Raw genomic sequence first — 121896 nt, 5'->3', positions numbered from 1 at the left:
TAATTTTATTACTTTTATTGTATCTTGTATCTATCTCATTGTTGTGAGCACCCCAAAGCTGTAGTGCACTACTGGAGGGGCGGGGTATAAATATTGTAAATAAATTAATAATAATAATAATAATAATACATCTGTTTTTGGAAATAAATCTTGTGGAATTTAGGCTAATACATTTATTGTAGCAAATCTTTAAAGGGCGCTAGTGGTGACATATTCTCTCTGTGTGTGCGCATATGTTCAAATGCCAAATAAAACACTTTAGGCATTGGATGAAGTGCACTCATCCATAAACCTTATGCTAAGATAAATCTGCTAGTCCTTAAGTTGCCACAAGACCATTTTGCAAAGTGCAAAAGCAAGTCTGTTTTTGCTGCAACAGACTAACATGACTATTCCTCCGAAAATTGCATTAAAAACATTTTTTTAAAAAAAACCTTACATGTTAAAGGCAAAAATAACAAAGGCTTCTACAATTTTCTTCAAACTCCCAACCACTACGTCAAGATTTAGCAGTTCTGATTCACCTTGTTGGGGTCCAAGCTACATGCTCTGGGTTTTCCACCATTCCTCCCACTGGAATTTCTGGCATTTTTAAACACAGATATACAGTATATTGACTTACAACATTTCTAGCCTGCTTTTTCATTTTCAAAGTTTCCATTGAAAGCACACACACACACCTACCTTCAAAACAATCTAAAACAAAATCTAAAATAGTTTACATTTCAAAACAATAAAAACACTACCACCACTAGTAATAAAACACCACAAGCCATTTTAGAGCATAAAGCAGCAAACTTAACAGATGCCATATTTATCCCAATCGACCCCTGATTCCTAACATTAAAGAACATGGGGAGAAAGCTAGTCTTGGATTTCCCTTTCCTGCTACAACAGCACCTGTCAAGTCAAAAGTCTGCCAGAAAAAAAGGTATTCAAACGATAAGGTAGCAAGGAGAGGGCCCCATGTTTCCACTCCCTGCACCTCAGAAAGTGGTGAGGCATGCCAAAGGACCTCCGCAGATGCTCATGTTATTTATTTATTTTATTTATTTATTGTTTCTCATACGTGAGTGTGTATACACACACACACACACACACACACACACACAAAAATATATCTCTAGGTGGTGCACACAATTCATGTCAAAATATAAAAACACTTTCACAGAGTAAAACAAACACTTCACAGAGTAAAACAATCAAAACTGTTTTCACAAAAATAAAAGTTTAAAATTAATTTTAATTAAAAGCCTGAGAGAACCTGAGTCTGTGTCTTAAAGGTCTTTTTAAAGGCAATCAGAGATGGAGGAGCTCCTATTTTTAATGGGAGTGCATTCCAAAGCCCTGAGGGCAGCCACAGAGAAGACCCGGTCCTGAGTCACCACCGGACGAGCCGGCGGCAACAGTAACCAGACTTCCCCATGCTCATGTGGGAGGAAACTGTCTTTGCCATGGAGGAAACCTCATAACCAGGGCAGGTGTGTGGCAAGGTTGGAGTGGGCCCTGGAATAGAAAGTGAACAGGGGCCACCAGAGATGCATGAGTGGGGAGCAAAAAACAAGCTGTCACCCAGCTGGTGGACCTCCCTCAGGGGCCCAGGGACATTTTGTGTCCCACCTGCCCCCCGGACCAGGACATTTCTTTCTCTGAAACTTTTGATACGGTGCGCACAATTGAGTGGCAGGGCCTCTTGCAGGCAGACCTTCAGTTTTGCTAAAAAAACATTATTCTCCATCTCTGAGAACACAATGAGGTCATTCATGCAATCAAAAACTGTGTTCTACTCTTGTTTGGAGCTGTGTGAGCTCCCAATTTTTGGTTGTGTGGAAGCGAGGTAAGAGGAAATCCTGGGTAGAAGTAATTGTGTGGAAGTGAGGTAGGAGGAAAAGCTACCTCAGAGGGTATTCTGCAAGCTCCTTTTAACTTAATTTAATTCTATCTATCTATCTATCTATCTATCTATCTATCTATCTATCTATCTATCTATCTCATTACTGATCCAAAGTGCTGTTATCCTTTTTTTCTTTAATGAGCACATTTGGAGAAAAAGTAAATGACAAATTTTGCAGGCAGAAGACTGGAATTGCTGCCTACACCATACATGTTTAAATTATATTAGGAATAGTACCAAGAACTACGTGGAGGAAGAACAGGAGGAAGCAGCAGCCCCATGGGAAATTAGAATCCATGGCCTCTGGTTTGAAAGGCTGCAATTTAAAGCACTAGGCTATGGTTGCAGACCTGGAAAAGGGAGAAAAATAGTGCCGCTGTTTCATCCCGAACTTCTCTTGCTGTCATGTCCAACTTCAAGTGGGCAGGAGAGAAAACATGAAAACGCAAGTAAAATGGAAGCTGCTGAAGCTATTGATACAATTACACACTGGGCGAAGGGGGTGGGTTGTGCGATTTTTTTTTAAAATGGACAATATGTTCTTCAACTACATGGCCCAAATGAGAAATCCACCTAAAGGCAAACCATTTGTGCGCCAACATCAAAAGGAGTGTAATGCTCTGTGATGAATTGGAAGGCTGGCCACATCCAAGCTGTCAAAGACTTGCGAAGGAAACCATTCAGCCATAGGCAAGAACGTAATATTATAATTAATACAGTACTGAAATGTGAGCCGGGACACCATCAATTTGACAATTACTAGTAGTACTGCTATCCACTTTTAAAAATGGTTCTCAAAGCAGTTTAGCCATAAAAAATATGGTTCCCTGTTTCCAGAGGACTCATAATAGAAAAATAAACACAATCAACACCCACTGGAGGGAAGTCGTGCTGGGGTTGAATCGGGCTAGTTGCTTTCCCCCTACTAAGTGTGCCATCAAGTCGGTGTCAACTCCTGGCGACCATAGAGCCATGTGGTTTTATATACAATAATCATCATTTGGAAGGCACCACTTTGTCTAGTTAGCAGGGGTGATAGAAAGCAAAGTGCTGAGAACTCCAGTGGCAACTTCCCAGGGGACTTGTTGACTGTTTTGTTTGTTTTTATTTATGTAAGCAGCTCAAGGGGGCTTGAGGAATGAGGTTTAAAAACGCCTAAAATAAATGAAATAATTGCTTTCAATAAGAGGTTTCAAGTGCAAGCAATGGATGACCAGAGGATGCTAGGATGCTAAAACTTTGATTTCATTAGTAACTTTCCAACAGCTTTTCAAACAATGGTTGAATGGATTGCCTTTTGGACACTTTACCTCTGTAACCAGTGGTTACCAAATCAGGATTTAAACTTGGATATGACTGATCAGTGATGGGCAATTAGAAGATTGGCTTCTTGGTTCTATGTGATAGAATTTGACCCTGATTACAAAAATTAATTGCTGGCTCTGAGTGCTTCCAAGGAGAGAGCCTTCACTTGATTAAAGTTTCAGCAAATATCTGCCTCTTTCTGAACAATTATTTGAGGAAGATTCCATATGATTTAAGAATCTTACTTGTATGAACAGCATGGAATATATTCCCCATTACTTGTTTTAATGCTCCTTTTAACAAGGAAGCAAGAGGCAAGTTCTTGTCCCAGCTTGGTTGAAGCAGCAGAAAACAGAGTTTTAACTTACAGACAAGAAGATATCAATAGCAATGAAACCGGCTTCCTTTGCCCTTGCAGCAGAAAGATTTGCCTCAGCATATCTAGATGGTTCTCCTGTGGAAGGCTTCTAAGGCAAGTTGATTTTTCAATTTATTTTTTTCTGGTTTTTTCATATTTTTTAAGGACTTCTAGTCAAGACAATACATTGCTGCAGCACATGATACACTATGAAGTTAGAAAGCACAAGACTGCTGTTGCTTTAAGTATCAGTAGGCACTGCTCAGAATGCAGAATTGACATGATCTTCCAGCCTTAATGAGTCGTATGTGCAGATGTTTGTAGATAGATAGATGTAAGCTTAGAGATGTTCTATAAATGTGTGTGGTTTTTATGTTGTAGTGTACGTGGGTAAATCTAGGGCCAGCCGAAGACTTCTTCAAATCACACACCCCTTTCCCTTCATTTTCTGTTAAAATGCCCTCCCTTCCTTTATATTTGCTTAGGGGAGCAAATTTGAAATTCAGGACTCTCTCTATAGCAAGGATTTTCAACGTTGGGTCCTCAGATGTTATTGGACTTCAACTCCCATAATCCCCAATCAAAGGCCACTGGGGCTAGGGATTATGAGAGTTGAAGTGCAATAACATCTGGGGACCCAACGTTGAGAATCCCTGCCTATAGCCTTGTAAGGATTTTAACCAAGTTCACATACAAGTAGATAACTGAGTATGCCAGATGCGCCAACATCTGCTGCTGGATGCAGCCCACTTCACTCTGCTTCACAGCAGGGCTGGCTTTGAACAAGCCATCGCCGATAGAACATCTGAGAGAAAACCATGTTGGCAGCAGCCTATCAAGTCTCCGATAATGCAGTGAGCTATTAGGTGACCCGTTTACTATTTCCTTATGCTGCTGCTGAGTAATGCCATTTCAACTGTATTGCTGTAGTAATTTAACTGTTTTCTGCATCTCTCTTAAACTTGCTGTACATCTTCTGGCGTTTCTAAGCAGAATAATTACATATCGGAAACAACCATTTCTAAAGCAGACGAGGGTATCTTTTGCCTACCCAACTCCATGCCAACTTTGTTTCTGCTTCCATTGTTGGCAGCAGTAGCTGTTCAGGCAAAGAACTCAGGTGACTCAATTATCACCTTGTCTGTTGTTTCCACTTACAGTATATTTCCTTCTGGTTTCACATATTCAAAATGTGAAGACTGTAGCGATGTTTTTCCAGAAGCAGTTCCTTTGCAGAGCTCACTAGTGCCACTAATATTTTCATCAAATGCAGGAGAACTTGTTCTGTATCCTGCGGCCCGCTAGGGTTTGTAATGTGGCAAAGGTTCCCGCTACTGAGGCTCAATCACTTCCTGGATCCCCAGAGAGAAGCACTTCCATTTGCGAGAAATAATTTATGTTGTCACAAGCGCCGGCTGGTGTTTGGTAGATGGGTTTGTATGCCGTAAAATCAAAATCACGAAGTGGTCTGTAGGTTTCCAAATTGTGGTCCAGTGTCTGTCTTTCTGGAACTTGGACTCGTAGATTCTGGACAAAGGCTATTGGATCGACATAGGTCGGAGTTCCCAAAGCAGATTGCGTGTAAGTATAAATGTGATGCTTCCCCATCAACCATAATTTGTCCGGGGTAGTGTGAATTATTTCTATAGTTCCAGGACATTCCTGCAGATCATACAAAGAACCGAATTAGAAACTGACTAACGAGGGTGTAGGGAACACATCAATGAAAATAGCGGCTGACAAGATGTGTAGTGGTACAAAGCTGCTGTGTACCACATCAGGGCTGGTGAGGTCTCGTAAGGCAGTCCTGATGCTGTAGACAACAGCTGGTTGCATACCCTGTCAGGTAGCAGTTTCTCCCATCCGCATAGTGTAGTGGTTCGTGTTGGACTAGGACTGGGAAAACGAGAGTTCAAATCCCCATTCAACCATGAAACTCACTGGGTGACTCTGGGCCAGTCATGTCTCTCACTCAGCCTAACCTACCTCACAGGGTGGTTGTGAGGATTAAAAAGAATTAACCATGTACACTGCTGTGAGCTCCTTGGAGGAAAAGTGGGATATAAGTGTTTTTTTTAAAATGGGAGGAGAAACCACACTATTTATTTATTTGTTACATTTCTATACTGCCTTTCATTAAAACAATCTCATGTGCAGCTGCCTGTTCTCTACAGTGTTGGTACTGCTTTGAGTCCACAGCAGCCCCAAAGTGGTGCACGGCAGCTCGGTACCACTGCACGTAATAATTAATCTACAGCATTCTCTGCCATGGGACATGGTGATGGCCACCAGTTTGGACGGCTTTAAAAGGGGCTTAGACAAATTCATGAAGGACAGATCAATCAGTCGCTACTAGTCTTGATGGCTATAGCTTGCCTCCAGCCTCAGAGGCAGGATGCCTCTAAATTTCAGTTGCAGGGGAGCAACAGCAGGAGAGAAGGCATGCTCACATTTCTTGCCTGTGGGCTTCTCAGGGGGGCCACTGTGGGAAACAGTATGCTGGACTAGACAGTCCTTGGGCGCGATCCAGCAGAGCTGCTCTTATGTCCTCATGTCAGCCAGTGATCACACCAGTTAAATACAAATTAATAAATATCCTCTTGCCCGCTCATCCCTCCCACTCTTCCTCTTCATACAGATTGTAAGCTTGTAGGCAGCGCCTTGTTGGCTCTAACTAGCACATAAAGGTAGAGTGTGCTATTGAGTCAGTGTCGACTCCTGGCAACCACGGAGCCCTGTAGTTGTCTTTGCTATAATACAGAAGAGGTTTACTATTGTCTCCTCCCATGCAGTATGAGATGATGCCTTTCAGCATCTTCCTATAGTGTTGCTGCCCGAAATAGGTGTTTCCCATAGTCTGGGAAACACAGCAGGGGGGATTTGAATCGGCAACCTCTGGCTTGCTAGTCAAGTCATTTCCACTGCGCCATTAGGTGGCAACTAGCGCATAGGTGCTGCTGCTAAATACTGTGTAAAGAGAAATGGCTTGAGTGTTAATGGGTTTGCATGTTCCCCATCCATGGAAGTTTCACCCTATAAGTTCACACTACCAATGTACTTATTAGTAAAACAGCATGGTACCATCTAGCTACAAATGTTTGAAAACCAAACTAGGTGATGCAGCTATTGTGTCTGGGGTTTGGGGTTGCTTGTTTAAATGAAAATAGCAAGCATTCAGAACCCTGGACAGGACTGCAGCAGTAGGGGAAAGAAGGGCTTTAAAAATCCTTTGCCATTCTCTCCCCCCACCCCACTGCCCCAAGAGTTAAAACTGCTTAAGACGGAGGGCGGGTTTAGATCTCACGTGGAACCTTGGTTGAAGCCGAGCTCTATGCAATGTCCCTCTCAGTCTCGGGAATAAACACTCCTCTCTCCACCACTGGATGAGCATCTGCCTCTCTTCTTGGTTGGGATAAGCCAAGACTGGTTGTGACTCTGAATCCTCTGGTTCAGATCTCAGGTTACCTGAAGCAAGTAGCTTAGAATAAGCCAAAACTGATGGGTTTGGGCACCATGGCAAATCTCGGCATATCCTAACCTAAAAAGGAAGTCGACACTTGCAAAGGGATGGGGCGGGGGAGCCTGCACAAGAGCTGCTCGTGAGACCATGCTCCAGGGAGCATGGATGGGGCAAGACAATGCTTGGAGTTCAGTTTCAACCAGGCTCCGCATAAGGCCTGAGCGTGCCCTGAGTGGGACTGGGGCATCCATCTTGTCCACTCTAACCATGAGCAGCTTTCTGAAGTTTCAGGCTGAGTTTGTTTGCTGCTTTCAAACTTGTGGTCCTTTTTAACTAGAGAGCAAACCTGGAGCCTTCAAAATGTGCAGCCATGCTCACTAATCCCAGAAAAACATTGTTTCCTATCGGTCATATCCTACTCTTTCTTCAGCAATAGACATCTCCATCCTCACAACAATCTTATGAAATAGGACGAGGTGAGAGTCAGTAACTATCTCAAGTCCATCAACGATCTTCCTAGGTGAGTGGACCCAGATCTTTTCAGTTTGAGTCCAACACTCTCCATGACCTTATGCCAGTTCTCAGTGGTGTAGCCAAGATTCAGCAGTAAGGAAAGGTCTTGTGTTCAACAAAAACTTTATAGAGCAACAGGTCCTGTTAAATTCTTAAAGCTTTTGCCTAGACTTTAGCTTCTCCATTATGCCACTTTGATAACATAAATCAATCCAAATTCAGCTTTTGTTTGAGGTTCAGCATTTTGTCATTTTCTGTTAATTTCTTTTTATTAGCAACATTAGCATGCCTCCGGCAATTGTAATGGATGTCAGAGGTAAAAATGGTTTCACATGATTAAAAGGCAGCGTGACTGACATACTGCACAAGGGTTCCTCAACCACATAACACTGCATGCACAGAAGTTGCACAACCTGTTCAAATTGTGCAAATGCAAAAATTGCGCTAGCGTAAACCCTTTGGAAACAATGGGCTCACTCGTGTCATTTAGTTTGCACAATTTTTCTACTTCCACAATTTATACAAGTTGTGCAACTTGAGCACATGCAATGTGCAAGGGAACACCAGTCCAGTAACAATATGTCAGCCAGTGAAAAGAGGCAGTTATAAGAGTTCTTTGATATATTCCTTTTCCCACTAAAACTGAGTGGTCATCAAAGCTGCACCAATTTAAACTTTTGCTGAAAAGTCAATCCCCGCAGAAAGAAATAAGTCTCAGCCCTTAACCAGAGAGAGGGAAGGGAAGCCATTTACAATTATGGGATTTTTCTAGTGATTTTTACCTTACCTTCAAAAATGCAGTTATGGATGGATGAGGGACTTTAGGGTAGTAGCGTTTCCTTACACTAGAAAAAAACAAAGCAAAAAATAATAATGAAAAAGTGACTTGCTGCTTTGTCAGAATGCTGGTGATAAAGATGTGGGGAGTATCTTTCATGTTGGAAAGTAACTCAAATGGCAGGAGCCGGTTGCCAGGAAGATTCCAGGCAATTCCAATGCTGCTAGCATGGTTTTTTCAAGTTTGAAGGAAGACTGAAAGCCAGGGCTAAAGTAAGCTCATTTTCCATGTCTCCTCCATCCCAAAAGGTGTCCCGAGTGCTTCCATGGATCCAATGTTGCAAGAAGACATTGAAGGGTAGATATCAATGGCTGACTTACTGAGATGCTTATCCAAGAGGGACGTGTGCTCACTGCTTCTGAGCCAGCCATGATCCCCCATGGAAGTACCGCCATTTTCTACCATCCCCAAGCCAGAATGCTGGTGACCCAAAATGCCAACAGAAATTTCAGCAGATCATTTTGGGATTGGCTATGTAGTGTTGCACCATCATCCTGTTCACTGCATGCTCCTCAGTTGCCTGGGATTAACCATACGATCCATTCAGAAAAGAGAAAGAAATCGCACCAGGAGCATGGGGAGGATATTGCAGTAGTAGTACTAATAGTTGTTGTTCAGGGAAACAATGACACCAAACAGGACTGGAGAATGTTTGCACAAAGCATTTCCCAAGGAAGATTTCTATTCTTTTGACATTTCTTTTAGGCCTGAAAACTGAACCTGGCAAGTAATTGGCACTGCCCTAATAAAAAAACAAATGGATCCTATGTTGCAGGTAGGCATTAAAGGGTAGGTATCAATGGCTGGCTTCCTGCGCAGTGAGCCGCTTATCCAAAAGGGACGCATGCTCACTGCTTCTGGGCCAGCCAAGATCCCATCCATGCAGCTTCCAAGGGAGGGGCTGCTCCAGAGCTGTGCATCATCATGGCTGTACCACTACTGCCATTGGGAATGAGCACCGCTTAGCACCTATTCAGAGGCATGGAGCAACCCCTGCCTATGGAGCCTGTGTGGACAAGCTCTTAGCTGGCTAGGAAACAGCAAGTATGAATGCCTCTTGGATGGGTGGCTTGCTGCACAGGATGTCAGCCCTAGTTCCTGAAAGGTAGAAAGCTACTGGTCTAGTACTCTGAAAACAAACCACAAGGGACTGTATCCACACAAAAGTGTGGACAATGCAAAAGCTAAAAAATAATTTCTGAAATGAAATCACACACACAGTGGCTGACATACTGCACAGCCTCCCACAAGCAGGTGCTGCTGCACCTCCCTAAGGTCTGTTACAAAAGCACACACTTGCACAAGTGCTGAAATTGTGCAAGGGAGCTGCACGATCATTACTGGAAACAATTTCAGCATTTGCACAAGTATGCACTTTTGCAACAGCCCTTAAGAAGGTGCAGCAGCATCCACGTTGCACTAAAGCTGCATGGGAGGCTGTGTGGCATGTCAGCCACTGAAAATAAATCATGCCAATAATAATAATAATAATAATAATAATAATAATAATAGTAGTAGTAGTAATAGTAGTAATCTAAATAATAATAATAATAAAAAACACTTATTAACTAACAAACAGCTTCCAGTTGAACAGAAAGAAAATTCCATGAACACCAGAGGCGCAGAAGACCAGCTGCTGATTCACAAAATGATTTTAGAAAATTGCAAGAGAAGAAAAACAAATCTAAGTGTTGCATGGATTGACTACAAGAAAGCCTTCAATTCATTGCCTCACACATGGATACTAAAATGTTTAGAAACAACTGGTGTCAGCAAAAACATGCAGATATTTATTTTAAAAAGCAATGAGCATGTGGAGTACACAGTTAACAATCAATGGCGAGATGGACAGGTTAGCATTAGAAGAGGCATTTTCCAAGGGGACTCACTATCCCCTCTGTTGTTTGTAATCGCCATGACTCCACTTTCACAAATACTAAACAAAACAGGCTTCAGATACCAAACATCTAAAACATCAAGTAAAATCAACCATCTGCTGTACATGGACGATCAGAAGTTGTATGGAAAGTCCCAGTCAGAAATCGAATCACTGCTAAACACTGTCTGTATATTCAGTAGCGATATAGCAATGGAGTTTGGACTAGACAAGTGTGCTGCATTAATAATGAACAGAGGAAAAATAAGAAAAACAGAAGGAATAGAACTGCCCCATGGAAGCAACATCAAGAACCTGGAAGAGAAAGAACATTACAAATACTTGGGCATACTCCAGGCTGATAACACTACACACACTGAAGTTAAAAGAAAAATAGGAAGTGAATACATCAGGAGAGTTAGAAAAATCCTCAAGTCCAAACTCAATGGCAGGAACATCATACAAGCCACAAACACCTGGGCTATACCTGTTATCAGATACACTGCAGGAATAATAGACTGGACCCAGGCAGAGCTAAAGACGCTAGATCGTAAGACCAGGAAAATCATGACCATCAATCATGCTCTACACCCCTGCAGTGATGTAGATAGGCTATACCTCCCTGGCAGCTCAGGTGGAAGAGGAATGTTGGAAGTCCATCAAACAGTAGAGGAGGAGAAAAGAGTCGTTGAAGAATATATAAAGGACAGTGAAGAAGATGCACTTAGCGGTGTGCCCGAACCGGTCCGGCGGCCATTCCAAAGAATGGCCGAACTGCCGGACCGGTCCGGCCCTGCCTGGTTCGGGTCTGGGTGGGGGGTATGCCTTTAAGGGCGGGAGGGCTTGCTTAGCCCTCCCGCCTCCTTGCCCCCGCCAGCGCCCGTATTTAACAGTATAGGGGCGCTGGAAACCAGCCGCCCCCCCGCCAACGCCGCGGCGGCGGCGAAAGAACTCCCCAAGCCAGCCAGCCCTCCCTCCCTCCCAGCTAGCTGCCCGCCCGCACACCCACCCACCCGCTCGCTCACCAGCTCACTGGATAAGAAACGAGAGGAGCTCCGGCACAGAGCTCCTCTCGTTCGGAAGGCCTCCTGCAGAATGGTGGCTTGCGCGCCGTTCTCCGGAGGCCCGGTCTACCCGCCGGGAAAGGGCCGGGTAGACCGGGCCTCCGATCGCTGAGTAGACCGGGCCTCCGAGGCCCGGTCTACCCAGCGATCAGAGGCCCGGTCTACCCGCCGGGAAAGGGCCGGGTAGACCGGGCCTCTGATCGCTGGGTAGACCGGGCCTCCGGCGATCGGAGGCCCGGTCTACTCAGCGATCGGAGGCCCGGTCTACCCGGCCCTTTCCCGGCGGGTAGACCGGGCCTCCGGAGAACGGCGTGCTTTGTGGCGCGCGCATGCGCGCGCGCGCGCAAGCTGCCATTCTGCAGGAGGCCTTCTGAACGAGAGGAGCTCTGTGCCGGAGCTCCTCTCGTTTCTTATCCAGTGAGCGGGTGAGCGAGCGGGTGGGTGGGTGTGCGGGCGGGCAGCTAGCTGGGAGGGAGGGAGGGCTGGCTGGCTTGGGGAGTTCTTTCGCCGCCGCCGCGGCGGTGGCGGGGGGGCGGCTGGTTTCCAGCGCCCCTATACTGTTAAATACGGGCGCTGGCGGGGGCCAGGAGGTGGGAGGGCTAAGCAAGCCCTCCCTGCCCTAAAAACAAGGCCCCCCTTCGGTGCCGGTCCGGACTTCTCCGGACCGTGCACATCACTAGATGCACTTAAAATGGTCAATAACGAGAAACTATTCAACACCAATGAAACAAAGGAGGCCTACAAGAAAGAACAGGTCAAGAACCGAGCAGAAAAATGGAGAAATAAGCCCCTGCATGTTCAATATTGGCACAATATAACTGGAAAATCAGACATCACCAAGACCTGGCAATGGCTTAAGAATGGCAACTTGAAGAAAGAAACAGAGGGTTTAATACTGGCTGCACAAGAACAGGCACTAAGAACAAATGCAATAAGAACAAAAGTAGAAAAGTCAACAACAAACAGCAAGTGCCGCCTTTGTAAAGAAGCAGATGTCTGGATAAAACAAACCAGTCAATAACAACTGTCTGACTGTGTAAATAAATAAATAGATAGATAGATAGATAGATAGATAGATAAATAGAAAACATAAACAAAGCATGCTGTCTCCAATGTAAGTAAGCACAACATTTCCACAAATAATGTAAATGTGCATTGATCCATACAATATGAGAGTGCAGGAAAAGTACAAAGCTGGCTTAATATAGCAAAGGGATCATTTTGCTGGTTTTTATTAATTGCTGTGGGTAAAGAAAATTCATTTGACTCTTGTGGACTTACCAATCACTTTTCCAAAAACATATACAACTTATTAGTGTTAAAGATATGATCACTGGCGGCAGAAGGAAAAGAAGGCGCCCACTTCCTGTTGAAGCAAACAAAAACCTTTATTTAGTTTTTAAATGGTAATTTTTAGCAGTGTAACAGAAGTGCTCTCAATATCAGTGGCAGGACACAGGCTTGTCCTCGCAAATCTCAGTCTTCCATAGATGGCAATGAGAGCACTGTGTCTGTGCAGGTTTCTGGATTAAGTTCATGATGCAGCAACTTTGCAGAAGTGAAGCTGGTCTGAGTCTCATCAATGGGGGAGGGGGAGGGGGCAGGGGGAGGGCAAGGGGAGGGGGGGAGGGAGAGGGCAAGGGAGAGGGGGCAGGGGGAGGGGGAGGGCTGGAGGGAAGGGGCAGGGGGGAAAGAGGGAGGGAGCAGGGGGAAAGAGGGAGGGGGCAGGGGCAGGGGGCAGGGGGAGGGCAAGAGGGAGGGGCAGGGGGAGGGGAGGGCAAGAGGGAGGGGCCAGGGGGAAGGGGCATGGGGAAAGAGGGAGGGGCAGGGGCGGGGCAGGCGGGAGGGTGGTCAGGAGAGACTGGGGCAGGAGGGTGAGAGGGAGGAGAGGGGGAGAGGGAGGAGAGGGGGAGAGAGGGGGGAGGGGAGGGGGAGGGGGAGGGAGGGCGAGAGAGAGTGGGGCGGGAGGGAGGGGAAGAGAGGCAAGAGTGTGGGGCAGAAGGGTGGGAGGGAGAGTGGGACAGGAGAGAGAAGGGAACAGCCAGCCCCAAAGAGTGCACAGATGCTCTGTGCGGGTTGGCTAGTAGATACATATTTTGCACTTTGGAGATAGGGCTGTAGTTCAGTGGTAGAGTGCCTGCGTGCCTACAGAAGATCCCAGGTTTGGGAAAGTCTCTTGCCTGAAACCTTGGAGAGCCCCTATCAGGTATAAACAGATGGACTGTGGGTCTGACTCAGTGTAAAGCAGTTTCCTAAGTTCCCACTTCAAGAACAGCCATTGCCATGAACGAGGAAGCCAAGATGTGACATTTTTTGCTGCAAGGACAGCTGTGATTGAAATTAGTTAGGGCCAGTTCAGAAGTAATCTGGAACTGAGGGTCCAATGCACCCACTGTTCTGCTCCCCCCACTCCACATGCTTACCTGTCCAAATTTGGACATGAGCGCTGGCCTCCTCTCTGCAGTCTGCCGGGCTTCCTTCTTTGATTGATGGACAGCCACGGCAGGCAATCGGGAAGGAGAAGCTTCCTTCTCTCTGTTCAGGTCCTGGGGAAGGCTGCCTCCATAACTCAATTCAGAAGTAATGGAAACAACCACAAACCAGAGGCCCAACAGCGAACCTCACTACAAACTGTGGGTTCAAACTGGAGTTTGGTGAGTGAACCCTCAGGTTGAGTTAGGGCCCCAACTGTGATTTCCTGCATTCAGATATTCAGGTTTGGGGACCTCTGGCAGTTTTGCCTCCAGCTCCCCATTATGTCTGAACCCGGAATTAGTTAAAACTTTGGTACATAAGAACAGAAGAACAGCCCTGCTGGATCTACCTAGATTTGATAGGATGGTCTTGGTTAGTCTCAGGACAGGCACTGCCTGGCTTTAAATACACTTTGAATCTCCCTGCCTTTTGCTCCCCATTCCCTCGTCCCTCCCTGCTAGCCAATGCAGGCAGAGTTGCCCTGACAAGGCAAAGATTTGAATGACAACAAGGCAACCAAGATAAAGAAGATCGCTAGCCAATCAGAAGGCAGTGACAGACAACGAATGAGCAACTGAGAAAATTGTAAAAACCAATAAGCAACTGAGAAAATGGGGGCCACCAGGCTCTTTCTGGGACTGGACTGGTTCGAACAGAACCAATTCTGCACACCCCAACTGGGTGTCAGGCCATTAGTCCATCAAACTCAGTATAAGGCAGCTTCAGAATTTCAAAAGCACACCAGTTGAATAAAACTACCAGAATTTTAGAGGCGTGCAGAGCTTATATTCAATGGCAACAGTATCCATGCCTTTTAGAAAAAATATGTAATTAACTCTTTCATCAATTAAGCACACATTGTTTACAGAACTTACTGTCAGCTTTTGTAGTAATTTTTTGAAAGTTGTCAGTGATATTTTCTGGATTGACAGAATAAGCATTAATGGTAACCTGGTATGTTGTGCTGGGCTCAAGGTGTTTTATTGTAAATCTCTTTTCTTTGGGGTCTTCAACTGTGTACTTGCACAGTACCAGATCACCTGCATTCAAACAGCAAGGATATAAACCATGACTCACATTCTGTAACTCAGAATTATTTTCATTTCCAGAAAATGACTGCTTGATGTTTTGGAGGGTAGGTAAAAAGTATCATTATTGTTGTTGTTGTTATTTATTCAGAATATACTACTAATTATACTATACTACTAATATTAATTATACTAATATTCAGAATATTTATATACTGCTTTTCAACCAAAAAAAGCTTTCAAAGTGGTTTACATAGCAAAAGCAAAGTGGTTTTCTGTTCCAAAGAGGCTCACAATCTAAAAAGAAACACAAAGGAGACAACAGCGATTCAGCAGTTACTGAAATGAAAAGAAAATATGCTATAATGGGATGAAAGGGAACAGTTGCTATCCCCTTGCTAAACATGAGAGAACCAACACTTAAACGGTGCCTCTTTGCCCATTTAGGAGGGGTGTTCATTTGACTGAGAGACACTAAATCCGAGGAGAAGGCTTGGTGGAAAATTCAAACTTGATTATGCCCTGTATATAAGGCCTGAGATTAAATTATTTGGATCACTCATTGGATTAAGAGGGCCACTGGTTGTCTCAGCAAAGTAGTTGATTGTTTTTATAACAGATAGTTTGATTTTGTCTGTTGACCTGTGGATTTTCCTTCTTAATATCTGGTATGGAGCTTGTTTATGGATTTATTTTTAGTTATTTCTTTTACACATTGACCACATTTGCACATAACACGGAACTGCAGGTCCAATGGAGAGCAGGGAGCCTGCAGTAAGGGAGACTGCAGAGAGGAGGGGGATCTGGCTGTGTGGTCGTCTTTGTTGCATGAAGGGCAGCCCACACAGCCAATCATGGCCAGAGAGAGGGAGGAGCTTTCTCCCTCAACTCCAGTCACAGGGAAAGCAGCCTGCCGTTCCTCATTCGGATGTAACGCAGGCGGCATTCAACCTTGGTTGGTGTGATGAAACTCACTACAACTCAAGGGTTCAAATTGGAGTTATGAAAAACAATAACAAACAAGAACAATAATTAATTAATTAATTACTTTTTATTTACTTCCCCCACCCCATCTAGGTGAATTGCTAGAATTCAACTGGAGTTGAATCCAAGAGATATCAGAATATCTGGTCCTTCTTTAAACAGAACCCTCCTAAATTGTGCTGCAGTGCAATCACTTAACTGCTACTTGGTTGCCACCCTTGCAAACTCATCCCCACCACATTGTCAGTCCCTGAATCAGGTTCACTTTCGTAGCTAGGGGTGGATTAATGCATGTTCATCACTTGATGACTGCACTGCAGCAAGAAGTGTCAACTTGGATGTGTGGATGAGCCACCTAATGGCGCAGCAAGGAAATAACTTGCCTAGTGAGCAAGAGGTTGCCGGTTCGAATCCCCGCTGGTATGTTTCCCAGACTATGGGAAACACCTATATCAAGCAGCAGCGATATAGGAAAATGCTGAAAAGCATCATTTCATACTGCATGGGAGATGGCAATAGTAAACCTCTCCTGTATTCTACCAAAGGAAACCACATGGCTCTGTGGCTGCCAGGAGTCGACACCAACTAAACGGCGCAACTTTACCTTTACTTTATGAGCCATTGCAGATCTGACAGTACAAATGGAACTTTCTTGGGATCTAAAACAAAATGGCCAACCTCCTGACTACAGCAGTGCAGGTGTGCCAGGAAGATGCATCCTGTGGAGAGGTTCGCCACTGCCACAAGGCGCATCAATGCCAGTGGGGTGAACTGATTTTAGGTGATTTTGTCTGCCTCTGGAAGTGCTTTGTGCCTTCCAAAAATATGTCCCCAAGTGCTGCATGACCCATGTAGAGGCAGAGAAGATTGCTCTAAATCATTCCCCCTCACCATGTGCTCAGGCACAGCAACAGTGGGGAAGCCTCTGGCTGCATTAAGAGCAGCCTCCAGCTGCGAGGACACAGCACCTATTGCATGCTTGCTCCATTGCTCAGTCAATGCTTTTCCATTCAATTGGTTCACACTTTCAGCTGACAGTTATCTGTGCCTGGCTGACATTATCAGAGGATATATGGAAGTTCCATCAACGATGTGATATACATCTGTAATGACCCATTCTCTTATGCAAATTATCATTTGGTGTTGCAATGCTCAAGTGACATGCAGATATAAATCAGCCCACAGATTTTTAGCATGTCATTTTCTACAGTACACAAGCACTATCAATGACAACTACAGCTGTAATTCAGTTGCTTCCAAGCAGTAGGGGGAAAAAGATATACTAGTCTATGAGGGTCTCCACATGAGCAGTGCGGGGAGCCTGTAGAGGGTTTGTGGGGAGAGTGGCCTCCCAGCCCCCAGAAATCCCAGCATGCCCCATGTGAGTGCCCAGGGCGTTCTGGGGAGACCCCCGATGCCGGGAGGTTTGTTGTAGCCTCCCTGTTGGGGGTCTCCTTGTGAGTTGCCGTGGCACAGAGCTACGCCACGGTGGCACACAATCATATAAATGGGGCTAGCGGAGCATTCACTCCACTAACCTCGTTTAAGGGGGAAGATTAAGTGGGCTTGCTGCTAGGAGCCACATGGCTCCCAGTGGTTCACACGCTCACTGGAAACTAGGCTGGGATCCCTTAGCCCAGTTTCCAATGCATGTGAGAATAGGCTCTATTTCTGCTACAGTCCAAACCTTTCTGCTTTGCATTTTTTTGCAAACCACTCCCAGCTTAGAATTGTGTCCTTGTTTCTTAGCACGGCGTCTCTTCTTTCTCAAGTTCCTAGCCTCTCTCAACACCTCTTTACTGGAACTCTTGGTGTCTGACATCTCTCCTTTACTCTTAAGGTTTTATTTCTCCGCAAAGAATCCTTCTTCTGGATGGTATACTTTTATGTGCTTCTGAGCAAAGCCTCCCAATTCCCAATCAGCATACGATATGTACAGTATTCTGGATTCCCAGAATCAGTTACCTTGAAATCTAACTTCCGCAGATTCCTTTAACATACAGTTTCCATGATCAGGCTTCACATAAATATTGTAACCTCTGATAAAACCCGGATGGGACTCATCAAAAGGATAAAATGTCCAGGTTACTGTAAACGAATTGGAAGTCACCGCAGCTATGGTCAGATTAGGGTTACGAGTTGGTTCTGGAAGACAGGAAGTTGATAACATTGTGATGTGCTTCCTGGATCTAATGTTATGGTTCGATTCCCATTTATTGTCCATAAACACAACTGTATTTTGGGTTCAGAATATTACAGTCTCCAAAGGGGAAAAACAGGCTAAGGAATGTTGACTAACTCCACAGAACACAGTAGCTGAAATCCACAGTAATGTGAGCGCTGAAAAACTTCTTGTGTGTGCAGTTGGGGAGGGGCAATTTTCATCAATCTCCCTTTCTCTATGCAGGCCTCTGTGCCTCTTGAAAACATGTCCTTGAGGGTTGCGGGACCCTCAGGCATACGTTTGTGGGGCACAGAGTGTCAGGTTTCAGAATTTCTCCCAGACTACGTTTGTCAAACTATTGCTATTTCTAATAAGTTTAGAAACTCAGTGATTTTACAAATCCAGACCTAGAATATGGTCTGAAGGAGTATGGTACAGCAACCTTGCTGATGCTAAGAAGATCTGGGTTTGATCAGTGCCTGATCAGAGGCCTTCTAGGAATACCATGTTTGTTGCATTGAATCCAATGGAAGTAAGCTGGAATATGAAAGTAATAAATATATTTATTGCAGCATAAGCTTTCATGAGTTGATGCTCACTCCATCAGATGCTCCTCCCCCCCCCCCCACACCACAATCCAGCCAGTTGAGCATTTTGAAACACCATTTATTTCAAAGGAGAGATTTAAGCATATGTGGGTTTCAAAGTGCATCATTTGGACTGGATTGCCTAATACTTTTAAGGTCTTCATTGCCTAGGCTACAGCTGACTAAACCCTCTGGAATCTGTTGACTGTCCATGATAATTCTGGTGACCACAGCCTCTAAAGGCCACATCTTTGGATGTAGTAGTCACTGTCATTCTTTTAGCAAACTGGACCCATGGCTAGCATCCACAGGGCATGTGCAAGAGAAAGTTAATGCAAGTTGCTTCCCTCTCCCTAGAGTGCCCCGAACCTCCTGAGATGCCAAGAGACCCTCGGCAATGACATGGGCTGTGGAGCAGGTGGATGCAGGGGGTGGGGAGGGAGACCAGACTTCCCCCAAAAAGCTATTCCTGAGGACTGATAGACCCTTGGCAATGGCATGAGCTGTAGCATGGGTGGCTGTAGGGGGAGAGAAGAGACCTGGCTTCCTGAAGAGCCATTTCTGAGCGATGCAAGACTCTTGGCAATGATGTAGACTGAGTGGCAAGTGGCTAGAGAGGAGTGGGAAGATCTGGATTCTTGAATCCTCAAGCAGTGATGTGGTGGCTGTGGCATGATGACATGAAAGGTCTATCTCTCCCCACCCCACCCTGATTTCTGGGGGGTCTCTGTCTGTTCCTGCAGCCACCTGCATTGTAGCCCACCTTGTCACCGAGGGTCCTTCCACTCTCGAGAATGGTGTTCTGGGAGGCTCAGGGGGATGCTGGGAGCAGGAGGCAGGTGACAAAGAAAATCGCTTATGCTAAATCCCTCCTGTGTGCTACAGAGGATGCTAGCCATTGTCTTGAGAAGAGCAATATCCTCTGGACACACATGCACCTACTCTCTTCTGTCTAGCTACAGGTCACACCAATAATTTTGCAACCTTGATACACTGTTCCATATGCACTAGTACAGTGCACTTGCAATGCTTTTGCATACTGCTCATTTGACTTGGATATAATATAAAATATCATATCCAATCATATTATATTCAGTGGAGCCACTGAAGGCAAGACAGCTGTTTGTGCACAGAGATATTCCTGGGCCGATACAAAACATCTAAATCGGGGTAACCATGAATCAAATACATCTTTTGCTGATAAATCAGGTTATAATAAGCACATCCTTCTGATTGTTTGTGAAGGAAGCAGGGAAATGGCTATGTTCCTAGAGTCTCAACATGGCCGAATGGCACTGCTGCCTTACCCAGTTCTTTGAGGTATTTGACTTTTTTCTCCAGGAGAACAGCTCTCTTACTATGCAATCCATATACCCTGAAAGTGTATCTTTCTCCGGGATGGAAAGCATCTGGAATATAAGTCAGAATACATATTAAGGAAGAGAATCAGATTGCATAAAACAAGCTGTTTACTGAAGACTGTAACCCTGCATCATTAGAAGGAATCGGAATAAGTAGAGATCCATAAAAATTCATAAAAATTGCTGAATGTATTACATACACACTATGTGTGTACATATATACACATACACACATAGTGTGTGCACCTATGTACATACTGCTCTGTGTGTGTACTATGTACATAGAGCATACTATGTGTACACACTATGTGTGTACGTGTGCATAGTACCCTCTATGCAGACACCAGTTACACCATTCACACGTCTAATAGATGACCAGTACTTTAAAATGCTCCTTGCTGCTGCCTTCACTGCTGAATGTGGTCCCATGAACAGCATGCAGCCCCACCCCTAGGCTTTTGTGCTGAAAGCTTTTTAAATTTCTGAGCAGCTGGAATGTTCCTAAGTATAAAAACTATAAAAATCTCAGGAGCTAAACCATTGGGAGAGGTCACTTCAATTAACTGAGGAAAGAGGACCTGCAGCCAATAGCTATGGTGGTTTCAAATACTGTAGCCTGCATTTGTGTCATCTTCTTTTATGTATATGTGTGTTGCTTTGTCGGTTTTATATGACTGCCAGTTTACTTCCTGCAAAAGCACATTTTTAACCTGTAAATCAATGCACTCTTTTCTTAAGCATGATACCTCTCTACAACTATAGGAAGTGAATGAAAAGTTTCCCAAAACTGAAAAAGCTTTGATTCTGCAAATTTATTTATAGGTTGATGGATATGGTGGGCTGGGTGGGAATCAACTGTTTACTAATTTCCAATTGAAACATTTTTGGGGAAGGTTCATGTTTTTAATATGAGACACTGATGAGAAGATGCTAGAGGAAAAATCAGAGCTAGAGGAAGTTTCTGTTGCTCTCTCAACAATTTTCTACTCAGGAATTCTTGCATCAGCAAAGATATACAATTCTTACGTGATGTTATGAGAGCACTGGAGTCATTTCTGCCAAATCTCTTCCACTGAAAATTGTATGGGGCGGGTGTTGGGTAGTTGTACCAGTCAACAATGTAGCCATCAAAGTCATTTTGGGGCCTCCAAGAAATGTAAATTTCTTTTTCTGTGTTGTTGGTTGTGTCTTCTTTATTGACATCAAACTTTTGCATGTCACCTAAAATGCAGTACGTTGCAGTATTAAGAAATGCAAAACATGTTTGTTTTGCTAGTATTTCTATACAGAGGTGGAGACAACGGTTGCTCTGCTGGTCCAAGCAAATCTGTGATCAAATACAATCAGATTCAGAGGACCAAAAAGCCACCTAATCCACCCCATTGCTGTACCAGAGGATGTCTATTCACCCCAGTAGAACTCTCACTCACTATGTCATTTATCTAGCAGGAAAGTGATATATACACTTCAGTGACTCACATATTGTGCAAAGTTCCATGCCCGTTGTAACGGAGCGTGTCGTGGAACAAATGCAAAACTTGTGCAGAGTTGCATGAAGAATGGCCATTGGAAATGGTAGCCATCCATTGTGCAACTCCATTTGTGCAATTTTTGCATTTGCACGAAGAGCACTCTTGCACAACTGCATACACATTACAACCTGAATGGAATTGTGTGCAGTATGTGAGCCAGTATTTTTAATGTACAATGCAACTAATGTAACTAAATGGTCAGGGTGAAACCCCAAATATTCAACTGATTGGAACATCAAATCTACAGTTTACATATTCATGGCAAAAACAGCCAAAAACAGGGAGGAGTTCCAAGTGAACAGGGATTCTAATATGTTTGTCAAAACTAGCTGATCTAAAATTGCCTATTATCTATTGCCGTATGGGAGAACTAGGCAATGGGGCAGCATGTCTAAAGATGGTACAAACCATCATCCGTAGTTGCTGAGATGATGATCACGGAGGGATGGGATGAAGCCACACTATTATTTGCTGAGACACTGATTTTGTAAGCCTCATTATCAAGAGAAATAGTTGTGCTCTTTAATGCAGGGATGAGATCCTTGTGTCCAAACTTGGTAGGTTTATCTAACTTTTCCCAGAATATGTAATATGCTTTGATATCCCCATTAGCATGAAAATCCGATGATGCCTAGGAGGAGGAAAACAAATATATTTGAAGTCCCCATTTCTAGCTGTAACAGTATAAAGTTGCTTTTGACTACAGTCTTTGTCAGATGCCATGATGTGTAGTGTTATGGAGCTGTTGCACTGAGCCCCAGGGCAGAATGGATCAGCTGTGCTGGCAGTACTTCCACAATTTTCCTCATTTATGATAATAGGGGAAACTGTGGAAGCACTACTTGTATTACACCCGTCCTTACCAGTGCCGGGGCTGCCTCCTGACCCCACAGAAGTCCCAGGGCACAGCATTATGGCTCACTAACACAACACATCATGTTAGCCGATATCCCCCCCACCGCCCCATCTTCTTGATGGCTGAAGAAGTCATGGAAAAGAGTCATGGGTACTAAAGGCTTCCCAGTAGGCTGACAGGTCTTGTTGCTTCATGCCACATAGCAACAAGACCTGTTGGCCTACTGGGAAGCCTTTAGTACCCATGACTTTTTTCCATAATGAGCTTAAAAAAAACTTGTATGTAAAATTTACATCTGAAAACAAGGACCAAGGTGCTTTCCATTTTATCCATTCAACAGCGGCAAAATGCATCGGTTCAGGCTTATTGCATTCAAACTGTAAATAGCAAAGTGCCCAGCAGGGGGAGCAGTCTCATGAAAACTAACAACTGGAAAATACAGCAACTTTTTAATGCCATTAACATATATTAAACATTACTATACAATGTTCAAGCAATAAATCACAGCAATTAAATCTGAAACAAGGCATCCAAACTGCGAATGGTGCCCTGCCGACAGCGCAGAGACTGCAGTGTCACAACACAGGAAGTGCGGAAGCACACTTCGCAGATACGTTGTGACCCCGTTGCAGGGTCTGATCTGGAAAGCGCCCAAGTTGACTATTCTGAAACTACAGCTCAAGACAGAGAGGAGGTACAAGGATGGAAGACGGCACCAACAGCCACAGGGAGGGATGCTGTGCTTGGTGGAACTGACTCCCCCTCAACTAAATGGAACATTAGTTACCCTTCAACTAAATGTAGGAAAGCCACCACTTAAAAAATTCCTCTTTGCCCAGTTAGCAAGGTGATGTTGGCCTGACTTACCTTCCAGAAAACAGTTACGTTACGTACGTCCTCACCTGGGCTAATATCTCTCCAGATATCAAGCTGCCCTGATGGAGCTGCAAGGCAAACGTAGAAGACTCTGATTAATGAAGCCCATCCTATCAAATCTAGGTAGAGAAAACAGCCGAACAAGCTCCCTTTGCTGCTTGCTGCACAGACACCTGAGGGGATCCTGGCAGCTTCTAGGTGCAGAGGCAGGCAAAGTCAAAGGGGCTTTAGCTAAGTTCATAGAATCCACCTGTGAGGTCCTGCGCAGGCGCAGAACCCAGGCTTATGAATGGCAATGGGTCACAATCCAGATCTAAGGGCATCTGTAACCAGGAGAGATAGCTTTATCACACACCCAAATGCCTACACACCAGTCTCTCACACTAACATCGGCTAGTTCACCCATGCACACTCACCCCTTGATGACAGCAGCATCAAGCAGTGTCACATTGCATGTGTCAATGGGGCACCATGGATCATCACCATAAGGAGACCCTTTTAGCGATGTGCGAACAGGTTCGACGTTAGATGCATTCAATGTCGAACCTGTTCGGTTGGAAGGTTCGGGGTAAAACTGAACCATCCCCTGTTTGGTCCGACCCTGGACTGAACACCCCCGACTGTTCGGGTAGTTGGTAACCCTTTTTTTTTTTTTACATTACCCGCTTCAGGGGAATTGTTGGAGGTGGCGGGGGTGTGTGTGTGTGTGTGTCTGCGGAGGTTACCCATCCCCCCGCCAGCCTTCCTTGCAGCCCAAACCAGCCCGTTTAGCCGGCTCTTTGGCCTGGGTCATGCAGAGGCCAAATGCAGGCATGGTGGCCTCCAAAATGGCCAGCGCACCTGAGGGGAAAGGCCCGAACGGGCCAAAGAGCCGGCCGAATGGGATGGTTTGGGATGCAAGGATCTCTGCAGACCACCCCACCCCCCACCCCCCGCAGCCGCCTCTTACAACTCCCCCAAAGGGGGTTATTTTTTAAAAAAAAAATTTTTAAAGGGTCTGTGAACCCACCCACCCCCCAGAACAAAGCAAACCGGGGGGGGGGTGTCAAAGGGGTGCCGGAACGAACTGGCCTGGTCTGGTTCGAGTCCAGTTCAGACTCGAACCAAACCGGGCCAGCCTGTTCCGTGCACACGCCTAGACCTTTTCACATCACTATACATCTCAGATGCTGCACTTTTCAAGGAGTCAGTTTAGACACTGAGGTGTGTCAGCAAGTCCGGTGATGCCATTGCAACAACAAGCAGTGCAGCAAACTGCCTTCACTCCTGGCATTCTCAAGGGAATGAAGAAGTCCCTTGCTTCCAAATGTCTTCTGCCTCTCCACAATTGCCTGCAAAGAAGCAAGCGGCATCTCGCAGAACAGAACTGCAAGCTTTGGCACCACAAGCTTCCCCCTGCAGATCAGCATCCTCACCAGATTCATCTGTTCGGATATTTATGGATTCACTCCAATCGCTCCATTTCCAGAAGTGTTTATTTGCACGGCAGCGGACTTTAAAAGAATATTTGGTGTTTGCTTGCAACCCACCCACAATAATGTGAGGATATGGATCTGAATGAATCACTATACTGTAATTCTGCAAAATGCAAACATTAAAATGGTTACAGATCTGTCCTGACATTTTGGTCTCATTTTTAAAAATTACATTTGAAATATGTAGTTTAGAAACACAGAATACAGTAGTACACATTATATTAAAAACATCAAATACATCAGGACTAATAAAACCAAAGTCAGGGAAGTCATTCATACAATCGAAAACTGTGTTCTATCCGGGTTTAGGAACTGTGTGTACTCCCAATTTTTGATTGTGTGGAAGCAAGGTTAGAGGAAAACCTGGGTAGCTTTTTCTCCTACCTTGCTTCCACACAATCACTTCTACCCAGGTTTTCATCTAACCTTGCTTCCATACAATCAAAAACTGGGAGTACACACAGCTCCCAAACCTGGGTAGAACACAGTTTTTGATTGTGTGAATGACCTCAGAGTATAAAAACAGTTTAACTGGCCTTCAGTTAGTCATGACTAACTTGTTTCTCTGGCTTCCATGAGACTTAAGACTAACTTTAGCTGGATCATGGCTTTTCCATCTAAAAGCAAATTGCCTGTTCAGCCTGGGTCTCACGATCTAGCCTTGGACTGGGTCTCACAATCAGTGAGACCCGGTTTTTACCGGTGAGCGGGAAGAGCGGGCCAAGCCCACTCTTCCCACTCACGAGCTAGCAGGGAGCCCTGGGCGGCTGGATCAGCCGCCCACACAATGGCCGGCTCCATGACGGAGCCAGTGGGGGGTGGGGGGAGCGGGGGCTGTGCGGCTCCCGCAAGCCCCAGTATGCCCTGAGCGAATGCGCAGGACATACTGGGAAGACCCCCCGGAGCCGGGAGGCAGCTTTTCGCCTCCTGGCCTGGGGTCTACTCATGAGTAGGCGCAGCGCGAAGCCGCGCTGCAGCTACTTATGAGCCTAAAAAGCAGGTTTGCTGGAGCGCTCGCTCCGCAAACCTGCTTTTTAGCAGGGGCTCTCGAGCGGGTTACTCACTCAAGAACTACCAGGCTCGGCTGCGAGCCTGGTGGTTCTTACAACCAACAAAAATCGGGCTAGGCTCTCCTCGTGAGAATTATCTCCTTGAATGCTGGATTGTTGAGTCTTCCTTTAAGATGAGGGGGAGCAAGATCCTGTCACAGCCTCAGCACAGATGGAAGCTGAATGCTCCCTGAGGACAGTCATCAGTGCCCCCTAAATGACACTCTGCCAAGAGGGGTTCTCCTACCATTATTCATATTTGATTGTACTGCAATTGCTTTGGCAAAGTGGGCTGGGCCTCTTGGAAGCTTATGACACAATGATCAGTGGGAACCGCCAGATGGGGTTCAGCGGGGAGAGTGGGCTTAGCCTGCTCTCCCAGCAGACGAGCGCCCACAGAGCTCTGGGTGGCCAGATCGGCCGCCCACATGACTGCCAGCTCTGTCATAGAGCCAGCGGGGGCTGTGTGGATCGGGGGGAGCACGCCCCCTGGAAGTTCCAGCATGCCCTGCACGAGCGCACAGGGCATGCTGGAGAGACCCCCGAGCTGAGAGGCTGCTTTTTAGTCTTCCGGTTGGGGGTCTACTCGTGGTCTACTACACTGCACCACGGAGCCACACTGCAGCAACACACGATCCAAAAGCCCAGGTTAGCGGAGTGCTTGCTCCACTAACCTGGGCTTAGGGGAGAGTAACTTTAGTGGGTTACCCACATTTGTGAGACCAGGCTCAGCTGCGAACCCGGTGGTTCTCACACGCGGATGAAATCAGGCTGGGCTCCCTTAGCTTGATTTTGCCCGATTGTGAGAATTGCCTCAATAACTGGGTTAGTCTTCAAGATACCACAAAATTCTGTGTTGCTTTTTCTTCATCAAACAACTATGGCTACCTGGATGAAATGGGCGAGGGGAGCTACTTCTTTTAATAATATATGCTTCTCACCTTTGCCCATTTCTCTTCACCATCAGAACCGGTGTATTTAACGTCAATTTGGCATAACAAGGACAGTTTGTGTGACTTAGGTTTTATATGCCAGTATAACTCAATGGCAGTAGCATTCCGATCACCTTTGGAGAGCTGATAGGGGGCTGCAGGGTGAACTGGTTCAAAAAGAAAGAAAGAGAGGTATTTAAGAACTTCAGAAAGAGTGATTCGACTACTTTCAGCAGTCAAAATAACTTTGAACTTAAGAACATAAGAAAAGCCCTGCTGGATCAGGCCCAAGGTCTACCTAGTCCAACGCCCTGTTTCACACAGTGGCCCACCAGATGCCTTTGGGAAGCCCACAGGCATGAGCTGAGGGCATGCCCTCTCTCCTACTGCTACTCCCCTGCAACTGGTACTCAGAGGCATCTTGCCTTTGAGGCTGGAGGTGGCCTATAGCCCTCAGACTAGTAGCCATTGATAGACCTGTCTTGCATGAATTTATCTAAACCCTTCTTAAAACTATCCAGAGATGTGCCACTTCTGACTATACTTGCAGAGAACATCAGATCAGATGCCAGAATTTGTAATCCCCAGGCTTAGATTATGGCAACTCACTTCAGATGGGAGGAAAGCATTATGAACCACCCATCCCCAAGAGTTCTTCTCCAGTTCAGAGTTGAATCCCAACAGCAGAAAAAACAACCACCAATTCCCAGCTTGCTTCCATCTACCCACTAAGTTTCCACTTTCCCTCCATCTGCAGGCCTATTTAGCCAACTTCTGTTGCTCTACAGACACTGGCGGATTAAAGGAGAGGCAGTTGCCTATGGTGGCAAAATTCCCCCAGCAGCAAATGTTGGTGTTGTGGGGGAAAAAATTAAACTTTAAAAGTGGCAGTGGGGCGGGGGGAGTCCAAATCTATTTCTTAACTTTAAAACTTCTGCCGTGCTGCAGCATGATGGCGTGGTAGAAGAGAGGGCAGTGATACCCCTCCTAACCCAAGCCCGCCTACCTTCTAAATGATAGCTATAACCTGATTTGGGGCCTTTCTGCACATGTGCTCATGTGCAGAAAAGCCCAAAATAGGGCGATAGCTGTCATTTGGGAGGTAGGCAAGCTTGGGTTAGGAGGGATATTGCTGCCCTCTGTGCCGCATTGGTATCGCTGCACCCAGCGCGGCAGTGGTCTTAAAGTAAAAAAAAAAATCAATTTGAACTCTCCCCCACCCTTCATCCCTTGCTGCTAGGGTGGCAAATCTTTGGCTGCCTATGGGCGGCAAAGAGCTTGATCCATCCCTGTTTATGGATGGGGGCAAAACAAAGGACAGGAGCAGGCTCTCTCTTACTGCCTTCCCAATGTCACCACCGCAGTAAGCCATGCTCCAGGAGTGCTGGGAAATGCCATTTACTCTGTGCTCCAGACGTGTCAGAAACACTGAGAAATCTGCATCTTCCAGTGCGCCAGAAGCCTGGTTTACCACCACAGCAGCACCAAATCCCAAGGGAAAGTGATGGGGAAAGAGTGCAATCTCCCTCCCTCCTTTTGGAGAAGCAGCAGCAACAAGGCAAGTGAACAGGTGATTGTGTGGATGCTTACCACGCCCATTTCCAAACACCTTACATGGTGATGATGGCACTCATGGGAACCAAATTCCAGTCAACCGAATTCCAGTCAACCAAATGTAACCAAATTCCAATCAAAATCAGCTATGGCAACAAAAGCTGCTTCATTTAAGCACCATTGGGAAGGCCATATCTTACAACGTACAACAAAAAAGCAAGCCGCTAGTAATTTAGCACACCCTTCTGAAGGTCACAGCAATAACACTTCTGTGTCAAGCTTTTCCTAAAATTTGGCTTGAATAATATTTTCGAAATGGTTTGGTGGTTTCAAAGTATTAGTTTAGTTTTTGTTCAAGACTAAGGGAGTTTAGCCCGCTATCCATGGATTGTGGGAACCACCGGGCTCGCAGGTGAGCCCAGTTTCCCCAAAGTGGGTCACCCACTTACCTACCCCTCCCCTTAGCCCAGGTTAGCGGAGCAAGTGCTCTGCTAACCCAGGTTTTGTGGTCGTGTATTGCCGCAGCGCAGCTCTGTGAGCCAGCTCACAATAAGTTGTTGTATCAGACCTTACAAGAAATTATAATGAGCGTTGGTTGAGCCCACTCTCCCCGCAAACCTCATTTTGGCAAGTCTCACCGATTGTGAGACTTGCCTCATTGAGCTGTTGAGGTTCTCCCCACGATCTGTGAGAAGAGCCTCTAGGAGGTTAGTGGGGAGAGCGGGCTCAGCCCACTCTCCCCGCACATGAGCAGGGTGGCAGCCCTGGGCGGCCGGATTGGCTGCCCACACGACTGCTGGCTCAGTTACGGAGCCGCAGGGGGCTGGGAAGTTCGGGGCTTGCGTGGCCCCCGAAAGCTCCAACATGCCCTGCGTGAGTGTGCAGGGCATGCTTGAGAGACCCCTGAGCCGGGAGCAACACATGAGTTAAAAAAAAGGGTTTGCAGAGCGCTCGCTCCGCTAGCCTCCGCTAGCCCAATTTTCTTCCATCTTATGAATAGCCTCATTGTCTTACTTTACCAAGATGTCAATGGCAGGCAAGTGAAAAAGGTAAAGGAAGTGGGTGAGAAAGCACACAGGCTCAAGAGGGCTCAGGCCATATTGCTGACCCAACAAATCATCTTCTGAACCAGCTCAATGGGAGAAAAAGTAAACCCTTACCTCGGTGGGACACATCAAAAGCAAGGTCAGTGTGATTCTCTCCGAGACAGTTTTTGGCAGTCAACCGCACATTGTACATGCTTTGCTCCCTAATGCTGATTTGGCAGATGCTCGTTTTAGAATCCGGCTCACAATAAGTTATTGTGTCAGACCTTACAAGAAATTATGATGAGAGTTGGAGAAAAAGGAAACTTCAGAAAATTCATTGTTCTTTTTCCAGTTGGGAATAGGATTCTATAGATACAGAAGCTTTAAACTTTAATAACAGCACCCAGCATCCTGACTAATGCAGTGCCAGTGCTAAGTGAGATGTGTTAGTGCAGCCACTGAGTCCCTGACGAACGCACCACTGGTGTTTGCAAGGAACTGAGAGCTTCCTCTTCCTCAGAAGTGCTCTGTGCCACCTGAAAATATGTGCCTGAAGGTCGTGCAACCCTCAGACTGCAGTTGCACTAACACATCTCATACACTTCATTAGGATGTCCTCCAGTAGAAACAGAATTAGCCTCAATTCAGCCCTCCCACCAAACCATGGTTTAGGAAACTTAACAATGGTTGAGTGTGATACTGGACCGGGTCTCAGGATCAGTGAGCCCGGTTTTGGGCAGTGAGTGGGAAGAGCGGGCTAAACCCGCTCCCTGCACGAGCAGGCAGGGAGCCCTGGGTGGCCGGATTGGCCGTCCACATGATGGCCGGCTCCATGACAGAGCCGGTGGAGGGGTGGGGGGAGTGGGGGCCACATGGCCCCCGCAAGCCCCAGTATGCCCTGCGCTTTTCACCTCCTTGCCTGGGGTCTACTCATGAGTAGGCATGGCGCAATGGCGCGCCGCGGCTACTCATAATCCTAAAAAGCAGGTTTGCTGGAGTGCTCGCTCCGCAAACCTGCTTTTTACGAGGGGTTCTCGAGCGGGTTACCCACTCAAGAACCACTGGGCTCGGCTGCGAGCCCGGTGGTTCTTACGGTCAACAAAAATTGGGCTAGCCTCTGCTAGCCCAATTTTTGTTGATCGTGAGAATTGCCCCACTGGATTAACAAACCATGGTTGGCAACCAGCCAAGAAACTAGATTTTAAGAGTTTAAAGGTATTTGCAAAGAATGCTAACTAAGGTTTGGTCTGCTTGTGGTTAGCAAACCATCATTATAGCTGTAGCGCTGACTTTGGAGGTTGCTGCATCATGGAAATGGGGGTGTTCAGGAAGTGGAACACAAAGCAAAAATCAGCTCTGAAACATGGCCGTCTGCCTGTACTTTTGGAAGCTCAGACCAGGGTATTGGTTATAAAATAGTGGGGCTATTCTCATGATCAGCAAAAATTGGGCTAGGAGAGCCTAGCCAAATTTTTGCTGATCATGTAAACCACCGGGCTCACAGGCGAACCCGGTGGCTTACAAGCGGCTAGCCTGCTTTTGTAGTCCTCCCCTTAGCCCGGGTTTGTGGAGTGAGTGCTCCGCAAACCTGGGCTTCCCAATCGTGAGTAGCTGTGGTGTGGCGCCATGCTGGGGCTACTCATGAGTAGACCCCTGGAGGGGAGGTGAAAAGCCGCCTCCCGGCTCCAGGGTTCTCCCCAGTATGCCCTGCACACTTGTGCAGGGCATACTGGAGCTTCCGGGGCCATGCGGCCCCCGAGATCTCCAGCCTCCGCTGGATCCATCACGGAGCCGGCAATCATGTGGGCAGCCGATCCAGCCATCCAGGGCTCCCTCCCTGCTCCTCTCCCCGCGCACTCACAAAAACCGGGTCTCACTAATTGTGAGACCTGGCACAGTTAGTGCTAGCCATAGTTTGATGCAATACTTGAACTGAGCCTTCTCTTTTCTTTCATCAAGCATTGAGGCTGTTCTTATGAGGCAGCCAAGCCCACTCTTGGCTGCTCACGAGAAGCAGCAGGAGGCAAGTGGCAGCCATTGCTACAGCAGACCCACCTGTGGAGCCTCCTTCAGAATGACGTTAAGAAAGCAAGTGCTCTCTTAACCTCATTTTCTTGGTCGCCTGCCAGCCCCGACTGCTTGCAGCTGGTGCTGGGAGACAGCAGGGTCCCCAGCCAGCATCGGGGGAATCCTCACAATGCACTGCACAGGTGCCGTGCATTATGGGAGTTGGGGGGGGCGAGGTGAGGCTTCCCATCCCCTGACCCTACACGTTGCCAGCATCTACCAGCAATTGTGTGGGTGGGCAGGCGATCTGCCCGCTCAGGAAGAGAAGAGGGATCGCCTGCGAGGAGGTAAGTGCTAGCAGCCTTCCTCCCCGCTTTCCCTTGAGCCCTTTCTCACTGATTGTGAGAAAGGGCTCTACATCTGAAAATAAAAGGCAGGTTTCCAGTCGTTAGAATATGAAGCTATAGTTGAAAATTCGTGGGCGATGCCAAAAGCCAGAGAGGTGGTGGAATAACGTATTGAGTGGCTGAGGATGGGGCTTCATTGTCCTCATCCTTCCCATGACTGATCAAAACAGAATAAATCATGCAAAATAAACATATGCCAATTCCTCAGTTTGCATAAGGTATATAGATCACAGACGTAGGTTTTTTAATTTTTGTCTGGAGCAGGATTTGAATTGCCTGAGTGTAGAATTTTAATTTCGTCTGCTTGCAGACGAAACACAGACCTGGTCCAGAAGAGCCAGGGGCCAAGGCACACTACATTAAACATGTCGTTTTGGCATTGCATGATTGTTTTATGAAGGTAAATAGCAATTGTGGGGGGGGAGGGCATACAATCAGGATCACAACTGCAGCATGGCTGTGGAGGGCTTCAAGCCTTTGCTGTTGCCATGGTCACAATCCAGACCACATCTCTCCCCTGCTCTGCAGCTGCTATTTCCATTGGGAGAGAAGCTCGATTTGAAGAAAAGTCCATCAGAGTTCATATTTCCTTTAGAATGTCCAAGATATTCCCTCAGGTATTATTTAGTTGGGAAGCACCTGCCATCCTCTCCACTGTTTCTGATAGCTGGATCGCCAGTGGGCACAAGGGCTGCCCCCCCTCCTCCCCCATTTCTAACAGCTGGCTTGCCACTGGCAATGTAAGCTTCATAGGAACTCCTATTGGATGCCCATCATGCAAGGCCTCAGGTGGTGACTGGATTATACATGAAGGCACATATGGATGGCAATGGTCCTGGAGGTACTTAACTCCCAAACCATTTAATAGGAGTTCTGTCTGAAAGTCTCCAGTGAAGGCGAGCCCACCACTTGAGGTTGTGTCTTGTTCCACTGGGCAACGCCTCTTCCAGTTGGGAAACTATGTCTAAGGTCTAGCCAAAATCTGCTACCTTGTGATCTCAGTCCATTGGGTCTAGTCCTGCCCTCAGCAAAAACAGAGAAAAGGTATACCCCTTCTTCAATGTGACAGCCCCTCAGATATTTGAGGACTGCTATCTTATCAGGGAATACTTTCTTCAGCAACAATAGTACATTTCCGAGGCCTGTGCAGTCGAAATATCCTCTATTGATATCAAACAATATCAGCAACGTTGGATATATCAGAAATAATCCCAATACAATATTTAGCAGCCTATATCAAATCAGAATTATCTTAATCACTCCCTAAATATTGAAAATAATTTATTTTAAAATCAAAATATTGGGACTACAAAATGGCATCTACAGCCTGCTTTTGGCAGTTAGGGCATGTTTTCTCCTCAATCACAGATTCAAAATTGACTGCCATCTTCTGCCTGCCCACCTGCTCATTTATTTATTTAGCCTATTTAATTTCATTTAATCAATTTGAAAAGAAAATGGTGGATTCTTGGATGTGACATCACATCCACTGTGATTCTTGGATGTTAGTCCAATTTTGGCACAAGTAAAAAAAACACCAAAAATCAACAGATGGCCCAATTTACTTAAAATTAAGTACAAAGAATACTGTCATCCTGAACTACATGTGACCCAAATTTGAGAGCTCGCTGCCCAGCTATTCAAGATTTCTTCTCCTCCTCCTCCTCCTCCTCCTCCCACCCACCCCGTCACCTCTATGGTGAACATTTCTGATTCTTATTGGATTTCTGACTGGAAATTCTATAATGATACGATATCTGATATGGCTAAAGGTTCCCTAAATCTGATTCTGATACTTATCAGATCAGATGTTTTCAGAGGTGCACAGGCCTAATATTTTCTCCAAAACAGTTCCCTCACCACACTGCCAAAGTCTAGCTCAACACTTCTCATCTGCAAAGATTTTCATAGCATGATTAGAAGAAACTGTTACTTCAAGAATACTTACACACTAGACAAAACAAAATGTGTTTGACAATTATTTGGAAATTTATCATTTTCCTGAAGAGGCAGCCAAGTACACTTTAAGGTTATCATGTCTTCGGTTTCGCAGGTGAAATCTCTGGGTTTATCAGGTCGTGCTGGAAACACAAATCAAAGGTGTGTTACAATGTTTCCTCCTTTTGTACTAGCCTCACAAACTCCTTTGAAGCACGTGAACTTTAGGCCATATGCCAGCAGAAGATCCAATCATTTCACAAGCAAAAACAAAGAAGCGCATCTCACGATCAGTGAGAAAGGCTACCCTCTTTTGTGAGGAGAAAGCCCGAAAGTGTTTACCTTGCCACAGATGAGCACAGAGGATTCACTGGGCAGGTGGAGCACCTGCTCAGATGAGTGGCGGCTCTCCTGCAGTCCGCCAGCACCTCACCGTGCCATGCTCAGCTGTTCCAGGGGTCAGGCTCAGGGAAGCACCACCATGCAGCACCCTGCCCCCAGAATCCCAATAATGCACTGTGCAAGTGTATGGTGCATTACTGGGAGTCCCCTCCCAAGTGTAAGCAGCCAAGGCAGACACACAATCAAGTAACCTGGTGTGTGGGTGCAATCGCGCCCAAAACCTGGGTTAAGCGGCGGGCTGCATAAGACGGCACGCCACGGAAGTGGCACATGGCTCCTGGCAGCTCTCATGAGCAGCAGAAACTGGGCTGGGCTTCCCTAGCCCAGTTTTCACAGCTGGTGAGAATAGCTTCAAAGACTGTGGTCTGCTGCCATGCTTATCCCCACTGCCAAAAATATTCCTCATTCAAGATGACATTGGTCACCATCTCTCTCTCTGTCTATCTATCTATCTATCTTTAGCTGTGATGTCCAGCTAATCTTATTTTATTGTTTATTTAAAGATTTTCCATTAAGAACATGGAGCTCATCCAATTAATTCCTCACTGCCACCATCCTGTCTCTTTGTCAGAAAAGGGGGGAAAATACAGGTTCACACACAGCCTCACCTTGAGGCTATTCCCACGATCCCTGGGAAATGGGCTAAGGGAGTTTAGCCTACTTTCCAGGGATCATGGGAACCACCGGGCTCACAGGTGAGCCCAGTGCTCCCAAGATGGCTAGCCCACCTAATTCCCCCTCCCCCTCCCCTTAAATGAGGTTAATGGAATGAGCGCTCTGTTAACCTCATTTTTTGCTCATGTGCAAGCAGGCTCCCCAGCTTGGGAGTCTCTCCAGGATGCCCCGCACACTTGCATGGGGCATCCTGGAATTTCCAGGGGCCACACGGACCCCAATCCCCGCGGTCCCCGTCGGTTCCGTGATGGAGCCGGCAGCCGTGTGGGCAGCCAATCCGGCTGCCCAGCTATGAGCAGCTGCTCGTCTGAGGGGAGAACGGGCTAAGCCTGCTCTCCCTGCAAGCCAAACAGAAGCTCTTCTCACGGATTGTAAGATGAGCTTCCTTGACTACTCTGTTTCTTTTCTTTTTTCCAGTTCTTTCCTTTAGGTCTCTCCAATAGTGTGGCTTTTTTAGTAGCATGGCGTGGCTTTAGTGCAGGGGTTTACAGACCAGAATAGAAAATCAGTTTAACACAAATAACCAGGTTTTACTATTTGGCATACAACAGGAATGGTTCTTTGCTAACAACTGTAGAGAGAAAATATTAGCTAATCCTATTTACTGTATTGAACACTAATAAGCATTTCAGGACAGGCCACATCTGCACCTAACATGGAACCACAGTTGAAAAGGCCTGCAGTTCTGTGAATGTTATGTCCAAATGCGGGGAATTGCAGTCAGGTGGGGCAATGAAACCGAGGGTTCAAGGCTGGGACTCCAATCTGAACCCTTGGATTAAATGAAGTTTTGCCGCCTCAGCCTAAGGTTACCAGCAGCCTGCGGTACATCAGAATTTGGAATTTGGGATTTGGCTGCTGGCCTTGGAACCGGAGTTGAGGGAGGAAGCTGCTCCCTCAACTCTGTCCCAATTGGCTGTGTGGGCTGTCCTTCTGTTAAGCCTGCACTGCCAACTCCCCCACTTCTCTGCAGTCTCGCTGACTGCAGAGAGGCAGCTCTCCCAAACATCCAAATTTGTCCATTCCAGTGGATCCACTGTTCCATGTTACATGCTCTTTTGGCCACAGTTTTCCCTTTCTTTTCTGACTCTTCTCTAATTGCTGTTTATACCCATTCAGAGAACTTCTCTTTCGTCCCTCAGGTAATTAGGTTTCCCAGTCATTATATAGGCAACAAGCTTCTCACTAGCTGCCCCTTATTACCTTTTCTATGCCTCTCTGTCCCCTGGTTGGTTTGGACAAAACCTTCCCCACTAATACTGACCCACACAGTTAATATAAGGAGGAGGATGTGCCAAAAGCGCACACACCCTAGATTGTATGACATCCTCCCAGTTCATTTCTACATCAGAAAACTAGATTCCTATCAACATAAATCCCACCCAATAACACAAAGCATTTTCCGCTTACTGGCTGTGTAGAGATTTGTTCCATCATTGCCATTTGTTCCTTTATTGCCATTAGAAAACAGACACAACACATAATACTTGTGAGGTATATCTGAATACGGGACATTTTTTACAGTAAAATCCACTTTTCGTTGCCTTGTGCTTGTGTTATATGGAGTATTCCCGAACAATAATTTTTTTACAGTTTCGTTTTTCTTTGCAATGCAGCAAAAGCTGACATCAGAAGAACCTTCTTCAACAACCTTGTACTTTGGGAAGATATAATTCTTGCTGTCATCCACAGTATACAATCCTGAACAAAGCAAAAGAGAAAATAGATAATTGTCCTCTTAACACAAGCCTTGGATATTGAACTATGTGAAGGACTTTTGGGAGCTTACAATATGAAATGCAAAGCTGGGCAATTACTGAGTAGTTGCCATTGACTCACAGGGGGAGATGACTGAAAAACTGCACTTTGAGACAATGTTGCAATGGGATCAAAACCTACTCAGGTCTATGTGCTTCTTCTGCACTGAGATAAATGAAAGGCATCACACCGACAATTCGGTAAAGGGGCACAGACATAGACATGATGAGGGCAAAAAAAGAAGAAGCAGCAGCAGCGAAGGAGACATTCAGAGAGAAAGGAAACATTATTTATTTATTTATTTATTTATTTATTTATTTATTTAATGCATTTTTATACCGCCCTAACCCAAGGTCTCAGGGCGGTTCACAACAAATAAAAACAGTAAAACATTAATTAAAAACAAAAACAGAAAATTTAAAAGCAAAAATTTAAAACACAGTTTAAAATTTTAAAACAATATTCTAAAAACACCACTAAAACAAAACAATATCAGTTAAAAGCCTGGGTGAACAGATGTGTCTTTAAAGACTTTTTAAAAGTTGTCAGAGATGGGGAGGCTCTTATTTCACTAGGGAGCGCATTCCAAAGCCTCGGGGAAGCAATGGAGAAGGCCCGTCCCTGAGTGGCCACCAGACGAGCCGGTGGCAAATGCAGACGGACCTCTCCTGATGATCTCGATGGGTGGTGGGGTTCATGATGAAGAAGACGTTCTCTTAAATACCCAGGGCCTAAGCCGTTTAGGGCTTTATAGGTTATGACCAACACCTTGTATTTTGCCTGGAAACATATCAGCAGCCATTGTAACTCCTTCAATACGGGAGTAATATGGTCTCTCCTAGATGACCCAGAGACAAACCTGGCTGCCGCATTCTGGACCAACTGTAGTTTCCGGACTACATACAAGGGCAGCCCCACATAGAGAGCATTACAGTAATCCAGTCTGGAGGTTACCAGCAGACGTACCACAGTTTTGAGGTCATCTATCTCAAGAAACGGATGCAGCTGGCGTATCAGCCGAAGCTGATAGAAGGCACTTCTGGCCACTGCCTCAACCTGGAACACCAAGGAGAAACTTGGATCCAGAAGCACTCCTAGGCTGCATACCTGTTCCTTCTGGGGAAGTGTGACCGCATCCCGAACAGGCATATCAAAATCGTCTCTCGAGTTCTGACCCCGCACAATGAGTACCTCTGTCTTATCTGGATCCAGTCTCAGTTTGTTATCCCTCATCCAGTCCATTACCGCCTCCAGGCAGGCATTTAGGGAGGTTATGCCCTCTCCCGATGATGCCAACATGGAGAAATAGATTTGGGTGTCATCAGCATACTGATAGCACCCTGCACCAAATCTCCTGATGATCTCTCGCAACGGTTTCATGTAGATGTTAAACAACATCGGAGACAATATGGAGCCTTGAGGGACACCATACAAAAGTTCAGATTTTGAAGAACAACAGTCTCCAAGGGACACCATCTGGAACCTGCCCAAGAGGTAGGAGCGGAACCACTGCAAAGCAGTGCCTCCCACCCCCAACTCCCTCAGACGCTCCAGAAGGATACTATGGTCGATAGTATCGAAAGCCACCAAGAGGTCCAAAAGGACCAACAGCATCACACTTCCTCTGTCAATTGCCAATAGGAGATCATCCATCAGGCCGACCAAGGCAGTCTCCACCTCATAGCCAGCCCGGAAGCCAGTTTGAAATGGGTCTAGATAATCCGTTTCCTCCAAGACTGTCTGGAGCTGAGAGGCCACCACCCTCTCAATTACATTGCCCAGCTGCAGAAGGTTGGAGGCAGGCCTGTAGTTACTCAGCTCTGAGGTATCCAAAGTAGGCTTCTTTAGAAGCGATCTCATAATTGCCTCCTTAAGACTAGGAGGCATCCTACCTTCCCTCAGAGATGCATCTATTATCTCTACCAGGCCTTCTACAATAACCCCGCTGCCAGATAGAATAAGCCATGTCGGGCAAGGGTCAAGAGGACAGGTGGTGGACCGCACCATTCCAATCAGCTTGTCCACATCCTCAGGAGTCACAAACTGGAACTGATCCAACCTATCTACACAAGAGAAGTCGCTGGACACCTCCACATCAGACACTGAAGTAATTGTGGAGACGGAGTCTAAGTCGGCCCAAATACGAGAAATTTTTCCACAAAGAATCATTAAAAACATCACAGCTGGTAATCGATGGTTCCAGATTCTGATTCAAGGGAGGAGGGGCACATACTAGCCCTCTCACAACCCTGAACAACTCCGCCAGACATGAACTTGTGGATGCAATACGGGCAGAAAAGAATTGCTTCTTTGCCACACGTATCACCTGAGCATAGGTCTTCAAGTGAGCTCTATGTTGCAATCTGTTGGATTCAAGCTGAGTCTTTCTCCACCTGTGCTCCATTTGTCTACCTCGCTGCTAACACATTCCCTCACAGTCCCCTGAAAAAGGGGGCAGCCAGCTAATGCCCAGATCTAACCCCAAGGGAGGGAGTGGTGGGTGCACCCAAACTTCATCAAAAGAGGAATGGCTCCAAACGCATGGCCAGGACTTTTATACCCATCCTTCCACATCTCACAAAATCCCACGAGAGGCAGAACAAAACAACCAAATGCAGCCTATTCAATGGCCCAGTGCAAATTATGCCCCGCCCGCATGCCACATAGGTGGTGGGAAGGAGTAATTTTTAAGGCTCTAAATATGAGGAGGAAATGGTAAACCCCTCCTGTATTCTACCAAAGAAAACCACACGGCTCTGTGGGTGCCAGAGGTCAAAAATGACTTGAGAGCATATTTTACCTTTATTTTACACACGATCAGTGTGCAGGGCCAAAAGGAGTTCATCGAGGAAAACGGGCTTGACCCCCTCTCCCCACAGACAATCACTCACCCCTCCTTAGGCAGGTGGATCACCCACCCAGATGAGCAGTGGCTTGGCTCCTGTGCCTGGCTGAAGCTCGCCCGGTCAGGTTGGGCGAGCTCCAGGGGTCGGGCAAAGGGAGGCACCGCCATGCGGCACCCTGCCTCCGGGAGCCCCAGTAATACACTGTGCAAGTGCATGGTGCATTTCTGGGATCCTCCCTGAGAGTGCCGGCCGCAGCTGCAAGCAGCCGCCGTGAGCACATGATCGTTAAAATGTTAACGGTGTGCTCGTGCCATTAACGTCATTTACATGGGAGGTATTTAGGCAGGCTTGCTGCTGTGGAGCCACTGGGTTCGCCTGGTGAGCCCGGTGGGTCTCATGAGCGAGCAAAACCAAGTTCCCAGCCCGGTTTTTCTCACTCATGAAAATAGCTGCTTTCATTGACTTCAGAAGTCAACCAAGCAATTTTAGCTGACACGCGGTTGATTTTTATGCACATAGATGGCATTTATTTATTTATGTGATTTAAAAAATTTTTACATTTTATATCCCGCTCTTCCTCCAAGGAGCCCAGAGCGGTGTACTACATACTTAAGTTTCTCCTCACAACAACCCTGTGAAGTAAGTTAGGCTGAGAGAGAAGTGACTGGCCCAGAGTCACCCAGCTAGTATCATGGCTGAGTGGGGATTTGAACTTGGGTCACCCCAGTCCTAGTCTAGCACTCTAACCACTACACTGCGCTGGTTCTCTTTTGCACATCATGTCCTCATATGGACATACAGAGCCAGTGGAGGTACAAAAGAGTATCCCAAGCATAGGGTGGGGACCAAATTGATTTTACATTTTATATCGTCAACTCATGACTATGCTCACAAATTGTGCTTTGTCTTGTTCCTTCCCTATCCCACAGAGGCTTGCAGGAGCCCCAGGATTTCTGTGCAGGTTTGTCTGTAACATGACACTATTAAAATAAGCATCATTGTATGTCTGAGTATTATATATTATGTTGGTCTCAGGCCTGCTTGAAGGTTTGGAGGCAGAATTGGAAGCAGATTCAATCAGTCCAATTTAGCCCAAATTAATCCAGTTCACGTTGAGTTGGGTTGATTTTGGTCCCCAAAGCTTCACTTTGTCCCTCTCTTTTCCCCCGCCTTACCATGACCTCGAAAACCTAGTCACCTGGCACAAGAGAGGCCAGGCTTGCCTTTAACTTCATTCCCAACAGTGAGGAAGCAGTGGCTACAATGGCAGCTTAAGTTTTGAAAGGATTTCCAGAGGAGGTTTGCTTTTTATTTCAATTTCCTTGCAGTTCTGGGGAAAGTACTGGGGTTTGTTTGTTTTTTGAGAACTGTAGTATTTTGGGGGGCTGTGATTATTGAAGCAGCCCCAGAAAAGACTAAAATTCCCAAGAAACTCTGCACTTTCCCCTGACCTGGGTGGGGAGGGAGGCTCTTCTAGAAATCTTTTAAAAACCTCAAGCTGCTACTGCAGCTGCTGCTCCCTTGCTATCAGAAGCAAAGTTAAAGGAACATGCCCTGCCTTTTTCCTGATCATTTAAATTTAGCCTTGAACCTAGGGCATCTATTTAGAGATTAAGGGAGTAGCAGGGAGGGACTGAACCTTTGGCCCCAAACTGAAGCAGGCTGAAGTGATGCAGGAATGCCAAATGAAAATTGGGGGTAGGGAGGCCTCTTAAGTGCCAAGGTGGACCCTGAATAAAATTGGAATTATGTCACACAACTCTAGGTGATCTGTACTTCTAAAGACAGGTTATCCCAATGCATGGCTCTTGTAGGTATTTGTCTCAGCCACATGAGTCATCATTTTGCATCTGGTTCTGCTTCACAGCCACCATTTTGTTCCTAGCCGCAGTGGGGTGCTTTCCAGCCTAGCTGCTCAACAGCAGCAAAATGCTTCCGTTCAGGCAAGTCACATCTGAAACGTAAACAGCAGGAGGAGCAGCCTCATGGAAACCAACAACCTGAAAAAACAGCAACTTTCTCACACCTCGTATATTAAAGGAGCTACACTGGCTGCTGATATGTTTCCGGGCAAAATACAAGGTGCTGGTTATAACCTATAAAGCCCTAAACAGCTTGGGCCCTGGATATTTAAAAGAATGCCTTCTTCGTCATGAACCCCACCACCCACTGAGATCAGCTGGAGAGGTTTGTCTGCATTTGCCACCGGCTTGTCTGGTGGCCACTCAGGGACGGGCCTTCTCCACTGCTGCCCCGAAGTTTTGGAATGCACTCCCTAGTGAAATAAGAGCCTCCCCATCTCTGACAGCTTTTAAAAAGTCTTTAAAGACACATCTGTTCACCCAGGCTTTTAATTAATGTTGTTTTAATGCTGTTTTAAAATATTCTTTTAAAATTTTTAAATTGCTGTAATGTTTTAAACTTTTAATTTTTGTTTTAACTAATGTTTTACTTTGTTTTTATTTTGTTGTAAACCACCCAGAGATGTAAGTTTTGGGCGGTATAAAAATGTGTTAATAAAATAAATAAAATAAATAAAATAAAATATACAATGTCCTAGCTCTCTATCGCAGCGATTACATTCGAAACAAGGCATCGTAAATGTGAACGGCACCCTGCTGTCTGCGTAGGGACTGTGGTGTCACAGCACAGGAAGTGTGGAAGCACACTTCCAAGATACGACATGACCCCATTGCAGGGTCGAATCTGGAAAGTGCTCTGGTGGGCCTCGGGGTTCCACAAAAAACCAAGTAGATCTTGCAAACTGAAGCCTACCACCCATGCTGCACGTGCTGTATTAATATGCAATGTAGATATAGTCCCCACCACCACCACCACCACCACCACTTGCTTTCCCCCTGCTTTAAGAGGCAATGGGGCTATTCTCATGACCAACAAAAATCGGGCTAGGAGAGCCTAGCCCGATTTTTGTGGGTCGTGAGAACCACCGGGCTCGCAGCCAAGCCTGGTGGTTCTGGAGCGGCTAACCTGCTCCTGTAGCCCACCCCTTAGCCCAGGTTTGCGGAGTGAGTGCTCCACAAACCTCAGCTATCTGCTTGTGAGTAGCCGCGGTGCAAATCCATGCCGTGGCTACTCGTGAGTAGATCCCTGGCAGGGAGGCTTAAAAGCAGCCTCCCAGCTCAGGGGTCTCCCCAGTATGCTCTGCACACTTCCACAGGGCATACTGGGGCTTTTGGGGGCCGTGGGGCCCCCGAGCTCCCCAGCCCCCGCCGGCTCTGTCTTGGAGCCGGCCATTGTGTGGGCAGCTGATCCAGTCACCCAGGGCTCCCTCCCTGCTCATGAGCGGGGAGAGCGGGCTTAGCCCGCTCTTCCTGCTCACTTCCCCAAACCGGGTCTCACGGATCATGAGACCCTGTTCAATGTTTGTTTACCTTTTACTGTTTCCCATGGACTCCAGTCACTCCACTCTTCAGGAAGTGGAAAACTTCCATTTGTCACCATAATCCTGATTCTTACTGCATGAGGCGTACACTCCAAGGGTACTTTGGGATTCCAGTCCCATTTCAGAGTTTGATTTAACTTATTGAGGTTTGTTGTATAATTCTCCTAAACGTATAAAATAAAAAGAGGAGCACAGAATGATGAGGAAATAGTCATATGTTACTAGCCATGCTTGCTGTGCCATTTTGGGTGCTTCAGTGTGCCTCTCAAACTTAGCTGTTTAGCCATTTTCCCCCCTTAGCCTGCTTGGAAGAGAAACGCTGGCTGCATTCCAGGGAACAGGTCATAAGAATATAAGAACAGCCCTGCTGGATCAGGCCCAAGGCCCATCTACTCCAGCATCCTGTTTCACACAGTGGCCCACCTGATGCCACTGGAAGCCACAGGCAGGAGTTGAGGGCATGCCCATTCTCCTGCTATTACTCCCCTGCAACTGGTACATCCTGAGGGTGGAGGTGGCCCACAACCTTCCAACTAGTAGCTGATGATAGACCTCTCCTCCATGAAGTTATCCAAGCCCTTCTTAAAGCCATCCAGGTTGTTGGCTGTCACCACATCTCGTGGCAGAGAATTCCACAAGTTGATTATGCATTGTGTGAAAAAGTACATTCTGGCAAGGTGTTTACCTATAGTGTCTTACAGGTCATTTTGCAAATGACAGCAGTGGGCTAAAGGAAGTGCCCCTCTCCGGTTCCATCTGAGGATAGGCAGAGAGAGAGAGAGAGAGACAGGGCAGACCCAAATCAGAGTTGAAAAGAGACAAAAGGAAAATGAATGCAAGCTCTCTTCCTCCCATGTAAGATGATAAGAACGTTCAAGGCTAAACAAAACTTCTCAGCTCAGTTCCTCCCAGCTGTTATTAGAATAAGGGAGTAAATGCCAGAATGTGTGATGTGCCCCCTCCCTATTCAGGTGATTGATCAGTGATCTCTCTCATGAAACTCTCTTTGTTTAAGAAGCATACAAGGGAGCCACCAATACCCAATATTCACACCTTATTTGGAGCAAGAATTCCTAAAGTCAATAGAAATTCCTCAAGGAGGACCTGCAACTCTTCAGTCATGTCTCAGGGTATGTTTTTGCCTGTAAGAACCCTGCCTTTGCCACTCCTGGCTCAGGCTACATTCTTGCCAGCACACACTCTGCCCGGGGTGCCCTTGCATTTGCACCTCACCACTGGATGCTGCCCAGGCACCCCTCATGAGCTCGCCTCATGCTTGAGCTCCCCAGAGAGACAGACACCCAGCTAGAAGCATGTAGAGATGGCAAATGGCTTTCCTCTTTCTCTAACCCCAAGCCTCTATCCCAGGGGCGTAGCAAGGTTGGAGTGGGCCCAGAGACAAGATTTTAAAATGGCCCCTCCCACCAATGTAAATTGTGGACGATGCAAGTCATTTAATGGTACTAGAGAAAGACATGCTGTTCTGGTAGCTCCAGGTCTTAAGACTCACATCAATTTCAGAGGATGAATACAACTGAAGGAAGCCTGGGTGGGTGTGCGGCATGTGACTTGCCTCTGGGGGGGCCCCCAAAGCAGTGGACCCCCAGACAACTGTCTCCCCTTGCCCTATTATAGTTACACCCCTGCTCTATCCCCCTTCCCATCACTGTAGCCTGGTAATATGCCCCAAGCTTAACCATCCCCCTTTCCCTTTTTAAAATCCTATTACCTATTTTAATTATCCTATTATAAAGCAACTCTGTTTTCAAGAATATGTGTCTATTCTCTTTCAGTGCATCCACATTGTGGCAGCTGCCCCACAGGGTATTGAATATTGTATTGCTGTTGATTGATCTGAACCCATCTGATGCTCATTTCCCCCACTATGAGCAAAGCATAGACACAGAGGCTATTCTCAGAGTCTGTCAAAATTGGGCTAAGGGAGCCTAGCCTGATTTTGCCAGATGGTGAGAACCACCGGGCTTGCAGGCAAGCCCGGTTTCTCCTAAGCAGGTCACTCGCTTAACTACCCCTCATCTAAGCCCAGGTTAGCAGAGCAAGCGCTCTGCTAACCCGGGCTTTCAGATCATGTGGTGCTGCAGCGTGACTCCATGCCATGGCAACTCACAAGGAGACCCTGACCAGGAGGCTAAAAAGCAGCCTCACAGCTCGAGGGTCTCTCCAGCATGCCCTGTGCGCTTGTGCAGGGCCTGCTGGAACTTCTGGGGGCCATGCGACCCCTGATCCCCACAGCCCCTGCCAGCTCCATGACAGAGCTGGCAGTCGTGTGGGTGGCCGATCCGGCTGCCCAGGGCTGCAGCAGGGCTCAACTGTGGGGAGAGCAGGCTAAGAGAGCGAGGTCTCGCAAACCCCGCAAACTCCGTTATGGTGGGTCTCACCAATTGTGAGAACCGCCTCACAGACTGTGATAGCTTACTAATGTCCATGTGTAGACATAGGGTCTTTTGCTCACTGTTTCTGTAAACAGTGTCAATGAACATGCTGTAGAGACTGAGGCGGGTCTCACGATCTGTGAGACCCGCTTTTCCCCAAACTGCGGGGAAAGCGGGCTAAGCTCTGCCCAGATTGGCCACCCACATGATTGCCAGCTCCGTGACGGAGCCGGCGGGGGCTGGGGAGCTCGGGGGCCACGAGCGCGCAGGGCATACTGGGGAGACCCCTGCTTTTAAGCCTCCTAGCTGGAGGTCTACTCATGAGTAGGTGTGGCGCTCGCTCCACAAACCTGGTTTTTTACCAGGGGTTCCTGAGCAGGTTACCCACTCTGGAACCACCAGGCTCATAGCCCGAGCCCGGTAGTTCTCACGTATAGCAAAAATCGGGTTAGGGTTAAAAATCCTAGACTGATTTTTGCTAATCGTGTGAATGGCCCCACTGAGAGCAGCTTCAGACATTATAATGACGGAAGTGAGCAAACCTGTAAGTGCCTTTTCCTTCTTGCTCTTCTATACTGCCATTTAAATTCAACTCCCATGTGGGCCTAGTTCAGACACTACAGCCCAGCTATGGTTTGATTGTGGGGGTCATGCCTCAGGGTCACATTCTCCCCCATTCTTCTGTGCTCTTTGGTTCCCTTCCTCAAATCCTGGTTGCCAAGAATCCCAGATGGTCTTTGCATCCAAATTGGCCAAACTATGGTTACCACAAACCATTGTTCGTGAAGCCAAGATCAAGTTCAAGCTGAGCTTTCCAGAGCTGGTCTGTGTTAACAAGAGTTTGCATTCAATGTGCAAACAATAGTCTGTAATAAGATGCAACAACAAACCATGGTTAACACAAGTCAGGAAATAAGAGAGGGAACCCAAGTACAAGAGGGGAGAGTAGGGAATGGGCAAGCCCTAAATATGGCCCCAACAGCCAAACTATGGTTTGGTCATAACAAATTCCTGACAATATCTGCTTACAGGTTGTGGAAGTCATACAGTGCTCTAACTGCCAATTGCCCCAAAGACTAGAGAACTGAAAGGAAGCATACTCTGCCCTCTGCCATCAGAATAAGGGGTTGCTAGTTTGCTTTTTGTTGTAAGCTGTTTTGGGGATCATTTTGATTGATATACAGGGAGCCGGGTCTCACGATCAGTGAGACCTGGTTTTGGAGAGTGCACGGGGAGAGCGGGCTAAGCCCGCTCTCCCCGCACATGAGCAGGGAGGGAGCTCTTGGCGGCCGGATCGGCTGCCCACACGATGGCCGGCTCCATGACGGAGCTGGCAGGGGCTGGGGAGCTTGGGGGCCGCGTGGCCTCCGGAAGCTCCAGTATGCCCTGCGCGAGTGCAGGGTCCTTCCTGACTCCACCTGAGGAGGATCTAAAATTAACTGAGCGGACATCAAAAAATGTGTGAGCACATGCACATGCCTTAGAGGGAACACTGCCTACCACCCAAATTTCAAGACGGTGGGGCACTCGGTTGATTTAATGATTTATTTATTTTTAGTTTTTAGTGATCTTGTATATTTCTGCCATAGGGAATAATGGATTTTCGAAGCAGCGCTAATGATAACCCTAACCGGGCTTCCCAGCTTGCTTGCTTTCTTTTTTTTTTTTTAAAAAAAAGTCTAGCTCTAGCCCTTGTAGAAGCGCTTCTCATGTAGCACCAGGGCTTCATTAGTTAGGATGTCAGGCTATAAGTATAAGGAATGCCAGTTCTTGCAGATGCTTCTTAATTGTCTTTACCGAAACAGAACAAATGACAGAACAGTTTGTTTATTTATGCATTTATCATATTTTTAAACCGCCTGATATATAATTCTCTAGGCAGTGTACAAAATTTAAAATATTTACAAGTCACAAATTAAAATACATGAGAACAACAACAGAATAAAATAATTATTAAAGCAAGTTTAATAATGAAAGGCGGTATAAAAATGCAAAAATAAAAAATAAATAAGTTTTTTAAATGATTAAAATTAATTCTAATTAAAAGCCTGAGAAAATAGGAGTTGAGGTTCTTCCTGAAAACCAACAGAGAAGGAGATGCTCTTATTTCAGCAGGGAGCTTATTCTAAAGCCCTGGAGCAGCCACAAAGAAAGCCTTGCCCTGGGTCGCCACCAAACGAGCCGGTGGAAACTGTAACTGGACCTCTCCAGAAGATCGTAACAGGTGACAGGGATTATGACAAAGGAGGCGCTCTCTCAAATAGCTTGGACCCAAGCCATTAAGGGCTTTATAGGTAATAACCAGCACTTTGTATTTCACCTGGAAACATATTGGCAGCCGGTGCAGTTCTTTTAAAACCGGTGTTATGTGGTCCTTTTGTGTTGTCCCAGAGACCAATCTGGCTGCCGCATTCTGTACAAATTATAGTTTTTGGACAAAGGCAGTTGAGCCACATACACTTTCCAGCCCCTTCAGTCAAGTGGTGGAGGCACATGGCCACACATATCTTTCCCCAGTCTGGTATGCCATCCGCTGTTGTCCAACCACGGGGTTGGGGAGCAGTTTCTCTGAATTGCTCCATAATGCAGATAGAATACTGTACTTCAAAGAACTATGGATGGGATAATATGATGGGGGCGGGGGGCGGGCGGAGAGATGTATGTGTCCACACTTCTCCCCATATGATTAGGAGAGGCTGGAGAAAGTATTCTCTGAAACAGCTCTAGGTTACAATGAATGCTCAAAATATGGTGACAATTCGAGGTGAATTGTGAATGCCTGAAAACAGATATAGGGGCTATTCACACAGCCGCGTGTGTCAGGGATGATGGGATTTGTAGTCCAAAGCAGCTGGAGGACTGAAGTAATGCAACCCTGGTATAAAGAAACACAGATTATTTGATGGATTTAACTTGACCCATATACTCAAAACCTTGTTTTTCAGAAAGATACTTACATTCAAGACGATAGCATTCTCTGCAGTTTGATTGATTTGGATGTTATAAAGTACTTCTGTTTCAGGACTGTATGCTTTGGAATCATGATTAACATCCCATTCCAATAATAGATGGTGAAGAGGAAGAGTCTGGGAAACGTTAAGGATGGTAGGCTGAAGTACATAGTTGCCTTAGGGAGAACCAAATGGACATTAAAAACTATTATTATTTTTGTTTACATAGTCTGACAGGTGTTATTGACTGGTTTGTTTTATCCAGACATCAAGTCCTTCCCAAGGACCTGGGGAAAATTATTATTATTATTGCTGTTGTTTTGTTTTAATACTTCATTTTAATACGTTAAAAGTCTATTAAGCACTTTTACATGGTAGGATGTACATTAAGATAGTTCCATCAGCTCTGGCATCATATCCATCCCTAAACATATGGTTCTGAATATATCTGCACTGAAGAGGTGGGATGCAGGTGGAATGCAGGCACCTTGGCTTACAGGCAGGGATACCAAGAGTATCCTGTTCCTAAGGAGGTTGCCCACGTTTCAATAAAATGTGCGCAGATCCTGGAGGATTTTGTGAGTGGTTGTGAGAACATTTGCAAAGGGACCTCAATGTGTGGATGAGATTAGGGGTGCGTACAGAACTGGCTGTACCTGAACCTGACTGGGCCAGTTTGGTCCGGCACCCCCCAACCCACCCACCCCCGGGTTTGGTTCGGTCGGGGTGTGTGTGTCGTGAATATTAATTTATTTTTTAAATTAAATTTTTACTTACCTGTTGCCCCGTATAAGAGTAACCTTATATTTGAAGAAGGCAAGATAAAAAGGTTTCTAATATAAGGTTATTCTTCATTTTGATACTGTCATTGATACTTTGGAGGAAGAATTTGCATGAACATTGTTACAAATGCCACTGAGGAAGACCAAAAAGGTGGAAACACCTCTGGCAAATATTAACAAGCCACACAGAAATCTGCATTCTTCAGATGAACTCCAATAACAAGAACAAGTTGTGTTAATTATACACAACAGCAGTGGATTCTCTCTACATGAACTTTGTGAAAAATGAACTATTTGGTAATAATGGAAGAATGATTGGATGATGATTGGATTTCATTGGATGCATTATTGTGATTTTATGTAGATTTTGGATTGGAATTGATGTAAATTCAGATTATTGGTTTTATTCAGGCTATTGGATACATAGTGAAAATAAATACTAGGTTTTTACATTCAAGATATAATATGTTTTATGTGATATTACATAGAGGGTGGGTTTTTTGTATATTCCTGTTGGCTTTTGTACCCACCACAATTCCTCATTGTATGGCTGAAACATACGGAAACACTGATATGGTGTTAAATATTCCTTTAAATTTGCGAACATGTCTTGAACCAAAAATAAAGCAGTGATCATTCTTTTAAAAAGCAGGACATAGTAGTCCCAACTGATGACTACACACACTGCTGACATCCTACAGACACTTATTTTTGAAAACTTACTAAAGCAAACATTTGGATCTCTACCTTGACTCTGGGGCAGGCCAAAACACACCGCTATATAGAGAACTACCATCCAAAGCATCTGATGGTCCATTAGTAGTTATTCCTGAAAGAAACAAGTAATAATATAATACTAGCTGATCTGGCACAGAGCACCTGCACCCCTAGTTCTCTCTGTCTCTCCCCCATCTTCATTTCGTCTTCAGCCCCAGTCCGTTCTCCCCCTTCAGCCCCAGTCTGTTCTCCGCCCCCAACCTTTAGCTACAGTCCGTTCTCCCCCCTGACCTTCAGCCCCAGTCTGTTCTCCCCCTCCCAGTCCGCTTTCTCTCAGCATCCTCCAGTGGTGCTTTCCTTCCCTGCCTGCCCACCAGCCAGCCTGGCCACCTCTTTCTCTCCTCACTTGCCAGCCGGCCTGGCCACCGCCCACCCGTCCCCACCGCTATCCAGCAGCTGCTCACTAAAGCTGCCACGCATGGGATTAGCGACGGGTACATTTAAGAGAAATAGAGAGAGAAAGATGTTTAGGCTTTAGCTGAATCTTTTGCTTCGATACATCTTCAACTACAACAGGCCTATTTTCAAACACAGACAATTTGTCATAAAATAAAAAGCAAATCTGAATGGAGCAATTTCCCCACCACCACTAGGATCGAATAAGGAACAAAAATGGGAATAATAAAAAATGTCTACTGCAGTTCGGAAATGGTCTCAAAGGCCAAAGTGACAATGCAACAGGAACTTTGTCCAGGCAAGTCTCACCTCAAATTAATAGGAATTGCAAAAGAGAAGTCTAGCATAGCTCCTTTCTATCTAAATGGTTTCATTATGAAAATGACAAGCCTCCCCTAGCCCAATGCCCAGCTATTGGGCGGCGGTGAGGGTGGGTGGAGGCAGCAGAGCTGCTACCAGCCTTGTATGGAGCAGGGAAGGATGTGCACAGTGCCGTCGGCTGGATATGTGGTTTAGTGTGCCCAATCAGCTGCTGGCAGGACAGCTGCCTTATAAGCTGGCCCTGCCTGCTGCACGTCACTCCATGCAGGACCTTGGGCTCCCACTTGGACACCCTTACTTCAGTGACACAATCGCCAGTCGCCTTTTGTGGCTGTTGGGATGCCACTTTACTGGGTTGCCTGCATGGCCCTGTGGAGCCCAGCAGAGAGTGTGGCATCCCTCCTTTGGGGCTTCTGCCTTCCCCCAAAGGGAGTGAGGGTGAAATAGTTTCAGGCTCATCTGTTCCCGCTGGGGTTGAGCAAGCAAGGCAGGGAGAGCTGCAGGAAACAGTTCCAGTTGGGCGTAGCAGGAAACAGGAAATGAGACCAGGGAGGGAAGGGGCTTGGAATAGGCTTTAAGGCCTGTCAGCTCTCTACTGAGGCATTTAAAGCCAAGGCAGCCAATGATGAGGGCTGCTCTTGAGCATGGAAATCCCCCTGGAGAGGGAACTGGCTTGATGCAGCAAGCTAGGAGGAGGGCTGAGGTGATGAAGTAACCTTCAAGGATTTTTTTATTTTCAGCCAATTGGCTTTTGGTGATTCCACCCAGCTACTCCTCACTGAAACATCTTAGGAAACTAGGAAGCTGCCATATACCATAAGTATTGTCTATGGTCTGACTCAGTATTGTCTACACAGACTGGCGGTGGCTTCTCCAAGGATGCAGGCAGGAATCTCTCTCAGCCCTATCTTGAAGATGCTGTAGGGAGGGAAGTTGGAACCTTCTGCTCTTCCCAGAGCGGCTCCATCCCCTGAAGGGAATATCTTACAGTGCTCACACTTCTAGTCTCCCTTTCATATGCAACCAGGGCAGACCCTGCTTAGCTAAGGGGACAAGTCATGCTTGCTACCACAAGACCAGTTCTCCTCTCCTAGTTAACTTCATTTCAGACTTCACATTGGTTGTAGATATGACTCTGACTGAGATTTCTGCTTTTGTGGTGTTGTTTTGGACACTTTTCAGTTTGTTCAACCCAAGCATATGGAAAAGATCTTTGGAGAGGTGAGATCCACAGCTAGTGCTCTAGTTCCATGCCCATCCAAGCTATTTAGATCTGCCAAGAAGGAGCTGCCTAGCTGAGTGGTGAATGCCTCTGAGACGAACTGGGGGAACCTTGAAAGGAAATGGTGAAACCATTTCTCAGAAAGCTTTCACTCATTCTCACTGACCTTAGCAATCTTACGTCAGTCTCAGATCTTCCATTCTTGAGTAACCACAGCTCCAGAATCTTGCTGTATTCTAGAAATCCTTGTACAATACTGATTTTCAGTTGGGCTTCAGTATTACAATACTGTCCTTTTCAGTTGAGCTTTCCGTTTGGTTTGGGCACAATTACACTGACTTTCATTTGATTTCAAGGTCTAATTCAAAGTTCTGGTGACAGTCTCTAAAGCCCTGAATAGTTTGGGTCCAGGATACAGAAGTATCCTGGTAACAGTTCTGTTTTCTTTGATTAACCTACAATTAACCTTCAATTTACTTAACAGCCTCCTTCAACTTACTGTAATTTTTAAAAATCAAGTCCAGATGCAACCCATACACTAATGGCTATGACAAAACTATCCATATATAGCTAATGCCATTTCCAGTTTGCTTGGTCATCTTGAATGCTATGTGTTCTCTATTGAACAATGTCTGCAGTGTGTTTTCCTTATGGAATGCTCTCAAAAGGGGCACCAGTCTAGTTCAACTGGTTGGAAAGCGGAAGACAGAGCTAGCTGGAAAGGGGAAGACAGTCTAGTTCACCTAGTTGGAAAGAGAAAGACTGGTTGGAAAGGGGATAGTGGCTAGAGTGTTGGACTTGGTCTAGGAAGACACATGTTGTGTTGGAAGTTAAAGGACTTTGCATTGTCTCTTGTCTCAGACAGTGCTATAGCTCTGCTATAATGAGAAAGGGATTCTCTCACCACAGAGAATTTCCAACAGGTTATGGGAGTCCAGTATTTTGAGCTGCGTGTACTGCAACTAGAGAGCTAGGTTTGTTCCAGGAGATCCAGTGAGATCTAGCGTGGACACTTTGAATTGCTAATCTACAGCAACTGCCTTTTGGAGCCAGTGAGGATGGCTGCTTACCTAAAGGGAAAACTCAGGCTTCTATCCTGAATGCAGACAATTATTTGGAATGGAAAACCAGATTGAGGATTGCTCTGAAAGCAGAAGGACTCCAAAAAGTTACTGAGGAGGACCCCTCCCCCCTGCAGATGGAAGCACAGCTGCTGAGAAAACTTCCAAAGAAAAATGGTTGTGCAAAGATGTGAAAGCTGGAGCTTTGATTGCAGCTTCTGTGAGTAAAAATTACCTTTACACCATATGTGATCTTGGAATCTCAAAGGAAATGCTAAACAAGCTAGATTCCTTGCATATGAAGAAGGGGTGGGCATACACCTTTAACTTGAGAAAGAAAATGCAGGATCTTCAGTATAAAGATGGGGACTGTTTTGCTACATATGTGGGATTTCTGGAAGATTTCTTTTTCCAATTTAAAGAGGCAGGGGAGGAATTTACAGAGAGTCAGAAGCTGGAAGCTCTGTTCCTTAGCATGCCCCCCCCCCGCTGTAGCAGTATAATCGGCCAATTGGAAACCCACACCAATCTAAGCTTTGAGAAAGCAGTACAAACATTGTCTTCTGAAGCAAACAGGAGAAAAGTTTTGAATTCACGGTATGAAAGTGAATTGGCAAGTAACTTTGCTCTTAAAGCAACAATTGGTCATTCCAGAGGAAACATGAGGTGGGGAGGGAATGCTGCAAAAGGAAACTGCATGGGGCCCCCACATCTACATACAAAGAGACCTGGCTTCGTTGCCGCCAAAGAAACTCAGTCCAGAGAGAGAGGTCACATGACCACCAGCAGGGAGACTGCTCCTGAAATGAGGCCAACTAGGACTAATGCCCTTAGATGTTTTCTGTGTAACCAATTTGGCCACGAGGTGTCGAATTGTCCCAAGAATCAGACAAAGGATTTTAAGCACACAGAAAAGTATTTGAACAGGAATTTTAATATTAACTTGATGCAAAGCGATGAAAAGTTTATTTTTTATTCAGGTTCTTCTGTCCATATTTCAAATAATCTGGGTTTCTATACTGAACTGTTTGATATTCCTGAAGAGTCTGTTTATTTGTGCAATAATACTACAATTAAAGCCAAGAAGAAAGGCGGAGGAATTTTGTATTGCAAATTGCTGGATGGATCTGTTAAACCATTTTTTCTTAAAGATGTTTTGTATATCCCTGACTTCTCAAGCTCCTTGATTTCAATATCCAAGCTAGAGAAACAAGGCTGTGAACTGTATATTAAAAATGGACAATGTGTTGTTACCCAGAATGGAGAAGTTTGCCTTGTAGGCTCTAAATCCAAAGGTCTTTACAGTGTGGAAGAGCAATCAAAGACAGACAGAGAAAGACCAGCCCAGTCCAAACCTGAGGCATACCAGCCTAATGAAGTGAACCTTGCTAAGTCATGCCTGCATGAAAACTGCTTGCAACTGTGGCATAGACGCCTAGGACACAGGAGCTATGAGTCAATCCAGAACATGAAGGAAAGAGGATTAGCTAATGGCATTGATTTTGTACCATGTGACATTGTAACTAACTGTGTTTGTTGTCTTGAGTCCAAAGCAGTTAACAAGCCATTTCCTAAGCAGAATGAAAGGAAGACCGGAAGACCCCTGGAGCTGATCCACAGTGATATATCTGGACCACTACCAGCAACCATAGGTAATCAAAAATATTTTCTAACAATAACAGATGATTTCTCATGATACATGTGTGTATTTCTACTAAAGGAGAAATCACAGACGCTGGAGAAATTACAAGAATATGTGGCGATGGCAAGCAACAAATTTGGCTGGAAGCCAAAGATCCTACGCACAGACAATGGAGGAGAATATATGTCCAGTGCCACACAGCAGTTCCTGAGAGAACATGGAATCGTGCATCAAACCATGGTAGCTTACTGCCCACCCCAAAATGGAATTTCAGAAAGAAAGAATAGAACTCTACTGGACATGGTAAGATGCATGCTTGCTGATGCACACCTCCCACAGAAATTCTGGGGAGAAGGCATCATGACTGCTACATACATACAAAACAGAATGCACACAAAACCTATAGGAACAACACCATATGAACTTTGGCATGGTCATAAGCTGTCCATGACGCACCTGCGTGCCTTTGGGAGCACGGCTTACTCATACATCCCAAAGGAAAAAAGGACTAAGTTAGGGGCTAGGGCCACAAAAGGGATTTTTGTAGGCTACGCAGCACAATTCAAAGCCTACAGAATTCTGGATCCTGACACCAACAGGATAACCATAAGCAGAGCTGTGTATTTTGATGAGAATGAAAGAGCTACACCTTCAGAGGGGGCCTACACCAAAGCAAGCAACCAGACCAAGCACCCTGATGACTGGATTATGCTTCCTGATCTCAGAGGAATTGAGGAGGAGGAGACAGCAGATCCAGATCCAACCACACTTGACACAGAGACCCCCAGCGATCCACCAGATGCACCTGAGGTAATGAGAGAGACCACAGAGGGTGAGGTGAGGTGATCAATGTGCTCAAACAGAGGTGTTCCAGCTCCGAGACTGTCCTACCTCGCAAGAATGGCGGAACAACCAGAACCTTCATCATGGGAGGAAATATCCCAGCTACCACAACCAGAAGCCCAGAAGTGGAAACAAGCTGCAATTGAAGAGCTTGAGGCTCTACAGAAAAAGAAAACCTGGACTCTTACTAAGTTACCTCAAGGAAGGAAAGTTATAGGCTGCAAATGGGTTTTCAAACTCAAACATGATGCTGATGGTGAGATTCAGTGCTACAAAGCCAGATTAGTAGCAAAAGGATATTCACAGAAATATGGAGAAGATTATGATGAAACCTTTGCACCAGTGGTTAAACATACAAACTAGAAGAGCACATTTACATGCAACAACCACCAGGTTTCTTAGAGAAAGGCAAAGAGGACTATGTATGCAAACTGCAAAAGCATTTACAGTTTAAAACAGGCTGTCAGAGCATGGAACATAAAACTAAATGATATGCTGCTTCAAGCAAACTTCAAAAGAAGCAACACGGATCCCTGTCTATACACGAGGTGCATAGATGGCAAGTGGACCTACATTTTGGCATATGTTGATGATTTGATTCTTGCCTATGAAAATCCAGATGACAGCAAGGAAATAATGCATCATCTGAACAGAGATGTGGAAGTCAAGTGACTTAGCAACATTGCACACTACTTGGGCATTCAAGTACAAAGAGAGAAAGATGGAAGTTTCCTCATCAACCAAGAACAGAAAATTAAAGACTTGATAAACCTGCTCAGACTGGAAAATGCGAATCCTACACCAACTCCAATGGAAGTGAACTACATAAAGCAAGAAGATCAAACTGAGCCACTATCTGACAACCATAGATATCATGAAGCATTGGGTAAGCTTTTATACATTACTACACTCACTAGGCCAGATATTAGCACAGCAGTTGGCTTACTTTGCAGAAAGACTGCGTCACCAACAGTCAAGGACTGGAATGCAATTAAGAGACTTGTTAGGTACCTAAAGGGTACTGCACACTTTAAGCTCAAGCTGCCAGCTAACAGTCAACCAAAACTAGAAGCATACATAGATGCAGACTGGGGTGGAGACCTAACAGAAAGGAAATCCACCAGTGGTTACATAATTTTCTATGGAGATGGAGCCATAAGCTGGTCAAGCACAAGCAAGACATAGTAGCATCATCAACCACTGAAGCAGAATATGTATCAGCTGCACAGGGCTGTCATGAGATACAAAGGCTGTGTCAACTACGGAAAGACCTAGGTACAGATGTACCACAGCCCATACCAGTGTATGAAGACAACCAAAGCTGCATTCAACTCTCCAAACAAGAAGATGTAAAGAGGGGTACCAAACATATTGATGTGAAGTACCATGTAGTGAGAAGTCTGCAGAAAGATGGACTAATCAAGCTGATGTATTGCCCAACAAATGAAATGCTTGCAGACATACTCACTAAGCCACTACCAAGACCGCGCTTTGAAAAGCTGAGAGAGAGAATGAATCGTGTGAACTGAGTCACGAGACATTGAGAGGGGGCGTTGGAAGTTAAAGGACATTGCGCTGTCTCTTGTCTCAGAAGGTGGAGGACAGACTATAAAGTCAGAGAGCTAGAGGGTCAAGACATTGGTCATCCCTTCTCTACTGCTCTGACACTATCCCTTTGGATATGTAGGTAGCTAATCTCAGGGACTAACGTCCTTCCTCTCTCTCTCTTCCCTACCTGCCCTTCTACCTTGCAACATGGCAAGCCTCTCTCCCTGCACCATATGTGCAGAGAAGATGCAGAATCCATCTGCATCCAGCTAGATAGAAAGATTAGAGATCCTAACTCCTCACTTTCCTATCGAGAATGGAGTTCCTTAATAAATGCCTTTTATATTGATTTGAAACTATGAATTGGCTCCAAGTTACTTTACTCTCAGCATACACGCATGCCTAACTAAACTACCGCTGTGTTGTGCCTCTGTGCACTCTGCTATAATGAGAAAGGGATTCTCTCACCACAGAGAATTTCCAACAAATTGCTGCTCAGCCATGAAGTTCACTGGGTAACTTTTTGCCAGCCACTGTACCTGGGTTTTGCTGACCTCATAAGCTTGTTGTGAAACAGGGACAGCTGTTGCAGATGTGCTGGGGTGGGAAGAGAAAATGAACTGCAGCTTTGTTGCTCATTCATTCTTCCTGTGCCACCCATGCTGCCTCTTTGTCCCTCTGTGATCACCCCACCTCGAGCTGCACAGGCTATCATTTGCTCAGTTGGGGGTTTCCTATTCCCAACCAAGTGACTGACAAGCCTTGCCACTCGGAGAGGGATGAGCACAGAGGGAGAGATGGGGCGGGAAGGGTGAACAAGCAATGCTTCTGCAGCTCATTTTTCACCTTCTAGCTCATCTGCCCCTGTTGTGAAGATGAAGCAGAATAAATCTGTGTAGATCACCCTGGATAAGTCTCTGGAGGAAAAGCAGAATCCAAATGGGATTTTAAAAATTAGCTGAGCAGTGGGAGTTTTGCCACTGCTGTTGCACCACACTTGTGGAGAGGGGAGTGATTTTGAGCAATCTCCTTTGCCTCTGGAAAATCCCTGTACTTAAAAAAAAATGTCCCCAAGAGTCACGCCTATGCCCCCTCGGGGACATAGGCTGAATTTGCACATAAAGTGAAAACGGAGGTTGCTGAACCTGTGGTTAATTTTTCTGACCATGAATCGCATTGCAGGCACTCGTCCAACTGCAGCCCGGAAACTTCCATTTTCAGGATAGGGGAGCCCCTCCCTCTCCCTGGTCAGCCAAGGACACATCCCAGCAAGCTCTGTAGTGCTTCCATCACCAGACAGTGGGCAAGGCATAAGAACATCTGCAGGGCAGCAGTCATTGGCCATGATCTTCAAGGGGGCGTGCCAAGCATGATTGTGCCTTTTTGGAATAGTCCACCTGCCCTCAGCAGTGGTCTGTCCTGAACAACTCTTAAGGTATTTTTATTGCTGTTCATGGGTTTGACACAGGGGTGTAACTACCATTAGGCAAGGGAAGGCAGTAGACATGGGGCCCCACTGCCTTGAGGGCCCCCCAGAGGCACATCACATGACTCCCCACCCGCCGATGTTGCACCCCCTATGAATTATGTTGAGTCTCTTGGAGATCGGCAGGAGCAGAGAGTTAAAAAACTAGATTCAATGTGAACTAGATATTCACCGTATTCATAATGGGGATGTGAGTGTGAGTGCACTATATATTGTGAAGTGTGTTTGTGTGTGTACACCAGCGAGGGGCCCATTTTAAAACCTTGTCTCTGGGCCCCCTCCAACCTTGCTATGCCCCTGGTTTGATGCTAATTTGCCCCACTTGAGCCAAAACATAGTCATGGAAGGTGGTAGCTGACACATCTCCCACAGACCTGGTAACAGGTCAATGAGGCACACTTGAAATAAGGAGGAAACCTTGCCCCAGTGGGGGCTGCTGACTTTTCTATAAAGATCAGGGTGCGACGAGGGGTGAGGGGGCTACCAGGGCTGGCAGACACAGGAAGGGGTGTGTGTCTTCACTCTTCAGAAGGAGATCAGCTGTGCCATTATGAGGGGCATCTTGAGAAGAGACTATGCCCAAATGGCATGTCAATAGGTCTCCCTATAAAGTACATGGTATTAGAGCCAAGCCCTCAGCCAGGAAAGCCTGACATCCAACAGTGGGGTGGTGCTCCAGTCCCAGTGGTGGATACAAATAAAGCATTCCTGTAAAGGTGCTGCTGCCTGACTTCTTTTGGGACCTGTTAGTGATTGATTGATTGATTGATTGATTAAGTGCCGTCAAGCTGGTGTCGACTCTTAGTGACCACATACAGTAGATAGATTCTCTCCAGGATGATCTGTCTTCAACTTGCCCTTTAAGGTATCTCAGTGGTGCATTCATTGCTGTTGTAATCGAGTCCATCCACCTTGCTACTGGTTGTCCTCTTTTTCTCTTTTGTTCAACTTTTCCAAGCATTATGGACTTCTCAAGGGAGCTGAGTTTTTGCATAATGTTTCCAAAGTATGATAGTTTGAGGCTGGTGATTTGTGCACCAAGTGAAAATTCTGGGTTGATTTGTTCTATGATCCATTTATTTGTTTTCCTGGCTGTCCATGGTATCCTCAAAAGTTTTCTCCAGCTAGACCTAATATGCCATCCCTCAGTTCATTTGACAAAAAACTGCCCCCATCCCAGAGCACACAGTCCAATAGATGTATCATCATTTCTTCTTTTTGTTTCACAAACTACATTTTGAACAGTCCTATGGTCTCTTGTGCAGTGTTTTTTCAGTCAACACAAGTTAGAATTAGCAACCACTTCTGAATACAACCATCAATATAAAAGGCTTGTTTGACTCCTTAATCTGTCAATTCTACCAAAGATGTACAGTTCTAAAACGTTGTTGCTAACTGTGTGACCGCATAACTGTTGGTGTCGTGGCATTTTCTAAGAATTGCTATTTCAAAGCACAGTTGAGAATTCATATAGCTGTGTGTTAACTTGTGTACAATCTACTCAGCTACTGGTACACAATCAGGAGTTGTATGAAATGGCATCTCTGGTTGGCCCTGCCAAGGGAGCCCAGCTTAATATGACTGTATGGGGACCACTTCTAAATTTCAAGGGAAGGATATCTTGACACAGAAGTTATCCACACCAGGACTGCAAACAATCAATCTGCAAAACACTCTCAAACAGGAGACTGCTTCCAGTGGCACATTTGTCTGCCACAGAACTATGAACTCTCCCCACATATGTACACAATGGTTTCTGAAACTCTGTGCCTGCTTTGGGGCTATGGAAATGACTTGCAATCAGCAAGCTAAAGCGGAACAGGATGGATGAATTGCACACATTTATCTTGGGGCAGGTCCAGCCTGCTTACTAGGCAAACTAGGGCATCACGTGGGTTGGGGTACCAATGGCCTGGGTCACCTGCCCCCACAGGCAGGCAGGCAGCCAGCCAGCCAGCCAGGTGATGGGTGACCGCAGGTAGGTGTGTGCATTGCCGGAACCAGCAAGCCTGGACGGGTGATGGGAATTGCCCTCTGCACGAGCAAAGCGGGTAGGGGAATGGCAAAGCTAGGCTTTGCCTGGGATGCCCTGATCCTTGGGCTTTAGGGGTGGGTAAACCAGGCCAAAAGCGGGGGGACTCCCAAAGTGCTGATGGATTTGCTCAATATATTTTTATTGGTGAACTTTCATAAAACTGGTTCAATGTTGCCTTACGCATGTCAAGGCAGTGGTCTTCTTCAGAGGCAACCAGACTTGCATTTTGGGCGGTATACAAATGCGTCAAATAAATAAATAAATAAATAAATAAATTCTCTCCCCCTCTCCCCTCTCTTGCCATGGATGATCCAGGGCACTTTCTTGAAGAAGATACCAAGTTAAGCTTGTGTCCTATCACACACACTGATAAGACAACCATGTGGTGGGCGGGGGGAACCAAAAGCTCCAAAGTGAGCAAAATGCCCAGTCCAAGAAGCAAATTTCCCCTCAGGGCCTAGAAAATGAGCCCATGACCAGCCTCTCTCTAAGCTGTGCCACATTCTATGGTTTCTCATAATTCAGATTAGGGTTACCTTCAACAAGAGCCCATTATGCAGGGAATTAAGCAAGGTGAAGAAGCTCCTATGCAAGGAAAAGCCTTGCCTGCTGAGTTTGGGAGAAAGTGGTTTGATTGGAAAGGAAAGAGAGAGAACAAAATAATGGTAGTTCATGAAATGTAAGAACATATGAAGGAGAGTTCAAGGGATAACTGAGGACCCAAACAGACATGATGCCGGAGATTAGCAATCACAGATCTCAAAAAGGAGTACTTTGACACCCACACATAGACTGGGTAAATTTGCAGTCAGATAATGACAAAGAGGTCAAATTTCTAGATACTCTGAATGACTGTGCAATAGAACAGTTGGTCTTGGAACCAACCAGAGAGAAGGTGACCTTGGACTTATGCTTGAGTGGCACCCAGGACCTGGTGTGGGATGTCAGTGTCATCAACCCTTTAGGGAACAGTGACCAGAGTGCGATCAAATTTGGTACACATGTAGGGAGAGAATCACCAAGCAAGTCTAACACAGACACTTTGGATTTCAGAAGAAGAAACTTCTCCCAAATGAGGAGTATGGTGAAAAGGAAGCTGAAAGGGGAAATCAGGAGAGTCACTTCACTCCAGAATGCATGGAGTTGACTCAAAACCAAAATACTAGAGGCCCAGTTAGACTGTATACCCAAAAGGAGGAAAGGTACCATTAAGTCCAGGAGGATGCCAGCATGGCTAACAGGTAATGTCAAGGAAGCCATAAAAGGGAAGAAGACTTCCTTCTGAAATTGGAAGGCCTGTCCAAATGAAGAGAACAGAAAGGAACACAAACTCTGGCAAAAGAAATGCAAGGTGACATTAAGGGAGATGAAAAGAGAGTTTGAGGAACATTTAGCTAAAAGCATCAAGGGGAGAAGCCGGCAGGTATTTAAAACTTTTTAAAAATACATTTTAAATACAAAGAAGTATTCAAAATTTCTTTAAATACATCAGAAGCAGGAAAGCTGCCAGGGAGGCAGTTGGACCATTAGACAACGAGGGAATGAAAGGGATTATTAAGGAGGATACCAAGGTTTCAGAGAAGTTCTTTGCGTCTGTCTTCACGGCAGAGGATAGTGAGCATATACCTGTTCCTGAACCAGGCTTTTCGGGGATGGAGGCTAAAGAACTGAGTCAGATAGAAGTGACAAGAGATGATGTTCTAAACTGTCTGGGAAAATTGAAAACTAGCAAATTGCCAGGGCCAGATGACATCCATCCAAGGGTCCTCAAAGAACTCAAATGTGAAATTGCTGACCTCCTTGCTAAAAAATATAGTTTAGCCCTACAATCAGGTTCTGTACCAGAGGACTGGAAAGTAGCAAATGTAACACCAATTTTCAAAAAGGGATCCAGGGGCGATCCGGGAAATTGCATGCTGGTTAGCTTAACATCCTCACCAAGCAAATTGATGGAAAGCATCCTCGAGGATAAAATTGTAAAGCACATAGAACAACAGACCCTGCTGGAAGAGAACCAGTATAGCTTCTGCAAAGGTAAATCTTGCCTCATGAACCTTTAGGAGTTCTTTGAGAGTGTCAACAAGTGTGTGGATAAAAGTGATCCCGTTGACATAGTATACCTACTTGGACTTCCAAAAAGGTTTCAACAAAGTTCTTCATCAAAGACTCCTGAGAAAATTTAGCAGTCATGGGATAAGGGGACAAGTACATGTGTGGATTGCTAACTGGTTGAAGGACAGGAAACAGAGGGTAGGTATAAATGGAGAGGGGTTTTTTTTGTGGGGTTTTTTTGCATTTTAAAATTTTATTGGTTTTTACAATATCTTAACAATCCAATTACATTTAATTAAGTAAATGCTGACTTCCCACTTACCAGTCTGCACGGTTCATATTGGCTATACAAATCTACCATTGCTATAATAATTCAAAACACATATACTCCACATTTCAAACTCAATTTTACCCTACCCAACCTGCTGTTGTTACTAAATTTCAAACCCTGCTGAAAGGTCCATATTGGAAAAATAGTTATTTAAGTAAAATAAGAATGGTGTCAGGGTCTCGACCGGACTTGGCTGCACGCTGTCGACATAAAGTGACGAATGTTGTTCTTCAGCAGGGAGTAGCCGACTGACGATGTGATTTATAGTGCAAGCCATGAGAGCTCCCAGCTGGCAGGGATTTAAGGCTTATCAGCCCTCTGCAATAGGCGTTTGCTTTTCCTAATAGTCTCCAATTGATCACTGTGTCTCATGACACGCCGCTGTCGGGGGGTCAGCGGGGATTGGTTGCATAGCTCTTCTTCCGATTGGTCTTTCACGATTTCTGCTGCCTCAGGTTGCCTGCTCAGAGTCATTATCCACAGCTGTTTCATGAACACTGACAGCCGGGCTCTGCCCCTCAGACACTCCTGCATCGCCTGGAAAGTTGACAGCTTCCCCTTCCTCCTCGCTGTTGGAGATCGAGGGCGTGACAAATGGCTCCCAATCTTCTTTGAAACATTCCAAGTTTTCATCTCTTATGAGTGCTGTAAGTTTTGCCATCTCAGTGTATTCCAAAAAATTTATCAACCAATCTTCTTTTGAGGGCATTCTATTATCTTTCCATTTCTGCGCATATAGTATTCTAGCCACCATGGTTGCATACACAAAAAATGTTAAGTTTCTTCTGGAGAACTCTCCTTGCGTTATTCCCAACAGGAAGGATTCTGGCCTCTTAGGAAATGTCATTTAAAAATTTTTCTTCAGCTCATTATATATCATATCCTCAAAAGGCCTTTGCCTTCCCGCATGACCACCACAAATGAAAAAAGGTTCCTTCAAATTGTCCACATTTCCAGCATTTGTTTGGAACATTTTTATACATTAATGCTAATTTTTTTGGTGTCAAATACCACCTGTACATCATCTTATAATAATTTTCTTTTAAAGTATAACATGCAGTGAACTTTAAATCAGTTTTCCATAATTTTTCCCAAACTGCCATATCTATATTATGACCCACATCTTGAGCCCATTTTATCATAGTCGTTTTAACCACTTCATCTCTTGTCTCCTCCAAAAGCAACAACTTATACATCTTAGAGACTAATTTTTCTTCATTTTCACACAATTCCTTCTCGAATCTCAACATTTGATCCTCATATCCAACTTTAAGATCCTTCTTGTAAATTTCGTTTAGCTGATGATACTGAAACCAGTTACTAACCAAATTTTGTACTTCGATTAGGTTTTTTAATTTACAGCCCCTCTCTTGAAAACATAACAAGTCCCTATAGGTACCCCATTCAGCTTGCATATTTATCTCTTTATGTGCCAAAGCTTCAATCGGGGATACCCATAATGGAGATAAATGGAGAGTTTTCACAATGGAGGTAAGTAAGAAGTGGGGTCCCCCAGGGATCTGTACTGGGACCGGTGCTTTTTAATTTATTCATAAATGATCTAGAAGCAGGGGTAAGCAGCGATGTGGCCAAATTTGCAGATGATACCAAACTCTTCCGGGTAGTGAAATCCCAAACGGATTGTGAGCAGCTCCAAAAGGATTTCTCCAAACTGGGGGAGTGGGCAACAAAATGACAAATGCGGTTCAATGTTGGCAAGTGTAAAGTGATGCACATTGGGGCAAAAAACCACCAACTTCAGGTATACGATGATGGGATCTGAGCTGTCAGTGACTGACCAGGAGAGGGATCTTGGGGTCATGGTGGACAGCTAGTTGAAAGTGCTGACTCAATGTGCGGCAGCTATGAAAAAGGCCAATTCCATGCTAGGGAACATTAGGAAGGGGGTTGAAAATAAACCTGCTAATAGTATAATGCCCTTATACAAAACTATGGTGTGGCCACACCTGCAGTACTGCATTCAATTCTAGTCACCACAACTAAAGATGGACATTGTAGAACTGGAAAAGTTGCAGAAGAGGGCAACCAAGATGATCAGGAGTCTAGAACACTTTCCTTATGAGGCAAGACTGCAACACCTGGGGCTATTTAGTTAAGAAAAAAGACGACTGCTGGGAAACATGATAGAGGTCTATAAAATCATGCGTGGTGTGGAGCAAGTGGATAGAGAGAAATTCTTCTCCCTCTCTCATAACACTAGAACCTGGGGTCATCCCATGAAATTGATTGCCAGGAAATTAGGACCAGCAAACGGAAGTACATTTTCACACAACGCATAATCAACTTGTGGAATTCTCTGCCACGAGATGTGGTGACAGCCAACAACCTGGATGGCTTTAAGAGGGGTTTGGATAACTTCATGGAGGAGAGGTCTATCATCGGATATTAGTCAGAGGGCTATAGGCCACCTCCAGCCTCAAAGGCAGGATGCCTCTGAGTACCAGCTTCAGAGGAGTAACAGCAGGCAAAAGGGCATGTAGTACACCACTCTGGGCTCCTTGGAGGAAGAGTGGGATAGAAATGTAAATAACAACAACAACAACAACAACAACGCCGCTCTCAACTCCTGCCTGTAGGCTTCTAGTGGCATCTGGTGGGCCACTGTGTGAAACAGGATGCTGGACTAGATGGGCCTTGGGCCTGATCCAGCAGGGCTGTTCTTATGTTCTTATGATTCTGATCTGAGCAGCAGTATCAGGAGGAGGATTTAAAACCCTTCCCCCATATTTCCAGCAAAATAGTACCAAGTGTTCAGGAATGCATCTTCAAATATTGACATTATGATACACAACAGCAGGAGCTCATGACAGAGAGAGGGAGAAGCCTGGTCTTGTGGTAGCAAGCATGACTTGTCCCCTTAGCTAAGCAGGGTCTGCCCTGGTTGCATATGAAAGGGAGACTAGAAGTGTGAGCACTGCAAGATATTCCCCTCAGGGGATGGAGCCGCTCTGGGAAGAGCATCTAGGTTCCAAATTCCTTCCCTGGCATCACCAAGATAGGGCTGAGAGAGATTCCTTCCTGCAACCTTGGAGAAGCTGCTGCCCATCTGTGAAGACAATACTGAGCTAGAGAGACCAATGGTCTGATTCAGTATATGGCAGCTTCCTATGTTCCTAAGCCTTCCATAAATAAAGAAACACTGACACAATCCACCAGAAATACTTCCAGCACAAAACACTTAAATTTGCATAATTAAAATTCATTTGAATCGAGAGCATACGGAAAGTTACAGTGTATTGTCCATCTAAATCTCCTCCCCTGATGCTATAATTAACTGTTTGGGGACATCGGCATGATGCAGGTAGCTTTATTCCACCACCACCACCACCACCACCACCACTTGGCTAATAGCTCTGTGGGGCATTTAGACCACGCAAGTGGTACAAAGAAAAGGGTTAAACATTTCCTCCCTCAGCACTATGGTTCTGATCAACCCCAGAGCCCCTCTTTCCTCCCCACAGCCTCTAAAACAAATAACCAAGAGATCGGACCTCTGATCTCTTGTTTCCCATCTGTTTTGGTCTCGAGAACTGAAACATTGGTGGAAACATGAAATGGAACCCCTTAAAATCAATGCAGCAACATACCACTTCCCGAGTTCTCCCTGTAACTCTCTCAAGCGCTCCTCCTGTTTATGTTTGCATTGCACTGTCTGAGTGGACTCTTTCTTTCCTCTTTTTCCTCCTTCTTCCTCCACCTTCAGGCAGTCAGGAAAAAATGTGCTCTACACATATCGGGTATTAATGCTCTCAGGGGCTCTTTCTATTGTGAAGCTGGCAGACACGGTGTCAGTAAGGAGGAGCCCGTGATTGAGCAACAAGAGGACCAGTGAGGGAAACAGATGTTGGGAAAGGAGGTGCGTCATCATGAGAATTCCCATCAACTCTTAACTGGTATGATACATGGTACACTCTTCTTCTTTTAAAGACTTCCCCTGTTCAAATAACGGAAAGAGAGTCGACAAAAATATGACCAAAATGATTAATTATAGATATGCATAGCTTGTTAACTTTACTGGAAACAGCTGCAGTAAACAGCTGCAGTAAAAGTACCCACGGTGCTTGCTTGCCTCTCCTTGTCCTGACAGAGTTGTGAGCCGGGGGTTGGGGGAGCTAGCAGCTCCCAGGATTCTAAAGGGCATGTCCTGTTAAAATGCATAGTTGTCATTCCAGTTGTGAGTTGTAAAAACAAAAACAAAGCAGCTAGGGACTCAGGTGGCAGCATCAGAAAAACGTTGAGGGGGGCAAAGCCCATTTCTGGCTCAGTGAGCTGTATGTTTCCCACATATTCGAAGAAATAGAGGGATGACTCTTTCGTGAGAAAGTGCTCACCCCTCTTGTTTCCCCTCTGGAGCTACCTAGGACCACAATGAAAAGGAAAGGAGTTTAACCCTGTCCTCCCATGATATAAATCCTTCCTGAACTGGCTATTAGCTTTGGGAGGGAAGCTGCAATTGCCCCCCCCACCGAACACACACACAGTGGCACACCTAGGTAATTTTGGCGGCGAGACATAGGAACATAAGAAGCTGCCATATACTGAGTCAGACCATTGGTCTATCTAGCTCTGTATTGTCTTCACAGACTGGCAGTGGCTTCTCCAAGGTTGCAGGCAGGAATCTCTCTCAGCCCTATCCTGGAGATGCTGCCAGGGAGGGAACTTGGAACCCAGATGCTCTTCGCAGACTGGCTGCATCGCCTGGGGAGAATCTCTTACAGTGCTCACACTTCTAGTCTCCCTTTCATATGCAACCAGGGCAGACCCTGATTAGCTAAGGGGACAAGTCATGCCTGCGACCACTAAACCAGCTCTCCTCTCCTTCTACCATCGCCATGAGTCTCTCCCCACAACGAGACCACTTTGTAAAAAAGAAAAAAGAAACCTGCATTCTTGGAGACCTGCCGCTGCTGCCCTGCTGCGCAGGGGCTTATCTAGGGCAGGGCGGGCAGGGCACATGGCCCGGGTGCCACTTGAAGGGGGCGCCATTTTTAAAAATTAAATTTTTTTTAAATGGCCACCCAAAACAAAATGGCCACCGTGCATGCTCAAATGGCCTCTGTGAGGCCCTAGGCCATGCCCGGCCTTGCAAAGGCCATGTGAGCATGCATGGCGGCAATTTTGTTTTCAGCAGCAATTCTTTTTTTAAAAAAATTATTGTAAAAAATGGCCACTGCACATGCTCAAATGGTCCCTGCGAGGCCCTAGAGGCCAGCGGGGGAAGGAGGAACCTTTGCAGACCCCACACGGCCTTTAGGAAGCCCCCCCGAAGGAGCTACAGGTAAAAGATTTTTTTAAAATATAATATAATATGTCACTACACATATTCAGATTGGTACTATGTACAGAGAATCAGGGCTTGTGAATACTGAGCTGAAGATTATGAGCTAGGATTGTATTCATTTACTCCTACTTTGCTTCTTGTGATAAGTGAGTTAAATGTGATGTCTTAATAATATGGCTATTAATGGTGAGTTTGTCTTTGAATCAGTGTGAAATCCTTAGTATTAAGGCCCACTGGGAGTTTCTTGCTCTCTTTCTCTCAGTTTAACTGTCTTTCTGAACTACTAGAATATATTCCAAGCAGTGACACAGTTTACTCTGCATATCCTTTAATTATTTGCAGAGTATCTGGGAAAAGTCAAATTCTCCATTTATTTTTAAAACGTATGTAATAGTGATGCTACAATGCATAGTAGAGAATTAGACAGGCACTTCTGTTTAGTTTTCCAAGTACACCTCCACATAGTATTTGGGTATTTCATGAGCCCCAGCATACTGAAATTTGTAGTTTTCCAGCATTTTTTTGGTCTGGCTACATCCACTGCTAAATAGTTTTTGAAATATTAAAAGATTAACGAGCTTGACTTGTATTTTCCAGCTAATATGATGGTAAAGTTATCTGAAAGACTGACGTCAGATGTTTGGACAGGGGGCGCAATTTCAGTGCTTGCCCTAGGCGCTATTTTCCCTAGATATGCCTCTGCTGCTGCGCCAAACCACTAATATTTTCTAGAATTTTAGCCGCCATGTGCACGGCCTCACCCCCCACCCACCCCGGTGGCAGCAGCGGGCAGAGCGGCCACTGGGCCTGTCCATCAAGCCCAGCAGCCCTTGAGAACTGTCAGGCACTCCAGCACATCTGCACAGTTGGAGTAGACTGCGATCTATTCCAACTGTTCAGGCACTCTGAAGCGCCTCACAGTTCTCAAGGGTCACTGAGCCAGACAGACAGGCCCAGAGGCCATTCCACCCATTGGCCCCATTGTGATCACACCCACGGGGGGGAGGCCTACTCAGCTCACCCAGCTCACACCCACCCCCCACCTACTGGTGGCGAAAATTATAGAAAGTTTTGGTGGTTCAGCACGGCGGGGCAGGGGCGGGGTGGTGGCAGGAGGCCCCCCTGGACATATGGAGGCTCTCCTGCACCTTGGAGGTCACAGACCAGAGCCCCAAGGTCTGGGGTTAAGAATGCCTCTGCACACACAAACACACAAGCTATTGTGTAAGAAGAAAAATAAATTACATGTTGATGGAAAGCGGAAACAATTTAATGGGATCCATTAAAGAAATGTGGTTCATATTTGAATGCAGAAAACTCCAGGAATCCTACAGTGCACTGGTTTCAGTGGCTGCTTAAATGCAACTACAGTTTTTTTGTTTTTTGTTTTTTTAAAAACCCACATCCATTGAAGTTATTTTAGGTCAAGCTTTTCCGGTGTAGTTACTGCATCTCTGAGTCATTTGTTTCTTGGAAAAAGCCGTTCTTGATTGCCCACCCAGCATATTCTATGCTCCTGCAGTTGCGACATGACATGTGCTTGCAGAAATGTCAGTGGATAAAGGATCACAGAACGTTAGAGCTGGAAGGTCTGGTAGTCCAACTCCTGCGCAGTGCAGGGAACTAGTACAGCCTACATAAGAACATAAGAACGACCCTGCTGGATCAGGCCCAAGGTCCACACATCTTGTGGCAGAGAATTCCACAAGTTGATTTAATTAAATAGATTACTACTGTTAAATGATTTTAATTGTTAATTCATTCAATGTTTTAAATGATTTTAATTGTAAACCGCCCAGAGACACAAGTTTTGGGCAGTATAGAAATATTTTAAATAAATAAAACAAACTCCAGGAGTCTTTCCAGACTGCCAGCTTTACTTTGGGGGTGGAGGAGTGGCTTAATTGAGCCTGAGTTAGGATGAGAGCATCTAAGCCACCTTCATGCACATATAAGGTTGAAGAAGCAAAACTTGAAGTAAATCTGGGCTGTTCATATTGCTGCTGCCGCCATCCCCACTGCCTTCTCCTTCCCCTCCTCCTCCTCCTCCTCCTTCACCTCTACAGGGTATGCCATTATTTCTAATAGGCTTTCCCTGGGTTTCGCTGCTCATTTATTAAAATAAAAATATTTGCTGCTTCAGGGGTAGAGTGGCTTGGTGTTCTACCTCCAGAGCAGCAAATAATTTTGAAAAACTATTTGCTGCTCTTCTGCACCATGCCACTCTAGCAGGTGTGTGTGTGTGTGTGTGTGTGTGTGCGTGTGTAAAGGAGTGGGGAAACCCTCGGAAAGCCTATTAAAAATGATGATCAAGTATCCCACCGAAGCATTTTAAACAGTGCTACATCTTTATGATGCTTTAAGAGCCAAGATTTTTCAAAAAGGTGGACAATGCTGCTGGCTGTATGAACACACCTTGTTGCTACTGTCCTGAAGTTGTCAATTCCTAGAACATTAGAACAGCCCTGCTGGATCAGGCCCAAGTCCTATCTAGTCCAGCATCCTGTTTCACATAGTGGCACACCAGATGCCTCTGGGAAACTCACAGGCAAGAGCTGAGGGCATGCCCTCACTCCTGCTGTTGCTCCCCTGCAACTGATATTTAGAGGCATCTTGCGTGGTTTTAAAGCTGGAGGAAGAAACATCAATAACGTGTGCCAAGCTGATGACACTGCTCTGATAGCTGAGAATGTTGATGATGCAGAGAATACAAGCTCTGGTAATGAAAGTCAAGGAGCACAGTGAAAAAATGGGACTACGACTAAATATAAAGAAGACTAAACTAATGACAATGGGTCATTAGTGACAACCATAATGACAACCAGCCTCAGAACTGATAATGAAGACATTGAAGTGGTGGGTAGCTTCTGCCTTTTAGGATCGACCATCAACAGTAAAGGATCCAGCAGTCAAGGAATATGCCACAGACTAGCACTTGATAGGGTTGCAACAAAGGCCTTGGAAAGGATATTTAGATGCCATGATGTGTCTATACCTACAAAGATTAGAATAGTTGGGACAGTGATTTTCCCTGTGACACTCTATGGATGTGAAAGCTGGACTTTGAAGCAGCAAAAAGCACTGACGCTTTTGAACTTTGGTGCTGGAGAAGACTTTTGAGGATACCATGGACAGCCAGGAAAACAAACAAATGAATCATAGAACAAATCAATCCAGAATCTTCACTTGAGGCACAAATGACCAGACTCAAACTACCATACTTGGGAGACATTATGTGAAAATCCAGCTCCCTTGAGAAGTCCATAATGCTGGGAAAAGTTGAAGGAAAGAGAAGAAGAGGGTGACCAGCAGCGAGGTGGGTGGACTCGATCACAACAGCAATGAATGCACCACTGAGAGACCTTAAAGGCCAAGCTGAAGACAGATTATGCTGGAGAGAATCATCTATGTAGTCGTTAAGAGTCGACACCAACTTGAGGGCACTTAATCAATTAATCAACCATCTCCTTGCATCAGGGGCGTAGCAAGGTTGGAGTGGGCCCAGAGACAAGATTTTAAAATGGCCCCCCCCAAAGTCCAGGGCCTCCGCACACCCCAGGCCCCCAAGGATTTAAGTCTGATATTCCAAAATAAGTATGCTGCCTGCAAATACATTTCACTGAATACACACACACACACGTCACAATATATAGTGATATACATTGAGTACTATACATTTGTATTACTTTTAATGCCTAGAACACACTAGAAAGATGAATTATTAAAATGGGCCCCTCGCTGCAGATTAGCAAAGGAGACTTTCAACCATGCAGGGTGAGCCTATGTTTGTTTTCTCAGAATTCTGAAGAAATTCAGTCAAGTTTGATTGCAGGAGGTTTTTCACAGGAGGCTTTTAAAGCCCTTTAACACACATCTCCTCTGGAATAGAGGTGCTGCATTCACATGTTGGCCAGATTTACCCTGAAGTCCCTGCAAGTTATTGGGGAGCAGTTCACACACAAGAAAAATAAAATAAAAGCACCACACATGCTTCACAGTTCTCACTCAGACCTTCTGGGTTGCAAAACAACTTGAACATAAGTGCATTTATAAATAAATGAATGAATAAATAAAATTAATATAATACTGTTCCAGAAGTTTTTGCAATTTTCTGCCATGAAACAAGCCACTTATAGGACTTTTTAGATAGTTTTTTTTAAGTCAGCAAATTTTCCAAGCTGTTTCAAAATAAATATTCAGAGACTTCTCGGTCCCTCCCCCCCCATATCCAAGCCCTATGGCAAGCAGATCCCTATATATGGCGGGGGGGGGGGGGGCGGGAAAGGTAACCACAAAAAGGAGTTCACACTCTACCTGGCAAATGCTGGTCTGGGTAACACTCTGGCTGCCTCCTCCTTCCTGGCTGGCTTGGGCCCTACTCGAGTTCAGGCTTCACTGCGGCCTACACGGAGGCCTCCGTGGAAGCCCCGCCCACCCGCCGATCAGCTGAGAGGCGGGAGAAAAGGAGCTCTTTGCAGCTTGCCTGCTGCTTCGATTGCGGGCCAGCAGAACAAGCAGGAGAGACGGTGAAGAGGGCAAGTGGCTGAGGGGCTATGGGGCTGGGCAGGGGGCAATGGGGAGTCACATGAGGTGCCTCTGGGGTGCCCCTCCAGGCAGTGGGGCCCCCAGACAACTGTCTCCCCTTGCCCTATCATTGTTACGCGCCTGCCTTGCATTTCTTTTGCCAGAGTTTATGTTCCTTTCTGTTCTCTTCAATTGGGCAGGACTTCCATTTTCTCAAGGAAGTCGCCTTCCCTTTTATAGCTTCCCTAACTCCTTAGTATGAATGCACCCTGACTGTAAGCATTGGGAAGCTGACATAGATCTCCATCTGGGAAAACCCGAGGAGCATGGGTGTACCGTTAATGAGACAAAGGGAGATGAATGTTTTCTGGCCCACAGCTTTTGAGGGGCCCTCTGAGCCATCATTGGGTGAAAGGATTCAAAGAACCTGGGCCGCCACCAATCAGGGGCCACGAGCGTGGCCCCAGACACACCCTCCGCGTCTGATGTCAGACACGGGGGGCATTATTTCGATCCCAAATGGGGCCGCGCGGCTCTGTTTTGAGCCAAAATTGGCCCACGTTGCATTGGCAGTGCAGCCGGAGTGACTCTCCCTGCTTTAAAGGAGATTGTTTTGAGCCAAACATCCTGCTAACTTGGCAAAGAGGCACCTTTTACCGTGGTGATTCTCTTTATTTAGCAGGGGGAGAGTAACTGGCCCTGTCCACCCCCAGCACAGTACTTCCAGTGACTGTTGCTGGTGTGTATCTTATGTTTCTTTTAGATTGTGAGCCCTTTGGGGACAGGGATCCATCTTATTTATTTATTATTTCTCTATGTAAACTGCCCTGAGCCATTTTTGGAAGGGCAGTATAGAAATCAAATTATTGTTGTTGTTGTTGTTGTTGTTGTTGCATTGGCAGTGCGGCCGGAATGGCTCTCTCTGCTTTTAAGGCAGGGAGAGTCGCTCCGGCCCATGCTTCCCAACACAGCACGGGCCAATCTCCCTTCCAAAAGGGGCTGTGCAGCCCTGTTTGGGAGGGAGACCACATCCTCCGCGACTGATGTCAGATATGGGTTGCGGGGCCAGGGGGCCATGGCAGCTGCACACGGGCCACTACCCACCTCCTTATGCTACTGACTATATTATACGTGCCTCTAGTGTTCTTCTGCAGCAGGGACATGGAACCAGGAGAAGGAGAGGAAGGAGCAAGGAGCCCATTTTAAAATCTAGTCTCCGGGCCCACTCCAGCCTTGGTACACCCCAGCCCAGGAGACACATGGAACGTGAAATAGTGCAGCAGGAATTGATACAGAAATTGGACTGTACTTACTGAGGTCTTAACAGAGATGAGTTGTTTCCCAGGAAATCATACAGACTAAACTTAAGATATCCCTGACCCTTTAACCACCTTTATATGTCTACATTCTTTTTACATGACATCTCTACTGTGCTTCTACTAGATTCATCTTACCATGTGATGAAGTGCGTCATTGCCCAGAAAAATGAACGCTTGCTTTGGACAATAAAAATATCTACAGCATACAGAACAGAACAAAAATCTACAGTATCCACTCATTTTTTTCTACTAGATCATCACCTCTGTCCATTAAAAAATAATCTTCTGAGTGTGTATGGTCTCACACTATAAGGTTCTTGCATGGGATTAAAAAGCTTTGGGGATCCTGACAGGGGTACTTTTATTTTGGGCTGCCATCTTGAAATAAGATGGTAACCATTCACATTATTAGGACCACCTCTTTATAACTTATGCTGACAATGAGCTTTCTAACGTAAACCTTTGTCATGAAATTTGGATCTGCTGAAATACTCTTTCATGTTGAACTAAATGGGAATTAGTTTCCATTAGTTGTAAGTAGAATTTGGTGTGTCTTGTTAAATCACACCCCCAATCATCCTTAGGAGTCTAGGTGAACCTTACCTCTTCAGGTTTGTTTGTTTGCTTGTTTGTTTGTTTGGTTGATTTATATATCGCCCCTCCAAAAATGGCTCAGGGCAGTTTGCAGTTTACAACAAATAAAAACAATTAAAAACAATTAACAGTTCAAATCAAAAACTAAATCAATTAAACTATTAACATCATTTAAACATTAAATACATTAACATTAAAATCATTTGAAACCAGCATTAAATTTTTAAAACATAAATTTAAACCACAAAGCCTGGGTGAATAAATTTGTCTTCAGTGCCTTTTAAAAAGTTGCCAGAGATGGGGAGGCTCTTATTTCAACAGGGAGGGCATTCCAAAGTCCAGGGGCAGCAATGGAGAAGGCCCGTTCCCGAGTAGCCCCCAAACGAATTGGCGGCAACTGCAGGCAAACCTCTCTGGGTGATCTCAACAAGCAATGGGGCTCATAGTGAAGAAGACGTTCTCTTACATCCCCAGGGCCTAAGCTGTTTTGGGCTTTATAGGTTGAGTTTTGGGGGCTTGGGGCTCAATGTTAAGAAGATAAGGGAAACATTTCAATGACATTTTAGTGTGCTGCTTTCTTGTTGTGTTTTTATTTCCATTTCCATGGGTTATATATATGTAATTTTGATACATTCACTGCTTTTCGACAAAAAGTGTTCACAGTGGCTTATATAGAGGAAACATTTTAATGTTCCAGAATACCTCCTTTCGAAAGTTTCTTCAACAACAGTTTCATCTGCTGTCTTCTTTGAGTATTGTGAGCCTCAGAAGGCAGATGGCATGAGCAGCTCCTGGAGGAAGAGGCAATTGGAGTTGAAGGGAAGCACTGAGAAGAAGTCCTTTCCCCAGCCCTATTGTTGCTGTGTCCCAGATTAAAACTGAGCTGAAGCCTCAAAGGGCACATGATAATAGGCCTTGACCAATTTTCTTTGGATCTAGGAGACAGCCCCAAGTTTTAGGAGCCAGACAATGGACACTTGAAAAAAATCACCAGACTCAGTGATAGATATTGTGGAGTGGAGTGGGATGGAAAATCGGCTTCTCTTTATCCCCTTTACAAATAACCTCCTTAGAACAGCAACCAATAGAGATTTTAATAATAACTTCTACCTCTGACTATCCTAGTTTAGGCACCATGTTTAAGTTGCTAGGCCTCAAGGCTCTTTGGTGCCTTGGATTTGTCAAGCCCTGCTTGACAAGAGGTTTATGCTTAGAGGTTTTTAAATTGTTTAATCATAAATTGAAGCCACACAAGCACTAAGCATGTGCTTTTCACGTTTTGCCATTTGCTCCTGAGGAACAGCAGTAGGGTTCTTCCATTGCTGCAGCGACATTTTGGATACCCTTCCAATTTCCATTTTTCCATTTTTTAGATTTTTATCCGCTCTTCCTCCAAGGAGCTCAGAGCAGTGTAAATGCTTATTTTTATCCTTTCAACAACCCTGTGATGTAGGTTAGGCTGAGAGATACATGACTGGCCCAGAGTCACCCAGTGAGTTTCATGGTTGAATGGGGATTCAAATGTGGGTCTTCCTGGTCCTAACACTCTAACCACTATGCTTCCAAAGGTAATATGCCTGCCTATTTCCTTGGTATTATTATTCTAGCAACGGAGAACTTTCTTTCCTTTTAAAAGCTTTTGCTGGTGCCTGAATGGTTCTGTTAGATGGTTGGCTGCTGGAGTTATTACCTGGAAATGTTATTGTTTACTGCTGATGCTATCATCAGTGGATTTTTTTTTCTTTTTAGAATGTATTTTTCTTATATGTTATCAGATGTGTGTATTATATTTTCTGTGATCATTGATCTGCATTGTGTTTTTAAAACTTGCACTTGCTCTTGCTACTTTTGGCAAAGTGTGCAATAATAAATGATATAATAACACAATATATACATTGATAATATTATAATCACACATATTTTAAACCAATTTTTGATAGTGGAACATAGGGAGCTGCCATACTGAGTCAGACCATTGGTCCATCTAGCTCAGTATTGTCTACACAGACTGGCAGCAGCTTCTCAAAGGTTGCAGGCAGGAATTTTTCTCAGCTCTATCTTGGAGATGCTAGGGAACCTTGGAACCTTCTTGGAACCTTGGAGATGCCAGGGAACCTTGGAACCTTGGAGCTTGGAACCTTCTGCATGAATAGTCTACCATTCATGCATGGCAGCGTGCAAGATCTGCGGGGCCTGATTACCAGTCCATACCCCTTGTAGCAGATTTTTAACTACTAACTATTCTACTTGATTGTCTAATTTTAATCTGTTTCTCTACTTCACATTTTAGCTATTATACGTTATTTTAACTATTTTATACTTTTAGATGCCTTACTTTTAAAGATAATTGTACCTATATACTTACCCTTGTTTTATTTCTATTAATCTCCCCACAACTTCTAGGATTGTATCTTATTAATCATAATTTTACCCTTGTTTTATCTTATTTTACTAGTCACCCCACAATTTTAGAGTTGTATTTCATTAATCATAATCTTATAGTCTAATTAGGGTTATGAATTTGCAAGAATTTAGTTGTCCCTACTTCAAGATAATCTGGCTTATAATAACTTTAATGTAATTAATGTAATTGCCACATGATATTTTATTTTATTGTATCTGTATTATATCCTGTGCTGTCTTTGACCATAATAAAGATGATTGATTGATTGATTGACTGAGTGATAATCTCCCATTCAAATGCATATCATGGTGGACCTTGCTTAGCAAAGGGGACAATTCATGATTGCTACCAGAAGATCATCCCTCCTCCCCATCATCATCATCATCATCAAATGAAGAATGTTAAGAACAGGGCAGACATGGACAAGTTCCCCTCCCCTTACGGAGCTTGCTGTTGCAACTTAAGCTCTTGTACTTTTAATTCCGTCAGGCAGGAATGCTGCAGTTAGTTGTGGGGAAGTGTCCTGTCAGGAATCAGGAATCTGTGGGGTGAGGTGGGACAGGGTAGCACCATGGATAGCTCGGAGTGAACAACTTGCTCTGACAAGGGTCAGAGATGGAATGAGGTCTTACACACCTCCAGGTTTAGACTACCCTTTCCAGTCTCTATCTCCTTGGCTGAAAAGCAGAGAGATTGAAAAAGGCAATCCTCCGGCCTGGATTCTAGAAGTTCTCTTCCATCCATTAAGTCCTTCCTGGCCCGTTGCTAGCACTGTTGTGTAGGGTTGGGTAAGTGAGAAGCATGGGGTGCTGTTTCATTGGAGGGCATGGGCTTAGGCTCTCTATATGTTGATTCTGGAGTTCTCCCAGAGGGTAGGGTCAGGCTCCAGTTTGGTATGCCGGCTCCATCACCCCAGCTCCCCCACACACTTCACGGTAGGACTCCACACTACGATTCAGGTCTGGGGTCACGATAAGCGGACCATTTTACTTCTAGTGCTGATACTCTCACTCTTGGAGGCATTGCCAGACCAAGCCAAGAGCAATGCTCACTTTGCTCTTGAGTAGACCTCTTCTTTTCCTTGCCCTCCCCTGCTCTTGCTACTGCAGCCCAACCCCCTGTTGCCTCCACTTTCACTTCTCCTTCCAGAAGAGGCAAGCAACAGCTTGGGGAAGGGGTTCGAGGCTAGCACTTTCTCCACTTCCTCTTCCATTCCAAAGAGGAAGGAAGACAGGGAGTGGAAGCCATAGGGGAGCTGGATGGACTGCTAGAGAGGCAATGGTACCACTCACATGGAGTGCATCCTAGTGGGGGAAGAAAGGGAGGAAACAAGTGAAAGAGCAGGTGCAAACCAGCAGAATGGTGGTGGGAAGGGAGGCAGGTGGGGTGACGGGGTGGAACACCAGTGGTAGTAGCTTGCTTCATGGTCACCCCTGCTCACCCACTGCCTGAATTGACTGCCTTACCAGATCTCACCAAGGAGCCAGCCTTGGAGATCTCCCTTGATGACTGCAGCTTAAATTTACAAAGCCTATTCCAGATTTTCTTTTAAAACAGAGAATCTTGTCTCAACAAGCTGAAGATTAGGGGGGAAATCTGCACGGCTGTATGTGTCTAAAACCCACCGGCGCTGTTGTGGAACGCCCTGTTCTGTTGCAACTAAAAGTTGCACAAACATAGTTGCCCAATATGATGCCCACTGGAAATAACACATGTCATCCAATTGCACGTGCATAACTTTAAGTTGTAGCAAAACAGGGCTGTTCTGCAACAGTACAGGCAAGATTTAAGCATGCACAGTTGCACAGGCCATGCTCTATTGCCTATGTTTCACTGTGCTGTATGTCAGTGATAGATTGACCGCATTTGCACGTAACAGGAAACCGGAGGTGAAGGATCCTGAGGTTAAATTTCTTGTATGCCCGAATGCATGCAACTGTAGTTCCATCAGAAAAGTGACCAGAGGTTTCCTTTCCCAAACTCCAATTTGAACACTTGGGTTGGAGTGAGTTTCTCTGCTCCTACTTGAGATTTGCATTTGGCAGTGTTACATCTGAAGGCAGAATTGGTGTTACAGCAAGCTGTACCTGGAGTTGAGGGAGGAAGCTCCTCCTTTGCTTTGGCTGTGATTGGCTGCCGGGGCTGTCCTTCATACCAGACTGAAACCCATGCAGTAAGTTCCCCCTTCACTCTGCAGCCTCTGAGATGGCAATTTTGAATATCTGCGAAGGGTGTGACAGTGGTGGTGGTGGTGGGGAGACAATGGATCCATTGGACCCCATATTTTCCTGTTACATATGAATGTGGTTAAAATCTGACCAAGGACTAAAGTAAAGTATGTAGTCAAGTCGGTGTTGACTCCTGGTGACCACAGAGCCCTGTGGCTGTGTTTGGTAGAATACAGGAGCGGTTTACCATTGCCATCTCCCACACAGTATGAGATGATACCTTTCAGCATCTTGCTATATCGCTGCTGACTGATATAGCTGATTCCCATAGTCTGGGAAACATACTAGTGGGGATTTGAACTGGCAACCTCTGGATATGGGACTGAAACTGCCTTGGTTGCTCTAGTGGATGGCCTATACCACGAGATAGACAGAGGGAGTGTGACTCTGTTGATTCTCCTGGACCTCTCAATGGCTTTCAATATTATGGACCATGGTATCCTTCTGAGACATCTCTCTGGGTTGGGACTTGGGGGACACAGTTATATGGTAGCTCTGCTCCTACCTTGAGGGTCGTACTCAGAAGGTGGTGCTGGGGGATGCCTACTCCACCCCCTGACCTTTGTCCTATGGGGTGCCACAGGGATCTGCTCTGCCCCCTATGCTGTTTAAAATCTGCATGAAATCTCTGGGAGAGGTCATCTGTAGGTGTGGGCTGCGGTGCCATCAATATTCTGATGACACCCATCTCTACCTATCTTTAAAGTCAGCAGACTCCACGGAGGCAGTGGATGTTCTGAACCGGGGCTTGGAGGCTGTTCTGGACTGAATGGGGGAAAACAAGCTGAAACTTAATCCAGATACGATGGAAGTGCTCCGGGCTGGTAGAACTGATCATCCGAGTAATGAGGTAAATCTGATCTTGGATGAGGTCATGCTCCCTCTGAAAGACAAAGTCAGCAGCTTGGGGGGTGCTTCTGGAACCAACACTGTCCTTGGAGGCGCAGTTGGTGGCGGTGTGCAGAAGCGCCTTTTACCAACTACGGCTGGTACGCCAGGTGCGACCCCACTTGGAGAAGTTGGACCTGAACTCAGTCACTCATGCATTGGTAACATCCAGATTGGACTACTGCAATGCACTCTATGTGGGGCTGCCCTTGAAGACTGTTCAGAAGCTTCAGCTGGTTCAGAATGCGGCTGCAAGGATGCTCGTGGGTGCGAGTCACTTCACGAGTATCACACCCATCCTGTGTCAGCTTCATTGGCTACTGGTCCACTTCCAGGCTAGATTCAAGGTGCTGGTATTGACTTTTAAAGCCCTACACAGCTTGGGGCCGGGGTACCTGTCAGACTACATTCACCCATATGAATCTGCCAGGGCCCTGTGCTCATCATCTCAGGCCCTGCTCATGGTCCCACCACTAACAGAGATCTGGTTGGCGGGGACTAGAGACAGGGCCCTTTTGGTTGTGGTCCCTCAGCTTTGGAACACCCTCCTGGAAGAGCTTCACCATTCTCCTTCCCTCAGTGTTTTTAAAAAACATCTTAAAACACACCTTTTTAAGGAGGCCTTTTAATGCTCTATTGTTAATTTGTTATATCTGGTAGGTTCTTTAGCTTCTTTAGCTTTTTGTAACTTTCATCATAATTTATAATGAACCTAATTGTGGTTTTTAATCTGACTTTTAAAAAAATTAGTTAATTTGATTACTTTTATTGTATCTGTGTCTATCTTATTGTTGTGAGCCGCCCCAAGCAGTAGTGCACTGGAGGGGCAGAGTATAAATATTTTTAATAAATAAAAATAAATAAATAAGTCATTTCCCTGCTGTGCCATTAGGTGGCTGACCAAGGACTAACCAACCCCCCAAAGATGAGAGTGAAACTTTTATTTATATAAACTCCGCTGTTTAGTCTGCCCTTAAATAGGCTCCATCATTCTGTATTTTCATTATGTTAGAAATGACAACTGAGTTTCATCATTACCTTTTGATGGTGTTTTTTTTTTTTTTTTTTTTTTGCATAGAGGTGGTGATCTTAGCAGGAAACAGGTTGACACATTCAGAAATTAGTTTCCCAGAAACATTCTAAAATGCCTGGAAATGAACTCTTGCTTGGATTTCCAGCAACACTCTCTGCTTTTGCAAGATCGATGTCCTCCTGTGAAGTGAATGTAACTTTAAAGAGAGGGCATGCTCCAATCAAAGGTCCCCATCCCAGTGCTCCTCAACCGGGTAGCCCGAGTTGGAAACCTGGGCTAAAAGTGAGGGAGGGCCCATGTGCACCCTCCTCCTTCACTGCCCACTCATGGGGACGGTCCACAGAGCTGGGCAGAAGGAGTACCCGGCAGCGGTGACATCCTCTAATGCACTCTGCTCCTGGTGTGGTGCATTGTGGGATGCAGGAGAACCCAGCCTGCTTCCCCCCCCCCCCCGCCTCCTCACCACACATGCACCAGTCATGTGGGGTGTGCAGCACTGTGGAGCCTGGGAGTGTCTCAGGTTGTGTGGGGGCAGGCAGGCAGGCTCCTGTCTTCCCCCCGACCCTCCCCAGCCCCAGCTTGTGGGTCATGTGAATGACCCTATTGTATGTTCACTTAACAGCGGGGGAAACTAAACCAGTTGCATGCATTAAAGTTGGCTCACATTCCAGTGATTGACCTTCTAAAATGGGAAACCCTAGTAATCCATGCTAGAGTGCCTGGTTTCAGTGGTTGCAGTGCAACATCAGTTTTTAAAGGACAAGGAAAAGAACCCCCTACATAAGGCATTTAAGCAGAGATTTTCTCATGTGGTTATTGCCTTTCCTAGTCATGCAAAGTATAATGTGGACGTGTGGGGAAATGCAGCTCTTGTTCCCCCAAATATCATGTTCCACACTCCTGCGATTGCTATGTGAAACGTGTCTGCTGTCCTGACAGGGGATATTTTCTTCATCATGACTGAGACAACTCCCCTGCAAACTCCACATTCTCATACATATGATGTGGGCTCACTGGGGAATGTTTTTTGCCTATGACATTTCATAAAGCGCCAAATATATGGTTGGCACTATATTAATCAGCAACATCATCTTTGTACATTTTTCAAAAAACCTCCAGAAGCTGTGAAGAATTTATCTGTGTTAGTTTGATTTATATAGTATTGTCAGTGTTTAATTACAGGGGCTGGAACTGTGCAAGGCTATGTGCATGTTGAAACTCGTGTGTGCACTTGCGCATAATGCCAAATACATCATTGTCATGCCAGCTGTGGGTTGTGTTTTGTTTTTTAAATGCAGCAAGGGCCCCCAATCTGAACTGGGACTAAAATGCAAAGGAGAGTTAACCCCGTTCCTCCCAAATTGTCCTGATAAAAATCCTTTGCTATTTGCCTTGGGAGGGAAGCTGCTGTTGTGTGTACACACACACACACACACACACACACACACACTTACTTTCCTGTTGTTTAAGAAGATGAAAATTGTATGTCGACATAACCATCAGTAGGGATGTGCATGAACTGGTTCGGTGGTCCTTTTCCTGGCCTCCAAACGGGTTCGGGGGTCTGCTGTTTGGAGTGCTTCTGTGGCGGGGGGTTACCTTTAAGGAGCAGAGTGGGAGATACACACCCCCACCCTGTTTCCCCTGCCAGCACTGTTTCCAAAACCACTGGTGAGGGGCTGCTGTGTACCTCCTTGCAGCCCCGGTCAGCATAAAGGTGGAAGTGCCTGGCATGCATGGTATTGGGAGGAGTTTGTATTTGTTAGGCACTGGAGAACGTACTAATATATATATATATATATATATATATATATATATATATATATATATACACACACACACACACACACACACACACATACACATACACATACACACACACACACACACTTCAAACATTGTGAGAGATGCTGAATTGAACTAAAGGTACATCCTCCACTTGAATCAAAATGGGATCCAATTGCGCCCCCCCCTTAATATAAAAAACATTGTAGAGGGGCTTTAAAGCTGACACCTGGAGGGGAAATGATAAGGAGCAGATCTCAGTGTAAGGTAGAAACTTACAGATATATTGGCACTGGAACCAGGGGTCATCCCATGAAACTGACTGGTAATAAATCCAGGACAGATAAAAGGAAGTACTTTACGCAGTGCATGAATCTGTGGAGAAGCTGCTGCCAGTCTGTGAAGACAATACTGAGCTAGATAGACTCAGTATATGGCAGCTTTCTATGTTCCTATAATCTATGGAATATGGCGCCACAGTATGAGGTGATGGCCACTAGCTTAGATAGCTTTAATAAGTGGCGCAGGAGGGAAATGCTTGACTAACAAGCAGAAGGTTGCTGGTTCGAATCCCTGCTGGCACTATACCAAGCAGCAGTGATATAGGAAGAGGCTGAAAGGCATCAGCTCATACTGCGCAGGAGGAGGCAATGGCAAACCCCTCCTGTATTCTACCAAAAGAAAACCACAGGGCTCTGTGGGCGCCAGGGGTTGAAATCGACTTGATGGCACACTTTACCTGTACCTAGGCAAATGTTGTTGCTATGTATTGATTTAAAATGAGCCAAAGTATCAAATGGCACATTACAGCAGGCCTAGACGACTTTTCTTTGGATCTAGGAGTCAGATGAAGAGTTGCGGAGCCAGACAATGGACTCTTGACAACATTACTGGATCTAGTGACAGAGAGGGTGGAGGGAGAGGGGGAATGGGCTTCTCTTTATCCTCTTCACAAGTAACAGCCTTAGAACAGAAACAGGGCTTCCTGGGACAAATAAAGAGTTCAAAAACCACTCTGCCTCTGACTATCCTCGTCCAGGCTCCACAGTTAAGTTGTTCGGCTCCCCGACATCTGGGATTTGACAAGCCCTGCATTACACGGAGTTTGAGCTTAGAGCATCAGTGTTGTTGTTATTGACCATAAATTGCAGCCATAAAGTGCAGACCATAAATTGCAGACCGTAAAGTGCCGCTTACAAGCACTAAGCCTGGGATTCTTGCATTCTGCAAGTCAGAACTTGATTTCCTGTTAAAAGCTTTTGCTGGTGCCTGAGTAGTTCGGTTAGAGGATTGGCTGCTGGAGATATTACCTGGAAGTGTTATCGTTTACTGCTGATGCTATCATCATTGGGTTTTTTCTCTTTATAGTGTGTTTTCTTGTATGTTAATAGATTTGTGTGTTCTGTTTTCTATGCTTGTTGATCTGTATGCTCCCCCCCCCTTTTTTTAATGTGCCTATTGCTCTGGGTGCTTTTGGCCAAGAATGCAATATTATATAATACCATATTGTATACATTTATAATACTATAATCACAATTTAAACCAATTTTGACAGTGCTAATCATCATAAAATGAAGTGCCCAGGCTCAGCCCAAACCCTGGAAGAAACTGGGATGGTTTTGTGAGCTGCCAGCCTCATACTTGTGCTGCATCAAGTGGTCCTGTATGGTCCTTTCTGTCCCCTCCGCCCTTCAGGCCCACCATCAGCCAAGCTTCTCTTCTCACTCTTCTCCCACATAAGCCCCTTTTATCCATCCAGCCCTTTCTCCCCCTAGAATTACTGCTACCCTAATGGACTTATTATACAGGTATCTCATGACAGCTTATGTTAACCATGGACTGGACTCTGCCCCCTCACTAGGCTTGCTCTTGCAACTCAAGTTCTTTTTTGGAATGTTGGCTCCCCAAGGCAGGCAGGGTTGGAACAGGTTGGGTGGTGTTTATTCTGAATTCAGGAATCTGTGAGGTGAGGTGGGGCAGGGCAGCACCCTGGAGAGCTCCAGGGTGCAACTCGGACAAGGGTCAGAGGTGGCATGAGGTCCTGAGGCTCGCCACACGAGCAGTGTGGAGAGCCTTAGAGGGCTCTGCAGGGAGACCGGGCTTAGACGAGCAGGGAGCTGTCCCTGGGCAGCTGGATTGGCCACCCACACGACTACTGGCTCTGTCACGGAGCCAATGGGGGCAGTGGGAATAGGAGGCCACCTGGCCGATGGAAGTCCCAGGATGCCCTGCATTCTGGGGAGACCACCAAGGCTGGAAGGCTGCTTGTCGCATCCCGGTCAGGCGTCTACCTGTGTGTCGCTGCGGAGCAGCACAGGATCAGTAAAACAGGGTTAGCAGAGTGCTGGCTCTGCTAACCTCATTTTTCTTTTGGTGGTGCTGGGGGTGGGGGGTTAAGTGGACTAACTGCTGGGAGCCATGCAGCTTCTGGCATTTCCCACAACCACAAGAAAGCAGGCTGGGCTCCCTTAGCCTGCTTTCCTGCAGCCGTGAGTACAGCCTCCATAAGTATCTCCAGGCTCAAACGATCTCTTCCAATCTCTACTTCCTTGGCTGGAAAACAGAGAGATTCAAAAGGGCAGTCCTCTGGTCTGGAGTCTAGTATTTATAATTATTATTATTATTTATTTATTACATTTATAAACTGCCCCATCCAGAGGCTCTGGGCAGTGTACAATAACTTTTAAAAAAAATAAAACCCACAATTAAAACAATGCTAAAACAATATAGAAACAATTTATATTGTTTTGTTTTTTTAAAAAATTAAATTTTTATTAATTTTAACAATATCTTAACATTCACAACATATTGAACAAACATGGACTTCCCGCTCACACCTCCTCATGAATCACCAACTATAAAATTAACCCTTGCTATAATAATAATTCAAAACATAGCTCTAAACCTTTTTAGTATGTCTTCAGCACTCTGTTAAGTCCCTCCTAGCCTGTTGCCAGCACTGTTAAGCAGGCTTGGGTCAAATAAAAGGCAAGTTCATTGGGGGGACTTGGGCTCAGGTTCTGTGAAAGCTAATTCTGGAGTTCTCCCAGCAGGCAGGCTCAGACTCCAGCCTGGTATCAGGGCTTGGAACTGGCTCCTTATTTAGCCCAGCTCTCTCCCTTCTTCTGGCAAGAGCTTCATCATACTACTGTTCTGGTCAGGGATCATGACAGGCAAGCCTTTTCGCTTCTTGTGCTGCTGCTCCCCCTACTGGAAGCATTGCCAGAGCAAGTCAACAGTCACTTTGCTGTAGAGCACACCTCCTCTTTCCCTTGTCCTCATCCTTTCCCCCTCTGCCCTGGGAGATGATCCTCTGCTGCTGCTGCCCAACCAGCTCCCCTCTTGCCTCCACTTTCCCTTTTCCTTCTAGAAGAGCCAAGTGACAACCTGGGGAAGATGTTTTAGGCTAGCACTTACTCCACTTCCTCTTCCATTCCTTTTTTTTTTTTGGCAAGAATTTTTGCTTTTATGAGTAATAGAAATAGAACCGATTACATCTCTGAGATTGCCATAGTCATACATTAATAAGAACAATGAGTTATCCACAGCAAAGAAAGCAAAAACACCCACACAGTAATAATATTTAAGCATACTTAAATGAGTAAAGATAATCTGTAAGAAAAAGAGGGTACATCTAAACAACTAAATCTAATCATCAGAGAAAAAATGAACCTTAAACCTCACACAGAACACACCCCCTGGACTTAATCGAATGATTCAGAACATGAATATTCAATGGAGAAGATGAAAACATTAAAATCCTAGTTCTGCCATAAAGAAAAGGTGAATATATTGTGAAAACAAAACCACATATCCAGCAATATTTTGTAATCAAAATTCCCATCTTGTCCCATACAAGTATACAAAACATCATAATAAAGTAAGTGACAAAAATCAGTTAAACCTTCAGTAGCCCTCTTCTTCATTTAACAAACAAAAAACCGGAGAGATAAATGGAAATATATTCTCTCATGAAGAAGTAAACTAACTTCAGCCAAAATAGGTCTTTATAACCCACCACTGGGAGAATAGGCTATCAAGCTATGACACCAAGATCTCTCCCCATACATACATGTAATCCTTCTCAATTTCCTTCTAATTGTTTGCATGACAACAAGCAGTTCATTCAATAGTAACCATATAGAAACTGAAGCTAACTTCAATTAGTTGTTCAGAAATGATCGAACCAAGACTTAAGAATATTAAAAAATCAGACACTGAACTTTCCAGATAAAATATCTCGATACGTAGTTTTTTTAAAGCTATAATGTCATATGATAAAATAGAGCCAATAATCTTATTCCTTAAGGTTAAAAATATTACCAGTATTACAGTCACATTTTTCTAAAGGTTATTTCTAAAGGACCACTCTTCTCAAATTCCCCCATTCTTAATATATTTCATTTCTTCCATAAGAAGGAAAGAAAGAAACATTTTTTTAAAAGGACAAAAATATGTGGCAATTCCTTAAATCATTAAAACTGTCAGTTTTAAAACATATATAGAACCCCCTAATTGGAGAGCCAGTTAATGAAGTATAATATTTAATTATACTTAGAGTTAAGACATATATATGAACCCCTAAATTATTCACATAAATTATCGCTTCTTCCATAAACGTATGTGACAATTCCTAAAGTCATTAGAACATTTGGGTATATCATTAAAAGTCTCAGTTCTGAGTACGTTATTTCCATGCTAAACGTCTATATAGAGTTCCCTAAAACTCAATGATTGAAAGAGGGGGGAAAGGAACAATTAACACAGGGAATACAGAAATACAATTTATAAGATATGTTATTCAATTATACTCAAAATTAAAACCTATATATGAAACCCTAAGTAAATCACATATCTCAAGAAAAAGAACTATAAGAAAAGTAAGGAGACCTCAAAAGGAGAGAAAAAGAGGAAAAGAAAAACAAGCTCAGAGGGAAAGAGAAGTGAAAGGGGAAAAAATAATTCCATTGTATTAAAAATATATCAGCAAAGAGAAATGAAATACTGATAAATGCACCACAAAAATATTGGGCATTTCATTTATCCCAGCACAAAGACATAAAATTGGGTAAATATCTGTTAGCTCACATAACAAAGGGTTAATATGAAATCTTGAAAACAGTGTCCAAGGACACTCTCTCATTAAGGGGGAGACTAAACAATGCTGGAACTTTAACTTCTATGCCTGGGAAACAAGGTTATCAAGTTTCTATAAAGTAAAATTCCTTCAATTAGAATCTTTCTGCGTGAATCTCGCCATGACTACCTATCCAAAAGCTGAGTAGTTCTAATAAAACAGACCCAAAAGACAAACAGCTAAAGCAAATAAACTTTTAAATAAGTTTAAAATACTTAAAAGACCCCTTTTTGCAAAATCTTCTTAAATTATCTTAAAGTGAAACACCACTTAAAAGTCTCCCCCCATGCCAATTTCCCCTCCCTGTACTTAACAAGAAGTATCACGATCACAACAAGAACAACAACAACAACATCAGAATAATAAATCATCACTCCAACTCAGCTGAGTAACAAGTTTAGAAATTCTTCAAAGTAAAATCAAAATCCCGATACAGAATGCTAACTGACATTAACTGCAATTAAATGGAAATTCCATCAGTGGTATTAAACTACAAAAGAAAAGAAAAAGTCCTGATTTCAAAAAAGAGAGACAGAACATGGAAAGACAGTCCTCCTCTTCCACTGCCGAAACAGCCAGTTCTCTCCAGTCACTTTCATTTCCCTAAACAGAGCTTCAAATAATTGGTAATAGGAAGATAATTGTCCAGCCATAAAACACTTTGTCAGCCATGCAAACAGAAGGGACTATAAATTCAAGGAAGATCTTTCAGAATCCTGCCAAGCAAATCCTCCCAAGATGCAGGTATGCTAGATCTTTCCAATTAGGACTTTATAAGTAAGACATGAGCTAGTTAAATATGTAGATATGTGGCATTGCAGAACAATAAAAAACAGATCTGCAAAAAAGCTGTTTTTCTATCCAAGCCAATCTTGTTCGTCATTTCTCTTCTCCATTGCAGACGCCGTACATTTTTGCTGAAAAATTCAAGGGTTCAGATCCATAATCATCTCCGGCGAATTGCGAGTAGGTTAAAGATCAAGATAAAATAAGTAGTTGCTGTAATCTCAAACATTTTAAGAGGACTCTTAAAAGCAAAACTAAAAGCTGATAGCATTGGAATGCTGAACTCTCTAATGAAGTCCATTGGAAGATTCAAAAATAGAAGATTGAAGAAAATAAGCAAAGGTTAACAATAAAAAACCATAAATCTGACAAACTGACAGCCATGGTCATCTCAGAGATTTATAAGAGAAGGTGAAAGAGAAAATTTGTAACAGGTCGTCCATAACTGGGCGGTGTAAATGCCTCTTTCTGTTCAGTCCGATGATTGCAGATAGGTCTCTCCAGATGTTCATCCAGGGTTTTTCAGACTTTTAAGGGTCTGAGGACCCCCTGGCCCCACACCTCCAGAAGGAGGACTGAGCCTTGCCATTCCGATCTCCATCTAGCTGATCGAAGATGATAGGACCAAACGGCAGAAGAAATCCCTGAATGCTGTTTAGTCAGGTGTTTCCATTCCGGATGCCATATTGCTTTCTAGCTCCTCTTCCATTCCAAGGAGGAGGAAAGAAAGAAATTGGAGGCCATAGGGGAGCTGGATGGCCTGTTGTAGTGGCATTAGTGGGGAGAGTAACTGGCTCTATCCAGCCCCAGCACAATATCTCCAGTGACTGTTGCTGGTGTCTATCTTATGTTTCTTTTTAGAATGTGAGCCCATTGAGGACAGGGATCCATCTTATTTATTTATTATTTCTCTGTGTAAACTGCCCTGAGCCCTTTTTGGAAGGGCGGTATAGAAATCGGATAGATAGATAGATAGATAGATAGATAGATAGATAGATAGATAGTGCCACCTACATGGAGTGCATTCTAGTGTTAAGGGAAGGGAAGGGAACAAGCAATTCAGTAGGGGGGCAGGCAAGAGCAGGTGGGGTAATGTGGTGCAACACCAGTGCCAGTAGCTTGCTGCATGGTCACCCATGCTCACCTTAAAAGTCTCATCTAGAAGCCAGCCTTGGAGATCAAACCCTGTTTAAGAAGTCTACTCCAGATATTTTTCTGGGACAAAGTATTATGTCCCCAAAAGGTGACGTTTAGAACAAAAATGGTAGTTGAAAAATGTTCCTGCCAATATTTAGTGCATCTCAAATATAATTGTAAGAGTTTAATTTCCTGTGGAGATAATTTAGAGATAAACAAACCCCGTTTGTTTGAACCAGGTACCTCAAGTTCAACATTTCCATCTGCATTCACATATGCACAACAGTAACTTGATAGTAAGGTTGGTTTGGAATACCATTAACTCCTACTAATGATGAATGTCTTTAAGAGGTTCGATAATGGGATAAGGAATTGTTAACCCCTAGGAACATTCGCTGACATACAGCACAGCAAAAAATTGTGTTTTATAGCTGCTTCCCTCATAGATACAAATACATCTTATGTAGATGTAACTAAGAAACAACTTCATTTGCTCCTTCTCCTTTCCGATTCCAGCCTCACACTCTCTACTAGGGGTGTGCAAGCTGGCTTGGATCGAGCCAGGCTCAAGTTTGAGCTGGGTCAGGAATGGTTCGGATTGAACCAAACCAGGCCCGGTTTGAGGCAAGCTGGCTAAGAACTCTACTGGTAAAGGGGAATCTGGTAAGGATTCCCCTTTACCAGTAAGGGGAGGGGAGAGCGGGGCTTCTATAGAAATAGAGCGTGTGGGAGGGGAGTAAAAAGGTACCTTATAAGTGCCAGTGAGGGTGGTGGGGCCGCAGGTAGGGCTCTCCCCCAGAGGCCTCCCCCTGAGCAGCCTGGGTCAATTTGGGCTTGGTGTGAGCCTCTGTGCAGGCATGGAAGTCACTGAAATGGCCTCTGCCATGTACAGCAGCCTGCCCTCATGGCAATGACATGGTTCCTAAACTGACCTGGCCTCCATAGATGCACAGAAGCCATTTGTGTGGCTTCCATGGATGCATGGAGGTAACGCAAATGGCCTCCATGCATCCATGGGGGTCAAATCAGTTCAGGAACCATGGCACCACCACATGGATGGGCAGCTCGGGGGAGCACCGGACCAGTAAACACCTCACAGCAACTTTTAAATGTGCCCTCTTGCCACCACTGCTTCCCCCCTCCAGCTTCTGCTTTCGAAGCCTTTTAACGACAGAATTCCCCTTTGCTTGAAAAAGGGAATCCTCACCAGATTCCTCTTTACAAGCAATGGCCCCTGATCAAACAGTGGACTGGCTTAGGTTTGGTTTGATTGCAGACCAGCCCACCTCTCCTGGAAGCTGGTCAAGTTCATAATCAAACCATCAAACTGGCCCAGTTTGTGGTGCACTATTCATCTTTTCATCATCAAACAGTTCACGCACACCCCTACCTGCCACACCACCATCCAGCTCCCATGTTCCAGATGAGGTGGCCCCTCCCTCCCCCAACTGCTGCCACAAAGCAGCCATCCTGCTCTGAGGGGAGGCTGCTCAAACTGCAGAACTGAATCAAACTGCTTTGAACCATTTGTGAAATCCAGCATTTTCTTCCTTTTCTGTTACGAAGGGAAGAGAAAAAGCTGTTCAAACTGCCTCCCCCCCGCTACTTTTCTCTCTCTGTGTGTGCGTGCATGTGTGTTCGAGAGGGGAGGGAGGGAGGGAGAAAGAACCCTGCAATCAGCAAGACTGCAGAGAGGCAGGGGATCTGGCTGTGTGAGCTTACTTCTTGCTTGAAGTTCAGCTTACACAACCAATCAGGGAGGGAGAGAGGGAGGAGCTTCCTCCCTCAACTCCAATCTGGCCGAATTCATCCTCCATTGCTGCATTCAAATGGAATTGAGGCCCCCTGGTTTGGAGCAGCAAAACTCATTACAAACCAAGGGATCAAACTGGAGACTCCTCAGAGCAACCTCAGATTGCACTACAGATGGGACTGGAACTGCACATGTTCGGACATAACATGATACAGAACCGTGGGTCCCTGAAATTCCAGTCTCCAGTTACGTGCGAATGCAGCCAGAGATACATAACTCATGTGATGATCCTTCAGTGGAACCACACTTGCTGTGTTTTGTTCCCAACACAGCTTTATTTATCTAGATGCCCAATGACATTTGTTCTCTGGGAGGCTCACAAATTAAAACAAAAAAATAAGACATATGATTTAAAATACATTAAAAACAAAATCTACAATTAAGTACAACTAAAAACAAAACAGGAACTTTTAAAAAAATCTGGGTGAACAAAAGGATCTTCACCTGGCCTAAAAGAACTCAGTGATGGTGTCCAGTGAGCCTCACTGGGGAGGCTATTCTATAAACAGGGTGCCACCACTGAAAAGGCCATCTCTCACCTCAACTCATTTGGCAGAGGCACTCAGAGCAGTAGTTTATCTTATGGTCTAGTTAGGGACATATGAGGCAAGGCACTCTTTCAGGTAACCTGGTACCAAGCCAGTTGGGGCTTTAAAACTTAAAACCAGCACTTTGAATTGGGCCTATAAACAGAAACATTCAGACATACAATGTTCTATTCAGTATCATGCTTTTATTCAGACATACTATCAAGCTTGGACAAGCAGGATCAAGCTTAGGTAAGCAATTCTACTAGTTTGCATCAGAAGCAAGCTCTGCACACTGTGGATTGGCTTGCCCTTGTGATGTCATGACAACAACTTCTCCCTTTATCCCTGAGCAGCTTTTCTACTTTTTAAAAAAATGTGTTCTGGCTCCAAATGAACTTTGAAATGAATACATGTACAAGGAACACATTAAACAATAAAAAGGAGGACAGCCTGCCTGAAACATTAGAGGAGAGGCCAAACCACACACAAAATGTGTGGTTTATACAAAGGAAGGTGTGTATGTTATTTGCAGTAAAAAGGCAAGAGGAATTCATGTTCAGCATGCGGGAGAAAAATGAACACCAATTCCCTCTCTTTGGCTTCTTCTTCAGATGCTATCTCCTACCGAAGGTGAGCTATCATTAAGGCTATTCTGACTTTGGATGCCACTGCTATAAAACTTTGTAAGAATGTGCATCCAAAACATTCCCCGCAAATTTTTCAGCCAGGATGTTCTTCGTCTTCTGACACATCTTCGCTTAGGCACATCAGTCTTAAAAATTCCCTTGCTGAATTCAGATGTAACAGGAAACCAGAGGCCCCTTCACCTCCAGTTTCCTAACTCCCATGACCAAATTCGGGGAAATTGAGTTTTTGAGGGGAAGCAACCCACGGTTTCCCTCCCCAAACTCCATCTCTTCAGCACCAGCATTACATCTGAATGCTGACACTGCAGTTTTGGCCCCATGGAACCAGAGTTGAGGGAGGAAGCTCCTCTCCCACTCTGGCCCGATTGACTGTGCAGGCTGTCCTTCTGTCAAGAAGAAAGCCAGCACAGTCAGCTCCTCTGCCTTTCTGCTGTCTCACTGACTGCAGGGTGGCAGCTCTCCCCAATGTCCAAATGCAAACAGGAGAGCAGGGGGAAGGGTGATTCCATTGGACCCATGATTCCATTGGACCCATGTTTACGCGTTACGTCTGAATGGGGCCCCAGTTTAATTGCAACTCACTTTCAAGGACAGCAAAAGAATGTCAAGCTTGGACTTAAAAAAACACACCATTAGACAAATATGAAAACCTGCTGTTTAAAATAATAGGCATTTCCTTAGGAGCCACCCTGGATATACTGTTTCTATAACAGAAAGTGTCAGGCTGCTGGATTGGAGCTAAGTTGCTCTTCGTTACAGGAGATCTTTAAAACAAAAAATATATAATCACTAATAAGAAACCTAATTTTAACACTGTATATATGAAATATTGGTATCATTTTGCCGAAATAGTAAGAATGTATTTACATATAAATAAAATCAAAAGCCTAAGATAAATAATAATGTAAATAGAACTCTCATGATGTTATCAGTTTATTACATAAACATTCTTTTTCTTCATTTATCAAATCAGTATACAAGTCGCAATTTAATAACAACAGAAACATTTAAATGATACTTTACAGGTATAGATTGGCCAAACCATTTGGAAGTCTGTTACAGAAGACAAACTGTTTTAATAGTTTGATGGTGTTTAACAGTTGTAATGTTTTAAATTTTAAATTATTGTAATGTTCTAACCTTTTTATTTGTTGGTTTTTATTATTTTATGTTGTTTTTAATTATATTTTTATTGTAAACTGCCCAGAGACTTGCATTCTGGGTGATATACGAATATGTTAAACAAACAGAGAGAGAGAGAGAGGATTCAAACTGTTTTAAAGGTAGAATGCATGCTCTCAGGGTTTTTTGTTTGGTATGTTGACATTGTTTGTTTGTTTGATTTCATTTCTATACCGCCCTTCCAAAAATGGCTCAGGGAGGTTTACATTAAACTAAAAACAATTAAAATCAATTAACAGTTACAAATAACTAAAAGTAACTAAAACAGTTATTCCAAGTTTTTAAAGGGGGCGGGGAGACCTGCTTTGTATCTGCAGAATCATATGAAGGCTGTAATTTTTTTGGAACATCTGTGTACTTCTTGTCTCATGCTTCTGCCAAAAGACCACACAGATGTGAGGGTCAGCCCTACAAAAGCCAAAGGGAAAAATCCATTGAGTAGTCACTAGATGGTGCAAAAGGTTAATGCAATACACTTTCCCAGCCTTCTGCTTCTCTTACATTCCTGTAAATTTCCATAGAATTTTCATATTCAGTAACACAGAAGGGGGAGCATTAAGGCTTTCACTTTTCATAAAATGGGTGTACTACCAACATTCAACGAACCTAAAGTATCAGGCCTCCACATGGGTCACACTCTCAACACTATGTAAGGTTAAATCAAGCACTGTATAATGAAACGGGGCGGGGGGTTGGATTACAAAAGCACTTCCTGGATATATATTTTTGAAGACTCACAATTAAGAATGCAAACAAGCTGTTCAGAGAAACAAAGCAGCAGTTGGAAGAGAAATGGACCTGGGGTTACCAAGCCCAAAGTGCAAGAGAAGCACACTTGCAAATAGGAAGAGTCAAAAAGTAAAATTTTCTTATACAGAGAAATTGGAGTTTCAGTGGAATCTCAGGAATAATGAATGATTCCTTTGCCCAGTGCATTTTTGTCTTCGAGGCATTTTGGAAGTGATGTGAGCAAATATTATAATTAATACTAACCACTCTTGGTCAAATAACTGGGTTCAAGTCAGACTTTGATGATAGCCATTTTCTGGCACTGGGCAGGTGGCCCCCTCTCTGGCAGACTTCAGAATCAGACTTCACAGAGCCTGATCACCAAACCATGCTTTAGAGCAGTGTATCTCAACAATTTTGGAGTCATGAACATTCTTCATGCGCACTTTCCCAGACTAGCAGTTAGTAAAGGCTCCCCCCTCATCCCCACCCCTACCCCCAGTGATATCATGCATGAAGAAGGCGGGGCCCAGGGTCCACGGAGCCCAGGTGAGTTCTCCGGAGCTCATTTTGTTCATTTTGCTTCCTTGAAATTAATGTTATCAATCAAGGGCTGCCTGGAAATGAGCTTCAGAGAGCTCCCGCCACTGGTGTCTGCCAGTGGCGCGCCGCCTGCCAGCACAAATTTTTTGGGGGGAATGGGGGATGATTTTGATTAGTGATGCCTCATGGACTGGTACCCAACACCTCATGGACCAGTCTGCAGACTGGTGGTTGAGAAACACTGATTTAGAGGATTAGGTGTGTGTGCTTGTATACTTACAGTACATACCAACTTAGTAAACTGTGATAACCAGCACATTGCCAGTCCTCCAAACCAAGGTTTTAGATCACAACTGGACCATGGTTGAAGGCCTGGAACATCCCTGCTAACTTGGCAAAGAGGCCAAGATGAATCACCTTTTAACGTGGTGATTCTCTTTATTTAGCAGGGGGAGAGTAACTGGCCCTATCCACCCCCAGCACAGTACCTCCAGTGACTGTTGCTGGTGTCTTCCTTATGTTTCTTTTTAGATTGTGAGCCCTTTGGGGACAGGGATCCATCTTATCTTATTTATTTATTATTTCTCTGTGTAAACCGCCCTGAGCCATTTTTGGAAGGGTGGTATAGAAATCAAATAAATAAATAATAAATAAATAGCTCTGTATTGTCTGCACAAACTGGCAGTAGCTTCTCCAAGGTTGCACGCAGGACTCTTTTGCAGCCTTATCTGGTGATGCCAGGAAGGGAACTTGGAACCTTCTGCAAGTAGATACTCTTCCCAGAGTGTCTCCATCCCCTAAGGGGAATATCTTACAGTGCTCACTCTTCAAGGCATCCTTCTCCTCCCCTACCAATCACTGACTGTATGGAGCAAGAGACAAATATATATATATACATTTTTGTCTAGGGGCATGCAATACTAGAGTTTTTAAAAGTATTTTAATTAGTTCTAAATGGTTTTTTAAATTGTTTTTGAATTGTTTTTAAATTGTTTTAAGAACTATGTTTTAAATGGTGTGTGTTTTTAGGTCTTTTAAAATTTGTTGTACACTGCCCAGAGCCTTTGGATGGGGCAGTTTATAAATGTAACAAACAAACAAACAAATAAGTCTCCCATTCATATGTAACCAGCACAGATCCTGCTTAGCAGAGGAGACAAGTCATGCTTGCTACCACAAGACCAATTCTCCTTCTTTTTCCTTCCCTACCAATCACTGACTGCATGGAGCAAGAGACAAAAATACATATATTCATTTTTGTCTACGGCCATACAATACTAGAGTTTGCCAAAGAGCGGTTTCATAATGCGAAGACTTGGGAATAAATACCTCTCATTTTTTTCTTCCTTGCAGCTAACTAAAGTGTAATTAAGCTTCTCAAAACATTCTGAAGTACTTTCACTAGTGCCTCTTACTGTAGGCACATATTTTATGTGCTTTGCGTACTTGTATTGTAATGTCCACTGGCTAGAAACAATAAAGCTTTGTTCATTCATTCATATTTCATGTCAAACTTGCACTACAGCCTCAACAATGGGACTTTCGTTCCAGATCGAGGTCTTAGCAAGAGCCACAAAACTCACAGACAATATGGCTCTTGTGTCATTCCAGATAGAGACAATCTACTCTAACTGTCCTTTAGTGGCATAGAGGAGGATGCTGTTTAACATCTACATGAAGCCGCTGGGAGAGGTCATCTGGAGACTTGGACTGAGTTGTCAGCAATATGCGGATGACACTCAGCTCTATCTCTCCTTGTCATCTGATCCTAGGGAGGTGGTGGATGTCCTGAATCAGGGGCTGGAGGCTGTGATGGGTTGGATGTGGGCTAATAAACTGAAATTGAATCCAGATAAGATGGAGGTACTGTTGGTCAGTAGGAGAGCCAATCAGGATGAGGAGATTTTACCGGTTCTGGATGGGGTTGCACTCCCCTTGAAGGAGCAAGTACGCAGCTTGGGGGTAATACTGGACCCGGCTCTGCTTTTGGAAGCTCAGGTGGAGGCGGTGGCCAGGGGTGCCTTTGCACGGCTTCGGCTAGTGCGTCAGCTGCGTCCCTTTCTCGAGAAGGCAGATCTGGCCACGGTTACCCATGCCTTAGTCACATCACGGCTGGATTACTGTAACACGCTCTACGTAGGGCTGCCCTTGAAGAATATCCAGAAACTGCAGCTAGTGCAAAACGAGGCAGATAGGCTTTTATCCTATTGGGAGCTGCCCATTGGGAGCACATCACCCCCATTCTGAAAGAGTTGCACTGGCTGCCGGTTCATTTCCGGGTCCAATTCTAGGTGCTGGTTTTGATCTTTAAAGCCCTTAACGGTTTGGGCCCAGGGTATATGAGGGGCGGCCTGCTCCCAAGGGTTGCTGCCCGCTTAACGAGGACATCTGAGGGGGCCCTGCTCCGGGTGCCGACAATGAGAGAGGCCCGGCTGTTGTGCACTTGGGACAGGGCCTTCTCTGTTGCTGCCCCCAGACTTTGGAATGCTCTCCCAGTGGCCATTCGCTCCTCGGACTCCATCACGGCTTTTAGAAAGCTTGTTAAAACTTGGTTTCTTACCCAGGCTTTTACATAATCGTTTTTACTGCTGCTTCTGTGTGTTTTTATCTGTTGTATTGTTTTTATGTTTATATTTTATAGATTTTAAATTTGGTTTGTTTTTATATTTTTTTAGCTTAATATATTTATTGTCTTTTTATTGCATGTTGTAACTTTTGTAAACTGCCTTGGGGTTGTCTTTTAATGAAAGGCGGTATATAAATGCAAAAATAAATAAATAAATAAATAAAATAAAATAAAATAAAATAAATTACCAATCTAGCTGGATTCAGACAACTGAGACAAAAATAGCTCCTCTGGGCCTTTTCTCCTTGACCTTGCTCAGCATTGGCTACGATCAGGCAAAAGCAACCATCAAGCAGCGCATTATAGACATTGAGCGCCAAACTGATCTCAGCAGGGTCCCAAGATTTCATATCAGTGACAGGCTTAGATATTCCGTTTCTCCAGCAGCATACCTCACCCAACTGGAGGTTTCAAAGCACAGAAGGGCACTCACTTTGGCTCGCTGTCAGGGACTCCCTTCAGCAGTGCTAGAAGGCCATTATACGTAGAAGGACCACATTTGCAGAGTGACTATGCCCCTGTGGCTTAGGGCAGATCGAAACTACTGAGCACGTACTGTTTGTTCTCTAGAGACATTTGCGTCTCCCTCATCCTTCCATTGCTAAGCAAGTATCCAGGTTGTCCGAGCCAATTCTCCTGCTCTTTGCTACTCTCTGACTCTAAGCCTGCCATCACATATAGCATCGCCAGTGCATTCAGTGAGCCCTATCAGCCTTTATCTGACCTTTGGTGACTCTGGAGAGGCCCTGCAACTGCTCACGCGCACCCTTTTTACTGTTCCTTATAACCCTCAATCTAGCTGTTTTCTAGTTTTACTGCTCAGGCATTTATGTATTTCAGTCTTCTCATGTCTTTTAACTTTATTGCATCCATTTTATGACCCCTCCTTTTTAAATGCCTTTCATGCATTTGTATGACTTTTACTATTTCTCAGTTTTATCTACTCTCACTTTTAACATATAATCACCCTTATACTTAATGCTGGTCTATGACCCTTATAAAGATTGATTGACATTGGTCTGAAGTGTATCTACCCACCCTAAAACCTGTCTGTTCTTTGATCGAGATGTTCTCACAGTCCAGCCAACCTCACAACTTCCAACAAAGGAGTTTTGCATAACGCTTGCCATCTATAATTCAGCAAGCTAATTGGTCAAGAGTTGGCAGGATCGGATTTTATTCCCTTTTTATATATGAAGGCCTGGAACATCCCTGCTAACTTGGCAAAGAGGCACCTTTTAATGTGGTGATTCTCTTTATTTAGCAGGGGGAGAGTAACTGGCCCTATCCACCCCCAGCACAGTACCTCCAGTGACTGTTGCTGGTGTCTATCTTATGTTTCTTTTTAGATTGTGAGCCCTTTGGGGACACGGATCCATCTCATCTTATTTATTTATTATTTCTCTGTGTAAACCGCCCTGAGCCATTTTTGGAAGGGCGGTATAAAAATAAAATAAATGATTATGATGATGATGATGATTGATGATGGTTGAAGTAGATGTCTCTCTGTCTCTTTTTACTTCAATTCCCCACCTTCAAAATGTGGAAAGCACTGGCTTATACAGTGCTCAATCTTTTTTCTCGGATGTAATCCTGTGCTTACTTGGGAGTTCGGTTTCATCGAAACCATTGACTAAACAACATGCACAAAATCAGGCTACATACCTCAGTTTCCCATCTGTAAAATGGTTTAGAAAGTGACCTGAACTTCTGGCACTGCAACTACATTAAGCAGGTCTGGCCCTCCAAACTGTAGGACAAGGAGACCATCTGGCAACCAGATGATGTAAGCTTTGACATGCTTTTGCCAGGAAGCGGGGGTGTATGATAAATACAATAGGAATAACTGTGACCCAGTTCACTTCTTGGCTCTTGTGAGGGTTAAATGCACTTTGGAGATGCAGAATCTGGATAGAGTAGGAAAAACTGCATTGCAGGATCAAACCAAGAGATCGTTAGTCCAACATTCTGTTTGGAGAAGCAGCTGTTTTTATGCTTTGTCCATGTAGAACAGCACAGCTATGCGTATATAACTGGAGTTGCTTGCTATGTGCATTTATGAAGCTGCCTTAGATCACTGATCCATCGAACTCTGCATTGGCTACACTGAATGGCAGCAGCTCTTCATCACACAAGCAACACTGAGATGGGGGTGAAATCCCCCTAATCTAATCCAGGAGCCAGGCATACTCCTGGTTTTCAATTAAGTTTTAGATAAAAACGAGGTCAGAGGCAGGGAGCTTGATAGTCGAACATGCTCAGCTGAGTAGGATGAGAGCGCCCTATCCAGAGTCTGTCGCCAGCTTCTGGATGAAGGAGATGCGGAAATTGTTCTATTCAGCTGGGCCGTGATTGACTTATGATCCAACTTCCCACTCTGACTTTAGGAACATAGGAAGCTGCCTTATACTGAGTCAGACCATTGGTCCATCTAGCTCAGTATTGTCTACATCAGGGATTCTCAACGTTGGGTCCCCAGATGTTATTGGACTTCAACTCCCATAATCCCCAACCAAAGGCCACTGGTGCTGGGGACTGTGGGAGCTGAAGTCCAATAACTTCTGGGGACCCAACGTTAAGAATCCCTGGTCTACAACAGATTGGCAGCAGCTTCTCCAAGGTTGCAGGCAGGAGTCTCTCTCAGCCCTATCTTAGAAAAGCCAGAGAGGGAACTTGGAACCTTCTGCATGCAAGCATGCAGGTGCTCTTCCATGAGTGGCCCCATCCCCTAAAGGGAATATCTTACAGTGCTCACATCAGGGATGTAACGAGGCTAGAGTGGGCCCAGAGACAAAATTTTAAAATGGGCCCCCTGCTGATACACACACTTCACAATATATAGTCATGTGACTTGCCTCTGGCGGTCGAGGCGTGGGGGCCCCCAGGCAGCCGCCTCCCCTTGCCTAATAGTAGTTACGTCCCTGGCTCACAGTGTAGTCTCCCATTCAACTGCAAACCAGGGTGGACCCTGCTTAACAATGGGGACAATTCATGCTCCTGAATTGGGAGGCTTCTCCTATCTGAATGTCCATCCTGTGAATGGCCCTAAAATTCCAGACAGGTTTCTTGCACAGCCATGCCTGGAGATGCCAGGGATTTCAATCAACCTGGGATCTTCTGTATGCAAAGGAGGTGCTCTGTGGCTGAGCTGCAGTCCCTCCTTTCATGTCATGAATAAGGATTCACTTGACTGAGCTGCAGATATTAGGTAGTGCACAAACTCAATGTTAATCTGCTAGTCTCCACTTCCTTTGTCAGTCATGCTGGTTTCATCACACTTTCCATTGGATTGTTTAGTTTGGCTTGATGAACACACTTCAACCCCATGAATCATTTCTGTTGAATCAAAACACGACAGTTGCTCACATTAACAATCTAATTAGAAGTTCTTTAGAAACGCGTTCACCCTTGCAGTAGCTGCTTTTCAGCCTATTGTTATTTCCAACCATAATTTTTCTAAAATTCCCACCCCACCAAGGCAAGTTGATGGGAACAAGGAAATGGAGTGACTTTCCCACTACCATGCAGATGGAATCGTCAGGCTGATTAGTCAAGAGGAACTGTGTGGGGACAATCAGTCAGCAGCACTCAGGACTGCTGGCTATATTGCTGTAATGCTAAACTGAAAGTCTAGGACACAGCAACTATAAGCTACAAAACTCTATGGGCCTTTGCACATGAAAACTGGGTTGGAATAACCAGGGCCATTCTATGGCTTAGAAGGACACAACGTTGAATCAGCATAGCTAACAGCAGAAATATTCCCCTCTGGAAGTGCCTTAGCAGGAACATTTGGTCCATTACTATTTTCCTAGATAGAGATAATCTTGCTCCAAAAAATCCCAAGTCTACCATAATGCACAAAATGTAGTACACTTCAGATACTCTGGAGCTTGAAATAGAAACATCATTGGGATATAGGATACATTCCAGACTCTGGAATGCTCTCCCGGTGGGTATCCGCTCCTCAGTCTCTATAACAGTTTTTAGAAAGCATGTCAAATTGTGGCTTTTTACCCAGGCTTTTATATGCTTGTCTCCACTGTTGCTTCTTGTATTTTGTACAGTTTTTATGCTTGTGTTTTATTTTTTTAAAAAAATATATCAGATTTCTTTTTATACTGTTTAGCTCAATATTTTAATGTGTCTTTTTTATAATCGTGTTTTTAATTTTTTTTTGTGAGCCACCTTGGGATTTTCTTAATGAAAGGTGGGGTATAAATTTAACAATAAAATAAAAAATAATTGGAATAGACTGGGACTGAACTACCCAGAACCTCAGAGCCCTTTTCATGCATAAAATAGAATTTGGGGGTGGTCTACAAATTGGCATGAGAACATAAGAACAGCCCTGCTGGATCAGGCCCAAGGCCCATCCAATCCAGCATCCTGTTTCACACAGTGGCCCACCAGATGTGGCTCTACAGCATGAAGTACGAAGCCATTGGCTTGGCCAAGAACCTGGACTTCCAATCTTCCTTGCTCAACAGCTACAGCCTTCTGCACATCAGCTTCCAGCTCAGATCTCTAGTTCCAGTAATGGATAACAGGCAGCCTGGCTACAGCGAGTCTGCCATGCAGTTGCCTTGGTGGGCAAGGGGGTGTACCACACCTACTGGCCTCTGGCCATGGCTGACCACGTTTATCAGCCTTTACTCAGCAGTGTGTTACACCTCCTCCACTTCCTCTGCTCCTGTTTTAAAATGAGGGGAAATGAGTGCAGGAGGAAGTATGGAGGAGACGATAGTGTGAGTGATAGCATTGAGACACTCCAGCCACAGTCTCTTTTCCACCACTTTTCCTTGTCACTTCCCTTTAACAAAAAAAAACAAAAATGGGAGCAGGAGGTAGAGAAGAAGGTGCACTGGTGCAGCAGCAATGTTGGCACCTGGTAAAAAGGAGGAAGAGGAGGAAGTGGTGCCAGAGCATCGCTGAGTAAGAGCAGGACACACAAAACACCACCAAGTGGGGAGGCCAAATGGACATGGTGGGGAGGGGACTTGCCATGCTGCCTCAGCTTAAAGGAACAGGTGTAGCACTTAAGGAATATCATAAAACCCCAATGCAATAAGTTCTATGAGAAACAAAACACATAGTAACATAAGAACAGCCCTGCTGGATCACGCCCAAGGCTAGAAGTGTGCACGAACCAAAAACCGCATTTCTGCTTGAATTTGAATCTAATTCGAGATAAACCGCATACTGCCAAACCAATTCAGTCAAACCAATCAACCAGTCTGGTCTGTTTGACCGAACTGCTTTGATGATTTGGGCAGCTAATATTTGGACAGTAAAGGTGAATCCAGTGAATATTCCCCTTTACAAGTACAGGGGTGGGGGACCCTGGCAATGCTAAAGTGTAGCCTGGCGGTGGTGGTGAGTGAGGTAGTAAGATCCTTACCCAGCTGGCATGGCTGATGGCACCACCATTACCCCTCCTTGGCACAGCCCCAAGTGAGCACCCTGCCTTCTTTAGCACACACTCTGCCTTCTTTAGGAAACTGCCCACATGGTAGTGGAGTGGTTCCGGCCTCCGTGGAGGTCATTTGCATGATGTCCATGCATGAATGGACATTGGATCTGCTCCGCTGACACATGGGCAGTTTTCTAAAGAAGGCAGAGAGGGTGTGCTTAGGGCCATGCCAAGAAGGGCGAGCATTGGTGAGCAGTGGCGCCAGCCAGGTAAGGATCTTACTACCTCTTTAACTGTCCCCACTTGGCCGCCTATTCCTTGCCAAACTGGTTCGCCCAAACTGGTCCTAGTTTGATTTGATCACAGTTCATTCTGTGGTTGAACCTCCAAACTGGCCCAGCTTGAGGCAAACTGGTTCAGCAACTAACTGTTTGTGCATACCCCTACCCAAGGCCTAGCTAATTCAGCATCCTGTTTCACACAGTGACCCATCAGATGCCTCTGGGAAGCCCACAGGCAAGTTCTGAGAGCATACCCTCTCTCCTACTGTTGCTGCCCTGTTTTGTAATTTGATTCAAGTTCGTATCAAACCAGCCTGATTTGATTTGAGCTCAAATCTGCTGGCATCAAATCTGGGTTGATTCAATATGGCCAATTTTTTAAGAGCTAGGGGCACCAAAGTGGGTAGGGTGACAGGGCACCATGGGTGCTACCCACCACCCGACCCACATAGCAATTGGTCACTTGGTTGGTTTTTGTAAATTTTTAAAATTTTATGAGGCAGACCCACTAATTTAAAAAGGGAGACCTGGTCCACCCACTGGGTTCTATGCGTAGATCAGGTCTCCAGAAAACCCAATGGGAATTTCCCATTGGCTTTGCCAGAGAGCTGGTCTATCCTTAGAACCTAATGGGTAGACCAGGTCTTTAGACTGGATCAACCCAGGTCAGTGGCAGAGAGCTTGGAGGGCTGGCAGAAACAGAATGGATACTCAAAACGCCAAATCAATTTTAGCCTAATCTAGAATGATTCGATTCAACCTTGAATCTGGTCAATATCCTCAGGGCTGATTCTATTTAAGGTTGAATCACTTTAATTGACCAGATTCTAGTCGAATTGATTTTGGCCATGAATTGATTCACACATCCCTACTCTTAACTCATATGGGACTAATATTCAAAAGGAATTATTGAACTATGGCTGTTAGTCATTTGATGAGAATGTGTTTTGAACACAATAGATTGTTCAGCATTAACAACATCAAAAGCCTTTTGGTGGTAAACTGTCTAAAGAATACCCTTTGGATGTCTTCTGTTCAAGACTGCTGAAGTGTAAGGAAACGTGGAATCTATAGCACTACATGTCTCTTTCATCGCATTCCATTATTGTTCATAAGCTTACAGTGGCACATTTTCATCACTTTTATATGTTTATGTTACCTTCTACATTTTCTAACAGTTTTGTGCTGCCTCAGGTGCCAAGAGTCTTGGGATTGTGCTAACCCTGGGTAGAATCTCTTCCCCTTCCAAGGTTTGGATTTGGATACAGCCATCCACAGACCACCCTGAGTGCACAATCATTTTTATATAACAAGAATGCCAGTTCATGGAGTTCCGGTCCAATCCGTATACTTGCCCATCCAGAAAAATTGCCAACATATTTTTCTACATGCAGTCAAATATTACGAAGCTCTCCATATGACAAGTATGGAGAGCCTTACCAGGCTCTGCGGGGAGAGTGGGCTTAGCCCACTCTCCTCGCAGATAAGCAGGGAGCTGTCCCACACAACTACCGGCTCCATCACGGAGCTGGTTGGGGCAGCAGGGATCAGGGGCCACTTGGCCCCTGGAAGTCTCAGGATATCCCATGTGAGCGTGTGTGGCATTCTGGGGAGACCCCCGAGGCCAAAAAGGTGCTTGTAGCCACCTGGTCGGGGGTCTACTCATGTATTGCCACAGCGCAGAGCTGTGCCACGGCACCACAGGATCAGTAAGACAGGGTTAGCAGAGCACTTGCTCCACTAACCTCATTTAGGAGGGGACTTAAGCAGGCTAACTGCCGGGGTTAAGCGGGCTAACCATGGTTCCCATGACCACAGGAAAGTGGGCTGGGCTGCCTTAGCCGACTTTCCTGCAGTTGTGCGAATAGCTTCTACATGTGTGAAACAGCCCTCAGCTGGTTACTTTAGAATTTTATTTGCCACTGAATTTCAACAAAAGCAAAACCTGAGATGAACATGGAATTTTCTATAAATTCTGAATTTCTATAAATTCTTCTAACTTCTGTTAAAAGAAGTTCAATGAGACTGGCAGCATTCTTCAGGGGAAGAGGAGAGAAATAAAATAAAATAAAATAAAATAAAATAAAATAAAATAAAATAAGTGCATCTTCAGACTGTCAAATTAGCAGTCTCTTTCTGGATCAGGACAAGTCAAAACATTTTTTAGGGTTACTTACTTATGGCTCTGATCCTGTATACATGTATATGAGAGTAAATTCCATTGGACACAGTAGGACTTCCTTCTGACCAAATGTACATAGGGACGTGCTGCCCAGGAACTATTGTACATGTTTTTCATTTTTGCACAGCCCAGTTTAGAAGCTCTTACGTTACTTACAGATTTGGCTGCAACACCTAGGTTACATGATTTTTCTTTGCTGTGGCAGGGCAGGACAAAGCTAATAAGTGGGGAAATGAAACTCAACATTGTCTGTCTAGTAACACTCTTCTAGCTACTTTTAAATAAGCACCTTTTTGCAACCAAACTCTTTTACTGAGCTCATCCTCGTGCTTTTGTCTGGCCAAACAAACCACTCCTATTTCTCTGAAACACAACTCTGAATTTGATACTTCCATTATTTTTGGACTAAATGGTGCCTTTTAGACTTCTGAGGTTTGACATTTGCATAGTGAGAGCTACTCTATGGGGTCCCACAGGGCACCATACTGTCTCCAATGCTTTTTAACATCTACATGAAACTGCTGGGAGAGATCATCAGGAGATTTAGGGCAGGGTGTTATCAATACGTTGATGACAGCCAAATCTATTTCTCCATATTTGCTTCATCAGGAAATGGTTTAATGTCCCTAAATGCCTGCCTGGAATCAGTAATGGGCTGGATGAGGGAGAACAAACTGAAGATGAATCCAAATGAGATGGAGGTACTCATTGTGGGAGATCGGAAAAGTTGTTTAGATCTGCCTGTTCTGGATGGAATTACACTCCCCCTGAAGAACAAATACATCACCTGGGGGCACTTCTAGACCCAAACCTCTCCCTGATATCTCAGATTGAGGCAGTGGCTAGGAGAGCTTTTTATCACCTTTGGCTGATACACCAGCTACATCCATTTCTTGAGATAAACTACCTTAAAACAGGTGCATAGGCTGGTAACATCCAGGCTTGACTGCTGCAATGTGCTCTACATGCAGAACGCAGCATCTACGCTGATCTCCAGGGCTACCCAAAGAGACCACATCACTCCTATTTTAAAAGAATTACAGTATGTTGGCTACCTATTAATTTCCAGCAAAATATGAAGTGCTGGTTATTAGCTATAAAGCCAGCTTGAGCCCAGGGTATTTAAGAGAGCACCTTCTTCTTCATTAACCCTGCCAGCTATTAAGACCATTGGGGGAGGTCTGGTTTTGGTTATCGCTGGCTCGTTTGGTGGTGACCACAAACTGGACCTTCTCTAGGGTAGCCCCAGGGCTCTGGAACATGCTCCCAAATGAAATCAGAACCTCTACATCTCTGGCTGTTTTTAAGCGACTCTTGAAAACGCACCTATTTTATCAGGTTTTTTGTTTATAATGTTTTAAAGTTTTATTGGTGGTCATTTTAATTTGTTTTATATGATTTAAGGTTCTAATTGTTGTTGGGTTTTAACTGTAAACCACCTTGAGATTTTATATGGGGTGGTATATAATTATTAAATAAATAAATATCTAAAGATGTATGCACCATGTTACTAGCAAGTTGAGTTTATCTCTATTTAAGGGACTCCTAGCCTGCCTTTCTGGAACAAATACCTCAGTTGCAGAGTACAATCATTTTTCAGTCGTAATTAAGAAACATGCTAGGTTCTGAGATTTAAATGTAACACTTCTTGAAATTGACTAGAGCCCCATTCAGGGATTATGTACCATGTAACTGTATCCAGTTACAACCCCTCTCCCCCAGAGCATGCTGGTAAGCCCACCATTGTCCACTCACACCATGTTATCTGCAGAGACAAACATACAGGAAAAAATCCTCTTTGTACTGGCTGGGGCAATATTCCCTTAGCCCTGAACCAGTCCATTGAGAAGAAGTATGTGCCTACCAGCCCCAATGTATTTCTCAGGAGTCCAGATGTCCCAGTACATCCCTTTATCATGTGGTGGGGCAGTTCAACCGAACCATCACTCTACATGTAGTCCAAACACTAATTTAAACTTGTATTTGGGTTGCATATAGAATGGCGGTTCGGATGAACCACACCCGTCCCCCACCTGAATAAAGGACACCCAGGAGAATGGGACGATACTGAGAAAGGCTTCAGGACAGGCATGCTCTCAGAGTGTCCTCCTTCATAATTGGGTGGACCACTTTATGAAGAGTAGCAGTTTTTACACCAACTGTCACTTATGAAATGTTGAGGGTTCAAGACACTATCCCTAATAGCACCATAGGAACATTGGAAGCTGCCATATACTGAGTCAGACCATTGGTCCATCTTGCTCAGTATTGTTTACACAGACTGGTGGCAGCTTCTCCAAGGTTGCAAGCAGGAATCTTTCTCAGCCCTATCTTGGAGATGCCAGAGAGGGAACCTGGAACCATCTGCTCTTTCCAGACCAGCTCCATCCAACCTTTTCTGGGCTCTGAAAGAGAATTACTTTGCATTGTTTAACTGATATCTGTGGTGGTTATTTTGACAAGCCCTTTAAGCAGTCTTCTAGAGGGAAAATGCATATACTGCAATGGTATGGAGCCAATCCAAAATGCCTCTTCCATTTCCCCCACCCAAGTCTTAGGTGGAGAAAGGGAACAATTGCTGCATTTAACAAAAAAGAAAGAAAAGAAATTCTGGGGGATTTCTCAACCCACTGACAACCCAATTTTAAGCCCTTGGAATGGCACTACAAGTTGGTTCAGACAAAATGTCCAAATGACAGTCCATCACATGTGGAGAAACAAGTACACACTCTCTGCAAGTGCTGGCTCCTGCCCTGAATAATCATGAGAGACCATGACATCCTGAGCAGTCTCTAATCCCTCTGTTTAAACCATTGTATAAATAATCTCAACCAACCCTCTGTTATGACTAGTACTGATCCAAATGGGCCCCATTCTTAGGTGCCAAAGTGAGGAGGAAGTTGGAATTCCCATGGGTGTAGCAGAAATCCCCCGGGTTCTTGAGACAGAGATTGGCACCAACAGTTTGAGAGAAAGCAGATTTATTGCCAGCAATTAGAGACTCAGCGGAATAAATTCCAAAGGCTGAGCCCCGTTTACATTGTGTCTTTGCCTTTTATACTCATAACAATTTACATACAGTGGATACAATCCTCATTAATAAGCATCGTCATCTTACAATTATTACCAATCAGACATTTTCTGCTAACTATAATTAAGCATTACTCCTCCTTCTTCTCTTCTGCATATTGATTGCCAACTATTTCACTCCCTTCCAGATGTGGCCTTGAAGGTACTGGCCAGCCAACACTTTGTTATCTATAGATACCAAGGGGGCCCCTTTGCCTGCATTCCAGCAGGTCAACAGATTTATTGTGCTGTTAGCAAGTTGCAATTAGTGCAGTTTGGTAATACAGACCCTTTTAACCATTTCTTGACCACAACCTGAGTCTGCCTCATGGGCTTGGCACTCAATATTCTTAAATTTTGATGGGAAGCAGTTTGATGCTCGTTAGTGGTGGTAGCAGGTGTCCTGTCTCCCCTCTTCGCTATTCTATTCATGTTCCTTAATTGTTTTGGGTTTCCTTTGGTGGCAGTAACAGAAGCAGCACTGGAAGCTCTAGAGCTCTTCGTGACAGACAGCTCCATCCAGCCATCATTTTTCTTCCCTGGAAATGCCCCTCAGAATGATGGTACTTCATGACATAGCACCATTCCAGGGGCATTCTGGGAACAAAAATGGCAGCCAAAGGAAGATGGTCACCAGAAAACACCACTTGCTTCCAGCACTAATTCTGCTGCTGCTTGCAGAGACCCAACATAAAAGAAGAAGCAGAAGAAAATATCCATTGTTCCTGTAACCAAACAGGAACCCACCTACCTCTGAAATTTCTCCTGTTTCATTTCTCCCCTCGAAACCCTCAGATTTCACTTGCTAACATGCAGTCACACAGAGCTGTAAGGCTCTGCCCCATGGTTGCTGGGGACTTGGAAGCAAGCCCCTGATGCTGTTCAGAAGCAGCCATTTCATGTGTGACATTACCTCAGTTTTCTCCATTTAAGACTATTGGAATAAATACAGTAACACTGCTTATGAAACTGGAATCTGAATTCTGAACAGCATCAGGGTTTGCTTCTGCATCCACAGCTTACAGCGCTGTACAACTGCAAATCATGAATACCATTGAAATTGCTTCTTGGGTAATTTGGGGGTCAGTATTGCAAAAGTTGAATGCCAATAGAATCTGGATTCCCAAAGGCCAATTTCAAAAGACAAGTGACTGAGAGGAAAACAAGCGGAAGAAGAGACAAAATGTACAGTGTATGATATCTTTGTTTATTTAGTTAGGGACCCAGAGAAGGCCCAAATTTCAAGGCCATAAGGAACTGCATAAAGCTGAGAAAACAGGAAGGTCAAAAGGTACTGCACCAAACTGTGTCCGGCACGAACTCATCACAAGGGGCACACACAGACAAGAAATAGATGTTTAAAGGAAGAAAAAAAGTGTGCGTGTGTGTGTGTGTACTGATAGAAAGAAAGAAAGAAAGAAAGAAAGAGTTGACTGTTGAAAAAAAAAGCCAAATGGTGTCTTCATTTATTTTAAAGAGTCAAAAAGAGAGGAATTACCCGTATGACATCCTTGAATAATTTGTGCTCTGCTTTCCCCAAGTAACTTGGCAGAGAAAAAGGAGTGTTTTATGCTAATCTTTACAAACTAGTTCATAGTTTTTAATACAATCCCTAGTTTCTGGAGTCATTCTGTGGCCTGTGTGTAGTATTAAATGTTGACTACAACTCCCAGAATCCCCAAGCAAAAGCCATTGCAGCTGGGGATTCCTGGAGTTGTAGTCAACAACGTCTGGGAATCTCTGTTAGAGATAGATAAGCACTGGATAGCACCCTTGCACACAAGATGGCGGGGGGGAGGATCTATGTGCTCACACTCTTAGCCTGTGGAGTTGGGCCAGCAGATTCTTCCAAACTGGCCTTTTGATGTCTGTACATTTTAATTATATTAAATGGTTTTAATTATGTTAATGTTTTAATGGTTTTATACTGTGAACTGCCCAGGGATTTTTTTGTATGGGGTGGTATATAAATGAATGAATGAATGCATGCATGCATGCATATACTAGTAAACCAGATCACACTTGTAGCAGTTTCTTACATGTGTTACTTGCACTTTCAGATCTTTCAACAGCTACGAATTGTAAATCTGAGTCCAGTCCCACACAGGAACATTAACAGACTGGACAGCCAGATAACATGTGCGGGGCACTCCCTGATTCCTGCAGCAGCCTAGATGGAGTCCTGAGGGCAACAGACCTGGGCAGACCTTTGCCGTTCATGGTTTCCAGACTTGAAATATGTGTTTGCAAATGTGTTTAAAATAGAATGGATGGAACACTAGTGTCTCTGTTAGGCATGTGCCCGAAACATTTTGGAGGCCATTGTAAAGGCCTCCAAAACGTTTCAGCGCTGGGGCGGTATTCGGCGTTTTGGCACGTTTTAAGGGCAGGGGAGGGTGTACTCACCCACACACACATTTCCCCCGCCGGCGCTTTGTAAACTTTAAGCCCCTCAGGGCGGCAGCATTCCTCTCTGCCGCCCCGTTACCCCCGCCGGCCGGAAGTGTCCAGAAGTTGCAAGCGCGCGTGCCTGTCTGCCGTGCGCGCGCACACATGACGAGCACATGTGCGCTCGCAACTTCCGGCCACTTCCGGCCGACGGGGGTAACGGGGTGGCAGAGAGGAACGCTGCCACCCCGAGGGGCTTAAAGTTTACAGAGCGCCAGCAGGGGAAATGCGGCGGGGTGTGTGTGAGTACACCCTCCCCCGCCCTTAAAGTATTACCCCTGCCGGTGCCGAAGACCATTCGTGCACATCCCTAGTCTCTGTGTGGAGATGCCTGCAGTTCTAGTAAATAGACAGTAGAAGAAGCATTGCTATATTGCTAGATTTTCCTTACAAGAAAACGCACTTCTACCCTTGCTAATCAATAACACTATAATGACACTATAATGAATGGGAGGAGAGCTGGTCTTGTGGTAGCAAGCATGACTTGTCCCCATAGCTAAGCAGGGTCTGCCCTGGTTGCATATGAATGGGAGACTTGATGTGTGAGCACTGCAAGATATTCCCCTCAGGGGATGAAGCCGCTTTGGGAAGAGCAGAAGGTTTCAAGTTCCCTCCCTGGCTTCTCCAAGATAGGGCTGAGAGAGATTCCTGCCTGCAACCTTGGAGAAGCTGCTGCCAGTCTGTGAAGACAATCGTGAGCTAGATAGACCAATGGTCTGAGGCAGTATATGGCAGCTTCCTATGTTCCTATGTTGTGTTCCTATGACACATCAGAAAGATAAGCTGCCACCTACAAAGGAATTCGCAATCTTGGCTTCATGGAATATTTGACTGCAGTCATATAATAGGCACTCAAACTGACTGTTTAGTTGACAATATTTGACCAGTCAGTATGTCAGCCTTATGTTCCCATCAGCCACGCAGAGATACAAGAGATAATGAGGTCATTCACCCAATCAAAAAGTGTGTTCTACCTGGGTTTGGGAGCTCTGTGTGCTCCCAATTTCCGGTTGTGTGGAAACAAGGTAGGAGGAAAAGCCTTTTTGTGTGAATGACCTCGATGTGAGCTGAAGCCCTAGTGTGTGTATTGTGGGGAAAAGGAGGCACTGCCAGAAAACACATATTGCATTATTCCAGTCCTCAAAATAAGGACCTCACAGATATGCCCACAGGTTGTTAACAACTTCATAGGGCACTGCAAGCAACAGTAAAATGGTTATATGCTACCTCTGTATCTCAGAATGTTGTTGACACAAGCAGAAAAAGAAGGGCATAAACCATAATGTAAAATAAATCATAACTCTCAATGGCAGGCTATAATCTAAAGGGAAGCACGTATCATTTCCTGGCACAGAGAACCTCAGCTAAATCCAGCACAACCCAGAGAAGTGCTTGGGTCAGTCCTTGAGTTGCCAAAAGCAGTTTAACATGGGAGCAGGCCAGCTGTTCAGGGTGTTACCAGGCAGCAGAATGGCACTGCTTAAACCATGTAATCATATGATTATGTCTGGCCCAAACCAAGGCTGTCAGGAGCTCCAAGTGCATTGGGAAGATTCTCTAGTAAAATATAATGTCCTCTTTGCTCAAATCTTCAAAATAGTCTGAAGTGTGGGGGCAATTGTGCCCCTTATTTTCCCTCACTGAAACCCCCTGTCTCTCATGGAGCGTAAGTCTACAATCTGCTAATAGCCCTGTGTTTAAAGTTCACAGGTTTTTCTCTCCATGGTGAAGGACAAACAGTGTAGTGGTTAGTGCTGAACTAGGGGCCAGTTCAGACAACACTTCAGCCTGCCTCTAATTTTGTGTGGAAGAAGCACAGGCATGCATGTCTCCCCTACCATCCAGTATACCTAATTGCATGGAGAGATGGCTCCTTCGAAATGCCCCTCTATGTTCACTTCAGATACTGCTTTAAAGTAGTGTTTGAATCGTGTGTAGAGGGATGTTTGGACCAACACCCCTGAGTGATTAGAGCCCTCTCCATACATTGAGGCTATTCTCACAATCGAGGAAAAATGGGCTAAGGGAGCCTAGCCCGGTTTCCAGTTATCATCAGAACAACCGGGCTCATGGGCGAGCCCAGTGGCTAGCCCGCCTAATTCACCCTCCCCTGAAATGAGGTTAGTGGAGAGAGCACTCCATTAACCCCGTTGCCCTGCATGTGAGTCACCAAGGCGCAGCTAAACACCACAGTGACTCATGAGGAGACCCCTGACCGGGAGGCTAAAGCAAGCCTCCTGGTGTCGGGGCTCTCCCCAGAATGCCCAACACACATATTGCAGCTGGAGATGAGGGGAGTTGAAGCCCAACAATCATTAGAGAGCCTAAGCGTGGAGAAGCCACTGCCAGTCTGTGAAGACAACACTGAGCTAGATAGACCAATGGTCTGACTCAGTATATTGCAGCTTCCTATGTTCCTAAGGTGGGCCACAGTTTTCGAAGAAGCACCATTAAGAAGCTGCCATATACTGAGTCAGACCATTGGTTCATCTAGCTAACTTGATATCCCTGCTAACTTGGCAAAGAGGCCAAGATGAATCACCTTTTAACGTGGTGATTCTCTTTATTTAGCAGGGGGAGAGTAACTGGCCCTATCCACCCCCAGCACAGTACCTCCAGTGACTGTTGCTGGTGTCTTCCTTATGTTTCTTTTTAGATTGTGAGCCCTTTGGGGACAGGGATCCATCTTATCTTATTTATTTATTATTTCTCTGTGTAAACCACCCTGAGCCATTTTTGGAAGGGTGGTATAGAAATCAAATAAACAAATAATAAATAAATAGCTCTGTATTGTCTGCACAGACTGGCAATAGCTTCTCCAAGGCTGCACACAGGAGTCTTTTGCAGCCATATCTGGAGATGCCAGGAAGGGAACTTGGAACCTTCTGCAAGCAGATGCTCTTCTGAGAGTGTCTCCATCCCCTAAGGGGAATATCTTACAGAGCTCACTCATCAAGGCACCCTTCTCCTCCCCTACCAATCACTGACTGCATGGAGCAAGAGACAAATATATACAATACTAGAGTTTTTTTAAGTATTTTAATTAGTTTTAAATGGTTTTTTAAATGGTTTTTGAATTGTTTTTAAATTGTTTTAAGAACTATGTTTTAAATGGTGTGTGTTTTTAGGTCTTTTAAAATTTGTTGTACACTGTCCAGAGCCTTTGGATGGGGCGGTTTATAAATGTAACAAACAAACAAACAAATTAATCTCCCATTCGTATGTAACCAGGGCAAATCCTGCTTAGCAAAGGAGACAAGTCATGCTTGCTACCACAAGACCAACTCTCCTCCCTTTTCCTTCCCTACCAATCACTGACTGCATGGAGCAAGAGACAAAAATACATATATTCTTTTTTGTCTACGGCCATACAATACTAGAGTTTGCCAAAAAGCAGTTTCATAATGCGAAGACTTGGGAATAAATACCTCTCTCGTTTTTTTTCTTCATTGCAGCTAACTAAAGTGTAATTAAGCTTGTCAAAACATTCTGAAGTACTTTCACTAGTGCCTCTTACTGTAGGCACATATTTTATGTGCTTTGCGTACTTGTATTGTAATGTCCACAGGCTAGAAACAATAAAGCTTTCTTCATTCATTCATATTTCATGTCAAACTTGCACTACAGCTTCAACAATGGGACTTTCGTTCCAGATCGAGGTCTAGGCATAGTGGCATAGAGGAGGATGCTGTTTAACATCTACATGAAACCACTGGGAGAGGTCATCCGGAGACTTGGACTGAGTTGTCAGCAATATGCGGATGACACTCAGCTCTATCTCTCCTTGTCATCTGATCCTAGGGAGGCGGTGGATGTCCTGAATCAGGGGCTGGAGGCCGTGATGGGCTGGATGTGGGCTAATAAACTGAAATTGAATCCAGATAAGATGGAGGTACTGTTGGTCAGTAGGAGAGCCAATCGGGATGAGGAGATTTTACTGGTTCTGGATGGGGTTGCACTCCCCTTGAAGGAGTAAGTACACAGCTTGGGGGTACTACTGGACCCGGCTCTGCTTTTGGAAGCTCAGGTGGAGGCAGTGGCCAGGAGTGCCTTTGCACGGCTTCGGTTAGTGCACCCATTTCTGGGTCCAATTCAAGGTGCTGGTTTTGACCTTTAAAGCCCTTAACGGTTTGGGCCCAGGGAATTTGAGGGACCGCCTGCTCCCAAGGGTTGCTGCATGCTTGACGAGGACATCTGAGGGGGCCCTGCTCCGGGTGCCGACAATGAGAGAGGTCCGGCTGTCGTGCACTCGGGACAGGGCCTTCTCTGTTGCTGCTCCCAGACTTTGGAATGCTCTCCCAGTGACCATTCGCTCCTTGGACTCCATCACAGCTTTTAGAAAGCTTGTTAAAACTTGGCTTCTTACCCAGGCTTTTACATAATCGTTTTTACTGCTGCTTCTGTGTGTTTTTATCTGTTGTATTGTTTTTATGTTTATATTTTATAGATTTTAAATTTGGTTTGTTTTTATATATTTTAGCTTAATATATTTATTGTCTTTTTATTGCATGTTGTAACTTTTGTAAACCGCCTTGGGGTTGTCTTTTAACGAAAGGCGGTATATAAAAGCAACAATCAATCAGTCAATCAATCAATTTACCAGTCTAGCTGGATTCAGACAACTGAGACAAAAATAACTCCTCTGGGCCTTTCCTCCTTGACTTTGCTCAGCATTGGCTACAATCAGGCAAAAGCAACCATCAAGCAGCGCGTTTTAGACATTGAGCGCCAAACTGATCTCAGCAGGGTCCCAAGATTTCATATCAGTGACGGGCTTAGATATTCCGTTTCTCCAGCAGCATACCTCATCCAAGTGGAGGTTTCAAAGCACAGAAGGGCACTCACTTTGGCTCACTGTCAGGGACTCCCTTCAGCAGTGCTAGAAGGCCATTATACATAGAAGGACCCCATTTGCAGAGTGACTATGCCCCTGTGGCTTAGGGCAGATCGAAACTACTGAGCACGTACTGTTTGTTCTCTAGAGACATTTGCGTCTCCCTCATCCTTCCATTGCTAAGCAAGTATCCAGGTTGTCCGAGCCAATTCTCCTGCTCTTTGCTACTCTCTGACTCTAAGCCTGCCATCACATATAGCGTCGCCAGTGCATTCAGTGAGCCCTATCAGCCTTTATCTGACCTTTGGTGACTCTGGAGAGGCCCTGCAACTGCTCACGCGCACCCTTTTTACTGTTCCTTATAACCCTCAATCTAGCTGTTTTCCAGTTTTACTACTCAGGCATTTATGTATTTCAGTCTTCTCATGCCTTTTAACTTTATTGCATCCATTTTATGACCCCTCCTTTTTAAATGCCTTTCATGCATTTGTATGACTTTTACTATTTCTCAGTTTTATCTACTCTCACTTTTAACACATAATCACCCTTATACTTAATGCTGGTCTATGACCCTTATAAAGATTGACTGATTGCTTGGCATTGGTCTGAAGTGTATCTATCCACCCTAAAACCTGTCTGTTCTTTGATCGAGATGTTCTCACAGTCCAGCCAACCTCCCAACTTCCAACAAAGGAGTTTTGCATAAAGCTTGCCATCTATAATTCAGCAAACTAATTGGTCAAGAGTTGGCAGGATCGGATTTTATTCCCTTTTTATATATAGGGATAATAACTGCAAGGCCCCAGTCTTTGGGGATCTGAAAAGATTGGTCAATGTAGGTGAAAAGCTCAGCCAACACTGGGCCCCCCTGTTGGTTGTTGTTTTTAATCAATTCAAGGGGTATATAATCATCCCCAGGAGATTTTCCAGGCTTCATCTGGGTCACCAGCTTTTTTATTTCTGTAGCAGTGACTGGGGGCCATACAGAGAGGTCTGACAAACAGGGGTCCAGGAGAGAGCCATGAGTGGATTCTTCTGTCTACAATGATCAAAAAGACTTGTTCCTAGGTGTTCAGCTGGAATACAACAACCTGACCTAGCAGTATCCCTCAGAAGCCCTTCCACTATGATCTGCCAAAACATGGCCAAATCATTGGGCTTAGTGGCCTGGATTAACTGGGGCCATCTTTACATTTGGGCACCCCCCTTTCTTTCCTTCAACAAAGCCTCGTATTGTCTTTTCTAAGAATACAATTCATGGGGAAATGTCTGCAGTTTTGTGCTTTGCACAATTTGAACTGAGATATCTTAGCCTTAACACAGTCCTTGTCAAACCAGGGTTTCAATTTGTGCCCCAAAGGGGCTGAAACAGTAGGTCTAGGATCAGGAGACAGAAATTTTTGTAGATTTGAAGTCAATTTCTTCAAACAATTCAATGGCTCACTCTGATTCTTCCACTGCCATGATGTCAGAACAGTGACAGAGGGCGTTCTTTGTACCAAGGAAACCTGCAGTTTCTTTTCTCCACCTGATCATCTTACTTTCAGGCAGCTCAAGACCACTGAGGGATGAGCCTCAGTTTTTTCCTTAATGTGTACCTCTTGTTCTTTTAACTTCAATGACAGGGCCACCAGTAGGTGGTCACTGGCCACACGAGGCTCTACTGATAACTGAACCACCACAGTCACAAAATTGTGGGAGACCAGTGTTCCTCTAACAGGGATTCCCAGATGTTGTTGACTACAACTCCCATAATCCCCAAGCAAAAGCCATTGCAGCTTGGGATTCTGGGAGTTGTAGTTAACAACATCTGGGAATCTCTGTTATAGCGAACCCTGCGGGAGACCATTACAATATTAATAGCACTTGATTCCAATGCAGACCAATATGTGAGTTCTCCTGCGTAGCCACTATTAACTGCACCAGTTAAAACAAATAAAACTAGTTTACTCGCAAATTGGACCAGGCAAAAGCCAGCAAAATCAGACCTTGAATCTTTAGATTGGTGGGCCAATGGGAGGTTCTCACCCTCCAATGTGAGGCGGGAACATATCTAAAAATTGAATATAAAACCTCATCACATCAACTCACTTCATTGAAATCTCTTGCTATCACAACCTCAGCAGCTGGGTACATTTTATTCAAATTGGAAATATATAGTTCTAGTTTTGACCAAGAATCTTGAATTCAGGCTCACGCTCTTCAGGGAGGGGCTCGCTCTCTTTGGGCTGGCTGCAGATGTTACAGAACTACAACTTCCATCATCCCCAGCCACAATAAATGGTCTCCGGGGATGATGGGAGTTGTAGTTCAGCAACATCTGCAGTACCACAGATTGGGAACCCCTGCTCTAGCATGTGTTCTCTTCACACCACTGCAGTAATGCCAGAAGGTCTGAATCATGTGGGAGGCGCTCACAAGATGGCTCCTCCTCACCGTGCCACTTGCCAGTAGTAAATACTACTAAAAAATGAGTTTGACTGCATTTTCAGAGGCAGATTATTATTGACAAGTTAATGCTTGGGAAGGGCTACCATTGGATTTCTGACTGCCATGCAGGTGACTTAAAGTTACAGGAAACCTACCAGGGGGTGAGGGTGGTGAGATGACCACCCCTAGCTCAGTATTCTTCCTTGTAAGGCCCAAGGGACAGTGATGGCCCCCATCAACCCTAAGTGCAATTCTCTGCCTAATTGTTAATTGGGCTTGTATAAAGCTTTGGCCAAAGCTGAATACACTGCACAGTTTCCCTGGCACCATGCGGGAATGACCATTCCCATCATGCAATGCTGCACTCTGCCTAGCACTGGCAAGGCTCCTTGAAGAGAAACAGAATCCTCTTGACTCCTTGCACCATCTTGTAAAGTGCGTACAGAGTGTGGGGAAGGGTAAAAGCATCCTTCCCAATGCTTTCCCCCATAGAACTCTTAAGGGGTGGGGTGGGGGGCTCCACTGCTCTTAAAGAGTCTTCCCAGCACTGGAAAAAGTGCAGGGCTGTGCAGATGTCAGCCCAGTGGAAAATGGCTCTCACGCTGAAGGTTCTGTGCCAAACGGTCCCCGCTTGAACAAACAGTGATGATCATTGCCCTAGCTTATGCATACATTACCAGGCTGAAATGCAAGAATCACTCCCTATAAAAAGAAAAACAACTATTATTAGACTCATATTAACGTGACTTCATCTCTGAAGTCTGCTTTCAGAACCATGAGTCAACTGCTATTTTGTCACCAAGAACAGCAACACCACCTGTGTGTCTGTCTACATGTTGAACGAAAACAAGAGAAGACAGGTCATGTTACCCCTGCTAACTTGGCAAAGAGGCACCTTTTAACATGGTGATTCTCTTTATTTAGCAGGGGGAGAGTAACTGGCCCTCTCCACCCACAGCACAGCATCCCTCCAGTGACTGTTGCTGGTGTCTGTCTTATGTTTCTTTTAGACTGTGAGTCCTTTGGGGACAGGGATCCATCTTATTAATTTATTATTTCTCTGTGTAAACCACCCTGAGCCATTTTTGGAAGGGCAGTATAGAAATTGAGTAATTAATTAAATAAATAAATAAAGTTCACAGGCACACAGTCAAATGAAAGGAAGGGAGAAAGGATAGAAAAGGGGAAAGTGAAATAGCAAAGACAGTGCATCTGAGCATGTGCAAAGATCATTTTCTCCTTTCTAGAAAGTAACCATGACCCATCACCCATGGGTGGGTGGGTGTCTTGGTCATTCAAACATTCATTCCTTATTGTTGTAAATCGCACAGAGACATAAGATTTGGGCATTTGGAAAGAGGTCAAAAAATGTAACCAACAAATGCAAGGTCTAATAATAACACCAGAATTAATAAGTGAAAGAGCAAAGAAAATTAAAAATTGGACTGCGCCAGGCGACGATGAACTGCATGGCTTTTGGCTTAAACACCTAACAAGCCTTCATAAACAACTATCAAAACAGTTCAATCACATTTTGCAAGGAGGTGATATTGAACAATGGCTAAGAACTGGGAAAACTCATCTCATAATGAAAGACCCAGGAAAGGTGCAATTCCAAGTAATTATAGACCAATAACCTTCCTGCCAACCATGTTCAAATTATTAACTGGAATAATAGCAGATGAAGTAATGCAACACTTATTAACTAATAAGCAGCTTCAAGCTGAACAGAAAGGAAATTGCCCGAATACCAGAGACACAAAAGACCAGCTGCTAATTGACAAAATGATTTTAGAGAATTGCAAGAGAAGAAAAACCAATCTAAGTGTTGCATGGATTGACTACAAGAAAGCCTTTGACTCATTGCCTCACACATGGATACAAAAATGTTTAGAAACAACTGGTGTCAGCAAAAACATTCAGATATTTATTTTAAAAAACAATGAGCATATGGAGTACACAGTTAACAATCAATGGCGAGACACTTGGACAGGTTAGCATTAGAAGAGGTATTTTCCAAGGGGACTCACTATCCCCTCTGTTGTTTGTAATCGCCATGACTCCACTTTCACAAATACTAAACAAAACAAGCCTCGGATACCAAACATCTAAAACATCAAGTCAAATCAACCATCTGCTGTACATGGACGATCAGAAGTTGTATGGAAATTCCCAGCCAGAAATTGAATCACTGCTAAACACTTTCTGTATATTCAGTAGCGATATAGCAATGGAGTTTGGACTAGACAAGTGTGCCGCATTAATAATGAACAGAGGAAAAATAAGAAAAACAGAAGGAATAGAACTGCCCAATGGAAACAACATCAAGAACCTGGAAGAGAAAGAACCTTACAAATACTTGGGCATTCTCCAGGCTGATAACATTGCACACACTGAAGTTTAAAAAAAATTGGAAGTGAATACATCAGGAGCGTTAGAAAAATCCTCAAGTCCAAACTCAATGGCGGGAACACCATACAAGCCATAAACACCTGGGCTATACCTGTTATCAGATACACTGCAGGAATAATAGACTGGACCCAGGCAGAGCTAGAGATGCTAGATCGTAAGACCAGGAAAATCATGACCATCAGTCATGCTCTACACCCCCGCAGTGATGTCGATAGGCTATACCTCCCTCGCAGCTCAGGTGGAAGAGGAATGCAACAAGTCCATCAAACAGTAGAGGAGGAGAAAAGCGGCCTTGAAGAATACATCAAGGACAGTGAAGAAGATGCACTTCAAATGGTCAATAATGAGAAACTATTCAACACCAATGAAACAAAGCAGGCCTACAAGAAAGAACAAGTCAAGAACCGAGCAGAAAAATGGAGAAATAAGCCCCTGCATGGTCAATATTTGCACAATATAAGTGGAAAATCAGACATCACGAAGACCTGGCAATGGCTTAAGAATGGCAGCTTGAAGAAAGAAACAGAGGGTTTAATACTGGCTGCACAAGGACAGGCACTAAGAACAAATGCAATAAGAGCAAAAGTCGAAAAATCAACCACAAACAGCAAGTGCCGCCTTTGTAAAGAAGCAGATGAAACAGTGGACCACGTAATCAGCTGTTGTAAAAAGATCACACAGACTGACTACAAACAAAGGCATTACAAGGTAGCAGAGATGATACACTGTAACATCTGCAAAAAATACAAGCTACCTGTAGCCAAAGATTGGTGGGACCATAAAATTGAAAAGGTTTTAGAAAATGAAGATGCAAAAATATTATTGGACTTCCGACTACAAACAGACAAACATCTGCCACACAATACACCAGATATAACTGTAGTCGAGAAGAAAGAAAAACAAGTCAAAATAATTGACATAGCAATACCAGGGGATAGCAGAATAGAAGAAAAAGAAATAGAAAAAAAAATCACAAAATACAAAGGTCTACAAATTGAAATGGAAAGGCTGTCGCAGAAAAAGACCAAAATAATCCCAGTGGTAACTGGCGCCCTAGTTGAAATTCCAAAAGACCTTGAGGAGCACCTCAACACCATAGGGGCCACAGAAATCACCATCAGCCAATTACAAAAAG

General features: G+C 44.8%; 1 protein-coding gene across 6 annotated transcripts; it reads right to left on the bottom strand.

Moving 5' to 3' along the window:
* Window positions 1–1049: 1049 nt before the first annotated feature.
* On the bottom strand, window positions 1050–72161 carry LOC128341549 (oncostatin-M-specific receptor subunit beta-like). 6 transcript variants are annotated; one of them, XM_053287818.1, is made up of 18 exons: window positions 72102–72161; window positions 49519–49600; window positions 47996–48165; window positions 42635–42809; window positions 36049–36339; window positions 33572–33704; window positions 29342–29493; window positions 26637–26794; window positions 24587–24749; window positions 23163–23239; window positions 21848–22070; window positions 20934–21128; window positions 19854–19955; window positions 17761–17940; window positions 14659–14823; window positions 12590–12674; window positions 8318–8375; window positions 1050–5219 (listed from the first exon to the last, which is right to left on the bottom strand). In XM_053287818.1, the coding sequence occupies exons 2-18, from the start codon at window positions 49586–49588 to the stop codon at window positions 4899–4901; spliced, it is 2718 nt and encodes a 905-aa protein (XP_053143793.1). In that variant the 5' UTR covers window positions 49589–49600; window positions 72102–72161; the 3' UTR covers window positions 1050–4898. The 6 variants fall into 6 exon arrangements, with proteins under 6 accessions (XP_053143793.1, XP_053143794.1, XP_053143795.1 ...); XM_053287819.1 differs by lacking the exon at window positions 72102–72161 and adding an exon at window positions 66094–66198; XM_053287820.1 differs by lacking the exon at window positions 72102–72161 and adding an exon at window positions 51654–52914.
* Window positions 72162–121896: the final 49735 nt, after the last annotated feature.

The sequence above is a fragment of the Hemicordylus capensis genome, chromosome 2 (assembly GCF_027244095.1).
Source record: "Hemicordylus capensis ecotype Gifberg chromosome 2, rHemCap1.1.pri, whole genome shotgun sequence".
Lineage (NCBI taxonomy): Eukaryota > Metazoa > Chordata > Lepidosauria > Squamata > Cordylidae > Hemicordylus > Hemicordylus capensis.
Note: the sequence above shows the minus strand (reverse complement) of the source record. Positions and strands in the feature narration are given on the sequence as shown.

Excerpts from the sequence above, each read along its gene's own strand:
- LOC128341549 (XM_053287818.1), bottom strand. The coding sequence starts at position 49,588 with ATGGACCATCAGATGCTTTGGATGGTAGTTCTCTATATAGCGGTGTGT. Across the intron at positions 26,795-29,341 it reads TTTTGATGTGTCCCACCGAG|TTCACCCTGCAGCCCCCTAT; the intron begins GTAAGGGTTTAC and ends TTTTTGAACCAG. Across the intron at positions 23,240-24,586 it reads TATCCGAACAGATGAATCTG|CTCCATCAGGGCAGCTTGAT; the intron begins GTGAGGATGCTG and ends TTTGCCTTGCAG.